Raw genomic sequence first — 144179 nt, 5'->3', positions numbered from 1 at the left:
ATCAAGTTCTTTAAAGAGGATTAGGGTGCCTGACAAATAAACAATGTCAATCAAATACCTTTTTTGCTAAATTGATAATCAAATACATTTTTACTAAATTGATTTTAGTTTATTATTGAAACTTTTTATTAATAATACTTTTATAATTTGAAAGAATGAATAAATTTTAATTGTTTAATTTATTTAAGCCTAGTAATTTAGTACTTGACTTCAAGCATAAAAGTTTTACTTACAGTTTTTAATTGATTATATGTATTGATCTATTTTAGCTTTAAATTCTTAATGAATTTATTAATTCTTATATAATTACATGTTATTAGAGGTTGCAATGTCAGATTCTATAATTGAAAATTAATGTTTTGATATTTGAATTGTCTGTTGTTTTCTACTATTTTTATAAAATCATTTTTGTTTATAATACATATATATCGGGATAAAATTCTTTGTTATCTCCCCTTATTTTACTTCTTTCTACTCATAAATTTTTATATTCACTTCAAATTATAAATTTTAAAGTTTAGCCCGGACTAATATTAAGTCTTGAGTTTGGCCCTGGCATTTTGTGAGGGTCATCAGCATTGAACTTCGAAGTGTGTGAAAATTGTAGTTGACTTTAGATTAATCTGCTTCTTCTGCTGCTCTTTAAGAATAGTAAATAAATTGAATGAAAGGGACAATTATTATTGTTAAAGCAACCTTTGCTCAATAAAGAGCAACTTATTTGTGTATCAGACTTTCTTTTAAATCAAGTTTTTGAGTCTATTCTCTTCTTGAGACAAGTATCTCAAATCATTTAATTCGTGTTGACGTATAATTTTTATTTATTTTATCAACTCACGCAGTCCTTGAAACTCGAACCTAACACCTAAGTTTTAACCACTGGAGCAAGATCTCGGCTACACGTCGGTGGATAATTGGGTACGCGATTTGATTGGTTTATGAAAATAATTCTGTTAAGTCTTTTTCGACCAAACAATTTGGCGAAATAAAATTTGATAATTGATGCCACGAAAAGCTCAAATTTTGACAATGCAACTATTCTTTACCATAACAATAGCATCAATACCATAACAATAGCATCAAATAGGCATCAAAGACGAACCCACAAATTATCACATAAAAACCAATAACATTTTATATACCAACAATATCCATTGCAACGGTTCCTCAACTGGTTACACTTTATAAGAAAATCATCATAGATCATGTCGTCTATTCAATAATATGGTGTAAAGAGTATAAATAATTACATGTCATGACGAAGCTGAAAGGGTCAAGTGATTTTCCTCTGCATGCTGCTGTACAAGAGCATCTAGTGGTAACTTCCTCCGTATAAATTTGGCGTTTGGCTTATATCAATCAAACAAACAGCCCTATTAAGATCAAACCCTTTCGACCATACCATACCATGCAATTTTTCTCTCCCTCATACCAATATTATTTTCTTTTTTTCCCTCAAAACAATAGAAAACTTCAAGCAGGTAATCGGGGTTATCCTTTTCTTTCTCAGCTCCGGATGTGCTACCCATATTGGCACAAAACCCATAGTCACTGTCTGAGAATATAACTTATTCCCACCAAAGCAATCATCTCTATGGATTATGGAGATGATCAAACTGACTTCAAAACTTGCAAAACCTCCATTTTAAGGCAGTTATATTGGGCACACATGACAGCACATACCAAGTTGCCGAATGCAAAGACTATAACCCATCACTTCCAGAAACAACACCTCTGGCCTCTCAACCATTGTAGTGGTTTTTCTGGTTTTGGGAGCCCTGCCCCGGTTGAGGCTGCTGCTGCGGAGACTGCAAATTTAGTGGTTGAGAGTTATAGTGTGCAAAAGGCTGGGAGTAGAGAGAATTCATCATGCCCTGCAAAAAAAAAAAAGGGGGCAACATATATAACTGCTTATTAAAGAGGACAGCGAGTCACAGAGACAAATTAAAATTGGCCAAACTAACAGGCAGAATGCTGTAACCATTTGACCACAATCAGAGCCTATATGAAACTCCATGCTATATAGGGTTGCATGTTCCAATGGATGATTTTTTTGGTGGCCAAGTGTTACTCATATTTGCACTTTGATGAGTCTACCATGTGACAAATCTTTTATCAACCAGTAATGCTAAGGAAAAACCTGAGTCTGAAGTGCATTGGGATTGACCACACCAAAGTGGCTCTGAGATGCATCATCTTGTGTGGGCTCATTATAGCCAGCCTGAGTAAACAGACCTTGTGATCCATGAGCCATGTAGTCCTGTGAGATAAGAAAAATTAGGTAGAGAAACAAACCACAATGATTATACTTATCAAATGATGGGAATTTGAATCAAACCTGAGACATGAAATCATTCCCACTACCAAAACGAGAATATCCTGCTTGAGAATTCTGGTTTAAGAAGTTCCCAGGAAAGCCACCTTGAGCTCCTTGTGTAACATAATCGACAGCATATCCACTTTGAGAAGCCTGTATGCAGGTCAATGAGTCAAGATAAAGAGCAAGTACATATTGGTTACAGGGGTGGGCACTTACAGTCTATTGAGAGAAAACTATATATACTTGACAGGATCTCATTTGCTTACAAAACCCATTTTGACTTGAGTTCTGACCATTTCTAGATATCCTATACATATTTGCTTAAATAAGTAAACTTCCTAAAATCAACTTAATTGGTGTACGATTGAAAATCAGATGCAACAGCCAGTAACCAAGTAAATTCCTAAGTGTAACCAACCACAATGACAAAAACAGCTCCATCCACCCATACAACCCCTTTGCTAACAATTACCACATGGTGTAGAATAAACAAGAAATACCTGTGTAGAGAATTCAGCAACATTATAAGGAACATGCGATCCCTGACTTTTGAAGTCATCTCCCAAGAAGTCCTGCAAATGATAGGTATAAGACATCTATGACACGAACATCAACAACAAAATTCAGGAAACAAGCTAATTGTGCACGATATCAATACCTGAGATAAGCTTCCCACAGAAAATCCATCACGAAATGTTTGACTGGGACCTTGAACTGGCATCTGCCACATAGAACATGCATACTCAGGACATCATGATATCTTGACAGGATTATATTTCTTTAGAAGAGTGAAAAATATTAAAATAAAGAGTCAGTTATATAATTGATGATCAACAGTTTATGAGAAAGGTACAAACATTGTTAACGAATCCAGGCTGAGTTAGTGGGCCACCGACAGATGGTTGGCTATTTGAATTTTCGAGTGAAGGGAAGTTAAAAGTAGACCCGATAGTTCCAATAGGTTGCTGAGTATTTTGTTGGTGCTGAAGATGACTGCCAATCGGAGCACCAGCACTGCCACGCCCAGCTCCAAAACCCCTACTTCCTGGCGGAGGGACATGGTGAACAGCTCCAACCGGTCCATGAACAGCTCCACGACTCGGAATGGCATATGGCTGAGAAGGAGGACCACCCTGGAATGGTGGAAGGGGCACACGAGGCATAGGGAATCCTGCAGGATGCAGGCCTGGTTTATGGGTACCATTAGGCGGACCAGGTGGCATATAACCTGCAATTGGAAATAAATAACAGTTCACCACTGCACTAGTGAAACTCAAAACAAAAAATAAAAAAATAGATAAAAAATCAACAGCCAAAATAAGCAGGTAAGAAACCACATCAACAATTTATCATCAAGCATGTAATAAGACCATATTCTACAGCCAAAGTAAGCAGGTAAAAATCATATCAACATTTTATCATCAGTCTGATAAGACCACAATCTACCCTGATTTGAAGATTGAAGCAAATATGAATTCACAAACATAAAAAAACATGAGAATCATTCAGTTGATGATATACATAAAATTCAAGATTCAAAAGACAAGCAATTGCATACCCCGAGCACGACTGCCTCTTCTATCAGCATTAGGGTTAGAAGTAGAGATATCATTAGGCACAATTCCTGGCCCAGCGCCAAAGAAGAGTCTTCGGTCATTGTAAATCTATGTCAACATACAAAGTTTCACATCAGTTCATGTTCACTCAAAAAAAGGAAAAACATACACAAAAAAGGGGCCCATTCACTAAAATTACGGGCAGATAAACCACTTGGATCCATTCATTTAATCATACCTTTTTTACTTTGAAAAAAAAAATACCTTTTTGGGCTTCTGAAATTGAACCATACTCTGCTTCAAGTTATTCAGAGGTCCCTCAACCAAGCACTCGTGTTCCTGTGGACCATATATATGCAGACAATGGTTTAAAATAAATAAAAAAAAGATAGTAATCATCTGTTAAACTATGACAAACAAATTTAAAACAACACTTAACAATCTTTATATGCTTCTCAAGGAGGAAGTTGAACAGTAGAATAATGATGTTGGCATGATACACATAATTCAAACTAGATACAAACATACTCAAAACATTGCACCAGCTGTTTCAGTAACAGTTGGATCCCATGTGATAGGATGTAAAATACGGAGCCTAGTTAAACCCTTTCAACCAGGAGGATAACTACAGAAAACAAAGACAATATATACCTTATAGTGCGTCAATAAACCATTCCAAAGGGGTTGTTTGCTCAGAACTTTGGGGTTTCCCAGGATGACAATACCATATCGGGCACGTGTTAAAGCAACATTAAGCCTCCGAGGATCATTAAGGAATCCAATGCCCTGAAATGAAGAATCAACCAGTCACATATCCATGCACAACATGATTAATACACATTGTAACAAAATAAAGACCAATGTGCTAGTCAATATCTTGAATCTCATAAAAGCAAGCAATCCAGAGACAAGTTCTGACCAATAACTTGGTAAACAAATAAAAAAATAAAAATTACAAAGGGGAAAGGCAGATAGAAAAGGTATGGCAATTAAAGAATAAGCATTAAACTCAAACTCAAGGAGCATCTCCGACATGATATCGTTCTAACAAAATACATTCCCTCTCTCCCCCCCCCCCCCACTGGTCCTTATGAATCAGTACCCTTATCTTCTACTTTCTTTCTTTCACTTAGCTAATATGCAGGCTTACTTCTTCGGGAAACATACTTCTTTTTTGTAGCAATATAGCAAGTGATCCCTCTGGATTTTTTTTTTCTTTTCAGGGCTCAGAAACAAGTATATTAGATGCAGGAAATGTACATAGAGGAAGTCCATACAGACAAAAGTCAAAAAATCCCTGAGCCCAAGAACTGTAAATCCTCTAACATCGAAAATTATAACTAAATGAAGTTACACCATAGCTGCTTCCCAACTAATCAAAATAAAGAAGAAAGACAAATCTTTATACTCCGGAGGGATAGAAACCCATAGAGAAGGCCAGAATTGAACTCTGTCCCGAACAAACATGTATCCTCCATCACTTTGTTCTAAAAAATTCTTAAGTTTCTTTCAATCCATAGGACCCAAAATATAGCCATAACTGCGCAATCCCATAAAACAGAAGCCTTAACCCTGCCTTTAAGTCTCAAATTTTTTTTTCCCAAGAGAACAGAAAAGCTTATTGCAGGTGCTGCCCAACTCAATTTAAAAGTCCTAACCAACTTGGACCATAAGAAGAAAGTAGCTGGGCAGTGAAGAAACAAGTGGTCAATACTTTCCAAAGCATTTTTACACAAGATACATCAAGCCGGAGGTAAAGCAATACTTGGTCTTCTCTACTGAATTACATCATTGGTATTAATCTTTCGTTGAGCAACAGCCCACACCATCATCTTCACCTCCTTTGAGGAACTTCAGCTTTCCAGATCAGATGAGGGGGGCAAAAATTGAGGTATAGTCATCTATAAGGATGAGAAATTACAATTTGGTAGAAAAGATCCCTGATTTTTCTGGAGTCCAAGCTCTCTTATATTCTTTTATGCTATCAATATGAACTCTCTGGCAAAATCCCAAGCAAGCCAGAACAGTGTCGAAGCTCTCCGTCATTCAAATTTCTAAAGAATCTAAAGTCCCAACTCCACTGCATTGAAGAAAACCTCACCATATTAGCTATAGAACAACTATGACCAAAAGAAAGACTATACAATCGAGGCCTCTCACCCACCCAAACATCCTCCCAGAATCTAATCTAATATGACAAAAAACCAGCTCTACCCTTCAATATATGCACCCAAGGAAATCTGTGGGATCCTCTATTAACATCAGCAGTATCCCACCCATTTTCACGAGTGCCATACTTATTTTAATGACCAGATGCCAAAAAGTGTTAACTTCCAAAGGTACCAAGCAAGGCTCTATTTCTTTTAACCAAATTACCCCACCCTAAACCACCCCTACAGATGTTGAGACACCATACTCCACTTCATCAAATGATTCCTTTTTCCCTCCCCAACTCCTTCCCACAACAAATCCCTCACAGCCTTCTCTATTCTTTTAGCAATTGAAATAGGAATGTTAAAAAGAGACATAAAGTAAGTTGGCAGGCTACAGAGAACTAATTGAATCAATGTTAACCTCCCACCCCTAGAAAGACGAGATTTTTTCCACCCATCCAATCATTTCTAACTTTTTCTAACACAGGAACCCAAAACTCCACAGCCTTGGGATTCTCTTCTAGAGGTAATCCTAAGAATTTCAAAGGCCAACCTCCACTCTCACACCCCACTGAGGAAACTAAGTCAAGCAGCTTGTTCTCAGAGACATTAACACCAGAAAAAGATCTCTTTGTTAAGTACTCTCAACCTAGAAACAGCACAAAAAAGGTCAACCACTTTAAGAAGGATGGTAAACTTTTCCTCATCACCAAAGTGAAAAAATATTGTATCATCAGTAAATTGAAGGTGAGAAACCAGTACTCCGTCCTTCCCAATCACAAATCCTTCAATAATCTAACATCCCAAGTCCTCTCCATCAATCTGCTTAGCACCTCTACCACCAAAGAGAAGAAATAGGGTCCCCTTGACAAAGGCCTCTACAAGCTTGAATTTTGCCCCGTTGTCTTCCATTGAGAAAAATTGAAAAGCTAACCGATTGAGGACAACCCATCATCCAGTGTCTCCACCTTTGTCCAAATCCTTTGGCTTCCATCATAAAGTCTAAAAAATACCAATCTAAGTGGTCATAAGCTTTCTCAAAAAATTTAAAAACAAAACCAGATTTTCTATACTCAACAGTTTCGTTGGCAACTAAGATAGCATCCAGAATCTGTCTCTCTTACAAAAGCACCAAGCAGTAGAAACAGTTTGCCCTAACACCTCCCTGAGCCTAGCAATGATCTTATAAAGACTAGTCACCAAACTAACAGGTTTGAAATCACTCAACCTCACAGGCTCATTCTTTTCCAGAATAAGACATATGAATGTAGAATTAGTAACTGAGTTCACAACACCAGAATTGTAAAAATATTCAAAAAATCCAACAAATATTGCTTCAAAATATCCCAACAATCCTGTTACACAGCCAAAGAGTATCCATCACGACCAGGAGATTTATCTCTGCAACAATCTTGGATACCCTTCTTTATTTACTCCTCTTCAAAAGGTCTCTCCAGCCGCGAAGCCTTTAACTCAGAAATAGTTGAAACCCATGCTCTTGACCTCATCTTTAGAATAAAGATTCCTGAAAAACTTTAGAATCTCTTTTTCAATACCATTCTCATCTTCCACAGAACAACCTCCATCTATCTCCAATCCGTTGATGAAACTTCTTCCCATTCTTCCTTTCACTATCTGGTGAAAAAACCTTGAGTTGGTATCCCCCCTCCTTGACCCATTGAATTTTAGGTTTTTGTCTCCACATAACGATTCCTCTGGATAGAACCAAAGTAATCGTAAATCTGGAGGTTCCACAATATAGACTCTCAACAATAACTATCAAGAATGTTGAATAATTTGAAAGTGCAATTCAGACAGCCACGCCTACTGTCTATCATTAGATCTGAGCACTTCCATAGTATCCTCAACCATAGCTATTTTGTAAATAACTCCTTGATCCATATATGTATGATAATTTTGCAAATCTTGTTACAATTCTTTTTAACTCGTGACCAGTAACACAGGAAAATATTTGAGAAGATGTAACTTCTTTATAACTTTAAAGGGCCTGTAAAATATAAACTCAAGCACAACATAAAGATGCTGAATTTCCAATTCTCAGTACTCTCATTGGGTAAACTAAAAAATAATTTCCTTAGCCTAAGAAAAAGGAGATTGTAAGAAATCAATAATCAACATGATGAACCAAAGTGTACCAAGAACATCCTGCTGATCATCACAAAACAATAGAAAAGGGAGTGCTTCACCATAACCCTCTATACCAATAAATTATCCATTCAACAATCAAAAAAAAAAAAAACTAAGCGTAGTTGGGAGAAGAAAGATACAAAATAATAATAATAGTACGACTTCTTTGTGAATGGATGCAGGGAGAGAGAAGTGAATCATGAAAAATTTTACTTAGACCACATTGAACATTAACGCGTTGGGCTAAATAAATCAAATCCACCGAGTATTAACAAGTGCAATGACAAATATATCAGTGCGCCATTGACAGAATTTTATACTCATTACACTTGAAGTCACTTTATCTTTCAATTTTAATCAAAGTTATTATCATTTACCGCAGCAAAAATTCTATAGTGCCAATTCATTTTAAGATTAAAATAAATAAAATCCAATGAGTATGAAAAGTGCAATAAGAAACCTATCATGAAGTTTGGACACAGACATCTATAATCAGATAAATCAACCAACCTGATGTTCATTACTCCTCACACAAGACAGGATGATGTAGTCTTTCTCTCTTCCTTGAAATGAATCAACACTTGCAACCTGTAAAATTCATAAATTATGTTCCCATGGCAACAAAAGGTCAAATGTCATTAACTTGCTATTTTGACCTATTTAATACCTCAATTTCCTTGTACAATTGCTGTCTGAGAGCACCATTCCTTGACATATAGTTCACAATATATGCTCTTTGTCCCTCATATGGTGTAATCACCCCGATCTGTAGATGTTAAACTATATTTAGACCAACAAAACACATTGCAACACAATCTAATAAAATTTAAGAAGATTCATCGATATACCTGGCTAGGGACAACACCGCTCCTCAAGAAAGTAGTTACAATCTTTTCAACATTCGCAGCCTCTGTCCGATTTAAATATGATGTTCCGCTGGCACTAATTTCCTCTTGTCCCATCTAACAATATTTGGATTACAGAACATTACCTCAGAATAAAGCCAAGAGCCAAAAAAGTACAATAATGACAAATAAGAAAACAAAAAAAAACTTGTTCAATATGACAACAAAATCATTTTATAATGTTATTCGCAACCAACCAAAACCGTAAAGCCGTCACTTAAGTCAAAATTTTATATTTTGTAGAACATTGAGGGAATTAAGACACCAAAAGAAAAGTATGAAATATTCCACTTGATTTTTGTTAAAACATAATAACCCAGATTTGTATTACATCCAGGAGGATAATGTTGAACTTTGCGATGGAAAATAATAGCAAGCCCAATAGTATGAAATAATCAGATAAGGGTAAATCATGATTCTTCTTATCTAAATAGAGACGTAACCAAACACCATAATCTCATTTATTCCTTAGAATACTATAATACCTGGACATAAAAGAACATGGGTCGATTAGGCACAGGCCAAGGAAAATCAATCCCTGATGATTGCCTTTCGTTGATAGTTACACCATTCTGTAGTGTTCCTTCATAGAAGCTATTGGAAGGAAATTCTGACAAGGATGGGTGCATACGATATTGAACCTGAAGTTGAGGGGAACAGAAAATACTTCATTAGTCAGAACATGACATATCCTACAATCGTGACCTTAAAAGATTTCTGAGAGTTGAGAACACAACATTATTCTGGAATTAAATATTGGTCAAAACAATCCGCAATCAAAGATATACAAGAAGAAAAGAAAAAGGTCAGACCACTTTTTTGAATAATTCCTGAAGATGGATATAAGAGGGGGAAAATTTCAAGAAAATATATCAACAGGAGTTCAGGAAAAAGACAACAGAGAGAATTCATATATGAAACAGCCAAACAAATAGTATCAGCAACTAAAGGAATTGCCAAGCTCTTAAAAAAAGGTCATGCTATGGAAAAATAACTAAAACCAGTTTATAAAAATAAATCACTTAATCTGTACACCAGCTAATTGTTAAGCTTGAGCAATTAGATATAGAGATGCAGGACACTCATACCCCCCCCCCAACAAACACAAATATACGTCCATACAACAAAAGCCTAATCATCGCAGCAATCTTCCAACTTTATAAAGTTAAAAGTCAACAGGTACAAAGCAGAAAGCAAAAGGAAAATAGTACTCACCTGCAATCTAATCGGTTTCAAACCAAGTAAAACAAGGCGCTCAAAGAGAGATTGGGCAAGCCCAGCACGAGCAGCTTTCTTGCACATAATGACTGGACCAAGCTGGCAATGATCACCGACAAGAACCACCTAACATAAAAAATTGCTAGTTAGATGATAAACATGCAATAATGTCAAAAGCATAATAAAAAATTATAATCTTCAGTACCTGTTTTGCCCCAAGTACCAATGGAATAAGACACTCAGGTTCTGTTGCTTGAGTAGACTCATCAATAAGTACCTACAACAGGAAAATGAGAGTAAGTACGTCAAGTGTTTAATGCCAATAAGAAAAACAGTTAGAATATTATTCAACCTGGCGAAATCTAAAGTTTGCCAATCGAGGATCTCCAGCACCAACACATGTGCAACAAATTACGTCAGCGCTCTGTGAAATTTCCCTCTCTGTTGCCCTCTTAAGTGCTTTGTATTTTTTTTCATCACTGCTGGACAGTTCTCCTGTAAATATTTCGAATAAAAGACATTAAAAAAAAGAATTCACAATAGCTGAACAAGAAGCTGGTCCACTTCAGCTTGTAATGTGAATGCACACATGCTTTCCCACTAAAATAGAGCGATTGAAAAGTCAGTCAATGAAGTAGGGAAAGTAAAAACCCAAATAAAAAAAAATGCCAAAACCAAAAGTGAACTAAATCTGTCAAGGAATAAAGAACATGCAAATAAGAAACATAAAATATTTTCGATCCACGTTGAGAAACTTGCAAGTATTTTAGCAAAAATCTAAGGGTGTGTTTGGTATCGTTTTTGACTAGCCGTTTTTTGTTTTATGAAAACATAAAAGTGTAGAACTTGTTTGGTGGATGCGTTTTTGAACCATAAACAAAAAATACAAAAATCAAAAAGTTCTTGGTTTCCACTTTCTCTTCACAAATGTAGAGAATGCCAAATTGGTGTTCTCTACCTTTCTGTTTTTTATCATCATGGGTCCCACACTTCCAATACAATAATTACCACTAAAATCTGGTAGGTCCTACATGTTTGTTAGATAAATGGTTTATTTAATATAATAAATCTGTAATGAAAAAACTGTTATGCATACATTAATAAAAAAACTATATTATTAATAAAAAAATAAATTTAGCATAATTAAAATAAATAAATGTAACAATCAATAAATAAGTTTTAAAATTCTCATAAATCATTTAAATACAAAATTAATTTCTTTCAAAACTTAGGAAATTTACAAAATCATCAGATGATATTTTTCTTAAATGTTGACTAAATTTTTATTTTGAAAACATATTAAAATTAGATACATATATTATTATAGTGTAATTATTGAAATATAATTTTTTACCATATATACCAAATAAGTCTTCATTATTTTTATTTTTCCACACAATCTACCAAATGCATTTTTACCGTTTTCATTTTTAGACATTAGTTTAAAAATAAGCTACCAAACATGTTTTTATTTTTATCAAAAACTAATCATTCTTGTTCTATAAAACAAAATCAAAAACACTATATAAAAAACAATACCGAACGCACCCTAAAGCTTCAAATTTCATCTACACATAAAACATTAGTGATTATCAATGTTCATAACAATAAACATGTAATCTGCAACCAAAATTTGAGAATTGAAAAGACAGACAATTTATGAAGAAAATATCAGTAGCATCTGTGTTGCCAAGACTCTATATATTATCAGTGTACTCCTATTGGAGAATTAACAGCTTAATGAGGCAAGACATTACATGTGTTTAACATTTTGCTACTAAAGTTTAATCAAATACTGAAAAGCTAGAAATGCATTAACTAGTCCAAAAAAGGAAACTCAGACCAAACCTAACTTGAGTAAACATTCAAAAACTTAATGTCTAGCCAATTTACACTCTTAGCAGCATACGCTAAAAGAATCATATTTTTTATTCCAAACTTAATTTCCAGCCAGAGTAAACACATATCTAACTTTACCAATCATGTTGTGCAAGTGATACTGCAGAAAAATTATTGTTCGGCAATCTCTATGACAGCCTCAAAAAATGTTCAATAAAAGAAATTTGCAGTTCAAAAGCAGCAAGTAAAAAGCTGACCTTGTTCATCTTTCAATTGTTGCAACTTGTGCAACTCACTCTTCTCAGATGTGTCAAGATGTCGAACCTGCAATGAGCCATTGTAAATGAATAATGCTACAGGGGAAAGATGAAAATACAGAACATTTAAATATGCTAACAAGTTAACAAACCTGATAGTGAAGGGTTAAATGCTCAACTGGAGAGCTAACAGCTTCCCTTGATTTTGCACAAAGCCGAACAACCTTGAGTATGGAAGAAAAAAATTTAACAAATTGACTTCCATAAACACAATTCAACAAATGAAATGATGTACTATTTATATATACATGTATATTTATCCCATGAATTAAGCATAGAAAATTACGCTGGCAGGTTTAAGAAAGATACATAGTCCTACCTTCAAAGAAATACATTACACACATCTGCATATAATACAATTGCATGAAAAGCAAATGATGCAAGAAGGCAATTATATGATAATAACTAATGATAATAACCAATGACAATGACGATGACAATGATAACAATCATCATTATCATAATCATGACTAAATAAAAAATTGTTTGCAGTGAGCTAGGCCAAGTCTGCAACTAAAACGTAAGTTATATTGCTATCTAATTATCTGTTTAAAGGAAAAGGACTAGAAAGTTGACACTGGTTCCAAAGAATCCTCAGCAAACCATTTGCCAATAAGAACGGCAATTTGAAAATCTTAGAGTAATTATTTACACTAAGCTACAAGCATGTTTGCGTCATTTACCACCACTGGTTTTCCTCTTCTAGTCGAATCACAAATCTACCGCAATCTTCCTTTCTTAATAAAATTTACCATTTAATCTTCCTTAAAAATGTAAAGTCCACGAAAGGCAGAGAAAACAGCCAGGGAAAGAATTACCACGTCAATATAGACTATCATTCTAAGAATTTTGCTACAACTTAATGGAAATATTTTCCTTCTTTACCTTTAATCCAGTGGCACTTATCTTTTCAGCTAGTTGGTCAACAGCCACATTACTTGGTGCGCACACCAAAACCTGATAAAAGTACAAATAATCATATAATTGATGTATATGAAGACAAAAATGTAACATAAATAATTTAAGAGAGCTAACCTGGCCTTGGCCCTGTTTGGCCATGTGATATACAATCGCTGCAGAAGTAACAGTTTTTCCTGTGCCAGGAGGACCTTGAATTAAGCTTATGGGCCTTTGAAGGACACTCTTTACAGCAAAAACCTATCAATGGAGCAAGGTAAGGACCTCTGAAGACAAAAACAACTAAAACAAAATATCTAGAATAAAAACCATAGAAAACAGCACTAAGCGAAACCAAGGCACATTACATAAAACTCGTGTACAAATGGTTAAGAACGGCGCCCTGATACTCAACCTAGAAACAAAACTCATGTACGAGTGGATAAGAAGTCTTTATGATCATCGGGTAACATCCAATGTAGTTAAATGAAAAGAATAATGCATTAACGTATAGAAAAGACTTGCACCCATTGGCAAGGGTACAATTTTGTTTGTCTATTTGTGGCATACAAAATATGAACTTCCACATACTGCTATCTAGAAACTACTGATAATTTTAAAAGATTTTCTTTGGGTCTAGCCACACCATCTGTGTCTCCCTGCGAGATGCATACAAGTAACAAGGGAAAAAAATGTGGCTTAGAACTCTAAACAAACATGAGCAACTCTAAAAGAACAGAGAAAAAAAAGCATAATTCAAGTCTTTGTTGTTCAAGGAAAAAAATAATAATAATAATAATAACCAGGCATTCAATGAACGGGGGTTAAGGCGGTCAATTGACATACCTGAGATGCATTCAGTTCTGGAAGACCAGGTGCACCAAAACGACGAGGCAATGTATTACGAACCATCTGAACCTCAACTTCATGGCCCAACAAGTGGTGGTAAATATACCTGTGAAGAAGGAAGCAAATAAGATAGTTCAAAGGCATATAATGCAAATGTAGAATACATTTGACTTCAACTTCACTGGACAAACAAAGTGAGCTGGAGAGGCCTAAGATTACCACACTCAACCCAGAATATGGCCAGAGCATATAACATTGATCGTGACTAGATGATTCGACCCAGAATGACCAAAGTTGGGCTCATAAAAATATGCATCAAATAAATAGATACCCAGAATATGACATAAATCACTAGTCCACATGACCATCCCAAAATTTAAAGCTCTTAGATAATTTGAAAAAATAGAAAAGAATTCGTGCACGACTATTGATGTTCATATTCTTTACAGTTATTCATTTGAAAGTGTTTAAATGGAAAAACAAATACAAAAAAACCACAAAAGAATCTCTTCCAGGAATAAATCAATAACAAAGAGTATGCAAATGAAACTGAAGAAGCAGTGAGCAGACCTACCCACTAACACTTGTTTCATCAACTGCAAAAGTTTTCATCGCTCCCTGCATCCTATCAAAGCTTGTACTCTTCCACACAAAATCAACACTGAACCCATGATTTATATCAACAGGAACTCCCTGAATCCAATGAAGCAATTAGCACAATTATCTACTAAACTCACCAAAGAGCAGAAGATATAAGCATAGCACACTGCCAAAACTACCTGACTAGCACGAAGCTCAAGTGCAACTTCCTCTTGTGCAGTTAGCTTGATCTGAAACATCGTTAATACAATGTATTATTACATAAGTTAATTCAGAAAATTAAACAAAAAAAATTCCTGAAGGGAAACAACTAACGAATATTGTACACAGAACCTTCAACAAACAACACATAAAAATCACTGAAAAAGACATCAGTAATTACATCTAAAAAGTTTAGAAAGAACATACCACATGCCCAACTGACTGCCATGCTGGATGAGCTGCATCCCCTGAATAACGTAACCGCAGCTCATCTCCAGGTACTAGACGCAACTCATTGTCTTCCTATGGAACAGAAGCAGCAGTTCAACTTCCACCAAAAGAAGAGTTAAAAAAAGGTAAAGCATTACAATAAAACATGAGAAGTTCACAAGAAAAGAAATAGATAATGACAGTAAATTTTAAAAAGACTGAAATAAACTGACTAAGTGAAAAGGACCTTCGGAAAGACAAAATATGCAACACGCTTCTTGTTAAGACCGATATCCCATCGAATCGTGACATTGTCCTTGCTTTGAGATTCTTTCATCATCTATAAGAAAATTAAGACAGTAAGATGCTGCACGATATTCAATATAGTAAAAAGCATTTGAAGAATATCCTGTAGAGCATTTTAATGAGCAAACAATCCAAAGGTTCAAGAGGCATACTTTATCATAGTCAGCTTCAAGCTTGATAAGTGGTGCAAAAACATTTTGATACTGCATGAAATAAGAGAGAAAACAACAACTACAGTTAGCAGCCATAAGACAGACTGTAACTTTCCGCAAAATTCTCATGTCAAAATACCGAATCTAATTTTTGCATCAAACACAGAACCTGATATGCATCTTCATACTTCAAAGCTACAGGCTGAGGCTCATCATCAACACCAGGCTTCTCAAGATCCTCAAGTGTTGCATCAGGATTTGTCTTCCATAGTTCTTCTACCTTGTTTATTTGTTGAGCACTGATCTGGCGTGCTCTCAACTGCTCCTGTTCAGATGGGATCTGTGAAGTGCAATACATCATTAGCAGGTTGAAAAAAAAAGCATCACATCCTAACAAATCAATAATACAACATTTACATACTACATTTATAAAATGAAATTACATATATGTTCCCAAAGACAAAATAAAAAATTATACAATTTGTAAGTAATCCCGTTCAAATGGGATCTGTTAAGCGCAACATGTTGTTAGCAGGTTGAAAAAACAATGAATCACATCATAACAAAAACATCTACATACTGTACACACAGATCGGACACATAAGTTCTTAGAAAATGAAAATATTAAGCAAATTATAAGTGATGATGCAGTAGCGAATCAACAGTACCATGTCATGTTATATGCAAAAGTTTGTATAGATTGCTCATAAGCTGAGTCTTCTCGTAACAAAAAGAAGAAATACCAACCTTAACAAGCCATTGCAAGAAACATCTATCATCAATCAGAGGACACCACTGACTTAAATCCCAATTCATGTCCTTCAATGCATTAACATTCAAGCAAGGTTCCCTACACAGAAGAACAACTACACTTTCTGTCTTGGCTGATATAAAGCCAAGAAGGAACACATTTCGGCATCCGCAGTTGTAGCACTCAAGGATCGTCTCCCCCAGAGGACTGTCTTTATGAAGACAGACTTCCTTGTGTTTTGCTCGCACCTACAAGAAAACCCAATTCAGAGAAATGAGGTGTCCTCCAATAAATGGACCATTAATACACTAGTTTCATTCCACTTGAATTTAGTCAACAGCCTACCATAACCAATCAGTGCCAAATGACTTTGAACAATTACTAACACCATAAAAATGAGAAGAAAAAAAAAAGCACAGAAAGTTATTCAAATTTAAAAGCGGAAGACAAACTGCATAAAAAGTAAAGAAGCAAACTGAGCTACATCAGCCACATGACAAAACAAAATACATGAATAAATAAAAATATTATAACAATAGTAGGACCTTTCTCCTGAGGAACAGAAGCGTTTACATTAAAATTGGAAAACTAAACCCTTAAGATCCTAAGAAATAAGTGTTTATAGCATAAGGGCTTCCACATTTCCACGTCCAAAATTATAAACTTTTACCCTCATACATTGGACCAGATCCTAATAAACAAGTAATTAAAAATACTGGGAACCACCTTGGAACTAAAAATTAGCATTCTTGCTAAGAGAGTAAAAGATAACCTAGATTTATAAAAGTCAGTACCCAGTACCATTACTGAGGCAGGGTCCCCAGTGTGGCGTTCAGGCCATTGTCCTCCAATAAAAGTCAGTGTCCAGTACCATTGAGGAATGTTTTTAATTTTCAAATGTTTTGTTTCTCAGATCATGCGGTGTCCCTTTTGACTCTCTAGTGGTCTAAGTAGACAATCCGTTCTCTTAGATTGAGCACAACTTACCATTGACCGTTACAAGTAAAACATCATTAATAATAAGATGCCTTGTGTGTATTATTGGAAGCTACAAACTACTTCAAAGCCATAATATTATTATTATTATTATTTTCAAGAAAGTAAAAAGAAGCTAAACCGCAACCAGTGAAAAAAAAAAAACTTTGAATTAATTATCTTTCCATCACAATCCCAGGCAACAGCGACAAAAGGGAAATATAAAAGGAACAGTAATCTCTATGTAAATCCTCCAAATCATGAAGAAAATTTCATAGACAAATTTGATTCTCCAACACACACGGAATTTGACGTATTAAGTTACCAGATACATGATTACAGACCTCAGCTCCCAGATGAAATGATCTATCAACAAGGTATGGAACTCTGACTGACATCTGATACATCAATCAAGCAATTATTTTCATGGGCAATCTTTTCACTGAAATGCAAAACACAATCAGAAAGCTACTCATTTTGTCTCATCAGACACTGAATTCTTCGGAACCCCTCTAAATTTTTCAAAAGTCTACGATTGTTCACCAAATGAACCCATCTCAAATATGATGACCCACTAAATGAACCCATCTCAGATATGATGATTTAAATGGTTCTTAATTTCAAAATAAAATTTGGTTCGGTTTAAACCTCTTTCCCGCATAAAGTCAAAACCCACTTACTCTTTAGCCATCCCCAATGCGTAGCCAAATAACTATTTTCAGTATTCAAGATTACAAAACATTTATTTCAGAATAACCATAAGTATAACACTAAAAACAATTTACCTATTACGGTGTGATAATAAGCATCAAAATCGAGAAGCTAGAACCTCAAGCACTCTTCAAACTGAGTTTCTTCCAAATAGTCACTTACAGTCGGCAATATAGTATCTCAATCCTTTTGACTCCAATGCCACAATTAAAAGAGGAAATGGAAAATGTTTGAGACTTGAACTGTCAACTTCATCTCTGTGGTCCTCTTCATGTTTCTTTAATACGGTTTCTCACCAAATATCAAACTCCAAAGTACCATCAATTTTTAAAAACCATGCCTTCAACTCTTTTTTTTTTATTAAATTAAGAAACTGAAACTTGTACTAAAAATAAAAAATCAATACAGCAAAATGGAGCAGCTATCCACTATGTAAGCAAAATACTGCCTTCTTCTAATCAATGTACATTATCCACCAGTAACATGAGATGCCTGAATTTCAATGCACCCATTACATTAAATCCCAGTAACCTGACCAAAATGTAATAGAGCCCACAAGGTAAAAATCCTTGCCCCTAAACTCATTCTGCACTTTTTCTAAGGTTTCCACTCATGCCACCCACCCCCTTCTTTAAAGAAGACCACAAACAATTTTAACAAATCTCCTACCAAGATTGATGTAAGGGGAGTTGACTCCTGGACCCCTTGTTTCCACCACAAGAGGCCTAACAAACAAAATCCTTACCCCTAAATCCTTTCTGTGTTGCTAAACATTTTTTTTTAAATAGGAAAGAGAGAAACTTTTATAGAATATAAGAGGAAAAGGAGGATTACGAACATGAACCAGAGGTCCACAAACTAAAATTTCCCTACAGTGTAAAACTCTGAAAACTATTCAAAACTCCCAGGGAAAACCTTGATACGCCAAGACAGATTCTATGTTCTTAAGCATGTGCTTACCAATAATCCTGAAATACATTAAATTATCCACTCCAACTTACATCAAACTCAAGAACCCTTGATGACCAGAAAATATTATAATACAACAGTTAAACTATGTATCACACAATATCACTCCAACCAGAATACAATTTTAAAACCAAACCATTAGTACAAGGGGACAAAAATGAAATTTTAATGCTCAATCAAGAATTAATCACTCCACATTCTATCACAAATCATAAAGTTAACACTTCCTCACTCTCAGTTCTCATCAACAGCGGAGAATCAGACAAATTAAAAAACAACCATTGAAAAATTAACGGCAAAATACAAAGTAATCCCTTAGTGGTCCATTTTGAGCACAAAACCCACCATAATTTAACACCGGCACTCTCATCCGCTCACAAACAACTACCGAAACAAAAAACTTACCAGATGATTGACTATGTGTGAGCCCGAGGTGTTGCCTCTAGAATTGCAGAACCATTTACGGCAAGATGGCACATTGCAACGAACGACACACGCCGGGTTCGAAACCCCACAGTACCGACACGCGTGCTCGGTAAAATCCGCCTTCCCGTACTCAAATCCCTCCACATCATCGCCCGTCTCCTCAAAACTCAACCCCGCCATCCCCTCCACAATCTGACTAGTACTAGTATTACTACTGTTGTTCGCTCCTCTTTTGGACGGAGATGACGTGGCCGCAAGAGAATCCGAGTGGCGGTGGTGATTGTGATGGTGATGGTGATCAGCGGCAGGAGGTGCGGACCGAGAATCTGAGGGAGTGGCCGGAGTCGCCGGCGTCGTAGGGTCCACCGAAAGAGAATCGGACGGCGTAGGCCAAGATACCGGGGAGCGAAATTCGGGATAGGCGTCGAAATCGGACTCGCCTTGGGTGTTGAATTCGAGGAAAGTGTAGGCGTCGGTCCCGGTGTCCGGCTGCGACGCCGTTTCAAATAGGTTTGTTTGCTGAGAATCCATAGAATGAAAAAACCGAAAACCGTGTAGCTTTATTTGTGGTTTTCTGATTCAAAATTAGGGTTAGGGTTTTTGTTTAAGAGAGTCAGGTAGAAAGAGTAAAATTTGGGGCGAATTGTGTGAGAGTGTATGTTGTTGTGTTTATGAGTTGACGTTACGGTGCGGAAAGAAGAGAGAGAGAGAGAGCGCGCGTGAGAGGAATACCGAAAGATTGCTAGCGTCAAATAAAACTTGCATCACGCGCCGACGTGATTGGTTTAATAGTTGTGGGTTCCGATTCGATGGACCCTTTCAACGTGGCAACGGATTTTCTTTTAATCACAAAAAAGGCACGTGTGACGTGCATGATATTTTGTTACCATTGTTGCCTACGTAAGTTGAATTTTTTTTATTTACTGTTAACTTTATTTTATTTTTTTGTATTAATGCAAATACATGTTCGTTGGTTTTTTAGCACCATCAGTGTTAAAAAGCTGCCATTCAAATGAAGCAGAGATTTCAACTCGTAACTTGGATAGACGTATGCCCGATTTATAATTATTTTTCTGTTGTGATCCACTAAATATTTTCTCCAATGTGCTTTAGAAAATTTAAATTAATTTAAGGAAAAAGTTATTTGGCCCGACTTACGCCCCTAATGAAATGCGCCATTTTGAAATTAAAAGGAAATGCACCGTTTCGACGCTTTTTTTTTTCTTTTGGACTCGTTTTGACGAACTACAACAGAAACGCTTTTTCCTTTCGTTTTACTTTTTGTTCTGCAATCATTTTTTGTTCTGCAAACAGCAGCAATAGTTCTTGCGCCTGCAAACAGAAACGCGTTTCAAACAAGTGATTACGTTGAGGAACCGTTGTTGGCTGCCTTATGCCAAAGCCCATGTACAAGTTGGCGTTTAAATTCAACACTCAACTTTCACGAATCATTAAGTTTTGATATGTTAAAATTTTGTGATTTATGAAAAAACAGGCACTTACAAGTGATCCATGGGCATTCCCTAAATCAGCTCTGTGTTGGCAAAAGCACCTTCAGACTATGCCCAGAGACAAATATGCAGACAAAGCATGTGGCATCTAGTGCATTTAAAATTGATTAAATTATAGGGAAGATGAAAAAAGAAAAAGAAATAGACATGCAAGAAGTACTACAGCTCTGTTGAAAAAATAGCATGTCTTTAATCTTTATGCTATTTTGAGGGCATATTTTGAGTGGGTCCCACTTAACGAAAGTGAGAAATATTATGAGGTTCGGATTCTATTCCGTTAATACTTCAAAAATATAAATTTATTTTCTCAAAATAGTGTTTGGGTGAATGAGAAATTGTCTTTTAAAGTTCACCCTTGAAGTTGGAAATTTGAAAGGAAATGAGGCTTATCCCATGTGGAAAAAAGAAGCCTAGGGATTAGTGTTTATATATAAACATTTAACCATGCATAAGTAAGAATTATAAGGATAGAGGCTCTCTCTACAAGCTCGTGCACAAGGGGGGTGCAAATCCAAGACTGATTTGATTGAACTCGTGTGCGCTCGCACGTCCTGCTTACGCGAATGTCAGGCCAAAATCATCCAAGCTTGCATGGCACATTTTTTATTTCCTTTTAAATTTTTTGTTGTAACAGTTTCACGTTTTTAATCCAAAGATATAAAAAGGCACCTCCTCTTTTATTTTTCAGACACACATTAAACCAGCACACAGAGTACTTGCAATTTTGTCTTTCCTCCTTTCGTCTGTTTTTCTTTTATCGAGTTTGCCACTGTTGTAGTTCGCCGGAATTACCTGTCTGTGCTTGACCGAAAATTTGTGTCCATTATATCCTGGGAAACAGCTACCAGCAGACCTAAAGCACTTCAGTTGGGGTAAATTAATTTAAAGGAAACTGTTCAGTGCAGGCCTCGGATTTCATTTTTCTATTTTGATTTTTCTTTTCCCTGTTGTTTTCAGTTGTAATTTCCAGTGTTGCTTCAGTTAATTTACCTACTGGTAGGGGTGGGCAATAGTCGGTTCGGTTCGGTTTGGGACCCGAACCGAACCGAACCAAAATCAATCGGTTCTTTAGAAGATGAACCGAATTCGAACCGAATTTAGGAACCGAACCAAAATATTTCGGTTCCTAAATTCGGTTCGGTTCGGTTCCTAAATTCGGTTCGGTTTGGTTCGGTAACAACATTTCTATTTAATCACAATATTTAGCTTAGCAAATATTCAACATTTCTGTTTAATTATAAGTTTATTTTAACTTGTATAACTACAGTAACAACATTTCCGTTTTGATGATTTTAAAATAACAAGAAACTAAAATTAGTTAAGAGCATGCATATAATATTAACTTGCAGGATGTTGCTATGTTACACCATCTGTAACATACACACCCAAAGCAAATAGCACACGTGTCCTGACTTACAGAGAAAAAGTAATGCAAATGCAAGGTTGGGGGTTAGCTGAAGCAGCATATGTACCTTACAGATGCTTTAACTTAGATAGCTCCTAACTTGCTTGAAATTGATTGAGATTTGAGGCAGAATGAGATGTTGGGTATTGATCCAACACCATTACCATGGACCCAAAACCTCAAGTTATTAAGGAAAATTAAAAAAAAAAAAACGTGCCATGGCATAAATTTAAAAGAAAAAAAGACACCCACAAGCTGCAGCTGCAGCAACCAAGATGACCGTGTGCGAGGGTTAACGACGGCATCACTGTGCTTGAGGGCTGTGCTACTACTGAGGGGCTGTGCTAGGCGCTGACCCTGGTGTGAGGCGAGGGAGAGACGCGAGGAAGAGACCGAGAGGGGCTGAGCCGAACCGCCCCATGCACGCGCAGAGGGGGAAGATACTGCCGAGGGGTGGTGCCGCCACTGAGGAGCTGCACCGTGAGGAGAGAGAGAAACGCGAGGGAGAGGCACGAGGGAGAGAGGCGAGGGCAACAATATAGATGCAATCGTGAATTTGTGATTTCCAATTTAGGGTTTTGATTTTTTGTGATTGAAATTTGATTTTAAATTTATATATTTCACTTTAAATATTTTGTAATTAAATTGAACCGAACCGATCGGTTTTTTGGTTCAGTTCAGTTTTAAACCGAACCGAACAAAAACCAATCGGTTCAGTATTTTTTAAACCATTCAGTTTTTGCTCATAGAACCAAACCGAACCGAATCAAAATTTTTCGGTTCGGTTCGATTCGGTTCGGCAAAAACCGAACCGTTTGCCCACCCCTACTAGTTTTATTTGTTTAACTCATTGTGTTTGTGTTTTTTCCTACAAGCTCTAATAGTGAACAAAATTAAAACCAACAGCCTTCCCAAATCAGTGTCAAAGACTTCAACATAATCATTTGGAACAGCAAATCACATGAATCCGCAAGCAATATTTGAGAATACAATCATTCAGGTGATTGGAGAAATCCATATAAGTTTCCATCCTATATACACAAGCAGACAGACACATGAAAGTTGTGTTCGGTCACATGCATAAAGAGCTAGCATATGGAAATGGTCTGCGAAAAATGATTGTGGTTGGAGCTAGCATATGGAAATGTTTTGCAGTTTGCAGTTTGTGGAAGTTCTGGGTGCCGAGTGTTGTGGTTGGAAAGGAAAGCAAAAAGAAGGATAAAGCAAGAACTGGCAACATCGTTTTGGTTCCAAATTAATTGAAGCATATGCTCACCCACGTGCTGCCCACCTTTTTTGGCTTAAATTAAAAAGCAGAAGGAAACGACGTCGTTTTGTCTTTCGGGGCGCAAATCGGGGTTAGCATTCAGGGTAAATAGCAGCACTCTTAATTTAATTATACAAAGTATTAGAGGTTAATTTCGGTCCAATAGAACAAAGACACTTGTCATTTTACGAGAATGACAAGGCGGCTTACATGAAGACAAGGAAGAGGAATTTAGATCGGTTCAAGAGTTCTTCGAAGGATAATTGCCAAAAGGATGATCACCATAAGTATGAAGATCGAGTTACACTGATCCAGTGGCCATGCCTGCAACACTTTTACAGTGGGATTTTTTTTTCTTTTTTAAGGATGAGGTTAAAAATTATTCTAAACACTCTACTTATTTTATAAATGAGTTTTATTTTGTATACTCTTTAAAAAACTTAAAAAATCTTTACCTAAATCAATTAAATTAATTATATTTTTTTTACTCAAAACACCAATAATATTACTCAGCACACCTAAAGAAAATTTTTTAAAAAATTAGCATATATTTATAACACTGAAATCAATTTAAGTCTTAAAAAATTCTTTAACACAATTTTAGTAATTAATTATTGTTTATTAAAGAATGTGTTCAATGTTGTTTTTGCTCCTAAGAAACAACTTTGTGAAATCGAGAAAGAATAAGAAAATGTTTAATAAGGTTTGTTGTACAATGGAAAAAGAAGAAAGAAGAAGTTTGGGGTTTAATTTTTAATTTCTTTTGAATTCGAAAGCCAAAAATGTTAGGAATAAAAGATTTAGGGTTTATGAAAATAAATTATATATTGAATAATAGACTTGTTTTATAAATGCTTAAAGTAATGATGTTATACTTAGCACGCAATATCTTATAGTAATTTATGCAAGGAGTATTTGTAATAAATTATATTAAAATTAGAGTTTTCAGAGTATTTTTTTAAAATTCAATAGGTCCACATTTTTTTTAAGAATAGTGATATTTCACCATATTTTACCCTTTCATTTTATTTGGCTAACTCCCACTTTTAAAATTAATATAGCATATTTCTAAAAATACCCTTACTTCAATGAAAACTTTTTTTCTTTTGGAAGTAATTTCACTATCTTTCTCTCAATTAAGTTCAAAACCCATAAAGCAAGATTATAAAATTGAATTAACAATAACAAACCATCCTAGCAAATTTCAAAGTACCAGGACTAAACCTTTTTTTAAGAAGGAACCAAATCAAAGCTTCTAGCTTCATTTCAAAGTTTCAGCCATGCAAAATTCTTTAAAGAAATATTAAAATCCTTATTAAGTATCAAAAGAGATCAATAATTCTTTTACAATATTTTATACAAATTAAAATATATTAATTATTAAAAAAAGATTATATTTTTACAAAGAAAACATGAAATGAAATTTGCCAGAAATTCAAAAATGGGTTTGCTTTGTGGTATGCAAGCGATGTGTCACAGGATGAGTATGCGCAGCAAATCCGTGCGGCACTTAGGCAACTTTTAGCACATAAATCGCAAAGTAAGCCTAGAACACTTCTCAAACTAGTAAAGAAAGAATGCTTGCGAAAATGCTAAAGAGAATAGAGCAATATGGCCAAAATATATTTTATTACACACTAAAGAATAAATTACAAGAGAGCTAGAGAGCTTGTGTATGTGTTGGAGTGTTTGTGTGTGTGGTGTGGTTGTTGGGTAAATGAGGGGGCTCAACCCTATTTATAGGTGTTAGGGTGCTAGGTTTAGAGAGTTCCAACTTGCATAAATATCCTAGGGGTCTAAGTGAAGAAATCTATAAACTTCTAGTTAATTTACAATTGTAGAGAATTCTAAATCTTGGGCTGGACTTGGGTGATTTGCTAAGCGCACCATGGTTTGTTGTGTTGGCGGTCCATTTCTGAGCGCATCCCACTTCTAAGTGTATCTTCCCTTTGTTGCTAAGCGCGCTCCACGTCTAGGCGGACTTTTGCTAAACGAACCCGTGTGTGTTGAATTATCCTCCAATTGTAGGAGATTTGAGCGGTTCGTGATAGGTGGCTTCCTTGATGACATGGCATGATGCAGACACGTGGTGTGGCATGGTGGCTTTGCTCTGCATCATTTGTCATGAGGCGCAACAATTCTTTGCTCTAGTGTGAAGCAGGGTGGCTAGTGTTGCAATGGGATGTATATCATTTTCTTTAAAATCACTCGTATATGGTTGTTGGGGATGGCAAAATTACCCACTGACAAGGGAATCTTTGGGGTTTTCCCTATTTAAGGAGGGTATGGGTATGATTTTATACCTAATTTCTTACTCAGAAAAAGAATGGAGACGATTTTTTATCCAATTTCTTATTCGAGAAAAAAACGAAGATTAGGTGGAATCTCTATCTCCTTCCAATTTCCCCATTCCTTGTTTTAATTTTTAATTTTATTTTTATTTTTTAATTATGAGTGAATAACTAATAAAATTAAAATTGTAAAATATTAAATATTAGTGTAAATAACAAATATCAAAATATTTATACAAATAATATAAATATTAGTTAATATAAAAAGTTTAATGTAATTTTATACTTAACTACAACCCAAAGCCTACAATCCTATAAGCCCACAATTTATAAATCAAATGCCAGTCACTCTCTCACAATCTTACTCATCATTTCTAAATTATTCGCGTCATAACCAGCACCTAACTCGTCCTCATCTCATTATAGTAGGGATGGCAAAATTTGGGTCCAGGTCCGGGTTTGGCCTTTCCAGTTTTGGATCCGAATTTAAACTTGGATTTATTGCCTCCGGAAATAAAAAGATCCGCATACAAATCAAGATTCTAATTTAAAAGATCAAACGCAAATACATATTCTAATTTCAATGATTCAAAGCAATAAAACATTCACAAATACAAATCCATAACATAGATCTATAATTCAAACTGACGATTCACGATTTAATTTTTACGAACTTTAAGGATATGCCTTCGGTGAAGCAACGAATGGAGGCCAATGATGATGATGATGATGAACACAGCGCCACAGCCGCGATTACAATCGCAAAGGCAGACAAACATCAACCAAAACCCATGAAATAGATAGACAAGCGACGACCAGTGATGATGATGAACGTGAAACACAGTGAAGGTGGCAAAATAATAAAAAGTGACGACAATGATTCGATGAAAAGAAGAGTTGAAGAGAGAGGAAAATAATACTTTGCTTTGGCTAGGGCAACTGTGAAAGTGTGAAGATGATGAAGATTAGATGAAAGAGAAGGAGTTGAAGAGGAAGGAAAAGAATGGCTTTGGTTTGGTGGCTGGGGCTGTAGAAGTGTGACTCAAGGCTGATTTTTCTTTCCTATTTATATTATAAAAATAATTAAAAATAATATTAAGATAAATATATCTGGGCCCGGGTTTCGGATTTCCGAGTTTACCCAAACCCAAACCCATAACCAGACCCGTATATATGCGGGTTGATAAAATTAATTTCGGATTAATTTTATTTCGGTGTGGGTTGAACCCGGTTCGAATTATCCGGGTTTGTCCGAGTTCGGGTTAAATTATCATCCCTACATTATAGTCCAGTAGCATGTCACGTTATCGATGGCTGAGTAGCCTAGCTCGTCGCGACGTCAACTAGCAACCTCACACGTGGCTTCATTGCGCCATAGTTGGTGGCCAAAAGGTATCATTGCTTATGGACAACACCCGTGCTAATATTGTATAAAAATCACATTATTTGAATATTATATTTACCAAAAGTTTGACTAAGTAGAATGAAATCAGACCCATTCATGATTATTATCACTTTATTTCATATAATTTTGGGTTAATACGATTAAATTGAGTTCAAAAACGAAAAGCATATAAGTTATTTTGGGGTCATATAATTCTAATGGGGATGGAGAGGAGATAGGGGCATATGCAAAACATTGAGAATGGGTAGGGGATGTCAGTCCCCTCCTCATTGCCATCCCTAATGGTAGTGATAATATTAATTGTGGCTGAATGAAGAGTGAGTGCAAAGGAGATAAGAGTGAAAAGAAGAAAAAAAAATATTTATTTCTTAATAAGGGTAATTTTCAAAATAAGTGGTATTAAGTATTAATTGAATAACGAGGGCTAATGAGAAGAGTTAAGGGGGTTAAATATCGTTACTCTTTTATTAATTAAATGCTTTTCTATCATATGAGAGAATTTATTAATAAGAATTTAAGATGCACCTAATATAAGTCTTACTCTTCGAAACGGTTGTCCTATAAACAAAATTATTGAAATACAATACATAAGCAAAGAACTAATAATAAAAGTACAACATGAATTAAAAAAATCAAAGTTTTATCCTACAATTCTTCAAAAAAGAAAACTCACCTATTATCATATCTGAATCGATATTATCAGCATTTTCTCTTTTAATATGGACAACCGTGCAATCTCAAAGAAACTCATTTCCAACTTATTTGATGTGTTGTCTAAATAAGTTTCATAAGATGTATTTTATTTTTGCGATTTGGAGAAATTGGATCAACATATTAGGTTGCTAGTTGAGAATTTTTTATTTTTTAATATAGGTTTTAATTAGGATAATTTGTAATTGATTATTATTATTATTATTATTATTATCATCATCATCATCATCATCATCATCATCATCATCATCATCATCATCATCATTATTATTATTGTTATTATTATGGTTATTGTTATTGTTATTGTTAGTCCATTGTGGGCTTCACCTCTGGGATGATCCGAAGGCCCCTTAAGGGATCAACAAGAGGATGAAGGAAAGTGTCATAGATTTCACAAGGTCAACTAAACAAAAGACGTCCATAAGACTTGCTAAAGAGGCCCAACAGATGCACTAGGGACACCCATCGGATGGACGAAGTATACTAATGTAGGATGCTCCTAATAAGGATGATCGCCATAAGGATCATTAGCATACCTCTGAAGCAAATAGAATGTAGTCGATTAAAAAATAATAATAATAATTTGGGTTGCCCTGCCTTCACCATTGAGAGTCATGCACGCCCATCAACCTAGTCAACAATGGTGGTGGTTTATCTTGAAATCCCGGCCGTTGTACAGTGGTAGAGATGTTAATGTGTACCGTCCGCTGTAGGTTTATTATTACTAAACTTACACCTGTAAAAAATTTAAATTACTAAATCTGCCCACAACCTGCAGTGAGTTTTTATTTTTTTCAGAAAAACCTGACCTCTACAGGGTTTTAATAATTACCAAACTCACACGCAACTCACAATAGATTTTTTGCGGGTTTTCTCATTTATAATCAATTAATAATACATAAAAACTTAAATTATATAATTCAAACTATAAATATATAATAATAGCCTAAAAATCCGCAAACAATACTCAATTCTAAATTTTATCAATGTAAATAAGAAATTAAAATTTCAACATATAAAAAATACACAAAATATATTAGTCTAACACAAAATATTTCTATTATAGGCAAATCATCATCACTAATATCAATGCCTTACTTCATCTTTTAATCAATATACAAGTATTATCAATAATATCAACATGTAAATTTTATATAATTATCGTTAAGGCAAAACAAACAAAATCAATTAAAGTAAAATAAAATATTAGTAATAAAAATTGTAAAATTTCTACTTATATGTTGCAGTGAGATAAGTTAGGATTAGGAATTAGAAACTTTAACTTAGATATATGTATGATTAATTTTTAAGTAATTTTTATGATTAAAATAAAAAATATAAATAATTAAAATAAAGAATGCATGTTGGTGGATTCCCGCGCTAGTACCTAGCAGATTTTTTTCTTAATACCAAACCTACTTGCAACCTGTAGTAGATTTAAGTTTGAAATATCAAACCCACTCGCAGCTTGCAAAATTATCCACAGCGGGTGGGATTTTGCAGGTGTGTTTAGATAGGTTTGCGGGTTGGTGGGTAATTTTGCCATCTCTATATAGTGGTTTATTGGAGTCTAATAGATTATTCCACACATGGGCCTCCTTGGAAACAATTGTTGAAAACTGTAAATAATTCTTTAGTTCCTATATTTTCGTATGTCAAATTTATTTAAATTATATTATGTCAATTAATGGATCAAGGATATTGATATAAGACATGTTTGAAGCGTAGCTACTGTTTAAAAGATATAGTACTAAAATATTTAGTAAATACTAACCGCTGGAGGTTGGAAGATAATTTGATTTGATTTTATATTTGTATAATGAATTTTTTTTTTACATTTGCTAATTTTATCAAAATTATTATAAAAATTATATTTACTATATACTATTAACTTTTTTATATTTATATTTTTTTTCTCCTTAGAAGCTATAGAGACTAACTAGGTTATTGGCTTTGAAAAATATTTAAAATAGAGGGACTAACTAAGTTATTGACTTAAACTGTTGGGACAAAGAAAGCATTTACCCTTGCTAAAAATTATAGTAGAACTTCAATAAATTAATAGTCTTGAGACTATGAAAAATCTATTAATTTAGATAATATTAATATATCAATGAAACAATAATTATTGATTTATCGATAAATTAATAACTTATTCATTGATAAAGATAATATGATGCTCATAATAGATTTTTTCAAAGGAAATATAGAGGTAGTATAATTCAAAAATTTAGTGAATTTGTCAAGTTGTATAGTAAGATTATGATTTGATCTTAATTTAGTGAATCAGATACTTGATAATTATTTGACTAGACTGCATGACTGGATCACAATTATATGGTAACCCATTAAAAGAGACTTTTAGGAGGCAACATATTAAGCCGATCTCTCCCTTATTTCTCTTAAAATAGCATATAAAATATAATAATGACTTTTCATTTAAAAGGTTTAAAGAAAGCAACAATAACCAATGAAATGCTTAATGTATTGAGTTAATACAATAAAGAAAATCACATACATATATTATGTATGTAGTTTTAAATAGTTAATTATTAATTTATGCAAAATAGATCCTATAGAATAAATAAGATTTTTTTAAATATTGTTATCTAACAAATTTAATGAATTATTAATTTAGAGTAATAATACAGTCACAAACTCTCGTACAAACTTATTTTGTACAAACTAATGTGGCATCAATTTATTGGTTGAATGAAAATACAAAATAATGAAAATAAATCATGTGGACTAAGAGATATTTAATTTAACCAATAAATTAATGCCACATAAGTTTGTACAAAATAAGTTTGTACAAGAGTTTATGGCTGTATTATTACTCTAAATTTAACATGTGGCTCTCGATTCGGGACTGGCAAAAATTATTATTTTATTTAATTGAAATTATCAGTTTATCAAATTTTAGTTTAAAGAGATTATATTGTGTATATATGATAAAGATTTTATATTGATCAAAGCTATTACGATGGGGTGAGATAATAATAAGCACAGTCAATGCCCATAAATTTCACTCACTAGTTTCAGAATTTTAAAAATTTAAATCTTTAAAATATTAAATTAACTAATCAATTTTCCTGTAAGGATATTTTCGAAAATAAATTATGATAGTCATTTTGGGAATTGTGACATTGCAACTCGTCTCAGCGTCTTTTTTTGGAGTTCATTAATTAAGAAGGTGTCTAAATAATATATCAAACACATTTTGGATACCAAATCTAATTACATTTCCAAACATCCATGCACTAAGGGTGCGTTTGGTACATGTATTGTATTATGTTGTACTGCATTATTTTAATACTGGTGTATTATATTATGCTGTATTACATTAACACTGTATTATAATAATATTGTACAATGTTTGGTATTACATTGTACTGTATTAATTTTTTGTGATTAATTTAAATTAAAAGATTATATTAATATATTTAAATTATATTAATATTTATACTATTATTAATTTTAAATATTATTTATTGAAATTGATTTATATTTAAATATTTATTATTAGCTATAATAAAATTATAAATTTATTAATAATTATAATGTAAAAAATAAAAAAAATAAAAAATATTTTATTAAATTAAAAAATTATATTTATTTATTTATTATTATTTTATTAATAAGCAAAAGCAAAAGTTAAAGCAAAGGAAACGAAAGTCAAAGCAAAAGCACGTGAAAAGTGAAAACGTTAAAGGACAAAAAAAAAAAAAAACGTAAGCGGAGTTGCCGCATTAGCTTAAACCCGACTCACAGTCGGGTTTAGCTAATGCGGCAGTTTGCTGCATTAGCTTGGCTCAATAATGTAGTGTTGCTGTAGTATTTTATCTACCAAACATGGGCCTGTATAAATTTAAAACAATGAGGAATTTTAATACATCAACCAAACACACCCTAACAACATGACATTGAAAAAGTAATAGGAAGAGTGGACCTAATTCATTCACCACTTCTACAAGATTCAAAATAGAGCCAGCAGCCTTGCATGGGATTGCACATGTAGTATACTCCTATAAATCTCAAGTTGCATGGAAGCTTATGTATATTTGGCTATCTAACCTCAATAACTTTTCTTGATTGATCTCTTTCCCTAACCAAATTTGTAAACAGAGGAACTGTTTTACTATAAGTTTTGGTTCCACCATATCCATATACATTTCATTTCTAACACACAAGAACAATTGAAGGCACATGTACTTATTTGCGTGACTCGAAGCAAGTTGATTTAGGCCTTCATGGGTTTTGAATATCAGGCGCAATTATTAATATTTTTTTTCAAGAAAAATTGTGAGAAAATTGTAATATTACTTTTCTTGTATCATAATAACAAATGGAATTATAATGTTTGCATGTTCATGCATCAAATTTTCTATAACAAGAGCTTGTCAATCTTTTCATTCACACTAGTGAGTTACTTTTTAAATCTCAAGGATATTGAAAATGCACAAGTGCAGATTTTTACATAAAATTTCATGCAAAAACGCATTCTTTTACAAACGCTGTAAATAATTTTTTCTGGATTTGCAAATGTCATCACAACTGCCAATGCCTTCAAGTTGCATACTTTTTGAAAGTGCTTTCTTGATAAGTGACGTTTAGTCATGACAAAGTTGCCAGAGATTGATGTATCCATACAACCAAAAATCAAGATCAAAACAGAATGCCAAAAAAAGAATATGTTTCGGTTTACTACATATGTTATATACGTTCACATTCTTTATTATAAATATAAACTTCTCTATAAATAAATCAGCATTATTCTACAACTCTATATCATCCCAATCAACAAAATTATGATGTATTTCTCAACCTTGATCACCTTTCTAATTACGTTCTTTCTTCTGTTTCTTGTTTCTCTAAGCTCTAATCTCATCCAAGATTCTTGCGAAAACGCAGCAAAAAATGATCCAAATTTAAGCTATGAATTTTGTGTTGCAAGCCTTGAAGCCAATCCTAGAAGCCAAAATGCAACCCTTCAGGAATTGGTGATCATCTCACTAGGGCTAACCATATCCAATGCAAAAAATATTAGCTCCCACATTGAACAACTTTTGTCACTGAAGAGCTTTGACAAGCATACTAAAATTGGCTTGCAAGATTGCCTTGAACTTTACTCAGATGCACACTCAACATTATTAGAAGCTATGGAAAATGTCAAGTTAAAAGATTATGAGGGGGCTAATGTAGAAATAAGCTCTGCGATGGATGCATCAACTACTTGTGAAGATGGTCTTAAGGAGAAGAAAGGTGGGGTTTCTCCTTTGACTAAGGAGAATAGTATTTTCTTCCAATTTACTGTCATCTCCCTTGCCTTTATCAATATGTTTCATTGATTATTAATTTGGTTGGACAATCTTATGCATTTATTTTATTTATTAATTTTGAATCTAGTTTGTTATTTGTATGAAGTATATGTATTTTTAATAAAATTCTATTCACTATATAAGTGTAAAAAGTGTATCAAAAAAATATTCTCGACCAATTAAGAGCCACGCATCGAAATTGAGATGAGTTTAATTTGAGTGAGATGAGATAAATTGCACGGTCATTGAAAAGGAAAAAAGTACATAATATCATTTTGAGATCTTCAACTTATAGTAATTAAAAGAATATAAAAAAAAATTTATAATTTTTTCGCATACGTACAATATATCTATCTATATATTTCATAATACGATTACTAAATCTATTATTAGACTTCGTGCTGTGTGATTCTCATTATCCTCTTATATTTTTATTTATTAACTATCAATCAACACCTAAACTTCACATCTTGCTAAATATAACCATCCAAGCAAAAAAACCTAATTCTTATCTCAAATAACTAGTGCTCATAAATAGTAAATATAGGAAGCTTCCTTGAGACAAAACCATCAATCACATGAGCTACACATTTGGGTCACGTTTCTCTTTTTATATGCGGTAACACTTTGCCACATTTCTATCTGTCTATGTCTATATATGCAAATGCTGTATGCTCACTTTCACTGTCTACTTTTTGTTATGGGTACATAAAAGAAACAAATATAGCCCAGTAGATAGGAAGCTTCCCTCAAATTACCATTAAAGTTCGTACAATCATACGACATGATATACTACATAAGATTTCAGAATATCAAGAAGGCCAAGAAACCAAAGCTAACAAGCAACACAAATCAAAATGCGGCAATTTTCTTTCTCCTTCTCCTCTTTTTACATCTTCTTCTTCTTCTTTATCATAACTCCTCAAGAAACATCCTCTGCGGTAAAAAGTGTTTTCTCCATTGACATAATCAAGCAAACCTGCAGAACTTGTGCTGACAAATCCACCATCTTTAGCCATGATTTATGCTTAACTTCTCTCCAATCTATTCCAGTCAGTCATGCAACTAACATTCAAGGATTGGCATTAATTGCCATGGAATTGGCTCTAGAAAATGCAACCAACACAATTTCAAGCATAGAAAAGCTGTTGACAAGTAGAACTTTCGACCCGTTTGCTAGGGCTTGCTTGGAGGATTGCTTCAAACTATACTCCCATGGGGTAGTGACATTGATAGATGCTACAGGAGCTTTTTTAACAGGGCAGTATAGCACTGCTAATGTGTGGTTAAGTGCGGTTATGGAAGGGGCAACCACGTGCGAGGAAGGTTTTCCGGAGAAGGAAGGAGAATTGTCTCCATTGACAAAAGAGAATTATTATCTCTTTCAGTTATGTGACATTGCATTATGTATCATTCACTTGCTTTCTCTGCCTTTACATTCTTAATAACTCTTCGCATTTTAACTATTGTCAGAATGTATATACTATTTAAAAAATCGTTTATTTAAGAATAAAATTAATTGAAGGATTTAGATTTTGATACTCTGATATAATTTAACAACCAAAAAAAAATTTAAAAAATTGTTTCTGGGGAGGGATTATAATTACTATAAACCCATGATCCACCCTAACAAACTCTAGTGACAAAAGCCTATAGTTAGCTAGATTTCTAAAGCATTCATCAGAATAACATAAACATCAAAGAAATATGACAAAATGAAACTAAGATTATGCATCGACTTGGATCCTCTAACAAATTAAGAATTAAGATTTTTATTCAAGTTGCAGCATTTCATTCATGATAAGGCACCATTGTTAAAGAATACAGAAGATGCCCTATTGCATTATTCAACTTGTGAATACAATGGCTAACGCTAAGAAGACTAACTATCGAGCTTTTGGAAGTTCAAGGCCCAAACTGAAAGAAGGCTCAGTGGGCTGCCTGATCCTCCAACTCCACAGCCATTAGCACAGCTCTGGTTCAATAAGTTTTGGTATTTTGCATCCTCTTTTCCTCCATCTAACAGCTAGATGAACAATAGAAGTCAGCTCAATTATACTTTTCCACCAACAGTTGAATAGATTCTTGCAGCTCATCATGTCGGAATAAGTGCATTAATAACCATAGATTCTTGCAGCTCATCATGTCGGAATAAGTGCATTAATAACCATGAAATGCTTTTGAAAGAAGCAAGACCACCAAACACTTTTGAATGAAGTATCCTCACAAAGAAGCAAGAATTTAGTAGTTTTATCATAAAAGATGAATACTGTCACCTCATTACAATGCCAGAACAACTATATTATACTACAATTGTTAAAAAGATGTGGCAATGTGCATTTGGATTATAAATGTCAGTAATTAACAAAAAAAATCAGCTATCGTACTATTCTATATTCCAAAAAAGTCAAGATATTTGTTAGTCTTCTTTCAATATTCTTTCTTTCATTTCGCATATGCCTTTTTGCAGTAGTTATTCAAAGTTCAAACTGTAATTTAACATTATATGTTAAAACTGAAACTAGAATCACCATGACTTAAATCTCTGTACAAATTTATGTATAATTTATATGATGGAGTTACAAACTATACTTAAAACAAAAATAGAGCACTGAAGCATCCCATATTAAGGATTTCAACACCAACCATTATCAACTCAATTTACCAGAGTAATCACCACTTTGCATCATTTGCCTCATTGCTCGGCATCGAGATTCCATCACTCACTTCACCTGGAAAACAAAGTTCTCTGCACTATTAGTTTGATCATTCACCACGTTCATATTTGCTGCTCCAAACTTGCATTTTATCCTACATTTTAACCTCAAGAAATTCCATGTTAACACAGTTTTTGTTCCAAGAAAAGCTCTTCAAATCTTCAATAACTAAATGTTCTGGAAATCAATATTTAGGAATAAGAAAATCTAGTATCATATGAAAAATCAATAATAAAAGCAAAAAAGACAATTTCCAAAATTTGTCAATATACATATATATACACGTATATGTGTGTGTGTGTGTATATATATATATATATTGATAAAAAACTACAACAAGGAGTGGACCAACTGTCAGATATAACAACAATAATGAATTGAATGAAGAAAATAGATCAGCTCATGTATTTTTTTTCCAAAAATCAAACCCAACTCCAAATTGATATAAATTTGCAAAATTAAACAGTATTTCACAACTCAGTTAAGACAAGAAAATGGTTTAAGAGAGGGTGAACCAAACCTGGTCTGGTGATGTCTCAAGTGACCATATAGCAAGGGTCATGAAGTCAGTGGCTTCACATGTTACTATCTTCGAATTTCGTCCAATCACTTAGCTGGTGTGAAGAGGAAAGTATAGTCAAATTATTTTCAGTTTTCAATAAACCCAGAGTACGTTTTTTATTTTTTATTTTGTAGTGACATTTTACAAACAATCAATGAGCCACTACAGATGCAATTGAGTTTCAGTTTCCAATGCATGCGCATTGGATACCACTTTCATAGATAAACTGTAATAGAGATGCTAGAATTGCAATGAAGATTTTCAGGATACCCATAAGTTGTTTGACAGAACAACTGTAATGTTTTGAACAATCGGCAGAGGTACTCATGGCAATAAAATTTATAAAACTTGCAAATATAATTTCATTTCTCGTAGATATTTTACAAGAAAATCTGTAGTGCCTTCATCTATAATGTTCATCAACTTGTTGAAGCAACAATTTGGTGTTGTATTGCTTTCTCTAACAAGTACAAAACCCCCGAAAAGAATCTCACTCTTCAAGCAGAGTAACAAACTCAACCTTATATCCTTGCAACATGTAGCCCTTCACTTTCTTCCTCTTCTTTTGTCTTGTCCTCATAGTTCTCATGATTTGAGCTTGATAATAATTGCTGATCATTTTGTATGTTGGTACCACCACTCTTTACCAAGGATAGCTGATCCATGGCAATAGCATTCCTTTTATAGTTCCAAACAAGCATTGAAACATAGTCCTGAGGAGAAACAAGACCCTGTTCTCTAATGCAACTTCGCTGCTCTTCCAGAGTTTTGGGATCATCAAGCCTTATATATTCAATCAATGCCTTCTCATGATCAGGTCTCCAGTTCCCTGGGAAGGGTGTATAATCAGCTTCAGGAACAAGAGACATTCTAGTGAACAGAAGCCCATCAATTGATTCAACAAGGCCCATCCTAAGCAAATTTTGGTAATCAGGTGACTGCCCTTTCTTCTCTTTCAGAGGACGACCCAAATTCCTAGCACCAATTTTATACACCTTTGCCCGTGAACGAAGCTTGTATTTTGCAGCATAGAGCTTCGCAAGTGAACCCCTAATGATGTAAGAACAAAAATTAACAATTTTCTTCCGGTTGTCAGCATATCGATACCATTCAACCATGGCTAACAAGAACTTGTTCATTTGCGCATTCGTGTGAGCTTGAGTGGCATGGAACATTCTGAAACAAGGCTGAGGATCAGGATCCCTATCCCCCTTGAGAAAGTTCAATTTCCTAAATTGCTTGATGCATTGTTTCAAGCTAGCAGTGACTGATAAGAGGGTGCCCACACCTTTTTCACTAATAATCTTCCCTCCAGTGGCCGTATAACGAAGAGTAGGATAAACAACTCTCCTACACAACACATGGTCAAGAAACATTATACCCTTAGTTATATGTTCAATAGGGAGGCTTTCGTTGTCAAGCTTGAGCATATATCTTTGATCAACAAACTCTATTAGTTGCTTCCTCAGAGTTGCTGCATCTGCCCTAGGTCCTCGAATGCCAATCAAAATATGGCCACCATAACGTACATAATCCATTTTTCTGGTCTTATCTGGCCCACTAGTTGGCACAAACTCTGGCCAAGATGTATTTCCCTGTTCTGCTTCTCCTTCTGGGCTATTCCATATGACATCACTCTTCGAAGGTCGATAAAACTCCTTAATCTTCCTCTCCATCCAACGGTCCAATTCATCAAGACAAATATTAGCCAAAAGAGGACTAAGAATTCCACAGTGACCCCATTTAGGAAGCTTCTCTGCCTCCTCTGGAGCAAACCCAAAAAAAGACTCTAACCAATAAGGGTCTGGCTTTGGCTCATCCTCTGCCAACACTCTCTTCTTCTGATACTTTCTCTTTGTCTTTTTCTTCTTCTCTCCCTCATCAACTCGACTCGTGATTACTGGTGTAACCAAAGCCAATTTCACCAAATCAATCACCTTCTTATCCCTCACATCCCTCATCAAAGCATTAATCACCAAACCCACCTTCATTCCATCCAAAACTGTACTCAAATCCCCTTTTATATACCACAAATACCCTGCAAAATTCCTCCTAATCACCCTCAATACCGTGTGTGCATTCCTCCCCGGCCTAAACGCATACGACTTTTGTGAAAACCTTGACTCATATATTGGCTCCAAAATCATAAACAACACCTCCTGAACTATCTTGTCCTGAAATGGGGCTGGTTGTGTTGTAGTCAATATGGCCTTAATCTTCCTCTTAGATAAAGATTCATAATCAGTCTTATCTCTAGGCGATTTTATAAAGAACTGTAACCTAGCACCCCATTTAAACCTATCATCAAGAACAGCATTTCTTAAAGCTAACAAATCCTCTAATGCTGATTTCTGAATAGCACTACGAGGAATATACGTGCCCGTTTCATCAGCATACACTTTTTGATAAGCTAATACCCACAACTCAAACCTACGAATATAAGACGTTAAATTGGTAACAATCCTATCGGGTTCGCGAAAATTTTCAATCCACATCTGTGAACAAACTGAGACACCATCTTCTTTCATCAGGTTTGTTGGGTCATCAGGATCCGGTGCACGCCGCTGCATCGGATAGAACGAAAGACAGCGAAAAAATGAGAACCCATTTGACTTAGGGTTTAGTGGGTTTACTTGGTGATGGAAGATAGTGGCAGAGACAAGATTGTGATTTGTGAGAATACGATGGCTGAAAATGGTGAGGTGACGATACATCAGGAGAAAGATAGTGAAATAATCAATCACAACCTTTTAGCTACTATGTCATTTGTGGGTTTTGCAAACAAGATAATTTACAAAATTAAGAGTACTTACTTGATAATTGAAATGGTTTCTGGCTGCACTTCAGCTCGAATTTTGGATTTTGAAAATACAAAACAAAACCCTCCCCTCGCAACGTTAAAACCCTGTTCTTTCTTCTTTGGTTCTTTGGAAAATTTCAATTATACCCTTAATTTTTTGAATATTTATGAATTTGTCCCAAAATTTGCCCTTTCCAGTTCTTTAATCTACCAGCCCAGCCAAGCCCAAGATCAAACCAACACTGAACAGAGTCTTGGCTTTACTAAAATTGCTTCAGCTTATTAAACAAATCAACTCACCGTCTCTTACTGATCTTTCCCAGTTTGTTGACTCTGAAAATGGCGCCGGTGTCGGCTCTCGCAAAGTACAAGCTGGTGTTTTTAGGAGATCAATCTGTGGGCAAAACAAGTATCATCACTCGCTTCATGTATGATAAATTCGATAACACCTATCAGGTAATAAATTTCAGATCTACTTGTTTGAAATGTTTTGATTTCTTGTTTGGGTTTTCTATGTGAAATGGGAAAATGGATAATTGAATAGATCAAATTAACTTGGGAACTACTGTTTCAAGTTCACTGGGTTAGTGATCAGTAGCCTGTGATCAGTTCTGATGTAATCTCCATTTGAATGCACTTGTTTGTACTTGTTTGGGAATTTAGTGGCTTAATTGCATTATCCGGACCCATGTGCATGTATCATGCATCACATAACGGATGCTGAGACATTGGTTTAATCAGCAGTGCTGTAAAATGTGAAATTATTTGAAGATAGATTAAGTCATGGGAAGTCTCTTACTTCAGACTAAAGTGAAGATGATAGATATTTGAGATGGAATAATCGTGACATGATGATTTATGGCTTCAACGGTAAAGTTTTTGGCATGTTTACCCTAGATGGAGAAACAAGTACAAGGCAAACATCAACAAGAATGTGGTTTGGCTTGTGAAGAGCAACATCAATATGTCTTTATTTTACCTTTGACTAGTATTTGTATGTCCTACTTGGTTCATAATAAAATTATGATCACCCTTCCCAAAAGAGACATTCTGAATTAATGGTGTGCTGGTGATGACTAATGGATAATGCCAAATTCTGTGGTCCAGTGCCTGCAGATTGGAGAGGTAGGCTATGAGAGAACAGTAATGGAAGTATGTGGAGAGTAGTTCTATTGTGTCTGATATGAAGCTGTTTCTGTGAGGAATAATTCTATTTGGTTGTAGAACTTGTATAATGCACACCTGATGGCTTATAATTTTGAGACCACTGGTCCAGTAGATGGTTTCCTCAGCAGTCTTATGACTTCTTAGCTTTGGTTGAATTCTTGGAGTCTCTTTTTCTCCTGGGATTTCTCTTCTATACTCTCTTTTCTTAGCAGCACATTTTATCCAGTTTCTTCTTTTGATTAATAACTTATTTATAGAAAAATAGATGTGCGTGCCAGTTACTGAGTTGCCATATATTTCAATGGACACTCTGTTCATTTGAAGCTTGTTTTTGCTCTAATTTTGTAGTGTTGACTGTGAGAGGTTCTTGCATATGAGCTTTTATTTTCACCACACTTGCTGTCATCATAATAACCATTATCTTTTTCAATTATGGGGGGCACTTTTTGAGGTTACGTGTTATTGGCTTGCTGAACTGTTTGTTTGTTCTTTAATGACTTATGATATATGGATTTGATGATCAGGCTACAATTGGTATTGATTTCCTTTCAAAAACTATGTACCTTGAAGATCGAACTGTTCGTCTGCAGCTGTGGTAAGATTGGCGGATCATAAAGATATAATTAACTCATATTTTTCGATGGTGCAGCTTTATGATGTTTCTTGTTTTATCTCTTAAATTGTCAAAGCAGGAACGTTTCTCTAAATTTCTGAAGATTCAATTTTAAGTCTGCATAAATATCTCCGGCAATCTATTCCCTTTGAGTTTTAAAGCACCTCTAGTATTCAAAGCATTAAATTTGTCCTTGCTTTATGATATTTCTTCAAATGTGGATAAAAAGTTGGGCCAATCTTGTACTGCTTGGACAATTATCATTTGTATGCTTTGAGTTTTCGGAGGAAAGAAAATAGCAGAACCTTTTGTGGGGTGGATTGCTCAATCATCTTGCTAAAAGCTGCAGTCTGTTGAGTTTAGTTTCTAAAGTCTTCTGTTCCTCTGAAATTGAATTTTCTGGTTCTCTTTTTGCAAAAAAAATTTGCTAGATTCTAGTTATCAAGTTCATACTTCCTGTTATGTTTTCTTTCCATAGCTTTCCATTTGCATGATTCTGTCACTGTATTTTCTGGAATTCTAGTTTCCTGTCACCGATAACCATGATTCTTATGGTTGCATGCATGATCTGTTTATCATATTGTTGCGCTGATCATGATCATTCAAATGATTGACTTATCTTTCAGACTTGCTTTCTTTTTGGATGGTTAATTTTATCACTTGTTGCTGCAGGGATACAGCTGGACAGGAAAGATTTAGAAGTCTCATTCCAAGCTACATCAGGGATTCTTCTGTTGCTGTTGTTGTATATGATGTTGCAAGTATGTACTTTCAGGTTTATTTTCACCTTAACATTTACTCGTCCACTATCTTTTAATACAGGTTAATTGTTTTGAGAAAGATTACTGAAATGGTGTAACAATCTTTAGAAGGTCATCTGCTCTAGTTTTCATTATCTGAGAACGCCTGATTTGTGTTCCCTAACAATTTGCCTTAATGGTTTAGGCCGGCAATCTTTCTTGAACACTTCAAAATGGATTGATGAGGTTCGAACCGAGAGGGGTAGTGATGTCATCATTGTCCTTGTTGGGAACAAAACTGACCTTGTGGAAAAAAGGTATACATTGTTCAGCTGATTATGGTTAATATTGGAATTTAACTGGATTTCTTTGCTGTTGTATTATTTTGTTCCGCTGCTATTTGAAGGCTTATTTTTCTCAGTAAATGAGTTACTGAACTTAGTACACTGTGCATTGGTATACATTTGGATTTTGTGCACAATTTAGAAAAAGATTTCTACTGCCTTAAATGACTATAGATAGGGAGATGGATTTAAATACAGTTGGCAGGATGTAAGATTGTGGTAATTAACGTTTTTGAAGAAAATATTAGAATCTGGATTACCATATTTCTTAATATTTATCAAAATTAGTGATTAACTTTTTTCAATTCTCCATCTAGTATGGCACTGACTTCAAAATCCCTCCTCTTGAACCCACAAAGAATTTTCCTTTTTTTCTTTTTTTCTCCTCTTCGAGACATAAAACCATGTTTCTTCATTTCATTTTCTATGTGTTGGTTGTTGGCATTTGGCTATTTAGCTCCCTGAGTTAATGAAAAAAAAGGTTGCTTAGGGTTTGTTTTGATATTTGTTGCTATTGCCCTCTTTCTACATCTTTTTGTCACATTTTTTATTTCGTGTAACCAACTTCGACAGCCCTCTTGAATAGTAGCTTTATTTTTCATCCAAATTTCTTGTCATTCATCGCCAAGTTAAATTTTAATCTTGTGAATTCATGCCTATTGTCACTAGTTATTTTGAAATAGCAGTTATATGCATGACCCTCTCAAAACACCTTCAGTCACTATGTTATTTTGAAATAGCAGATAAAAGAGTGATCTGCAGGGACGGGTCCCATCCTCTATGATAGGACCATTGAGAATTGGCCTGGGCCTTTTATATGGCTTTGGACAATAGAGCTTCACTATCCCATTTCACAAGTCACGCGCTTAATATCGAATGAAATTTGATGCTTACCTTTTTTCTATTTTTCGTATGAACTTTGGACCCTTTGATTGGCTTTTCTCTTTCTGTATATTAGTTTGAGCATGGAATTTAGTTTGTTTTTGCCTTGTTATGTATTTTCATGTGGATGATTGCACAGGCAAGTCTCCATAGAGGAAGGAGAAGCCAAATCTCGGGAACTCAACGTCATGTTCATTGAAACGAGTGCTAAAGCTGGTTTTAATATAAAGGTAAATCTTCAGCTGTTGTTCTCTCTCTTTGTTTCCTTCGGGTGTTTTTGTATCATAAGGTTTAGGATGCTAAGGGAGCCAACAAGTATTGTATGCTCGCCATAGGGAAATCTGCACGGTCTTGAAATTGTAGGAATTTCAACAAAAATAATAGATAAAGTATTTTGATTTTTATTCGAAATATTGCTATTCAACACATTTACAGTTGTTCTCCACAAGACCTAAATTTTTTCAAAAAGCCAATGTCTTTGGAGGAAATTTATTTAGAAAAAATATGAACACATATGGTCACAGGGGATTTTGTCCTAAAACTCTAATCAAGAAAAAGAAATTACACGATTGAATCGTAAGGTGGCAGAATAACTATGCTGAGATGAGCCTACTATATGATTGGTTTGCCAATAATTAGAATCAGAATTCAAATGATTGAATCAATGGCACAAAATTTGAATGTAATGGCTGTACAAATGGAGCCAATTCCCATCTTTAGGGCTGTTTTCTTATCCTTTAGGAAATATCTGGGAAGGTACCTCATCGCTATAAATAGAGGACCTTGTATTCATTTAAAATCATCTATTCCAACAACGAAAAGAGCGGAGATGCTGTGTTGTGTTTAGCTTCTGTTTGGAAATTTAAAATTCTTACTTGGTATCAGAGCTAGAAAGCCCTGGCTAACAGCAGTAGTAGTCCAGCTCAAATGAATGAAAATGTTTGAAGCCACAAATCAAATGGTAATGTTGAACAAACACCAAAGAACAACACTGTTTTACCAAACAATCTGAGGCATAATCTAGCTCCTTCAAACTCTCGTCTTCTCAGCCCCTACCAAACTATCACAGAACAATTTCATGCTATGGAGAACTCAAGTCTTAGCTAGTATCCTTGTTAATCGACAGGGTTTTATTGATGGCTCTTTTAGTCATCCAAGGCACATGAACGTTAGCTTTGATGCACAAAACAATGTTATCACCCTCCAGATCCTAAGCAACAAATCTGGAAGACCAAGATAGCATCCTTAGCGGTCATGGTGGTAATAATAATTGGAATGATAATATTCTATATAGAAGCTCTGAGCAGCACAACATCTCAGCTCTTGATTTTACATGAATTGAAGGTCCTCTATTTTTCCGCAATGAGGTACCTTCCTAGAAAGTTCCCAAAGGTTAAGAAAAAAGGGGTAAAGATAAGAATTGCCGATGACAGTTTTTCCTTTTGTGCGGCTATTACATTCAAGATTCAAATCTGTGCCATTGATTCAAAAATTTGAATTCTGATTTTAATCATCGGCATTCCAATCATATGGTTGTCTCATCTTAGTGTAGTTATGCTGTCACACTCTCAACTCCTTGATCACTGTTTGCATCACATGAAGAATCTGTACTTGTGTCCAAATGTGTGATCAGGTGTGCTTGATGTTGCACCCCAATACGGTTTGATTGCACCTCTGCTGATCTTGCTTCAGTCTGATCATATTCAACAGAGGTAAGTGAATGATTTCCTTAGAAGGATTGTACTAAAATCCCAAGCAAGAAGATATGCAAGTTTTTAAAGAGGAGATAGAAAGAAGTAATAAAACTAGGAAATGGGAATGAAATGATGAGTTTTGACTTGACTATTTTGTAAATTTGAAAAATTAGGAATTGCATTCATATTAACTGTAGGAAAATATTGGGGCTTTTAAATAGCTCCCACCCTTGACCATTACTACAGAGCCCATGATCTTAAGCTTTATTTTCTGCATCTTTTTCTCTCTTATAGGTGTGATGATTCTACTTTGGTTTTGCTTATTATTGATTTTTCTCATTATGTTAGGGATGCAGTCCAACCATAAGAAGGTTGATCTAAAAACAAGTGTCTTGAGCTTTAAATTCTATGTCTCTCTCTCTATCTCTCTCGCAATTTGTAGTTAACTGGTTTGTTGGCACAGCCTTTGTTTCGGAAAATTGCTGCAGCATTGCCAGGGATGGAAACACTTTCTTCAACAAAGCAAGAAGAAATGGTTGACGTGAATCTGAGGTCTACAACTGGCAATGCATCACAGTCCCAGTCTCAGTCAAGTGGATGCTCTTGTTGATGCAATCCTGGACGTCTTGGTGCCTATTGTCTCTCTCATGCTATTAGGTTCTTTCGACCTTTTTAAACTCCAGATCTGTAAAGGTTACCACAGCCTCTGAGTATTTTTCTTCTTTTATATTTTTCCCCATTGCTGTTTGGAAGTATTTTACTGCTGTTGTCTAGTTAGTCCTAAGGCATTATATGTGTGGTAATATTTACTGAGTTTTCCCGGTACAATTCATAGTCCTCAGGGTTGCAAACAAAGAAATGATACATTTATAAGATTCGGATTCTTGGAAATGATTTTGTAAAATTGAAAATCTGGATTCTTCGAAATGATTTTGTAACATTGAAATGCTGTAGAACTACTTCTCTACACTTCTGCAGTCTACAAGTATTCAATCTGTCTCTGGACTCAATTAAGTAAACAAAGATAGATTATATATCCAGTTTTATGAATTATTATGCAAATGGTTGATATCATTTTTTGGAGGCTGCAATTTGGATGCCCAATCTGCTCGCTCTCTTAACGTGATATTAGATGGACTATAATGCATAGGGGCATTGATGTATACTGTCTATAAGCAGAGAAGATAAGCGTGAAGGCGTGAGTTGGCTCAACTTTTAGGCAGGAGCAAGTGTTTCTGCTCTTTAGTTGTTGTTTGGGGGAGTACTAGGTTCTTGTGGATGGTATCTATTATGGAACAGGCAGCTGATGACAGCTTTGATTTGATGTTGCTACAAGAGTCTTTCTATTGACATTGTCTCACATGATATTTTACTTTTAATTGAATTGTGTGTTCTCTAGCTAACCTGTCACTTTGAACTACACTATTTATTTATTTTCATGAAGACTAAAAAACTCTGAAGTCTTGAATTAGTAAAATTTACCTTCCTTTTCAATGGATTTTGTCAAAAATATCGGTGACCCATGATTTCAGCTTTACTTTCAAAACTAGTTTAAGAAAATAAGCACTTAACCAGATAGGGTATAACAATCACATTTTTTGACTTCAATAATGGACTTTAGGGTGTGTGTGGTACTAATTCACTCTATTATTTTTCATTTTGTGGAAAGGAAAATGTAGAAAAGTTTTTAGGTGGGCTCGTTTTGGTGGAAAATCCTACAGTAATCGGAAGCGAAAAATTTTCATTTTCTAATGCTTACTAATAAAACAAAGGAAACGCAGTATTAGCGTCTCCATTTTGTTTCGTTTCATGTTTTCTCCTAGGACTTATAAGATAGTGTAATGAAGGATAAATGTTTGTTTAATTCTTATATTTTGATTTAAGCGTTTGTTTGGTTTTTTATATTTTGAAAATTAGTTGCAAATCACTCCTGCTCTTAAATACTCTTGTTTTTTTTTTTAACTTTTACAATTATACACTTATTACAAAATTCTTGACATTAATTTATTTGTTTATTTAAAAAGTTAATTAGCAAATTAACCATTAATTATTTATTAAAAATTAATCAATAAATATCATTCTAAAAGAATTGGTATTTTTTTATTCCCTTGCAACAAGCTTACTAATTATTATTTTATAAATTAATTAATACTAGCCAACTTTAAACAATGTTTAATTCCCTTACAACAATCTTAGCAATAATTATTTATAAACATATTAATTTACAAAATTAACCCTGAAAGTAAAATAATTACAAAAATAATTTTACACTAATTTTTATTTTACTTTTAAGGCTTATCTGATATATTAATATTTTTTATTTTCATTAATATCCACAATAATATTGTTGTAAAGTGTTATTGTAAAAATAAAGAAAAAGTAAAGGTAGTAGTGTAACAAATTCAACAATAAGGATATATTGTGGCATTTTTTAAAATATAAAGATTAAATGGGTACTTAAGATAAAATATAAGGAGTAGATGAGTATTTATCCGTCTAATAAATTACATAGGCTCCATGAATAAAGAAATAATTTAATAAATAAACTATTATAACAAATATTTAACAATAGTAGCAAAAATTTATTCTATACATTGCAGCCTAATCACTTAGTATACTATATAAATTGTTTTAAATAAAAAGTAATATCACATAATTATCATAGTAAATTATTACATCGTTCGAACAATACACAATTATTTGAAAATGATTATAGATTTTTATAAGTTGGTGAAAATATATCAATAAGAAAGTTACATCTTCGCAACAAATATATGATAATTATAAAGTAATCTAATATTTTCTCAAGTAATATTTATCTTATAACTGCAATTTATTTACAAAGCTAAAAGTTTTTAAGAAACTATTAAAATACTATATGCTCGTATGCATTTATAATGAGACAGTGGCTATGGTGGAGCTGTCCCACCATAAAGCATTGATGATGATCGTCAAATCATAATAGTAAGTGCATATTTAATATTTATCTCTATAATCATACGGTTATCATCAGTGCTCGACCATGGAGCAATTCCAACATAGTCGAACCCTTATAATAAATGGCTAACTAAATAAACTATTTAATGATATAAAATATATATTTATGTTCATTATATTATATTATTCTCTCATATAGGTTTCATTAGATAATGTAACTATTAAGAAAAGTTTTCATTAAATAATTCACTACTCTTTTTTCCTATCTTCATTTTTCCAAACAAACAACCAAACACTTTTTTACTTTTTTTATTTTATTTTTAAGTAATGTTCTTAACACAAGCTACCAAAAACAATTTATTTTCAATAAAAACTGATCATTCTTATTCCATAAAACAAATTCAAAAACACAATTAAAAACCAATACCAAACGCACCCTTAACCCTCATCATTGTTGAAGGCATTAGTTTCGGTTCTAGCTGCCATGGGGCTCTTTTCCTTTTCTATAAAATGAGGGATATGATTATAGAGCATATTTTTCCTCACTTACAGTAAGTAGAGTAAGTTTTGGAGTTATGCTTAATAGGTCTCTGGATTTTACTACAAAAATACATGTATTTACTATTTAGGGCGTACTAGGCGTGTGTTATGGCATAACATTAGTGTGTGGGCTCAGCATTACTTGTACAAATCCCCTGTTTGGCAATTGATTGGAAAGCAGTGAGCAGCATTAATCTTTGCTCTTGGGAAGTGTGCTAATGCAGGAACTACAACATTATTTTTTTAAAAATAATAATAATAAAAAATAAGTATAATTTTTTAATTTAATATAGTATTATATAATATAAATTTTTATTTTATTTTATTTTTATATTATAATTATTAATACAAATTAATAAATTTATTATTTATTATTAAATATATTATATTATGTTTTAATTTTTATTATATTAAAATACAACTAAATAAAGTACTATTTAATTATATTATAATAATTAATATATACAATTGATTAATATTTAATAAGTTAATATAACTAATAATAAATACTTATTAACATATAAAATAAATAAATAACAAAATATTATATTATTTAATTATATTATTGTAATTAGCTTATAAAAATTTATTATTATTTAACAATTTAATATAACTAATAATAAATGTTTAAGCATGAATAGATTTGAATAATATTAATTTGAAATTAATAATATAAATAATAATATAAAATATTATTACATATACTATAGAATTCTTACTTGGATTATTTTCTAAATATATAATTTAAATTGACTACAAAAAATTAATATAGTGTAGTGCAACACCAAATATAGTATAATTAAAAATTAATATAGTATATTGTAGCATCAAATATTTTAATAATATAGTATTAATAAAATACATTATAAGATAATATACTTATATTAAAATAATAAAATATAATATAATACAATATAGAATACTAAAGACATCCTTATAGTACTAGTAGACTATAGTAATAGTAATAGTAATAATAGGACAACAATTGATCTGTCAAAAACTACAATGATATTATCCCCTTCTTAAATCTTGATAAATAATAGATGATAAGCTGTCAAGTTGAAAAAAACAAAACAAACAAAATTGAGGTCCCGGTCCCCACTCCCCAGTGAGCCAGTTAAAAGTTAGTTGAACTAGTAAAGTCAAAATTTGCTTATAGACCAAAAAATCATCAAAAAAAGCTTTAATGAGTTTCAACATTGACTTAGCTGCAGAATCTTTTAATTTAAACCATTTGAGTAAAAAGACAAAGTTGCCATTTAAGAGGCCAATGCCATCTTATCAATTGTTGAATTTTCTCTAACATAAAGGATTTTGAGCACCGAGAGATATAAAGATAAAGCGGCAAGCATACTTTGTTCCTTTGCTAAATCTTCAGTCATGGAGGCTTCTCCAGAGCTGCAACTACAAACCAGAGGTTAGCAATTTTTCACATGCGTAGCTTCAATTTGCCCATTTCCTGATATCTGTAGATTATCTGTAAGCAGTTATCAAAATTTTAGAGTATGTCGAAATTTCAAATGTTGATTATGTTCTGTTTTCTTGCATGATTATAAAGTATTACGTGTTTTTGCCAGTTAATGATAGGGAACTAGACTCGCATATAGACACATCTGTGAACCAACAATGGCGATTTTTGAAGCTAAAACATTACAAATGGTGGCTTCGAGTGATTCTATACGTAGTATGTCTTCTTGTTGGGCAGTCAGCAGCTACTCTTCTAGGCAGATTATACTATGACAAAGGTGGCAATAGCAAATGGATGGCAACATTTGTTCAATCAGCCGGCTTCCCAATTCTGCTTCCAGTTCTATGCTGCTTCTCCAACGGCTCACGTTCCACTAACAAAACCGATCCAAAAATCTCCACGCTTGTCTGCCTCTACGTCGCGTTTGGCCTGCTCTTGACTGGCGACAACATGATGTACTCGTATGGACTATTGTATCTACCTTTGTCTACTTATTCTCTGCTATGTGCAACCCAATTGGCCTTTAACGCATTCTTCTCATTCTTTCTTAACTCGCAAAAGTTCACACCTTTCATATTCAACTCTTTAGTCCTTCTAACCATTTCAGCAACCCTTCTCGCTGTCAATGCGGACTCCGAAAACACTTCAGGTGTAAGCAAAGGAAACTATGTGATCGGATTCTTATGCACGCTGGGTGCATCCGCAACATACTCCTTGTACCTCTCCCTACTGCAGCTCTCTTTTGAGAAGGTTATAAAGAAAGAGACATTCTCTGTTGTGATGGACATGCAAATATATTCATCATTTGTGGCAACATGTGGATGTGTGGTGGGACTATTTGCTAGCGGAGAATGGAAGGGTTTGTCAAAAGAGATGAATGAATACAAAGAGGGAAGGGTGTCCTATCTGATGACTCTGATTTGGACAGCCGTGACATGGCAGATTTCATCGGTTGGTTTGTTGGGGTTGGTTTTTGAGGTATCGTCTCTGTTTTCCAATGTGATTAGTACCTTGTCTTTGCCTGTTATTCCTATTCTCGCAGTGATATTTTTCCATGACAAGATGAATGGATTAAAGGCAATTGCCATGTTATTGGCAATCTGGGGGTTTCTTTCCTATATATACCAGCATTATCTAGATGACTATAAATCCAAGACCATGGCAAACAAAAGCAAGGCCAATGAGGTTTCGGGTTCTGGGTCTGTCATAGAGATGTGTTGACGGTTTGGTGTGGAAAATGGTCAATTTAGGATGTGCAGATAAGAACTTGTTGCACAAAATTTTGAGCACTGAGGTTTGAAGTTTGCATTCCTATGTTATTAACTGCTTACTTGTCTAGTTAGAAGACAATGAGAAGACTCCAGCCTATAGCCATCCAGGGAACCCAGAGCAAGTTTCTTTTCTTCTATTTACTATTTGAGTAACCAATAACTTTACTATTATTTGAGATCATACTATTTCTTTGTAACTCAACTTCTGAAAGTCATGTCGTGAATAAAAGGAAACATCAATATACGGCAGAAATAGATTAGTTAGAAGGAATTTTTAGACTTTCAAATGATATTGTTGGTGCTACATAAGTAGTCATAACGCCCTTGTACGTCCCTTTAATAATATGATTGCTTTGTTGTCATCCTCCATATTCACATCAATACCCTCGAGATCTCAAGATCTATAATCACCTTATTAAAGTTATGAATATACTCCATCGTAAAAAAAGAAAAAAAAAGGAAAAAGAAAAATTTTCTTCAATTAAAAGAATATAAAACTTTCTTCCATTAAAATAAGATTCATATTCTTCAATATTTTCACTTCAATTTGAGAAGTAAACATTATCTCAAAGTTATAAAGTAAATATATCACGAATCTATAGAATTTTCCATATCTCGAACAAACATTTATAAAAATAATTATTTCTCTCAAAATCAAAATTTACCTTTGTATTATTGGCCCAAAAATGACATTATTAATACGTGACTCTCTTAATAATAAAAAAGTTGGAGTGCGTAGTATCCGAAAGGAATCGTGCGTGGGCGAAACAGGGAGTCAGGGACTAATGAAATGCAGTTATGCTAATGGGATTCATGACCAATGATGGATCAAAAATGCAGGCTGGCACAATTTTCTTACCAAAACAACTCACAATTTATCCTATTCTTCAATTATCATTGGTCTCTCGTATGTTTTCTTTATTGAATTTATTCTCAATTTTATTAGTTCGGTGAGTGAGTTGACATTTATATCCATTGTCAAAACTAGTCTATCATGATAATTGATAGCAAGAGATTGAACCTAAAAGACATGAAATTCAAAACTAGATGATAGTTACACTCTTTACCGAAGTTCGATCGGATTGATCCAAAGCCGAATCCACCCACCTCTAATTATCGTGCATACAGTACTAATTGTTGAAATGGCCAACCTTAACGTGGCTTGTAAAGTTTGAAAACTTGGGCTCCTCCAAGAGTTTTTCGAATATACTATCTTAACTTATAAGCCACGTGCGTGGGCCGCCCTAGCCCATAATGAAAGTCCCACGTAATTTTCTTTTGTAATAACCATGGTCTTTATTGCCCGCAAGCGCAGGAAGAGAATCATCAATAGTAAGATTGTTCAGTGGCGCACCTGGCACTAGAGGAGGAAGTTCCTGATCGGGTTAACTGAACCGAACTAAACTCAATTTATTTCGGGTTCCATTCGGTTCATGTTAACCTATGTAATCCGAATGGGTTGAAAATAGGTTTAATTTCAACCTGAACCGAAATTTTGGCTTAAAAAACAAAAAAACAAATCGCTCACTAGTCATCTCGTAGCTGTCACGCCCAACTCTCCTCTCCACTCAGAGCACCCATAAATCCCTAACCGCAAGACATCAACACCCACGGTGACGGCAGACGCAGCCCACAACCGTCTGCCCGTCCCCTCCAGACTCTAGCTGACACCTGACGCCCGACGCCCGCACCCACTTCATAGTTCACCCACGCCCGTAAAGTATAACACTCGCACGGCACACTGCACCGACGCTGACACTGTTAGTTTCTTCCCGCTGACGGGTTGAGCTTTAAAAAAAAAATCTCTCTCTCACGCTCACATCTCAGCGCTCAACAAATCGCAGTTCACAAAACCAATTTCCAAATCCCTAATCACAGCAGCACGACGACATATGGCAGCCCAACTCTAGCCGACGCCCAACGCCGCCATTCACCTCAGCACCACGCTCGCCCTCAGCACGCCCTCTACACGCTCGCAGCCCAAAGCCGTTCACCTCGTGCTCGCGGCTGACTCACTCCCACACGGCCACACTGCTGACGCTCACAGCCCGCAGCCATTCACCTGTGCCGTTCGCTTCCAAACTAGTTGTCGTCTCTTGACTCACTTCCATCTCTGCCTAGCTTCCAATCCATTCGATCCATCAACTCATCAACATCAAGGTCAGTAATTATTTGATCTTAAGCTCTCTTCCATGCTCTATAATTCTGCCAATTTCCAAATCTTTACGCTCTCAATCAACTATCAAAGCAATCAGTCAATCACCATTGAGTTGTAAATAATGCCATATTGTAAGTAGTTGTTAATAAATGCGAGTAACCCCAGGCGTGCCAATACAGTTCAATTGAAACCATTTTTTTACATTATTATTATTATTATTATTAGTAGTAGCAAATGAGTCAAAATTATGAATCAGCAAACCATTTTTTTTTACATTATTATTACTTCTAACCCAAATTAACCCAAATTTTTTGAATTGGACTGTTCCAACTCGAATTAACCCTAACCGAAATTTGAACTGAAATTACCAACCCAAACCAATCTAAAGTATGAATCCAAACCGAACTGAAGCGAATTAATTTGCGTTTTCAACATGATTGGGTTGTAACACAAATAGAAACCCAAACAACCTGAACCAAAATCCGATTTAGTCACCCCTACCTGGCACCGGCAGCAATCTCTTGTGATTTGTTGCCATTGTACTCAAATAAGTGATTCTAGGGATTGCAATTTTGTTGCTGTTATATTTCAATAAATATTTCTAAGGATTGAAAGTCTTCTTCCTAGAGACAAACAGAGAGTTAAATTTATTACACCAAAAAGGTTTAGGTTAAGCTATTTTTATAGTTGGTGGTGTCATTTTCTTTTTCCAGTTTTAGTTGATTCGAGTTTGAAGAACAAACTAATTATGGCAAAAAGGAAGCAGAGGAGCAAACCGAAGCGTGGACCGAGCTCATGCAGGTGAATAACATGTTATTTTTTTATAACAGAAGCTGCTAGTGTAAGTTTTAGCTTTGATAATATTGGCACACAAGTTAAATTTTAATCTTTTTCTTTTCCTTTTAATTTTTTGGGCTATCTTTAATAATGATCACATGTGGCATGTTACCTTTACAGGCTAATGAAATTAATTATTTATGTAAATAGATTCATGAGCAAGTAATGGATTAAATCATTTATATTTCTTCCGGTTGTGAAATTCATTGTATTGGCCTATTGGGTGGTTTGTGTTGACTGTTGAGATGATATATCTATTGTTTTTTTAGCTATTTAAATTTGGAAAATGAGATTCGGCCACCCTCGTTACAGAGGGAAGCCTAAAACGACATGCTTATGTGCCGTTTTGAAGTTTTAGATTTGAGAATTAAAAACAAATTTTACCATTCAAAAATAATGAAAGCTAATCAAAACAAATTAAAAAATCTAAATTCTTATCCCTCCCCTCACTCATCCCCTCTCTCTCTCACCCGCTCTGTCCCGCTCGGCTCTCACTCTCACCCACGAAGCTCGTTCCCCTCTCACTCACCCACAAGCTCACTGTTAATATTTTGCTCAGATCTCAGCTAACTCATCATCGAAACCCCAACCATTGACGCTAGGCTTAGGAGGATCCTGTGTCGTGGGTCTGTTTCTTCTCTGATCTTGCCCCTTTTTGTTCAATCTATTTATGCCCTTGATTGATTTAGTCTCTTTGTTTTGTTGTGTTTCTTGTTCTGGCAAAATCTATCGTAGCTGTTGCTTTTATTATTTTATAATTTTTTTTGGGTGGTTTTGTGTAGTCTTATGAACATTCTTTTTGGCATAAATGCATCTGGGTTACTAAGTTTGATTTTTAATTAGACTTGATCCGTAATTCTATGCGTTTTTTGAATTTTTTTTCGTGAAATTAAGTTAATTTAGTTTAGTATTATTAGATTATTGTCACCTAAAATTAGTATATTTAATCAGTTAAAGAAATTCTTTTGACACGGCCTTACGAAACCTTGTATGTGATATTTGGTTTTTTTTTTGTATTTATATTTTAAAATTACTAGAAATAAGTTATTTGAAGAGTGATACGTTGTGAAATGTTAAAGCTTATGGTTTCGTTGTAATTATCTTTTTGCTTATATATGTTTACGTCTGTTGGCACTCATTTTTTTCTTTTTGTGTATTTGAAGTTTGCATATATGGTGTGTATTAAGATTTTCAAGTTGTTCTTCAAACATATTCTGGGTAGTTTGATATATCACACGTTTCTGTGAATTCTTTAGTTGAGGCAATTGTTTTTGGTCTTAGCTGCATTGTTAAGTTCTTTACCATATAGAATTCCCTAATTTTCTTCTGCTAATCCAGTAATTGCAGCTTCATTCTAAGGTTCTTTATTTTCTATAAAGCATATATTGCTTCATTAACCCTCCTCTAAAATTAAACCAAACGTGACTTGTATTTGATTTTTATCCTTGAAAAATAGAATCCATCCTTTTCTAATATGTATTTGATTCATTTCAATCTTACAGATCATTTTAAATTGTTGTTGTTGTATGAATCCAACTCGAATTAACCCTAACCCAAATTACCAACCCAAACCAATCCGAAGTATGAATCCAAACCGAACTGAAGCGAATTAATTTGCGTTTTCAACACAATTGGGTTGTAACGCAATCGAAACCCGAACAACCTGAACTGAAATCCGATTTAGTCACCCCTATCTGGCACTGGCAACAATCTCTTGTGATTTGCTGCCATTGTTGTTGTTGTTGTTGTTGTTGTATGAATCCAACTCGAATTAACCCTAACCGAAATTACTAACCCAAACCAATCCGAAGTATGAATCCAAACCGAACTGAAGCGAATTAATTTGCGTTTTCAACACAATTGGGTTGTAACGCAAACCGAAACCCGAACAACCTGAGCCGAAATCCGATTTAGTCACCCCTATCTGGCACCGGCAACAATCTCTTGTGATATGTTGCCATTGTACTCAAATAAGTAATTCTAGGGATTGCAATTTTGTTGCTGTTATATTGAAATAAATATTTTTAGGGATTGAAAGTCTTCTTCCTAGAGACAAACAGAGAGTTAAATTTATTACACCAAAAAGGTTTAAGTTAAGCTATTTTTATAGTTGGTGGTGTCATTTTCTTTTTCCAGTTTTAGTTGATTCGAGTTTGAAGAACAAACTAATTATGGCAAAAAGGAAGCAAAGGAGCAAACCGAAGTGTGGACCGAGCTCATGCAGGTGAATAACATGTTATTTTTTTGTAACAAAAGCTGCTAGTGTAAGTTTTAGCTTTGATAATATTGGCACACAAGTTAAATTTTAATCTTTTTCTTTTCCTTTTAATTTTTTGGGCTATCTTTAATAATGATCACATGTGGCATGTTACCTTTACAGGCTAATAAAATTAACTATTTATGTAAATAGATTCATGAGCAAGTAATGGATAAAATCATCTATATTTCTTTCAGTTGTGAAATTTATTGTATTGACCTATTGGGTGGTTTGTGTCGACTGTTGAGCTGATATATCTTTTTTTTTTAGCTATTTAAATTTGGAAACTAATATTCGGCCACCCTCGTTACAGAGGGAAGCCAAAAACGACATGCTTATGTGCCGTTTTGAAGTTTTAGATTTGAGAATTAAAAACAAATTTTACCATTCAAAAATAATGAAAGCTAATCAAAACAAATTAAAAAATCTAAATTCTTATCCCTCCCCTCACTCATCCCCTCTCTCTCTCACCCGCTCTGTCCCTCTCGTGCTCTTTTTATAGAGCCTGATTTGTTGCTGCTTGATGAACCTACGGTGTGTTATTTTTGTGCTCTCTATGGAATGAATTGTTGCAGTTGAATTTGCTTTATATATAAAGTATTTTTGTGGCAGAATCACCTTGATCTTCATGCTGTCCTATGGCTGGAATCTTATCTAGTGAAATGGCCAAAAACATTCATAGTTGTTTCTCATGCTAGAGAGTTTTTAAACACGGTAACTCTTTTGAGCTATTTTTCTTCTCTGTTAGGGATAAAATATACTCGAGTAATATATTTATTCTGATAGTTCTTGTCAATTCATTATTATTTTCAGGTGGTCACAGATATTCTTCATCTACATGGTCAAAAACTGACTGCATACAAAGGGAATTATGATACATTTGAGAGGACCCGGGAGGAACAGATTAAAAACCAAGTGAAAGCATTTGAGTCTAATGAACGATCAAGAGCACATATGCAGGTCTTCTTAGCTGCACTTCATCCAAAAAGCATTGAAAGCAATTTACTTTTTATTTCTATTGTCCACCTTGTTTCACAGATTATATTGACTTGTATCTAACATGCAAATGCTTTTCCTTGATTATGCAGTCCTTTATTGATAAGTTCCGATATAATGCAAAGAGGGCATCCCTTGTTCAGTCAAGAATCAAGGTTTTCTCTTTAACTTATATGTCTTTGACTTCAATGTTGATCTCAACTTGATTCCTAGTCCAGCTATGTTGCTGAATAATTTGCCTTTTGGTTCCCTTGGACTTTGTCAGGCATTAGAGCAGATGGGTCATGTAGATGAAGTTGTAAATGATCCTGAGTAAGTACTGCTCTCCTGTTGACAATAACGTTTTCCAGAATTTCTAAAGTTTAGACTTTGCATATTTTTGCTTCAAATTTCCTCTTTTAGATTTACTCTTATACCAATGATTTTTTGTTTTTACAATGCAGCTAAAAATTTGAGTTCCCAACTCCGGACGATAGACCTGGGCCCCCTATAATAAGTTTCAGGTTATATTTTGCAGCTAATCTGGGGGAATGTTGAACAAATGTTTTTAAGCTGTGCTTTTGTGTTTTTTGAGTATCAAAGGCATTATTGGTTTGCAATTAATTTTTCCACTTCTGCTAGTAGTACAAGTTCCTTGCTGTGTGGCTGTAATTATTTTCAACTAGCAGTATATGTCTATGCATTACCAAATTTTCTTTAAATTCAGAATGCTAATTTATCCCCTGTTAAAATTACATTTGGATCTTGAATTTTATCCCAAGCTTGTTGGAATCTAATAATCTTCTTGAATGTGATTGCAGCGATGCATCATTTGGTTACCCTGGTGGGCCTATATTATTTAAGAATTTGAATTTTGGGATTGATTTGGACAGCCGGATAGCAAGTAGGCATGCCTGTCCCTCTTTTTGCTTTTGATTATACATTAGTTAATTACATCATGTATCTTTCATGCTTTACATTAATGAATTTGTATACACAAGGTCATTATTCTATAAATGGAATACATGGTGCTATCTTTGTGTATTACTTGTATGCTGATGGCAGTTTTTATCTGGGTGTTTGTATTGTTTTGCAGTGGTTGGGCCAAATGGGATCGGCAAATCAACTATACTCAAACTTATTGCTGGTGAGCTACAACCAAGCTCTGGAACAGTTTTCCGTTCAGCTAAGGTATCTTATTCTTGTTTTCTAGAAGTTTCATATAGTAATTGCAATTTTAACTCAGATTCTTGTCTATCATGCATCTAAAATAAGTTTCACTGGCCAATTGTATTTCTGTCATGACCTTCATTCCCTGTGCAGTAGGATTTATCAGATTCTCTTTTATACATTACTTATTGTTCCACTTAATATCTTTGTAAAAGTTTTATTTTATTCTTGGAATAATTGGTCTGGGTCTTGTATACTTTGATATAATGGATTGTCATTTCTGTCTCAACAGGTTCGCATAGCTGTGTTCAGTCAGCACCATGTTGATGGGCTAGACCTATCTTCAAATCCCCTCTTGTACATGATGCGCTGCTTCCCTGTAAGCTATTGTACTCTCCTCTTCCTTTTCGCATTACATTTATGCATCTATGGATACATGCGTGCACCTTGTGGAAAACAATCTGTAGTGTCAAGTTCATATGGCAGTCATAATTTGTTGTTATCCTGGATCTCAGAATACCATTGTTCAAAGAATATCATGTAATCAAATCCCTTATTTGAAGTTTTCTTCCTGCAGGGGGTGCCTGAGCAGAAGCTTCGAGCTCACTTGGGTTCTTTTGGTGTAACTGGAAATCTTGCTCTTCAACCGATGTACACTTTGTCTGGTATGCTTCCTTTTTTATCTTCTTATGTCATTGATACATTACATTGGTTATTTAATGATCTTGTAGAACTGCAGTTTGACTTTTGTCTGAATTGACTTTTTGCATTGTTTATTGGATTGAAGGCTTGCCACAAGTAGCATGCAAGCCATGTTATAGTCATGACTAAAATGCAAGCTATATGTTATTGTCATGACTAACACACAAGCCATATGTTGTGTGTGGTGTCACCTGCGCACCACCAGTCTTCACAATGATAAGGTTTTAGTTTTTTATGTACAGGTTCTCATGTGTCTTTGTATTTACGATTTCTATATTAGGTGGCCAGAAAAGCAGAGTTGCTTTTGCAAAGATTACATTCAAAAAGCCACACATAATATTGCTTGATGAGCCATCTAATCACCTTGCAAGTTGCAATCTTCTCTTTGCATCTCTTTTGTCTTTTAGTAATGTCCAACATGCTCTAGAAAGTCGGGATGCTAAGATATGATTTGAGATTTTGCTGGGGTAAGGAGGTGGAATTTATGTTGGAAATAGAGTTTGGATATATGTATATATTTTGAAACAGAGTTTTGATGCTATTTTAACTCTATTATCCACTATTGCAATGGTGAAAATTTTCAGCTATTTTGATTGACATACTGATGTTTCAAAATGTAGGATTTGGATGCAGTGGAGGCACTAATTCAAGGCCTTGTTTTGTTCCAAGGAGGGATTCTCATGGTATTTTGCTTGTTCTCTTCATGATTATAGTTCACGAAACTTAATCAATGATATAAATATAATTCATTAAGCTTATTGAACTATATCATGTTTTATCAAACATTTTGTTGTAAAATGCGCCTGTTTCTACCGCGCAGGTTAGTCACGACGAACATCTGATATCTGGAAGTGTAGAGGAGCTATGGGTTGTATCAGAAGGCAAGGCGACACCATTCCATGGGACGTTCCACGATTACAAGAAGATGCTTCAGTCTCGTTAAATACTATAGAGGTTTATTGCGGGAAATCAGAGGGATTTTGACACTTACAATTACAGAACAGTTGAGTTTTTCTCAGTTATACTGAATGGGATATACAAGTCTATTTATGCTATTAAAAAAAAAATGTTTTTTCGAGAATGAGGCTTGCGGGGGAGCTTTTCTGCTCACTCTTGCCACTGTACTTTTTATTTATTTATTTATTTATTAATATCAAATAGAAACTATTATTATACAATTAATTAAAACATAATTCAGTCTAATATATTTGTTGGAGCTTAGAGATATGCTCTCACAAGGGAAGTCTCGAACAGGAGGTGTTTCTTTTATTTTATTTTATTTGAAAGTTGAAACAGAGGTGTTTATTAATTCAGCTAAAAAGTAATTTTCTTTTGCAAGTATATCTAATTTTCTCTTTTTTATGAATTTAACAATAAATATTAAATTGAATGAAAAGGAATCACTGTAGCATTAATGGTAAAACTTCTAAATAAATAAATAAAACAAATTTGAGTATGACTAGGGATGGTAATTGTACCCGCAAACCCGCCCAAATGCCCCCGTCAAAACCCGTCCGTTGCGGGTAATTTTACCCGTTGCGGGCGGGTTTAGTATTATAAATTAAAACCCGCACATGGATGCGGGTGGGTTTGGTATTAACTTTATATCCGGTGGATACCCGCATGGATATCCACCAAACCCATAATATTTTTTTTAAATATTTTTAATTTAATTTTAATCTAAAAATGTATAAAGAAAATAATGTCATTAATTAAATTACCAAATAGCCAAAGGCTCAAAGTTGTGTATGTGTGTATGTGGCCTATATCCTATTTTAAAGTCATAATTTAAAGAAAACTAAAGGCATTTTTCTTCAAATTAGTATTTGAAAATATTAATCTTAATTATTATTATAGGCATTGTGTTGGATGGGTGCTTATGGTGGTGAATGAAATGAATATCTTCTCTTGGATCTTGTTTTAAATGATAATATGAAATGTAATTATTATTTTTAGATACTAGTTTGTGTTTTTTAAATGGATTTGTGTAATTTATACTTAAATTTGAGAATTTGTGTTGAATTGATGTGGAAATTTTAATTTTTCATTTACATTATTTAAATATAAAATTGAGTATGTTATATGGAATTTGAGGTTATTATTATAAATTTATATATTAAACATTTGTGATTTTAAATACGAAAACCCGCAAAAAATCCGTCAGATACCATTGCGGGTTTGGTAATTGTTAAAATCCGCTGCGAGTTGCGGGTGGGTTTGGTAATTTAAATTTTGTGCGGGTTTGGGTGTGGTAATGGCAAACCCGCTGCGGGTGGTGCCCATTACCATCCCTAAGTATGACTGTGCTCTGTGCATCCGTGGAATCGGTCAGTGCCGTGGGAAGGAATCGAACCTGGTCATCGGTTACAATTAAAATATGCGACTCATCATAAGTAAATATCACATTAATTAAGATTATAATGAATTAAGATTGTAATGAGTGTGAGTCAGGCTTAAATTATACATAGAGTATTTATATGATTTATGATTGGACAATGGATGAGGGAGAGTTACCTAAAATCTATATATATATATATAAATAATGAAATCACAAATCTCAGGGTCTAATACTCTAATTCCAAGTCTCTGACAATTGGGTCCGTTCTTGTTTTATCCGCAATTCCAAACAATTCATCCAAACCCCAAATAAAAAAGCAAATACCCAATTTTCATTTTCATATCTCACAAAATTCTAAAATCTAATTCGTAATGGAAGATAACAAATTAACAACCCCAGTAACAGCATAATATCGCGAGACAGCTTGGGCAACGTGGCAAGCTGGGTGAGCGCCACTGTAGTCTCCGCCTTCTTCGCGTCCCTCGAACGATGCTCTTGCGTCAATCTCACTACAACCGATCCCGACGACGACGAGGAGGATGAGGCGAAGGATCGCCCTCTTACGCTCACCAGCAACTCCCACGCTCCCGACGACATCGTTTGATCCATCGCCTGCCCTTCCTTTGGTATCTGAATTGTTATATTAATCAATTCCTTTTACCTCTTTTCTTTTCTTACAACAACAAAAAAACGCTGCGTTTTATATGTCGTTTAGGGCTTTCATGTGGATAATCAAATCTCAGTTAATGTGTAATAACGGTGTTGAAATTGTTGGAGCTGGTTCGTTTGGCTGTGTTTCGTTTTCAATTCGATTTTGTGAATGCTGAACAAATATTTGCTGTATTTTGTGAGGATATTTTTGGGTTTTCTAATTTCCAGCACAATTTGAAGATATGCAAGTCCTTATCCTCTCTGAAGTTGTCTTGGTATGAACGAAACTAAGTTTTTTCTTATTTGATTATTGTTCTTGCTGCAAGATCCTTGGTCAATATTAATATTTTTGATTGTTTGTTTTTACAAGGATATCACTGGAATGTGTTTTTTTTTTGCGCCCCCCCACCACCCCCAACGTTTTTGCTATTGAATTCCATGATAAATCTTTATCTGGGGGAATTCAACTTTGCCATCTCTTATTGGCTGGCTCAATAACCAATTTGCTGCTGCAAATAACTTTATTGCTCTGGCTTATTAATAGAGTTTTCTGTAGATATATACTTGCAGTGCATAAGACTATGTATACCACCAGAAATTGGCATATTCATCTGCTTAATCTAATTGATCAAAATTGCTAGGAATGAATCTCCATAGTTTTGACGCTTGTTTTCAGAGTAGAGTTTTGCTAGACTGAAACTAGAAACAATGCTACTTTTTATGGAGATGTAGTTTCAGGGACATGGCAAAAAGTTTCTAGTTCATTTTCATGCCTGCAGCTAGAGGATCGCTCTGGCATCGCACACAGCTGACTGTTGGCTGGGCCTCTATGGATCATTATCACTGAGATTAGGGCTGATTTTAACCCACCTGGACATAGTAATGGTCAAGATGCTTTTTGAGTAGTGTATTTCATATCATTTTGAGTATTTGTTGCTTTTACTGGGCCTGGCGATGTTATCTTAACTCTATTTCTAATTTTCTATGCAAGTGATACCTCATCATTTGCTTAAGTGAAGAAGCCTTGCAATAATGCTAAAGCTGATTGTGCAGTAACCTCTTCTTTGGTGCTGTTTCCAATTTGTCCTAATGTCCATTCGGTATCATCTTTCTTTGAGTTGTTCTATTGCTTCCCCCCCCAAAACAAAAAAAAATAAAGAACTCTCAATTTAGCATTATCAGTATCTCCAACACAAGCTCTTTGGCATGAATAAACCTTTTGTGCAGCCGACAAGTGCATATCTTCTGTTAGTTTTATCACCATATGAGGTGTTTTTAAAATCTCTAGGTTATGAATATGGTTGGCAAGTAGGAACTACTCTATTTGTTTTATCACCATATGAAGTGTTGTAAAAATCTCTAGGTTATGACTATGCATAACAAGTAGGAACAACTGAATAAATTCTAAGCTTGTGACTCTTGGGCTAAGACAATGGATATCTCAACCTAGGCTGGCCCTTGAGAACTCTTGATTTATATAGGCGTGCTTGTCAGTTGTCTCACATTCTTTTTCCAGAATATTTATTGAGGAAACATAGATAATGAAGCACCACCTAGTAGAGTGATCCTGCTTTCTGTTTCCATCAAATATGAAGCTGGAAGCTTGCCCAAACAAAAAGTAAAAAGATTCAGGAGATAAAAAATTTTAGAACCAAAAAAAAAAAAAAAAAAAAGGAAGCCTGAATTTGCATTGCATTTTTAAAACTTATATGGAAGGAGGACTAGCTTAACCCCTCCCCCTTCCTAACACATGCACAACTCCCCATTCTCACATACTCTTACCTCTCTCGCTTTCTCCCCTTATAATACATACGTCACTATCCCTATGTTTTATGAGCGCAAGAGCTTCATGTTTTTTGAGTTAACTAAACTAATGCCCAAGTATAAGAGCAAAAGTAGCATAGATGATTAATCTCCATCCTTCCTCCAACAAAGTAACATGAACACACAACGACGGATTATGTAGAACCTCGCTTTCTTTTCCTTCAAAACTCTACTCTTGGGTGCTGAAACTTTGGCTTGCTTTGGCTGGGATTGGGAAGTAGACATTCTCGATGACCTTATGGCTCTCTGGTATGTTCCTTCTTCTGCTTCACAATCAGTAACTTCTCAGATTATGAGTGTCTTCCCCTTGTGGAATATTTTGTAGGGGGCTGGTAGAGTTTGTTTCAGCTTTCTTTGATGTCAGTAAATAGATGGTCAAATATACCAGTAGGGGCCTTGATGCTTGGCCACGCTTTCCTAAGGCAGTCAACCAGGAAGCTGGTTTTCTGCTCTCAAAAGGCTGTCTTTTGCAGTTTTCTACATTGATTCAATACCCGGACTTCCTGGTTAATTGTCTTCTGACCGACCATATTAGTGCTCTGCTCCCACGATTTATTGCCGAAAAGACAAATGGACCACCTAGCCCCATAGAGACATATCAACAAAAGGTCAGATGCGGGTATCACTTACCTATAAATTTCTGAAAAATAATAATAATGATAATAATGATAATGGTTACTGTCTTACTGAACCACACCCCCATCTACACACAATAGAACCTCAGCTGACCCTGAGATGTGAATGTGGCTGGTTTGGTCGTATATCAAGTCCCTTCATAATTTTTGGTATCTTTGCTTCTGATTTCGTATTTAACTCTCTTTTCAAATTTCAGCTGTTCAGATTATTTATTAGACATGTTTGAAAAGACCATAAGAAAGAAGCAACCAGTTTTGTTTTTTTTTTGGTGTTCTCTTCAATTTCTCAAGTAAGAGAGAGAGGAGATGTATCGAATGAGTAAGGAACTGCCCCCACCCAGCAACCCAAGTTTTGGGCTCCCGACTCAGGCTTTCCAATTGTTGGGTTGCGTGTTTCCATTGACCATCTGTATTCCTCATGTCCATAGATTGCATTTTGCCATGAATAAACTCAAGATTCCTCTAAACTCATGCCCCTGCGTATTGAATTCAGTCTACTAGGGTTCAGAACTCTCCTTTCCCATGATGAATTATATAGAACAACGGAAAGGACTAAAAGTATGTATGCCCTTCCTTTGGCCTTTATGGAAGTTTGTTAGTCCTAGCCCTGGCCAGCAGCCCTGAGAACCCCACGCTCGGTGTGTGTGTGTGTGTGTGTGTGTGTGTATGAGTTGGTTTTCTTTTTCTTTTCTTTTTTTTTTTTTAAATTTTATATTAGTTGCTTTTGCTCCGGTGATGACTTTGATCAGAAGCCCATATCGTTCCAATTTCCGAATCTTTTTATATATTTTATGTGTGGAAGTGGAACCGAAGAGATTCTGAGGAGCTTTCTTCACCTTATATTTCCCTCTTCGTTTTTTCTTTCTTTCGTTCTCCATTTCTCTTTTTTTTTTTCTTTTTTTTCTTTTTTTTCTTTTTGTGTTTTTTTTGGGGGGGGGGGGGTTGGGATTTTATGAGCTGTTTTCCTATTACTGCTGAATGCCCGTTCAATACTATGATGAATTGGTGATAATACATTTGTTACCTCCTTATATAATGATGTAAGGTATACAATTGTTCGATGAAAATTCAATGACTGTAAAAATATAAAATAACAGAATTTTTTTTTTACAACGGTTAGATTTTTATCGAATGGTTACAGGAGAATTATGTATCTTACATAATAATATAAGATAATAAGTTCATGATGATAGAGTCGCAGACAAACACGAAGAAATTGACAGAAAATGATAATAGTTAATTTTTTAATTTTTTAAATTTTATGGGTTGATAATAATTTTATACAATTAATTTCTTCATATTACATTAATTTTTATGGACAAATTTATACACACTAATTTATACAAGATAATTGTGACTTTATCAAAAATTCATTAATACAACCTTAATTTTTGGCAACATACAACAGGTAGGAGGTATTCTTCTTCTTGTTTGAACTCAGCCAAATATTAAAAGAATGCAATCCGCGATATTGGTATGTGCAGGAACTGGTTCTAGTTGGGCTTGGCCAGCCTATCTTACATTCGCAATACCACTTATGTGTTATTTTTCAGTCCTAAAATTTTTGCGCGATTGTTTTTTGAAATTAATGATTTAAAAGCAAAAAATCCCCTAGGAGGAATTCATGTTCATGGAAGAAAATTGGCTAACGCCTCGTGTGACTCATAAATTAACGGTTCAACTTTTATAATAAATGACGAATTAGAGTTTTTATAACTTTATATAAGTTTATTTAAAGTTAATTTTATAAAAAAAAATTTTTTTTAAGTAAATACACTAAATTTTAACATTATTTGTTAATAAGCATACATATTATTAAAATCTTACGGCTATTTTTATCATGTGATTTTCTGGTAGTGTATATTGGTATATGACTTATTTTTGTCATGTGATTTTCTGTTAACAAACATTAGTATATTTTAAGTCGAATTTTTACGATTGAAATAAGTTATTTCAACTTACTTCTAAATGTTCAAACTCACAAGAGTATGGTTGTAAAACTTTTTTTATTTTTATTTTTTTTAATAGTGAAAAAGTTAACTGATGAGTCGTTGACTTGGGCAATAGCATTTCTTAAATAATAAATAAACAAAATTAATAGCCAAAAGAAAGTTTCAGTTTAATATGTCAATGTCTGATCACGAATGCTAACAAACAAATGATAGAACAAAATTAGCCGTTTGGAATCAGAAATTAGAGTCAATTCAATTCTAGTGACTAATCTTTCCACAAAACGAACAAAACCCGTTTACTTCAGTTGACATTCCTTTTACGTAGAAACCCACCATGTCTCCTAAGCAACAATCCCTCTCTTCATTCATCTCCAATCATGTGCATGGCGTCTTTTCATTCTCGTAGCAGTAACAATAACGGTAACCACCCCGCGTCCTCTTTCTCTCTTTTGTTGTTGTTTTTGTTGCTTGCATCAGTATCAGCATCAGGGACTGTCGCAAAAGCTATCTCACAGCCAACCACAGGCAATTTTGACAGAGGCCCCGTCGTACCCACAACCCCGTTGGTCACTTTCTTGGAGCGTGTACAAGAAACTGCTCTCGCAACTTTCGAACAAAAAGACTTTGATCCAAAACTTTACGTTGATTTGTCGTTGAAGTCCAATCTTTCCACAACTGTTACCGCTTTTCACAAGCTACCGAGAAATGCAACTGGGTCAGTTTTGGTTCCTGATTTCAAGGAGTTCTTGCACGAATATTTTGATGGTGAAGGAGACGATCTTGTGTACGCTGAACCACCAGATTTTGTGCCCGAACCAGATGGGTTCTTGCCTAAGGTGAAGAACCCTCAAGTGAGAGCATGGGCTCTTGAGGTGCATGCTTTGTGGAAGAATTTGTCTCGGAGAGTTTCTGGTTCGATATTGAACCGGCCTGAGTTTCACACTTTGCTTCCCCTGCCTCGACCGTTTGTTATTCCAGGTTCCCGGTTTACAGAGGTCTACTATTGGGATTCATACTGGGTTATTAGGTTAGTTTTTGTATTTGTTCTATTTTTTTTTTTTCAATGCCAGTTCAGTGACGTTGAAGAAATTTTTTTTTTCTCTAATGTCAAGTGCTTTTGTGCTGCTAAATTTTTTTATGGGTGTGATTCAATGTGCGTATAGGGGCTTGCTAGCAAGTAAGATGTATATGACAGCGAAGGCAATTGTGGCCAATCTCATTTCTCTTATTGATACATATGGTTATGTTCTTAATTGTGCGAGAGCTTATTGCACCAATAGGAGGTAATGCTTCTTCTTGTGCTATCTTACTTATTTTGGCTCCAACATCTATTGTATTAGTTACAACTGTCAGATCATGCTTCTTCGTCATTTTGTTTCCCATCAGACCAAAGTTTTAGGCATAGCTTCTGCAGTATCTTCTGCATTGAATACATGTAAAATGTTCCCATCTTTCTGACCATGTATCGTATATGCTTTCTTTTGAATCTGTGCACCATGCTTGCTATTGACATGGCATGGGTTCATGTCTTGCAGCCAGCCTCCCCTTCTCAGTGCAATGGTTTACGATATTTACAATCGAACTGGTGACTTAGATTTGGTCAAAAAGGCTCTCTCTGCCCTGCTCAAAGAACATCAATTTTGGAATTCAGGTATACTGAATACATACTATTTACATAAATAGTATCCTCCCCTGCGCAAGATTCGTTTCTTTGTTTGCTTGAACGTAATTATATAGCTGATATACATGTTAATGTATTGTAGGAATACATAAGGTCAACATCCAAGAGGATCATGGTAGAAATCATACATTGAGTCGGTATTATGGAATGTGGAACAAACTGAGGCCTGAATCTTCAACCATTGTATATTCTTCTTTCCATCAGAATTACCTGAGCATGAGGTGCGAAAAGAAATTTTATTAGGATAAGTTTTAACTTCTTTCCTCTACCAGGATAAGGCGCATGCTTCTAAGCTCTTGAATGCTTATGAGAAAGAGCAATTTTATCGGGAATTGGCTTCCACTGCTGAATCGGGATGGGATTTTAGTACCAGATGGATGAGGTAATTAATTATCTTGCATCAAACCAGTATCCGTTAGGAAAAAAATGACATAATTAAGATCAGTTGGAGAAAAATTCATTTCCTCTACTGTGTGATTCAATTAATTAATTATCAGACAAAACTCAGTTGACAAATTTATGGAGTTTAATTGTCTTCTTGCAGGAATACTTCAGATTTCACCACATTGGCAATAACATCAATATTACCTGTTGATTTAAATATATTTATACTCAAGGTAAAAGTCTTTGCCTTCTTAGTAAGTCTAGAGACTTGGAAGTCCATCCATTTTTTCCCCCCATATTTAAGTGATGTTTGTATGTTGATCCAGATGGAACTTGACATTGCCTCGATGGCACAAATTGTTGGAGACAATAGAACTGCTGAGAGTTTCTTGAAAGCTGCTCAAGCAAGAAAACAGGCAATAAACTCTGTTTTCTGGAATGAAGAAAAGGGGCAATGGCTGGATTATTGGATAAGTAATGGAACTAGCAGCCAGGTGATTACCTGAATGTGACGCTTATTAGCTAAGACATAACTTCCTCAGCTGTTCTTCCTCCTCCTCCCCCCCCCCCCCCCCCCCCGGCCCGAATTTTATCACTCTAACACGTGTATTGTAGGAATGCAAAAATTGAAAGGTTCAAACCAAAGTAATAATGCATTTGCCTCAAACTTTGTACCCATATGGATTGATTTATTCAACTCTGGTTTGTAACCCTAACTGGCTATAGAAGTATGCCTTTTAATAAATAGGGATTCTTAAGTTGAATAATTGATGAATACTGAGAATGCTTTAATGAGAGTATTGTTTATTCTGAAGCCTTTTATGTTATCCAGATACTTGTATAGTGGAGAAAGTCAAAAAAAGCTTTCAAAGTTCAGGCTTACTCGGTGCTGCTGGAATTGCAACTTCTTGGACAAGATCAGGAGAACAATGGTAATAATTAATTAGTTACAAATTCAATGTTAACATTTGAATTGGATTTTTCTTTATATTTGTTGGCTATTACTTAATGTTACCAATATGAAACAGGGACTTTCCTAACGGCTGGGCGCCACTTCAACACATGATAGTAGAAGGTTTGGCTAAGTCAGGATCACAAGAAGCAAAGTCAATAGCTCAAGACATTACTATGAGGTGGATCAATAGCAATTATGTTGCATACAAAGAAACTGGTGCTATGCATGAAAAATATGATGTTGAAAAATGTGGAGATATTGGAGGTGGTGGTGAATACATACCCCACGTAGTATATAATTGTTTATTCTTTCAAGTTTATCTATTAAACTTAGGTGCCTAACAATGACCATCTATGTACCTCATTTGCTCTGATGAATTACAGACTGGTTTTGGTTGGTCAAATGGAGTCGTATTGGCGTTCTTGGAGGAGTTTGGATGGCCAGAAGATCTGAAGATAAGTTGCAATTGAGTTATGCACTGAAGAGATGAGCTTTGACTTAGTTTATAATTACCAAACTAATAATCCCGGATTCCCTCCCTTCTTTTTCCTGTCTTGTCAATTCTATTGAAAATAGGAACTGGATACAATATGTAGATTCATATTATGCATTTTCTAGCAAAAGAAAGCAAACTATTCTTACCTGATGGTTAATCGAGACGCTGAGCAAATTAATAAAATTTCAAATTGGTGTCCTTAATTTGTGCTGCTGGAATTGCAACTTGTTTAGCAGCCGAATCAGAATAACGGACCAACAGTGGTAATTAGTAACATCTTCAACATTCACGTTGAATTATATGTTTCTTGTGCATTTGCATCACTTTATATGGATCAGCAATACAAACACAAACATGGACTTTCTAAATGGTTAATCTTTTAGAGCTCACTAGTGCTTTCCTCCCACTAATAAATTTTAAGTAGTAAAGATTAGGTTTTTGATTATGACACTAATTTATGCTGGATTTGCTTTCTAGGACTAGTTTGATCATGGAGAGCCTTGAGTTGACAGCTAAATAATGTTCTATTCCAAAACAGGTGGGGTTAGTTGCCTAATTGTTAATAAGTTTCTGTCAACATCTTGATTAAGGAACTGACAAATTAAAGCTAAAAAAAAACATAATTTATTTAACATTGGATGACTCATATATGGCATCTTTATGTGTGACTCATTTCATCACAAAGAGATTTTGCCATTAAGGACCTACTTAGTGGGTGATGGTGGGTCAATGATAGATACCTATATCTTTTCTTTTTAATTTTTCCATTGATAGATCCTCTGTAATCATAGAGGATGACAACAATATTCTAATTTAAGTGTGTAGCTTAGTAAGATTAGCATTATGTATATCTTGTTTGTAATTTTCTTGAGAAAATAAGAACAGAAAGCCGAAACTTATTATGCATGATTAAAGAAATTCACTAAGGTATCAATTGGATTCCCGATTGTGATATCATTTGTTACACTATAACAAATCCTACTTTTTCTGGAAGCCATATACTATCAAATTCAATCATTTTGAGCATGCATAATGATAATTGATATGATAAATTCATTATATATATATCTCAAATTATTTGTACCATGCAAACATTATAACTTTTCTAAAGTGCTTTATTGATTATTAGTACCTTTTGTTTCACTAATTAATTTGGAATGTCGCCAATTTTTAGTTTCTTTTATTATTTCTTTGCCAACCTTAATTATTATTAAAGAAACCCATTATCAAGATATATATGCAATAACATTTAAAATTCAAGCTGCAATAATATTCGAATGAAGGAGGTGGAAGGATGATTATAGCATCAGCAAGCCAAAGATTAATTTAAACAAAGAGATTGGAAATCATAAACCCTAATTTTAAGGGATAGGGACCCTGCAAGATTCGGGGCCAACTAATTATTAAGATAAGTTCCAAGCAGAATCATAATTAAGATTTAATTGTTAGGAAATCCTTCAGCAGACACGATAATGATCACACAGGGACACCAAAATTTACGTAGTTCAACTTTTAACCTATGTTCACAGGTAAAAACAGAAAGAAATAGTTTACTAATGAAAATGAGTTACAAATATTGTACTATTTTGTCTCACAACTCAAAACCCCAATACACCCAAACTCTAAAAAATACTAAAGTTAGAGTTTAAAGCTCTCAACGCTCTCAACCTACATCTATTGATACTCTCACTTGAATTGAATAAAAAATGGGATGATTGAAGAGGAAATGAAGCCTCAATTTATAGGAAAGGTAATGCCCAAAAATCAATAATAGTGGGTATTAAAATAATATTTTTTTTTTTCAACTTTCTATTTTGGTGCCAAAGTCAAAAGTTACATGCCTTCCACTTACTCATGTCTCCCACTTAGTGCTTGTTTGGTATGGCTTATTTAAGAGCCATAAGTGCTTATTTAAGAGCCATAAGTGCTTATTTAATCGTATAAGCACTTTTTAAAAATTTTCATGGTGTTTGGTTATTTTTTTAGTAGAGTTTTTTTAGCTTAAATAAGCTAATTTACCTCTACTAGTAAAAGCCCAAAATTTGAGCTTTTGGGAGTAGAGGTTATAGAGCTTTCCTAAAAATATATAATATAAAAAAATATCATACAATTTAATGGTTCAAAAGTACTTTTTTTATTGACAACCAAACACCCAATGACTTTTTGTCCAAAAGCTCTATTGGTATAAGCTCTACTGCTATATGCTCTACTGTTATAAGCTCTATTTAATAAGCTGTACCAAACGGAGCCTTTCTGAACAACTTTACGTCAAGAGCCAAAAAGTACATGCTAAGTACATACAATGTTTGCCACGTAGAATTATTTGCCACATGCATGGACATGTTTAACATTAATTAAGACTGATTTATTGGAAAATTCAATCTATCTTTTAATTAATCCCTTGTTCATTAATTTGAGTAGATTTTCTGTAAACATAATAACATAAAAATAAAATAAACAGAGTTTTAAAACAATTAATAGTAATAATAATAATAAAAACAAAAGAGTCTGTGGGGGCTGCTGCTGATCGATGTACTGGAAATTGTAGGATTAGGATGTGGGCTCGATGTACTGCATCGAGTTTCTGCCCGGCGGAATCTATTGTTACGTCAATGTCTTTCCCATGTGCATGGTTTGAACAAGTTTTAGTTGGGACCTCAATTTGTTGTACTTTGGTCTCAGCACAGCAGCCATGCCCATGCATTTATCAATTTCTTTTATTTATTCGCTAATGATACGATTGATATTATTTTTATTTTATTTTATTGCAAAAAGTCTTCCTGCCTAGTAAGTTTTCTCATATTGTGCGAACTGTTATCCCTCAAATCAAACAATTGAAATTGAAATTAAAATTAAAATGGATTGTTTGATATGATCGGAGTTCGGAGACAATCATGGATAATAAACAGATGCCCGCCCGCCCGTACACCAAAACCATTGCAGATCGCAGGTCATTTTTATTACCAAACAAATACACAGCATTTGTGATAGGCAATTGGACCGTATATATAGGTCAGTAGCATTATTTAGCAAAATCTTTGTGTGAGAAGTATTATTTGTAAGTAGACCATTTAGATACTGTTCATGCATTGCTTTCAATTTTCCTTCGCTCCTCCATACCCAGCTGATAAGGAAGCCCTACAATTTGCTTTTGCCCATTTCATAAAAAAATCATTTTTTTTTTTTGATATGAAACTGTCTCTTTCATTTCTCAAACTCAGAAAACAAACACAAAAAGGTTTTTGGAATATTATCCAGCCATGAGACAAAACTATCTTGTTCTAGAGCTGCTTTAGCTAATGAATGAGCTACTCCATTACAATTCCTTGATTCATATTGAATTTTGGCCTGTTGCAGTCTCTTGATCCTTTCTTGGATTTCAGAAATGATCCAAAAGATTTCAGTCCTTGTGCTTTTTCTGTTAAGAACTAAATCAACCACCTCCTGCGAATCTGTCTCTATAATCAAAGGCATGCATCCTGCACTTTCTGCAATTTCCAATCCCAGCTTTGTAGCTTCAGCTTCAGCAAATGCCACACTACCACTGAAAGTCGATGGCTTCATGGCTGCTGCCACACACTTTCCTTCAAAGTTCCTTATGACCACTCATAAACCCTCTTTATCTTGCTCTTCTCGCACTGCAGCATCTACATTCACTTTAAAGTGCCCTGCTGGAGGTGGTTTCCACTGTTGACTGCTAATGGCTTTCTTTCCCAGATTTGATTGTAACTCAGGCTGCCTGATTTTTTTGTATGAATTCACCACAGCTTCAGCTCTTGCAACTGATAGATGGGGATCTTCCATGTTGTTCCTGAGAATATGAAGATTCCTTGAGTGCCAAACTACCCAGCATAAAGCAAATATCAGTTCCATATCAGTTTTGCATTTCTTTTTGGCCATTTCTATCAACATGCTGGCCATATCTTCGCATCTAGCCTCCCTGATTTCACTCCCATGGTCTGTAAGGCTCCATATCTTTTGAACAAATTTGCATTTAAAAATAGCATCAGCCATCATCTCCTCTGTTCTTTGACATCTCTGACACCAGGGGCTTTGTAACACATTTCTTCTCCACAAATTGGTTGCTGTTGGCAGAAGGTTTTTGACCATTCTCCACATAAAAATTTTTATTTTTTCTGGTAGCTCTGTATTCCATATTATGCTCCATGAAGTTTGGTTTCTCTTTGAACTGCTTGGCTGATCAGGAAACTTTTGATTTAGTGCCACTTGATATCCACTCTTAACTGTGTATTCCCCCCTTTTGTCAAAATGCCATTGTGGTTGATCCGGGCTGGGATTCCTGGGAAGAGGAATTCTAAGAATCTGTTGTACATCTTCCTCCACAAAGCTTTGTTGAACCAACAGCTCCTTCCATTGATTTTCCACATCTATAAGTTCAGATACTGTCGACTCCAGTGGTAGCTTTGGAAGAGAGAAAGGTTTGAAAGTCTTAGGTCTTGGGATCCAGCGGCTGTGATATATCTAAGCACTCCTCCCATCGCCAATTCTCCATCTCAGCCCCTCATTTATAATTTGCTTCCCCCACAGAATACTTCTCCATATGAACGATGGATTTGATCCCAAATTTGCCTTTAAGAAATCAGTACCTTTGAAGTACCTGGCCTTTAACACCTTTGCCACCATTGAGTTAGGGTTTTATATGATTCTCCACCCCTGTTTCGCCACCAGTGCTTGATTAAAACAAGTTAAATCCCTGAACCCCAGACCACCTATGCATTTTGCTTGACACAAACTTTCCCACTTGGCCCAATGAATAGACCTCTGGTTTTGTTTCGATCTCCACCAAAATCTTGCAATGGCCCTTTGAATATCCTCACATAGCCCCACTGGTAGCTTAAAAACGCTCATGGTATAAGCGGGAACTGCCTGCGCAACAGCTTTTATCAACACCTCTTTTCCTCCTCTGGAAAACATCCTTGATTGCCAATTAGATATTTTACTCAGCACTTTGAGTTTTATGCTGTTGAAAAAATTTAGCTTCTTTCTTCTCACTATAGAAGGCAACCCCAGATATTTTTCATGCTGTGACACTACTTGTAGCTAGAACAAGTTTTTTATTGCAGTTATTTGTGCCGGTTGAGTCCTTCCGCTGAAAAACATGGAGGATTTTTCATAATTGAAAATTTATCCTGATGCCTCAGCATAGCAATCAAAGATTTTCTTTAAGTTGGAGCAATCTTCGAAAGTGGCTCTTGTGAAGATTAAACTGTCATCTGCAAAGAGGGGGTAACTAATTGATAGCTCTTTACTGAAACTCAGCCCCTTGATCAGCTTATTTTCCTCAGCTTGAGTCATCATACTTGAAAAGACCTCTGCACACAATATAAATAAGTATGGGGATAGAGGGCAGCCTTGTCTAAGCCCTCGTTGAGGTTGAATTAGCCCTTTGGGTGCCCCATTTATCAAAACTGAAAATGAGGGAGTGGTGATACATCTCATGATTAGATCTACCCAATTTGATGAAAACCCAAGCACCTCCATTGCTTGCTTTAAAAACCTCCACTCTACCCGATCATAAGCCTTGCTAACATCTAATTTTAAAGCTACCCAACCCCTTTTTTTCTTTTACTAAGCCTAATTTTATGTAAACACTCATACCTAATGATTATATTATCTGTAATGAGTCTGCTTGGGATGAATGCACTTTGAGTATGTGATATTACAAGATGCAACATTTCTTTTAACCTATTAGCTATAGTCTTCGCTACTATCCTATAAATGACATTGCATAAGCTAATAGGTCTAAAGTGACCCACTCTCTTAGGCTTTTCACACTTGGGAATTAATGCAATATAAGTGTGATTTAAAGGGGCAATATTACCTCCTTCGTTGAGGATGTGCAGATATGTAGAAATGACTCATTCGCTGACTGTATTCCAGTGTTTCTGGAAAAAAAACAGCTGGTAAACCATCAGGGCCAGGAGCTTTTGTTGGGTGCATCTGTTTCAAGGCTGCCATAATCTCTTCCTCCGTGTACACTTGGTTCAGCTGCTCGTTCATATTCTCTATCACTCTCTGAGGCATGTTCTTGAAAGCTTTCTCCAGCTGGCTATCCGTGGGATGTGTTGAGGTGAAGAGGTCTGCAAAATACTCACAGAAAACCCCTTCAATCCCTTCAGTCTCTTCTGTCCATCTGCCATTTTCGTCAAGGATCCCTTCAATTGTATTCTTCCTCTTCTTAGCTGAAGCTTTGGAATGGAAGAATTTTGTGTTTTTATCGCCCTCTTTTAGCCACACTGTTCTGGATCTTTGTCTCCAATAAATTTATTCCTCTAACAGAATTCCATCAATCTGCTTTTCGATATTCTTGATTTCTTCCCCACTCTCATACAGTTCCCCACATTCTCTCTTGCTCTGCAGCTGCTGGAGCAGATTATCTAACTTCTTTTTCCTTCCTTCAAATTCAGCTTTGCTCCAAATCTTTAATTCTGCCATGGAACTTCTTGCTTTCTCCTTGAACTGCATTACAGGGTTTTCACCATCCCATCCACTCATTTTTCACAATCTCTTGACACCTCTCATATGGACTTCACATGTCTTCGTAATGGATGCGCGTAAAAAACCTTCTGCTATACTTACTTCCTTTGTTTTTTTCCACCACGTCCTTCATCACTGGGTTGTGATCTGATGTCCATGTTGTTAAGTGTATAGCCACATTTTCTTGAAACACCTTTCTCCAATTTTTACAGCTTAAGAATCTATCCAGTCTTTCCTCCACCATTTGAGACCCAAACCACCTATTTGACCATGTGTAAGGGTATCCTTTGTAGCCTAAGTCATTTAAGCCACAAAATTTAAGAGTTTCCCTGAATTCATTTACTGTTAAAACACTCCTATTGTTCCCTGTTTTCTCACTTAGATGCGGGATTTTATTAAAATCCCCGAAACAAAGCCAGGGCAATGAGGAGAGTCCTACTAATCTTTGCAACAGCATCCATGTATGGTGCTTTTGATCTGTTTCAGGGTGGCCATATATACCCGTACACCTCCAATAACAACCATTTTCAGTATGAACAACAGCATCAATGTGGTGCTTGCTACATGATTTAATATCCACAATAATTTCATCATTCCAAAGCAAAGCCAAACCACCTCCTAGGCCACTTCTATCGATAGTAAAACAATTGGAAAAATTAAGTTTCTTACCTTTATCCACCATTTGCTTAGACTTCAGCTTTGTCTCACAAAGAAACATCATCTGCGGTCTATACAAGCAGAGAATTCTTTGAGCTTCTTGGAACGTTCGATCATTCCCCAATCCCCGAACGTTCCAGCTGATTATCTTCATTATTGTCGGCGGGGCTGGTAGCCAGCCTTCGCCATTGATTCTCCTATGAACATTTCATCAGCTTCATTTCTTTCATTGCTCTACACCTCTAGCATCAATCTGCATTTAGCCTTTGGAGATGCTGATATTACTGCTTTCATTGGGCTTTCTATCTTTTTTCTTTTTGTTTCGGGACTGTCCCAAAGGATTTCCTCACTAGACCTTTTCAATGTTTTTGGTCCATTATTGTGGCTAGTGAATTTTTTTGCGTGTCTGGCTTGCAGCTTCCATTTGCATCTCTTTTGCTTTGCTCTACTTGCTCCTGGCCCATCTCCTTCTTTCGCATGTGCTTTTTGGTTATCTAATAATGGGCTTGTTTCTATTAGGGCACCTTTCTTTAGGCTAAAGATACTCAGCCTATTGTCCTCTTCCTGTTGGTGCCTTTTTGATTTTTCACCTTCCGCTTCCCTCTCAAATTGCTTTTCCTTTCCCACCTCAAGTTGACTTTCTCCCACTGCCTGATTTTCTCCTACTGTCTCTGATTGCATTCTGCTGTTACGATTTGACATTCTTGGGAAAGCCCCCCTTGTGATGGTTCTTGACCCATACCCGTTTGGCCTGACTTTTGGATTACTCCATCAATTGTCTCCGGGTTCCCTTGTTCACCTTGAACCCCCGTTGTTGTGTAATCTTTACTTGTCTGCCCTTGGTCTGTTCTACCATTTTCTTTTCTTCTGTTTTGCTTCATTTGTTCCGTTATTGTTGGGGCTTTCATCCATGGTCCATATGCCATTTCCTCACTCCACTGGTTTTTATAGTTGGTGCATTCTCTGTATTGATGCCCCACATGCCCGCAAACGTAACAAAAATATGGCAATCTTTCATACCTTACCGGCATTGTAATTTCCTTTTCTTCGCCCCCTTCCTTTGTTGTATCCTCCCATTCTTCTTCCTCTCCCCTATCCATTTTGTCTTCATCCTCTTCCTACTTCAGATATAGAGCTTTTATCAGTGGTTTGGTAATGTCCACCGAAATATGAAGCCTAATATATTTACCAAAACATGCTCCTGTAATATCTGTGGCAACCTCTTCCACCCTTCCAATGGCTTCACCCAGTTCCCGTATTGTCTCCTTGTTCATGCACATGATGGGTACATTGAGTATTTGAACCCAAAATGAAACATGAGTAAAAGCTTGTTTTGTTATCTCCCCTATACCTGCTGGCTCTGTTAATACAATTAAAGCTTTATCAAAATGCCACGGACCCCCTGCAAAAATTTTTCGCTTATCAGCTTCGCTTCCAAATTGAAAAATGAAAACATTTTCCCCTAGCTCTTTGATTTTAACATCCTTCATCGTTTTCCATACAGGGAGCAGAGCAGCTTTAAAACTTTCTTTTTTCACTTCTCTATTTAGCAACACTTTTCCAACCAAGCATCCCGCAAGGATCTTTTCCCCATTTTCCTTCATTTTACTTCTTAGAGTTACTTTCCCTCTTTTGTTTCCATCCAGTGATATTGCTTTACACTTCTTTATCAGTTCTACTGTGTCCATCTGCACCTTCAAACTATCTGACTGCTTATTCACTCCACCTCTCCAAACGAACTTAAGCTTTTTTCTTTTGACAAGTCACTAAGAATAAATAAACTGGAAGAAAGATCTAAAGCTAAGAAAGACTTAGCCTTAAGACCCCTTAAAAGCACCCAACACTTGGTGGGTCAGTTTGAAGAGTCATTGCGACCCACTCATAAGCTCCCATTCTGTTTTTCAAGGAAAAATGAGAAAGGAGACCCTCCTATTTTGCTTTACTTCGAATACACAGATTTTCTTCACTTTTCATCTCTATCCACTCCTCCTTGTACTCCTTATAAAAAAATCATTGAATTTGCTTAATCCATCCCACTGTTCAACTTTTTAAATTCCTATCCTTTTCGCTTTTAATTTATTGCTTCAATAATTAACTTCTTTTCTTGTTTCCCAATACGGCAATAATAGTCAATCATCTTGAAAGCAACGTCTACATAAACTCAAGATTCGTCCCTCTAAACTTATGCGGTTATGCCCCTGCCCTATTGAACTCAGTCTACTACTAGGGTCCATACTTGTCTTTTCCCATGATGAATTATATAGGACAATAAAAAGCCGTGTATGCCCTTCCTTTGGCCTTTAGGGATAAAATAATTATTTTATTTAAATTTTTAGTGTCGAAATGATTGATTGATATAAGTTTAGAATAAAAAATAATGTAAAAAATATATCGAAATTTTGTAGAGGTGTGTGTGTTTATATATATATATATATATATGACAAAATAAAGATGGTATAAAGATAATTTCTTTTTTTTTTAATAATTAGGTTGCTTGAGTAATTTTTCAATAATGGATAAAAAAATACATACTTACAGTATTGACATTTGTATTTTTCTTTTGGATAAACTTTGATTTACCCTCTACTTACTGTGACAATCTTTGCTTTACTCCTAAAAGTGTAAAAACATTAATTTTCTTCGATTTATTGTTAAGAAAATAAAAAAGTAATTTATCAACACCATCACCATTTACAACTATTTTTTAAATAAAAATGAGAATAAATTGAAGTTTCTAAGTTTTTGAAAAAAAAAATTAATTATCATTCTATCTTAAAGGATAATTTAAAATTTATCCTTTTCTTTTCAACTTAATCTATTCCGGGGAATTAAACCCACTGTGGGATTCTTAACCATAAACCCTTGACTAGCTCAACTATCAATATTTTTTTGCTCTCTCAATTATTTTTAACTTTTTGTTTGGGCACTTGTTCAAAACAAAAGAAAAAACTTTTTTTTGCACGTCAATGATCTTTGACCGTTGGTTTTTTTGTAATTTAAAATCCAAGGGTCCACCTTTCAATAAGAAACTGACAAGCTTCAACTCAAAATTCAAAATTCAAAACGAGCCTGCTGACGTGTCGCATTTATATGACATCCTACTGCCACTAACGCGACCAACATTTCATTCTGAGATATTTGAGGCCCACACACATCCACTTCTTTTCAAGTAAAAAATATTTTCAAAATAGCTTTTTTTATTCTCCTACTCGTCACTAGTTTCTTCGTCTTCTTCTATTCTCTAGCAGTAATCAGTTCAAATTCGAAAGAACAAACCGGTAGCCTTTTGGAAGAAAGAGAAATTGAAATAATGGCAACAATGGAGAGCTTGATAGGGTTAGTTAACAGGATACAGAGAGCGTGTACAGTACTCGGCGACTACGGCGGTGACTCTGCTTTGCCTACACTTTGGGAGGCTCTTCCCTCTGTTGCCGTTGTCGGTGGCCAGGTCCTTTTTTTTTTTAATTTTTGTCTTTTTGCTTTGCGGTTTATAGCTTCGAAGTGAATTTGGTTTGATTTTGTCAAGTGTTTGGAAACGAATGCAGAGTTCTGGAAAGTCGTCGGTGCTGGAGAGCATTGTCGGACGAGATTTTCTTCCTCGAGGATCAGGTTGTTATAAGCTTTGAATTTTGATTTCCTTTGTTTTTGTACTGTTGTATTCTGTTTGGTTGGTGAGAAAATTGAAGAGATGGAAAAGGGAAATGCTTTTTAGTTTTTAATTATTTAAATAATGATAACTTTTGGTCAATTTAAGTCAAACTCTTTTAAATAATGATAACTTTTGGTCAATTTCACTCAAACTCTTTTCAAACAAGCTTGTACTCAGTTTTGACTCTACTGTCGAAAAGGGAAAATTGAAATGTGAGATCAAACTCTTTAAGTCAATAGCTTCGGAGAATTGAACAAGTGAACTCAATTAAAAGATGTCTAAATCAAAAGTTACATTAGTTGAATTCCTGCTTCGTTTTAGGAAAACTGGAACTAAAGCATATCATAATCAAAAGATTTTAAGTGATCTTGGAAAATTTATGTGCATGCAAATGAAGAAAATAACTTATAATTTTTGGTTCTGAAGTATTTTGTGTAATTTTCAGGTATTGTGACAAGGAGGCCTTTGGTGCTGCAATTGCACAAGACAGAGCCTGGGCTACAGGAGTATGCAGAGTTCCTTCACTTGCCAAAGAAAAAGTTCACCGATTTCTGTAGGTTATTTGCATGCCAGTGTTATGATATGTTTGCATTTGATTAATCTTACTCTATGTTTTTTTCTTTTTCTTCTAAATGAGCTATTTGATGCATTTGGTTATAGTTGTGATGTAGTCTCTGGTGTTAATTTATGATTATGTTCATTTTTTTGAAATAAAGTGACCTTGATTTCACGTAATTGAGAATTTTATGTGAATCAGGAATTTACAGTTCAGGAGTTAATGGAGCAAGTTTCTAATTTACGCACATATTTCATGTATTGTAATTGGTATTGGCTTTCTTCTTTGCAAATTTGTGTACTAGTTGCATTTAATCCTTGTATCATCCATCTCCATTTGCTGAAAGTTTCTTTCTTTGAAATATGTTTCACGTGTTCTATTAGGTGCTTCTTGGTGATGGTTGCAAAGCAACTCTTAAGTGTGATTTTGGGTAATCAGATGTTTCATCATTGGCCTTTAGAAGTCTTGATGGCCTTAATATTTCAAATATTTTTAAGTTGTAAGGTTTTCTAAAGCTTTGTATATGTTTTCTGTGGATAAATATGAGAAGCCTACTCTGCTATTTGCGAGGTAAAACTGTAATTATCACTTCTCTGGTAATGCATAAGCCATTTGGTAGGAGGTCCAACTACAGTAGTGTTCATGCTAAATACTACACAGCCAATTTGAAATACAGGAGTGTACAAAACCAGTATCTTTTTGCTTATGATTATGACATATGAAATATTTTTTATATTGATGTCTTAACAATGTTATATTTGTATGTTTAATTGTTGTCAATTTATCAAGTTGTTGGTTAGATGCTCATAAATTCAAACAATGATTTCTAGTTAATATCTTTCTTTTTATGCAATTTTTATAGAATGTGTGAACCTGATATCATTTTAGGTTGCCTACTTAGTTCTGTACAAAGTATGCATTGCACTTGCAATTTGCATAAAACTGTATGCTTCCAAATTGATGCAGCAACAGCTATCTTTTGGTTCATTCATTACACATACACAAAAGTAACTGGTTGTATGCCATTTTATATTCTAATTCCAATTAGTATTGGTTGTTTAATTTTCAAATTCTTTTTGCAGCTATGGTTCGGAAAGAAATTCAAGAAGAAACTGATAGAGTAACTGGGAAATCAAAACAAATTTCTCCAGTTCCCATCCATCTTAGTATCTATTCCCCAAATGGTATGGAATTTCAAATATGAGATAGGTTGCGATCTTTATGTTGAGTGATCATGCACAAATATCACCGGTAGTATCAGTTTATTATAACTGATCAGTTTGCATATATTACTGTCCACAATTTGTATGGTTTAATTGGGCTTTGGATATTCATAACAGTTAATTGGTGCATGTTCACTTCTCTCTTTTGGTGATAGAAATATTTGTTTACTATTTCATGCAATCATCTCTCATATGATTGTGCTTCAATATCTACTTTCATTTTAGGTTCTTACACCACCCAATGTCTTTCAGTGTTCTCAAGTTTTTCTAAAGTTTAGCTATTTTTAGACTTTTACCTCTTCATAGGCATTTTGCAGTTTTATTGCCGATAATTAGTTATTTGATCCCTGATGATTGTGGCTTTATCTTTTTTCAGTGGTCAACTTAACACTCATAGATTTGCCGGGTATAACAAAGGTTGCTGTAGGTATGCCTTTTTCGTTATTCCTCTTGTTTTCTCCCTTTACAGCAACATACCATGGTAAAAGATGCTTGCAATGCATTTGTCAGTTTTGAAAATTATTAATGTTTTTAATTGACAGAGGGGCAGCCAGAGAGTGTCGTCCTGGAGATAGAGACAATGGTTCGTTCGTATATTGAGAAGGTAATGGGAAATTGTTTCCTTTTCTTCATAATTTGTCAACCATATTTACTACCTGAAGAGAAATTTTCCTGTAATAAATAGTTTAAATCGAGCATTTGCTTTATTAGTCATGCTATTACTGAGGTCAAATCTTCTTCATTCATTGAAGGTTTGACTCTGAGTGACTTGTTTCACCATTTGCGAGTTTTTTTTTTTTTTTTTGGCCTGCTTTTGTTGTCTAGAAAACTGATCTATTCTCCTCCTGGGGATTTCCTCAATGGTAAAGGATATTAGCTTAGGACTTACTTTTGAAATCCTAACCAAATAAATGGAAAATTTATATAATTGTCATTCTATGTTGGTGATGCCAAATCCATGTTAAAGTTTTGAAATTTCATCTTCAAGTTTTTGATAAGTTTTGTTTCTGTTCCTCTTTCAACGGATCAATATCTGGTTCTTTCTCTGTAGCCAAACTGCCTCATTTTGGCCATAACTCCAGCCAATCAAGATCTGGCAACATCAGATGCTGTCAAACTCTCTAGAGAAGTTGATCCAACTGGTATATGTTTCCCTCATTTTTTCTAGTAATAGCCAAATTCAACATTATAATAAAGTGTAAATTTATAATTACCAGCTTGCATTTTCTTTACATCAAAATGCATGTTTTTTGCAGGTGAGAGGACATTTGGTGTGTTGACAAAGCTTGATTTGATGGACAAAGGAACAAATGCTTTGGATGTAAGCTTTCTTATATGTGTTAAGACTACATTTTTGAGCTTCAGAATGGGTAACTTGGACTTTTGATTGTGCTTTTTCAATCATAAAAAAGGCATTCAACTGGTAAAATGGAAAAAGGGGCGTGATCTAAGATCCTAACCTTTCAATTCTAGTTGCGCTTGTTCTATGCCTAGTATTTGGTACCAAAAAGCCAACATGTTTCTTTCTTGTGGTTAATTATATTTCTGTTTCTCTGATGTATCTATAGTTGTTTGACAAGGTCTAGCATGTTTGCCTTGAATCTTTATGAACAACCAATAATGATGATATGGTGCTTTAATGCATTCTCTAAAAATACAAAAACAATATCAATTGAATTGCAAACTTTTGATGAATTTCTGCGTCCAAATCGACTAGTCTTGTCCTTGAATGTATCCTAAATATTTGTTTGATCTGTCAAGTTGATCATCTTTGATCAATGACACTGTGAATGTGATGCGCATTTTTTGATGGTACAGAAAACAAAAATAACCCTGGGAATATGAATTTGGAATTATTGATTTCTCTGTGGCACCAAATGTGCTATCAAACTATTCTCTTAAATCTTATTGCCTGGTGACTGTTGCTTTTATTTTGATAAGAAGCTAAAAAATGTATTAATAAAGATGTGAAAAACTGACAGTGGACCAGCTGTTCATTCAGGAATCAAAGGCACTATTTTTGTTACACCAAAGCATACTCAATCACCCCTATACAAGGTTAGAATCGGTTATAACTCTTGATCCCAAAACCCCATCCCAGATTAGATGTATGAAGAAAAAGGATGAATCTTGAAACTCCTTAGAAACTGAAGCCCAAATTGAAGAAAGAAAACAAACTCTATCAGACAGTTCTTTAGCATTATCTATACTTTCCCCCTCAAAAATACAAACATTTCTTTCCTCCTGCATTACCCAAAACAGTGCTGCTACTGCTCATTTCCAAAGAGTTTTAGCCTTTGTTCCCCTACCAAAAGCAAAGGAATTCTCCATTAGAAGAGAACAAGAACCCGGATTGACTCCAAAAAAATTAGCTCTTTGCACTGTTACTGAAATGCATAAAAAGACTATGAAGTTGTGAACTTGTGGTATCATTATCAATCTGCCTAGTGATTCCAAGACAATGAATTTTTGGGTATTCAAAAGGACAAATATTGCTATTGAAATATGTCCTTTACATACTCTGTTGCCCTGCGTAATCATTCCTTTTTGGTCAATGGATTAGAACTCTGTCGTATTAACTTTTTTATGGTGCATGAATATACTTGCTTAGAATCTGCTTAAGAATTCTTATCTGTCTACTTGATCCTTTTTTCCCTTCACACACGAGTGATGATTTGGTCACCTCTTTCAGAAGATCTTCATGCAGTACAATCAGAACAGATGTGATGAATATTGTTATTCATGAAAAAATATTTTTATTTGCATTGCTTGAAAAACTGTCTGTGCATTGTTTGGCGTTTTACTGATCTCACATTTATTGTATTTGTTTTCTACAGGTCATACCTTTATAGTATTTGTTTTACGAATGTGTTTATTCTTTTCCTCATTCATCTTACTCCAATTTGACCTCTCTCTCTCTCTGTGCCCCTTGTCTGTTGAAGATTCTTGAAGGGCGTTCTTATCCACTTCAACACCCTTGGGTTGGAATTGTGAACCGTTCACAAGCTGATATCAATAAAAATGTGGATATGATTGCTGCTCGACGAAGGGAGCATGAGTTTTTTGCCACCAGTCCTGATTATGGACATTTAGCCACCAAAATGGGTTCTGAATATCTTGCAAAGCTTCTCTCAAAGGTTTCTTTGCTTTTGTTTTTGCTCCCACTTTAATTTTTAGATGTGCAGTTCTTTCTGCTTTTGGTTTCTAATTGTTTCTGATTACTTGTTAAAATTGGTTTGTTGTCAGCATTTGGAGTCCATAATTAAAAGCCGCATTCCTGGCATCACATCTCTAATTAACAGAAGCATTGATGAACTTGAATCAGAGTTGGACCATCTTGGTAGACCTGTTGCTGTTGATGCTGGGGTGGGAGCTTTCCTATGCACCCATTATTAATGATGTTGGATAATCAGTGGGGCTCAGATATTAACTGTTATTGTTTTATGTTTTGTATCAGGCCCAGTTATATACGATCTTAGAGTTATGCCGTTCATTTGACCGGATATTCAAGGAGCATTTGGATGGAGGGTATTGCATATCTCATTTCTTCTCAATTTCCGTTTTATAAACGTAAAAACTGTCCCCATTTGGCACATGGAAGCACAATAGATATGTTTGTGTTTCATTTATAATTGCATCACCTAGCAATAATCATGTCCTTATAAGCATATTTTATCTTTGCCTATGAACTACTAAAGTAAATAATAATTTCTGACCTGCAGAGATCTTACAGTCGTACCTGGTCATTTTTTATGAATAGCTTGAATAACAGAAAATTCTCAACCACTGTTGGTTAGTTTTAACATGATTGTGTTTCTTCCTTTATACATTTGCTTTCGTTTTCTGATGATGCTTTGCGTTATTCTCTTTATATGTGATTATTGACTGTTTTGACCGGAGCATATGACACTGAGGCTCATAATGTTTTCTTTTTAGCTATCATTTGCAATAGAGAACTTTTTAAAGGAAATGAACTTTGTCGTCGTGAAATTTTTCAGGTATTTTGTATGTACAAGAATATTTATAGGCAAGAGGATGCCAACAATGATGCCAAAAATTAATAAATGACTAACTTTTGTGAAGATTGGGGGTAACTATTAGTGATTGACAATGAAAGGGATGAGGACAATTTAATAGCCAAATCTTATTCGGGGAGGGGACTGTCATGGCAGAAATCGCTACGGGGATGAAGACCTTGATGGACTTTCCTCATTTGGGGGGAGGGTACAGGGACAATATTATATCCAACTACTTATTCAAGAAAGGGATGGGGACAATTTAATACCCAAATTTTATTCGGGGAGGGGAAGGGGATTTGGTGAGATCCCCTCCTCGTTTCCCCATTTCTATTTTTAATTTTTATTTTTATTTTATTTCTTCTAAAATTTTTAGCGAATACATTTAAAATTTAAATTATAAGAGCATGGATGTAAATAACAAATATCATAATATTTATAAAAAATAATATATATATAATAGCTAATATAAAAACCTGAACATTGATGAAGATAATATTGTTGAAGATTTATTTATACCATGTAACCATTATGGATGTGTTCAACTTAACGCTCTAATTTTGCTTTATTTCATAGATTATCTTGTAATTTTGACGACATTGAATTAGTTTGATGGAAGTGATTTTAATTTAGTTTATTTTGATGTTTTTGTGTTGGTAAGATAGTACATTTTCTTACTTTAACATGATTAAATCAAATTCGGAAGATAAATTATCAATTACTTAGAGATCGGGTACCCTTGGGATACCCTTTATTATTCACGGATCCCCATACCCTCCGTTCAAGCAATTTCAAATGGGATGGGAAGGGTATGGGAATATAAACAGAGCATGGGGAATGGGTATGGTGACCTCCCCTTCCCTCCCTTCCCCTCCCATTGCCATTCCTAATGGTGGTCATTGTTAATCAACCAAAATAGGTTAATAGTGTCATTGGAGGTTGGTGATTGGGATGGTCATCAGAAAAGATCATTGTTGATTGACCATGGCCTTTTTGAAGTGATAATGGTAGGTAGTTATCTGATAACTATTAAAAGGACTAGGAAATTGAGATTTTCAAACGAATCCTGGAAAATTACTTGTGAAATTTAAAAATCTTAAGCCATTTTACTAAATTCAAGCTTGATTATTTATGGGCTTGAAAGATATTTTTAATTTGCATATTTTCCGACATCTTGACACTTGGCCATTTCTATTACCAAGAACCTAGTATTTACTAGTATATATTGTGATGGCCTGTGGAAGCTGCATTTAGAGTTTTTATTTGATCATCCTCTAATCCTTTTTTTTTTTTTTAATACCATTGCTATCTTTCAGACGACCTGGTGGTGATAGGATTTATGGAGTTTTTGACAATCAACTCCCTGCTGCTTTGAGAAAGCTTCCATTTGACCGCCATCTGTCACCGCAAAATGTAAGGAAAGTTGTTTCAGAAGCAGATGGGTACCAACCTCATTTAATTGCACCTGAGCAAGGCTATCGGCGGCTCATTGATAGTGCCCTTAACTATTTCAGAGGCCCAGCTGAAGCATCAGTAGATGCTGTAAGTGCCCTTGGTTTTATCTTATTATGTGATTTAACCCCATGAATGGGCATATACAAAAGAAAATTAGTAGATGCTGCCTTTATTTACGCATACATTTGGTGATTGGAATTGGAGACGGTAAGTTCTTTCTAATTTTTAAAATCAAGTGCTGAGTCTTGGATATGAAGTTATTTTATGTCGATAGTTAGGGTTATTTGATTTTAGAACATGATGCAATCAGTCCAATGGAAGTAGTCTTCAGAGTGATGGTCATAGTGGATCATTACATCCAAACTTGAAAATGACATCAATTTAAATTAATGTTTTGAAAAAAGTTTGCTTGCTAGCTACTGAGAGTATATAGAATTTTTTACCATTGTGGAACTTTTAGAAACTTTTTACGTTGCTATCTTAAAAATCTGGCTTGTCATAGAATCTCTCATTTGACTGCTCTGAATTGCAGGTTCACTTTGTTTTGAAGGAACTGGTAAGAAGATCAATTGGGGAAACTCAGGTCTGGAATCAGGAAACCTTAGTAAATTTGTAACACCTGTTTCTATTTGTAGACCATCAAAGTTGACACTCTGTAATTGGACAGGAGTTGAAACGCTTTCCAACTCTCCAATCTGAAATAGCTGCAGCTGCCAATAAAGCATTGGAGAGGTTCCGTGATGACAGTAAGAAGACAACTATGCGATTGGTGGAGATGGAATCCTCATACCTGACTGTGGACTTCTTCAGGAAACTTCCTCAGGACATTGAGAGGGGTGGAAATCCCACAGCCCCATCAGCAGCAGATCGATACACAGAGGGGCACTTCCGCCGCATTGGATCAAATGTTTCCTCTTATGTTGGTATGGTGTCTGAGACACTCAAGAATACCATTCCTAAAGCTGTGGTTCATTGTCAAGTGAAGGAGGCCAAGCGATCTTTACTGGATCACTTCTATGCACAACTGGGCAAAAAAGAGGTACTTAACAGTTGCTTCCTTCCCCATCACCGGCACTTTTTTCTTTCAATTGACTAACACAACTGGGGCATTGTTAAGTTCCGTCCATGCTATTGTAATATTTTCTATTCATCATTCTTGAAGTTTGATAATTTTTGTTTCTGTTTAGGGCAAGCAACTTGCTCAATTGCTGGATGAAGATCCTATGTTGATGGAAAGAAGGCAACAATGTGCCAAGCGGCTTGAGCTATACAAGTCGGCCAGGGATGAAATCGATTCCGTCTCGTGGACACGATGAGGTGTCAAGAAACATACAAAAAATTCCTTGTGATATAGCTAGAGGTTGAATCAAGCGACGTTGTTTCGATTGACAGATTCTAAGACTTGCTGGTGTTTTCAAATTAAAATTCTGATATATCGTTGACAAAGTTTCCTAGTTGGACTGAGTTTTATTTTTTGTATCCATATTCTTCTATTATATAAGAAGCTGCTGAAAATTCTATTCTAAATTGAAATTTCCACTGGAAGAAAAAAGGGGTAAATATTGTCTCATGTGGACTATTATTAATCAGAATTTGTACTTCAAATGAAACATTAAACTTACAAAATCAATTAGTGTGATATTATGCTGAGATGTTTAATACTTAAAACGTCAAGCATCCTTATTCTTATCAAGCTCTTCCAAAGCCGCCCACAATTTTGGATCGTCATAATCCTTTATTAGAAAGGTAGGATTTGCTTCCAACAGAACGTGTTCAGGATTTCTTGTGGTTAGACCGACAACGGGCAGACCAGCTGCTACTCCTGCTTTGATTCCTGAAACAGAGTCCTGGCCAAACAAAGACACATTGAATATACAGAATTCAGATAGAATCCATGACAAATAATTTTAGAAACCGACTCGAGAAGAAGGCAGACCTCAAATACAAATGTGTGATCCTTTGAGACCTTGAGCATTTCAAGAGCCTTCAAGTAGGGGTCTGGGAATGGTTTGGCGTGCTCACATTCATCCCCAAGAATAACAACCTGAAAGAAATCTGATAGGCCAAGTTTTGAGATCATGAGTTCAGCATTTTCTCTCGGAGCATTTGTAACAGCAGCTCGTTTCAACCCACGGTCTTCAATCCACTTCTTCACTTTATCCAGGCCGCTTATAGGCTTCAATTGTTCTGATGCCAATCTGTTTCCGCAATAGAATATGTTAGAGGCTGAAGCTTGAAAAAATTCACAGAAGTTGTAGAGGAATGTTCTTTTTCTTACTTTCGGAACATGGCTTCCTTGTCCTCACAGAACTTCAAGCCCCTTGGCAGATCATCAGGAAAAAGAATCTTGGCAATATCAATATTATGCTTGCCGGCAATATTTTCAACAAAAAAGTCCTCCGTTATTGGGACTCCATCATTAAACCCAATCTATTAAACACTTCAGTTTTAGTAAATCCCTCAAAATAATTCAAGAGTTATAAGACAGTCTGCTCATAACACATACAATAAACAAGAAGTTTTGGACAAAAATAATTATGCTGTATTTCAATTTTCTGTACAAGCAACGCAAATGTGATTCAAGGAAATAGTAAGAACATGAATTAAAAAAGATTGAAACAAAAATTTCTAAAATTACCTCTTGAAGCATTTCACGGAAGGCATAATGGTGAAGAGGATCCGAATCACAGAGAGTTCCATCCACGTCGAACAACACTGCTTCCAGAGGAGCAAGTTTAGCTAGAGCATCTTTGCTGCAGCACAAAATAAAGGCAAAAACAAGGTCAAAGCAAGGTATATATTCTCACAATCAGAAGGGCATAAGCTCAAACATCGAGTGATAAAGTTTGCAAAAGATTCTAAACCCTCAACCACCATGGCATGAGCAAAACAAGAAGGTAACAACTTTTGCAGTACAATTATAAAAGAAAATCAAACGATTGTTATCCTTTTCATAATAATTAAAAAAAAGGGGTGGACAATCTTAAATCAAATATTTAGTCTCTTGCCTCCTCAAATTCCAACTCGAGTGACCAATGGCTCACCCAGAAAAGCTACTTAAGAACCATTAGCAAAGGCAAATCAAATGAATAGTTTTGGGTTTAGAGATGGCATCAAAGGAAATCCATCCAAACATAATTCAAACAAAAGACTGATTGGAAAGGCAAGTCAGTGAGGGACTAATTACATTAACGACAAAACTAACACAAACACAAGATCTTCCTCAACACCAATAAGAACAAGCAATCCACATTTAACATTGAAGCACATATAAATTTACCCAGTTGATGCGTATAAATAAAACCATAAAAAAAGACGTACAAATAATTCACAGAAGCTCCTATATTGTTCATACATGAAAATAATGATCAAATCAGGGCAGAAAAAAGAAAAATGGCAACAATTAAAATAAATAAACAAATACCTCTCCACAGAATTTTCGCCAGTTGAACATGTCATTGTAGAATATCTCTGTAGAAACTATGAATTTTTTAATCAAATGGGTTATTGGTTGCAAATTAAAGAGAAGATGGTGGCTTATTATTTATATATAGACATAAAGAGAGAATCTACCGCAGCATCAAAAATAGAACCTGATGCAATGCAACAGACGCTAGCGAGGTTGTGGTGTCAGGAGGACAAAACAAAGAAGTGATTGTCCTTCTTTGTTTAATTATATTTAATTCCCACTTTTGCTCGTGGCCAAATTATTAAGAAATGACCAAAATTTCTCATTATTATACTTTTCTCCCTGAAGTATTTTAATTTTGACAATGCAAGGTTTAATATGGTCCTACAAATTAATATTATAATGAGAACAAATAATGGGTATCGTCACAATCATACAACAATGGTACATTCGATTTGTACTCTATTATAAATTGAATGTTAATATAATATCTAGTAAAGTGCTTCAAGTGAGTTTGCATTAAAACATAAATTATTACTCATAAATTCATAAATTCATTGAACGACAACTACGATGTTTTGTTTTTTGTTTTTTGTTTTTGTTAAAAGAATAAACTTTTAACTTGAATTGGCATAAATCGTTGCATGCCATTACATATTAATTTTGATAAGTCTGTATGATGGCTAAGAATGGTAGCAGCAGCATGTTCTGGAATTTTAGTTTCTACTTTAGAGGGTGTAGTCCTCCAGAATTAGAAAGAGTGAAAGATAGAGACTAGAGAAAACAAAGAAATTGTATTTTGAATTTAAGGGAGCTGTCATTCTCTTATTCATTTATTTCTTTAAATACTCCTTCAAGAGAGCTGCAAACAAATTCCGGAAATGACTAAGAATATCATTTCTAACAAACTTGACAGCACAACAAAACAGAATTGCAATAATAAGTAAAAAAAAATTTCAGCACAATATCTTTAGAATATCTAAGTATTGTAATCGGTTGCACCAGCATTCACACACAAAATCTTGAAGCTTGAAGGGGATTTTGGGCTGTCTCTTGGGCCTAGCTTGAGCAACCAACTGTGCAGTGGTTGTATCACTATACAATTTCTCATCACATTTATATTAAATATTTTCTGTATGATCAATAGATTATATTAATTGTAAGTTTATCTATGGCTTTAAATACACTTGATTGTAAGTCTCAATTAATTTTTCTAAGAATTTTTATTGTTCGCAATAAGTATAGTTAACAAATAAGAATTTTTGTATTATTTTATAAAATTTAACATCCCAAGTTGAAAACAAAAGGATTGGGAACCGAATTAGCTCACTCATGAGGAAATTAAATTACAATTAGAATAAATTAAAGAAAAAAAAGGTTTCGAAGTGATATGATAAAATAATTTAAATTTTAGACAATGTTATATCCATCGTACGACAAAACTTTTGTTGAATATTGGATATTTTCCAATATTTTAAGAACATTTTACAAAATAAATAGAGTTGAAGGGGTCTGTCTTGAGAATCGTTTTAGCTTATTTTATTAGTCTTTTAAAAGACCTTTTTAAGTTTGCTTTAGCTATTCCAAGGGAGGACTTTTTGAAAAGTTGGAAAATTTCTAAGAAAGTGGCTGCACTTTTATAAACTTGTCCTGTGAAATAGCTTTACAATTTCACATGTTTTCGCTACCCGGAAAATAAACGAGAAGAAGTTTAGTTCAACTTTGCAACTTAATTTTGTGTTAATTTATTTGATGACAAATAATAGTGACATTTGGAATTTGGAATGCGTCTTGCATATAATTGATTAACATTTTTTTTAAGAAGATACAATTGTTGTAAATGTCGTAGATTTTCCATTTGTCCCACATTGTCACATTGAAAAATTGACAGCTCCTCACCTCTTTTTGTACCTTAGAGATATAGGTGTTTACGTCCTAGTAAAATCAATTAAGAAAAGGCTTACCAATAATAAACTATTAACAAGGTATACAATAGCTGATTTGACATTTTGACATGGATACTAATTATGTTAATATGGTTGGTTTAATTTATCTGCTTGTATGGCTGGTTTAATCACCTATCAAGTTATTTTAATTTCAATAACTAAGATTTGTGCTTTCATATATTTGTCTTTGAATATTATTTATTGTAACTTGAAGTTTACAATACAAATAAGCTGTTGAGAACCTAAAGTTTTAATTTATTAAAAATCAAAGCTTGATGTTTTATGTTATGATTTTAAAAGTTAGAATTCTAAATAAATGCGAGATATTTCTACATATTTTCATAATTTTTTTTTAAATTATAAAATATATTTTTATTGGGATACTTATTTTTTTTTATTATAATAACAAGGTTTTGAAAAATGGCAAATCTCACGAACTTGTTAATCACCAATCTTGAAGTTTCTGGAAGAAACTACATTTCTTAGAGGTTGGACACCAAAATGCAACTGCAAGCTATGAGCCTGACCAAAACTATAGTAAAAGGAAACGAAACGTCCTTACAAGAAAAATAAAAAAAATATAATTTTCCTTCGCCATCATTTACAGAAGAGCTTGAAATCTCAATATTTGACCGTGGAGAATCCATTAATTTTGTAGAAAAAACTACAAAGATTGATTTGACTACTAGATTGATATTTTGCTCCCAAAATCAAAATATGAACTAAACTCAAGGTTGTAAGATTATGCAAGAGTCTTTAACTATAACTTTGCTATGTTCTGCACACTTCAGAACTGATATTGTGTGGTGAAAAATTACTACAAAGATATGCTTAAAAAGAAATTCTCCAAATTTCATGCATCAAATGTAATCCTATAGCAACAATACCAAAAGCGTCGATACAGTAAATATTCTGAGTTGAAAACATCTTGTTTGATTGCTGAACAAAACAATGAGCCCCTGGTAAAAGTTCTTGAATTATGCCAAACTAGTTTTGAACCATTCTTAGAAGTGAATGCAAATATATATACCAATGATGAACATAATCGAGGAGGCAAAAGAAGGTGTGGCTATTACTCCCTGGTGGTCACAGGCACTTAGGACAATTGATACGAACCCCGTCAAGAACTGACGCGATCCTAAACAATTTAGTCTCCAAGATCGAATCTAAACCAGGAATTGAATGGAACCGCAGCCCAATGCTTAATGAAAGTACGAACCTTGGTATGTGAGGACGGCACAATCAGCCATGGATGGTCTGATTGATATGTCAAAAGTTTGAACACCACGGAAATCCGATAAGTTCAAAGAGTTTGTATAAGAGCTAAAGAGAATTAACTCTCTCACCAATTGCATAAAAAACCGACCTCTGTTTATTGGATACGAGTACATTATCTAGGGTTGGTTACAAGAATTTTTGTAAATAAATCCTAAACCAAAATCAAATCAGAAGCTGAATCTAAACAAATAGTAAAGAATCTAAATCAAATCAGGATCCTAATTAGCTTAAATGTCATACATCAATTAAAATAGAAACTAGGCAATTAAAATAGAAACAACTGATTTGTTTCTCTAATAGCCTCATCAAGAAACAGGAAAGTATCTGAAAAAAATAAGAAAATAATATATTTTCCCGTCATAATATGCAAGCCAACTTCCTATTTCATGGAAGTGATTCTTTTGAAACTTCAAGAACTTGAATCATGCATTTATTATTTGTGATTCCTTCAATGGGCCTCCACAAATTTGATTGAGTCCAAGTTGCTTGAATCAATCCATTAAGCACTCCTTTGAATTTCTTTGCTCGAGCTCTTGTAACGGGTCCGACGAGAACTTGAATAGGATCTGAATATGCCTTATCCCATATGCTTGTGATAATTTTATCCTCAATCTCATCAACAATGGAACAACAAAAATAGATGCCACCAGAAATGGAACATATGTAAGAGACATAATAAGGACAATGATACAAAATAATAAATATAATGATAATGAAGAAATTTGTTATCAGTGCGAAGGACAAGGACATTGGTCGCGTATCCTGCCATATAGACAAACGTTTGATAGACCTCTACCAAGTCTCCAAGAAAGGAAAAGGAAATACTGAGACTAATCTAGTCGATAACTCAAATCTTGATGATCTGACTCATCTCGATGTGATTTCTTCAATGACATAGAGGGAAAAATCGATCACTTAATTGGTGATAGAAATATCTATATTAATTAAGATCTTATTGTTGTGTTGTAATTATTAAGTTACTAATACATCAACTTTTGTAGTTCTTTTTAGTTTCATTAGATGTACTTGATGTTTAAATCTAATCTTGATGCCTTATTTGAACTTTTGTTTAATGTAAGGTTATGGATTTTAGAAATAAATTATCTACTTTGGAAACAAAAGTTGGAGATGTACACTTGGCTGACAGTGCAACCACATATACTATTCTTCATGATAAAAAATATTCATTGGAAGTAAAATTACTTAAAGGAAAAGTAAATGATGTATCATGTCCTGGAGACCTAATAGAAGGCTCCAAAAGAGATATAGGGCCAGTTTGGGATTGTGGTTGCTGATCAAATAAGCTACTTCTACTATACGAATGCAATAAGCAACTAATTAAAAAAGTAGCTTGGTGTTTGGTAAATTGTGTTATTGTGGTTACTATGAGTTTACAAAGCAATGTACATGTTTTGGGTAAATTTTATTACAACATGTTATTTTGTTATATAATGAACAAAATAAACAAAATTTAAATTACCTTTTTTTAAGTGTTTTTAATAATGTTTATACATGGCTTTTTCTTTTTAAAAATATATTATATGAAAAAAATCTCAATAATTTATTATATAAAATATGACAAAAATTCATACTAATACATAATCTAGATAAAATAAAAAAAGGAATATGCATTACTTTCACATTAAATTTGTTGCATAAACACCATGACTATAGGAAGAATATAAATAGATTGAATGTCAAAAGCCATGATTATGAAATTGATTCTAAAAGTCATGGTTAATTTTCATGTGAAATTGTTCATAATTAAAAAAAAAATTAAAATAATTATATGTAAGTCGTTTTTATCTTATAATAAAAAATACAAGTATAATATAAAAAAATATGAACTTACTAGATCAAAACTTTGATATTGGAGAGAATATACAATAGTTGTGGCGGTAATTGGATTGTGGTAGTAATCTAATATCTAATGACTTATCTATTAGAGTGTATGGAAAAATAAGATATAATTAACTTTAAAAAAATATTAATTAAGGTTATAATAGGAACTTTATAAAGGTTTGGTAACTTATTTAATAAGCTACTTATGAAAAACAATCCCCTACCTACTTTTAAAAGTTGCTGTCAAAATAGAAAAAATTATGAAATAAACAGTTTTTACAAAATTTATCAAACACTATTTTTGTCACAAATTATGAAATAAACAACTTCCATAATCCTGTTAGCAAGTGGACTAAACCTAATAATACAAAATACTTCATATTTAGCGATATCTAAAATAAATCTATTGAGCTTTAAAGATATTCACTGAAATGGATATTGTATTGAGACTTTAAGTGAAAATAATATAAAATATCTCTACATTACTAAAAATGTCACAGGGAGTAAATATATAATAGAAAACTTTCCAGTATTCTCATCAGAACTGTATTACACAATCATAAACGCGACTGAAAACTATCCAGTAATGAATTAGAAGTTCACAAATCTAATAATATTTATATTGTGGCATGATCGTCTTGGGAACCTAGGATTTGCAATGATGTGAGAATTATTGAAAATTCTAATAGACTTCCATTAAAGAACCAAAAGATTTTGTTATCTAATGAGTCTATTTTCACTACTTCCTCACAAGGAAAATTTGTGGTAAAACCATTCCTTTCTAAAGTTGGTCATGAATCTCTATCATTTTTTATAAAGAATTTAAAGAGATATATGTGGATCAATTCTTCCACCTAGTGGAACATTTTGTTGCTTTTTTAGTTTTGATTGATGCATCTATATGGTGGTCACATGTTTGTTTATTTTCCATATAATATGTTGCATTTGCAATATTGCTTGCCCAAATTATCAGATTAAAAGTACAATTTCTAGATTATTTAATCAAAACTATATGTTTAGATAATGTTGATGATTTTACATTTGAGACATTTGATGACTGCTGTACATACATAAAATGGATTGGTAGAATCATTGATTAAATGATTTCAATAATTGCAAGAAATTACTTTTGCATACAAAATTACCAATATCTGCATTGAGTCGTGCTATTTTACATGTTGTAGTATTAGTCTATCTTAGACCATTGCTTATCATCAATATTCTCCATTATAATTTGTACTTGGACATCAACTTGACATTCTCCATCTACGCACTTCTGGTTGTACTATTCATAGAATGGATTGGTAGAATAATTGATTAAATGATTGTTGATAATTGCAAGAACGTTATTTTTGCGTACAAATTCCCAATATCTGCATTAGGTTATGCTATTTTACATGCTATGGTACTAGTCCGTCTTCACCCATTGTTTATCATAAATATTTCCATTAGAACTTGTACTTGGAAATCAACCTGACATTTTCCATTTACGTACTTTTGGTTGTACTGTGCATGTTCCAACATCATAAAGATGAGAACTCAACACTGTTTGTGGCTTTATGTTTGTTTTAAACCACCCTCAATTATTAGATAACTGGAACCTTTAACAGGTGATCTTTTCATCATACATTTTGTGGATTGTCACTTTAATGAGACAATTTTTTTTTACCATTAGGGGATGAAAAACCTCTTCAAGTAAGTCATGAATTTTCTTGAAAAATTTTCACTTTGTCTCATTTAGATCTTTGTACCAGTCAATGTGAAAAATGAAGTACAAAGGATAGTATATTTTCAATAAATTATAAATCAATTATTAAATGCATTTATAGATACAAGAAAAATAACTAAGTCACATATTTCAGCTGCTGATACACAAGTTCAAGTAATTTTTCCTGCAAAACAATCAATTATAAAAGCAGATAATGAATTATTCGTTACACGTCAAAAACATGATAGAACACTTGATTCCAAATATAATTTCCTCAAAAGTAGAGAATAAAAGATTAGGATCCTATTGAAAATAATGCTCAGTTTATAAATTTACACAACTTATCTAAATCACCAGTCTCAGATGAATTGATAATACCTGAAAAGGTACCAAAACAAAAAAATGAGGAAAAATCTACAAATTATACTTATACAAGTGAGGTATGAGATTGTTGTGAAATAGACATCAATAATATATTTTCATTCACAATAGCTATTGAAATTACAAATGATTTTGGGCTTCAAACTATCAATGAATGTAAACAAAGATATGATTGGCCTCAATAAAAAGGAGCAATTTAAGCGGAAATGACTTCTCTAGCTAAATGTAAAGCTTTTGGACCTATAGTGCAAACACCTAAGATGTCAAATTTGTTCTATATAAATGTGTACTTTGAGAGAGAACATAATAAACATAATGAAATCACTAGATACAAAACACGACTAGTTGCTTAAGGTTTCTCTTCGAGCCTTGATTTTGATGATGAGGATATGTATTCTCCAATGCTAGATACTGTTGCGTTTTGATTTTTAAATAGTTTAGCGGTCTTAGAAAAAGTTGATATGCCTATCGTGGACATAGTGAGTGTATATTGTGTGGGTCACTTCACATTAATATTTACATGAAAATCCTTAAAGGATTCAAAATTCCTAAAGCATAAAAATCAAAAGATTATATTCTATGTTAGTCAAGCTATAACGGGCCTTATTTGGATTGAAACAATTTGGACACATGTGGTACAATCGTTTGAATCAATATTTAATTAAAGAAAGATATAAAAATAATCTTATTTGCCCATGCATATTCATTAGAAAATTCAAATATAGATTTGGAATTGTAGTAGTTATGTCGGTGACATGAACTTAATTGGAACTTCCAAAGAGCTTCTAAAAACTACTGAATATCTAAAGAGAGAATTTGAAGTGAAAGATTTAGAAAAACAAAATATTGGCTCATACTGCAGATCAAGCATAAAAGTAGCATAAAAGTAATAAGATTTGGAAAAACAAAATATTGGCTCATACTGCAGATCAAGCATAAAAGTAATGGACTGCCTATTCATCAGTTTGCCTAATGTTGATAAAATCTTAAAGCGTCTCAATATGGATAATGCTCATCCATTAAACACTCCTATGATTTTTCAGTCTTTTTATCCTAAAAAAGTTGCATTTCACCACAAAGAGGATTATCAAAGAGATAATTGGCCCAAAAGCACCATATCTAAATGCAATAATGCTTTTCATATCTAGCTCAATGCACCAGAATAGACATTACATTCTCTGTGTACTCGTTGGTAAGATTTAGCATTGTGCTAACACGATGACATTGGAATAGTATTAAAATATCTTCCAAGTAGAACGAAAGATTTGGGGTTATTTTATTCAAGTGAGCCATTGGACAAATTCTGGTCTTATTGGTTATGTGTGCATGCTACCTCTCTGATCCCTACAATGCCCCTTCACAAATAAGATATATTTTCACTTATGATGACACGACAACTTCATGGCAGTGTATTGTTGTGCAAATTTTATTGAACTCGCAAGTGCACGAATCTATTGTAGAATAGATAAATGATGACGAGTGTCGATCCCACGAGGAGGTGGATTTTAATTGTGTGTAGAATTAATTTTCTAAATGGGGGTAGTTAGATTTGTGGTGAAAATGACTTAGATTATCCTAAAATTGGAATTGAAATGGCGAGAATAAATTGAAGAGAAATATATTGAAATGATGTACTTGGGTATCTGGATCCGTATCAACATGCACCATGGGCTAAATATTCCTTATTAATGCCAATTAAATCATGAGGGGGGAATCCACACCTCATGAACCACACTCTAATCAATATGGTGCTAAGGGCTTATCGTGCCAAATAATAATAACCTTGTACTAGGGAGCCGGTGAAACCAAGACGGTATCTAGACAAGCTTATTATTATTTGTCGATGAGAAGTCAAAACATCCACAAAAACTAGAGGGGAAGAGAAAATAAATTTATCAAATAAAGCCTATGACACATGTTGAGACTTCACCTTCAACTCAAACTTGAAAGAAAATTAGCTACTCATAATTGAACTAGGGGCAAAATGGGAATTTATTAAAATACATAGAAAATACAAGATGGAGAAGGAATTACAGAAAATGGAGTCCAAAAATAGATTCAGAGATATCCAATTAGGGGGGGGAGGCCCCCTTTTTATAGATACATTGAGTAAATCATGGCCATCGGATTAAAAACGGTTTGGACGCTTAGGATTGAGCCACGTCATCAGTCAACAGTACGCGATTTGACCACGCGGTTTGAACAGTAACACGGTTTGACCCGGCTTGAACAGTGATGCGGTTTGGCTGAAAATAATCCTGTGTAATGCATGTACCGTACGCGAGATTTTTGGTCCACTGATATGCTGCCACGTCACCATCAATAGTACATAAGAATTTTAATCCAACAGGATCGTGACACCTCATCAGTCAATGCCACATCATCGGTCAATTCCACGTCATCAGTCAATGCCACGTCATCGATCCGTCAATGTGAACAGTAACGCAGACAGTACCGTACATGTGAATACATGTGAACAGTGCCATTTTTCCTTTTATGTTCCTCCTGAGGTTTTCGACCGTCCTGAGTTCAAAAGTTGATGTCCGTTTTGCCGTCTGATCTCTCGTTCATTGTGAAATGACTATGATGTCCTTAAAATACATAAAATACTTAATTATAATACAACACACATAATTAAATGACAAGAAATTTAAATACATAAAAGTAGGAATGTTAGTGGAACTTGAAGTGTAAAATGATAATTTTCTCCTTTATAAATATATATTTTCTAACACTCAACATGTATATGCAGGCTTTCATTGCCATTTCTTCTTATCATTCAGAGATCCTTGGATAATATGAAGCACACAGAGAGTGGCGATCTATTACCCATTATATTCAAAGCATTCCGCAACGATGTTCCAACAATTAGATATAAAGGTAGTGCTGCTTGTACGACTTAAATTAGAGGAGGACACATTAAAGGAGGTAGAACTAAGCATATTTCACCAAAGGTTTCCTATACTTATGAGCTTTAGTAGGATAAGAAAATTAATTTCAAGCAGATATATTCCAATGGTACTTGTGCCGATCTTTTTACTAAAGCTTTGCCCACACTAACATTTGAGAAGCTAGCCAAAATATTATCATGCATAAACTCAACAAATTATCAAATTAATACCTAACCTTTGAGAAGATATTTTACCAAGGAGAGCGTATTTCAAAGATAAGAATTTTTGCAGCTATATTGGACAAATGTGCATTGTACTCGTTTTTTCTTCAACAAGATTTTGTACCATTGGGCGTTTTATTGGCAAGATTGTAACGAGGTAGTATTAAAGATATATAATAATATCTTTATATTATAAAATTATATGTAAATAAACGGTGAACCTAAGGGAGAGTGTTGTAAATGTAGTGGACTCACCATTTGTCTCACATTGAGAAATTGACAACCCCTCGCACCATTTTGCACTTTATAAATATGGGTGCTCAGGTTGTGGTAAAATTCAATTAACAAAAAGCTTATCAATAATAAACTACTAATAAGGTATTTGAAAGTATTTTATTTTAGTCTAAATTTTTTGGTTAATTTAATTATTTATAACAACACTGTCATTATTGACCAATAACCATTATTTTCTAGTGCTTTTTTACTTTCCAATTTTGAGTTAATCATTTCCGCCTTTCGATCATAATAATGTAAAACAAAGTCAATTTAGTTACTTATAGCTTCAATGGATGACTGAAAAATTTAACAAACGTTGATAGAAAGATTGTCCAATAAGATGGTGCAAATGAATGTTAGTAAATTACACATAATTAAATGATAAGAAATTTAAATACATAAAAGTAGGAATGTTAATGGAACTTGAAGTGTAAAATGACAATTTTCTCCTTTATAAATATACATTTTCTAACACTTAACACACCCCCCAACCAGCTTATTGCTAGTCCCTAGCAAATAAAGCGAAAACAAAATTCAAAATCCAAAATGATTTTTTTTTAACAATCATGTTTATTCAATCAGACTAATGATAGTAATCAAATAAAAGTATAAGTATTATCTCCAGTCTAAAGAAACATCACACCCACATTAACCATCCACATGAATCAGACCAGTAGACTTTGTCACAGATACTTTCAAGAATGACATGTTAAACCTCAAAATCTCACTGGATATAGTGACACTCTCACAAAGAAATTATACCCAATAAAAATAGTCACTGCAATGAATGGTAATTGAGAGAAAATAATAAAGAAATGATATCACATGCTCTCACCAAGATGAAAGAAATATGCCATCAGCTTAGAAATAATACGATCTCAAGTCAAACAAAAATGCTAGTCAACCCACTTTATTTATCTTTTTTTTTCTCTTTTTTTTATTATGCATCACTACATCTTTTTAGCCCATATAATTAGCTTCTACTTCAGACTATAGTTTCCTAAAATCAAGAAGGACTTTTATTAGGACGTAACGTAGGTTAGGGACATGGCTAACAAAGAAGGGAAATAAGGAAAACAAAGTGTACGTTTGAGAAAAATGCAGAGGAATTTTTTTTTGAAAGTTGCAAGGTGGATTTCACCTATTATTGTTATTATTTTCTTCTTTTTTTTTGAAACAATATTTTTTTTTGTTGGGCATAACTTCACTATACAAAATATTTATTTACATTTTTCTCAAATATAAAATATTTATTTTATATTTTTGCCTATTTACTATTCTCAATTGATGTGTGATATTTTTCCTATCAATCCTGACATGTGTAGATCGTTCTCCCAATCGTGCATAAAAACCGTAACTCATACTCAAAAGTTAACTCATAAAAATTGAATTGAGAATTGCTTTAAGTTTATATTCTTACTTTATAAATATTCTTAATTATCATATATGGATCTTCTTAACACCAACTACCACCCACATAAATCTAGAAAAGTCAATTATAAATACTTGTCACCAAACTCTATATAAATATGATGACTTGGACTATTGGCACCCCTCCAAAATTCTTCTAAAACCCTTTTAATTTTCTATTATTTTCTCACTCCTCACAAACAAACTTTTATAGGTGATAAACTTCTTGATGAAAATCAATGAATTAAATAAAATATCTTTAAGATTATGATATAAAATGTTTTATTATGAGTCTTAAAAAAAGGCAGATAATTTTGTCAGAATGTGTTTTGTTTATTATCAATAGATTGTCTTAGTAATTGAAGAAAATTTAATAGAGAATTTGAGAAAAAAAAATTATATGTGTGAGTTTGATAGCAAAGAAAATACAAGAGTTTTTTTTTTTAAGAAAGAAAATACAAAAATTTGAAGTGAGATAAAATAGATGTGAGATATATTAGAGTGTTTGTCCTTAAATGTAATTGTAACAGAAGAGGGGTTTTAAAAGGATTTTGGAGGGGTGCCAATAGTCCAACTCAAATAAGATATGTCAACTTACCGACAAAGGTGGATCCACCTAATGACTAATGGGGGCTCAAGCCCACACTAGAGAAAATAATTTCAAAAAATTTAAAGAGAGGATTATTTAAACTACTAATTAGCCATTGTTAAATCTATTAAAGTAGCCCTCATTTAAACTCATGAACCCATAAAATTTAAATTTTAACTTTATAATTATAAAAGCCCTCACTTTTATAAAAGTCTATAGTAATCCATATGAGTGGTTTTACTTTATTTAATTTAAACCCGTAAAATCTATTAAAATAACTTCTAAGAACTCATTAACCCATAAAATTTTAATTTCTTATCGTTATATAATTCAACCTCTAACAAATTATTTTTGTAAATTCATCACTACCAATATAACAAAGACTAGCTAATGAACTATCAACTTCAATATAATATCTAAATGCTCATAAGTCATAAGCATGTTGTTGTGAAAATTTTAATGTACTCGCAAGCGCACGAATCTAGAGATAGAATAGTGGTAACGAGGCCGATCCCATAGGGATTGTTATAAATTGAAAAGTCTAATTTAAATCTAAAATTAATATTAATTCTAACCTAGTTGAGCAAGTTGAGTTTTAAGAGAAATTAAACTAATTAAACTAAGAAAACAATTAAAGCAAATGAGAATTCAGTAGGATAGAAATTACCAAGGTTTCAGAATTCACCACTATTCAACTAGTAATTATCTAAATATTCATTAATCCCCAATTTTAGAGTGACAACTCGAAATCAATCTATGTCATCTCATGGATATAACAATTAAGCCTAAATAATTAAATCTAATGTAGGTTATTTTTCTGCTTAATAGTATGACATCTAAGCATCCCATGTAAACATATTGAATAACAAAGAGTCAAAGTTTCCTAAACACTCTATGTAAATAATTTAATGAAAGACATAGAATCAAAGATAATCATGTATAAACTTTATAAATCTAAGCATAGATTTAATCGAATATTAATCCTAACAATCAATAATGCATGACATAATTGATGAAAAGATTTTAATAACATCCAATTAATCATGTGAAATAAAAATCATAATATTAAGGAACATATAAAGAGAATTAAATAAATAAAAAGATAATTATTTCATTGAATATGGTTTCATCTTTAACCTCAATATACAAAAATTAGATAAACATACTTGAATTGTGAGCAATAAAAAAATAAATGCAGCCATAAAAGTCGAACTACTGCAGATTTTCTTCTCTCTCTCGCGTTTTCCTCCCCTGGCGGCTGCTCTCTCCAAAAGCCAAAAGCTTACTTTTATATTACTCTTTAAAATGGGCCCCACCGACCTTGTTATTTCCTTAAGCCAAAAGGCTTGGCCTTTTAATTTTCTTTGCTCTCACTCACGTGCTCACCAATTAAGCTTGCACTAGGATTCCTTTTTCCAATTGTAAAAGCCAAGTGTGGGCCGCTTTAAGTTGCTTTCCATGCATTACAATGCCATGCACGTCCAGGTCACTTGAATAATTGAAATTCTTTTTGAGTGCAAATTACTCTTGACTTCATATGCTATAAACTCTTAATTGTGTCACGGCTTTGATTGATGCTTTCCCAAACTCGTTATTCTTTATGCACTTTTTGTTTCCCAATCTTCAATTAATTCTCTATGCAATAAAATAATTCAATTAATTAAAAATAACTAATAAAAATAATTAATAATTATATAATTAAAGGTAAAATATGTATATAAATTATGCTCATCACATGTCGTCAAACACCAGCTTGCATCCCTCAAAATAATCAAGTATCTAGCTAATGAACTATCAGCCATATGAAGGTTTATTTGATAGATAAAAGAAATATGACATTTTTAATTAGGGGTGTGTATTTGATTCAGTTCAGTTCGAACTGAACTGTATTATAGTAATTTGGTTTGTTTGGATAACAAAAACTAAATGATTTAGAAATTGGGTAATTTTCGGATACCTCCCCTGAGGTTTGCCCTTGTTACACTTAGAGAGAATGTATGCGTATATTGACATATAGCACCCCTGACCGTGAATTAGCGTTAGACTGCCGTTTGCTCTGTTTATGCAATTACAATAATGGCCTTCACTGCACAATACCTTAACAGACGATATTTGTTTGCCTTGTCAACTGCTGAAGAGAGTATTTATTTGTGGTTGTTGTGCTTCCTTCTAAAGTGCTTTTTGATGCCAACAAAATCTCCCAAAGCATGACAAGAGTCATGGTGCAAGCAGCCTGCCTCTGGACAAACAAATACTCTCTTCTTCACTACTTTTGTTTCTCTCTTCAGCAACTTCCGTGGCACCTTGTGCCTTCTTCTATGCATTTGCAGGTTCTGGTCTCTTTGAAACCCATGGTTGCAGATCTCACATACATATCTGTCTGATACTAACAAGGTCTTGGGTGATAAAGATACCACCTCTGCATCCGGATCTATACGCGTGCGCTTGTATTTGTGTGTATCAAACAAAAAACAGAAAAACATAAGTTAAAACTTGCAATTCGCCTTAAAATAAATGAACCCATATACAAAAGAAAACTGAATGGGGTGCCTGCTGGTTTTCTATTTCTTTTTTTCGTGAATAACTAGAGCACCATTTTCTGAAGAGGTGAAAGGATGAGAAGAAGAAGGAGCATTAATATTGGTGTTATTTTCTAACATGGGGTTAAAATTTTGTTTGACTAGCAAAGCAATACGACAAAGTGGTGGTGATGCAGGAATAGTGACCTTTGTTTTTCAGCTTTGTTGATAAAAGAACAAAATGGGTGGAGAGGAAGCGGGGAAGAGACAAAGAAAAGAAGAAAGTGTTTTTTTTTTTCACTTTAAATTCTTTTGAGAGAGAGAGGGAAAGGAAGCAAAAGCTCCTGCTTTCTGGCTTCTGTTTCTGCAATTCTTATTCGTGCAATTACGTTTTTGCCCTTAACAACCAAACGTTGCTGTAACGCTGATACACGGTCAGGGGTGCTATATGTCAATATATGCATACATTCTCTCTAAGTGTAGCAAGGGCAAACCTCAGGGGAGGTATCCGAAAATTACCCTTTAGAAATTTATGAATCAATTGGTTTTTGTTTGGCTCGGTTCAAAACTGAACCAAACTGCCGAACCAAATAGTGTACAAAAATGAAAAAAAATCACATAATGTAGGCATTGTGAATGTAGAAGTTGGAGGACCGTGAGTGATGATTGGGAAAGTGCTCAATGGACCTTTGACTTTTTTTTTTATAATTTGTAGTGGTCTTTAGATTGTTATTGGATTTTATTATATTTATTTATTATTGTTGGACTTTATTATATTTTTTATTGTTTGTAGATTTATGGACTCAAAATTATTATTGTAGTAATAATATAATACTATTATGTTATTTTTTTTTATTGAAGTAAAATTATTCGAACCAAATAAAACAAAACCAAACCATAGAACTGAGCTAAACCGAATTGAATTAATTTGGTTCCATTTGGTTTGGCTTGGTCTAGCATTTGGTTCGAATTTGGTTTAAAAAATCATGAGCTAGTTGGTTTAGACTTTAGATTTGGTTCGGTTTTGGAACTGAAGCGAACAAAACCAAATAGTCTAACTTTGACTTTTAAGTAGGTCCTCTGCTAGCCCCAGCTATAATGGCTTCCATATCATGGCTGATGTGGCTAAATCGGACCCTTCATGGCAGTCAAAGTCGGCATAATGTACGCGCCTCTTTTTTAGATATCAGAATCAATTGTCAACAAAATTTCTAGTCAGCTTAGCTGAAGAACGATTAATAAATAATATTATGTGTATTTGAATTGAGCTGCTCTGACTTTAACAACTGTTTTTGCGCAGAGTTAAATTACTGGTTGTCAAGTAAAGGCGGATTTTTTTTTGGTAAAAATTATCTTGAAAAATTAATTGTTGAGAGTAATATAATTCATGTTGATAGTGCTGAAGTAAAACTAGATTAACTTGTTTGGGAACTCTATCCATCTCATGTTTAATAACTTTTGATTAGTGATAGAATTCAATTGTTGATTTCTAGAGATGTGGAACTGAAAGTAGTGAGCATATAAACAATTTAATCAAATTTTTATGCATTTTTCTAATTAATTTATTTAGTAAAATGAAAAATTAGTTTTAGTAAGGATATGTTTGACATTTAGGTAAGTGTGTAAAGTAAATTTTCTTTTTAAAACTTTGATAATGGATGTATGAGTCAATAATTGAAAAAAAAAATAGCCCTACCTTTTGATCTAAAGTTTTGTTTATAATTGAGGTTGAAATATAATAAGCTGTTTTTTTTTCATAATTTTTAATAAAAATAGCTTTTGATAAATTTTGTAGAAACTGTTTATTTTATAATTTTCTCCAAGCAGTAGCTTTTAAAAAAGGTTAGAGGTTTCTTTTTATAAGTACCTTATTAAATAATCCACCATATCTTTTTAAAGTTTCTATTATAACCTTAATATTTTAACAGAAAGACAATTATATCTTATTATTTTTCCATAAATTTTGATACATAAACTATTAGTACCATATTACAGCCACAATTAAATTAACATTACAACTACTGTATGTTCTATCCAGTATCGAAGTTTTGATATAATAAGTTTATATTCTATTATAAGAATTAATAAGACTTATATATGATTATATAAATTTCTTTGAACTATGAATAATTTCATATGAAAGTCAAAATGACTTTTAAATTATAATTTCATAACCATGACTTATAACATTCAATTTATTTATGTTTATTTCCTATATTAATGGTGTTTGATTAAATAGAAAACACTGCAGGGCTTATAATATTTTAAATATATTTTCTTGATTATTTCATTTATGTTATTAAATGAGAAATTTTTTTCTCGATCTGGATTGTTTGATTATGTAAATGTAATGCATATAACATTTTGTTTTATTTGGATTATATTTATCATATTTTATGGAATAGATTATGAAGTTTATTAGATTTTATTTAATTAAGTTTTTTTACTTTATATAATTTTACGTGTTCTGAAAAGAAAAAAAGCATGTCTAAACAATTTATTAAACATACTCTAAAAAATAAAAGACAATTTAAACTTATATATATATTTTGGTCATTATATTATAAAACAACACTTTCTTAGTAAAATATGTCAAATGCATGTACTTTTCTTTTCAAACTCACAGTAACTATAACAAAATAGTTTACCAAACCTCAAATTATTTTTTTGATCAGTAGTTTATTTCATTTACACAATAAAAATAAGTTATTTAATCAGCCACCACAATCCCAAACTGGCCCTAAATTGAATAAATTAAACAAGCGGGATTAATGAGTCAAAATTTAGAAATATCTAAATTTTTTTATTTTACAATAAAATGGGGATTGTAATGTAATTAACGTAGAAAAAGAGCAAAGATGGGTTTACTGTTGTGGCATCATTTTTTGCCCTTAGATTTTAATAGTAACAAAACAAATTAAAAAAATTGAAGAGTATATTAAAGAAAAATGGACAATATTGAAATTAAAATAAGAATAGCTGAAAAAAGGTTTTATGAGGAGATTAAAGAGGTGCTTACTGTCAAACTCTTTTTAGTGAATTTTTAATGAATTCACTTGGACATTTGGCCTTAATTTAATTTTTGCAAGTAATTTAATAAATGGATGAGTTTTGTGTATTTTTAAAATAATTTTTAAACTTGAATGTTTTAAATAGACTTTAAACTTGATTTAAATGTATTTAATTAGTGCAACAATGCAATGAAGAGTTTAGATGAGATTGAAGACTGTAAGTTTATCAGTGTTGTGGACTTTGATGTAACAAAGAAGTTAAACAGTTGCTACAGTAAGGAGGAAATCAATGCTGTAACATTTGAAGAATTTGAAGATGAAGCTCCTGAAGCAGTTAACATAGCATGGTTAGAAGAGAAGTAACCCTTGAGACATGACAAGCATTTTGAATCTTTAAATCTCTAAAATAAGGAAGTGAAATAGTCTATTCCTTCTATTGAGTAACCTCATACTTTAGAATTAAAATTCTTACCTTCACATTTAAAATATGTTTATCTTGGTGACAATAACACCTTTCCGGTAATCATTTCATCTTCTTTGAATGCAGATCAATAAAAGAGTTTGGTGGATATATTGGGGAGATACAAGAAGACTATTGGATGGACCATGGTAGATATCAGAGGAATAAACTCATCTATATGCATGCACAAGATTCTGCTGGAAGACTGTTCCAGCAACTCTGTAGAGCAGCAAAGACGATTGAATCACATCATAAAGGAAGTTGTGAAAAAAGAGATCATTAAGTGGCTTAATGCCATAATTATTTACTTATATCAGACAACTCATAAGTAAGTCCAGTGCAATGTATTCCAAAGAAAGGTGGAGTGACTGTTGTAGCAAATGAGAACAATGAGCTTATTCCCACAAGAATAGTGACCGGATGGAGAGTTTGCATAGATTATAGGAAGCTAAACAAAGCCACGAGAAAAGACCATTTTCCATTGCCTTTCATAGACCAGATGCTAGACTGACTTGCTGGAAAAGAATACTATTGTTTTTTGGATGGATACTCAGGCTACAACCAGATTGCTATAGCAACAGAGGATCAGGAAAAGACAACATTCACTTGTCCTTATGGCACCTTTGCCTTCAGAAAAATGCCTTTTGGGCTATGCAATGCTCTAGTAACTTTTCCAGAGGTGCATGATGTCCATTTTTTTAGATATGGTTAAGTAAACATTTGCCGTATTCATAAATAACTTAGAAAATGTGCTTAAGAGATATGAGGAGACTAATTTAGTGCTAAATTAGGGAAAGTGCCATTTTATGGTACAAGAAGGGATAGTCTTAGGCCATAGAGTCTCTAAAAAGGGAATAGACGTGGATAAGAAAAAAATAGAGGTGATTGATAAACTTGCACCATCTACTTCAATAAAAGGCATTAGGAATTCTCTAGCATATGCTGGGTTCTGTAAAAGGTTCATTAAAGACTTTTCCAAAATAGCCAAACTCTTATGAATGTTGCTGGAATATGATGGACCTTTAAAATTTGATGAGGATTGTTTAAGGCTTTTTTTGCATTGAAGAAAGCTCTTGTTACAGAACCAATTGTTATTGCACCAGATTGAAGTATTGATAACTCTATGAAATGAGAGTTATCATATCACTTTTAGACTTAAATCAAAATACTTAGAGAGTAAATGATGTGTTTTCATTGCATTTTTATTATATTTTGCATAAACATTCATCTTAGTTTATTCTTAATAAATTTTGTTTGATTTAGATTAAATTATGTACTTAAATCATATGCATAATTGTAGATGACCAGAAGCTCAAACTTCAAGAAAGGAATGCTAATGCAATAGGCTTGCAAAAGATGGAAAAGAACTTGGCTCCAGAAGAATTGCAGTTGTTGTAGTCATTCTGTAGCAACAATTGCCATTGCTGTAGCAATCTTGGAATAACGACAGAGAAAATTTTACAGAATTTTACGATATGCAGTTTCCTAATCTGGAAGACACGCGACCTGGGCTTCTGTTTACCTTAATTTTCAACTATAAAAAAGAGCACACATCATAAGGAAAAGGGGGAGCCGTCACCCAAAGAGAAAAACAACAAAGAAACAAAAGAAAAACATGATTCAAGAGAGAGATTGAGGGCTGCACAAGAGGAAAATTTGCAGAAATCAATTGGAAACTCAGTCCTTCTTATTTTTCTCTTGTTTTCTTGTTTACTTTTTAGTCTTGAGGATGTGTTTAATGGCTGAAACTTTGTTCTTTATTTTTTTTTGCAAACCATGAACTAAATTTATTTGTAGTTGAGTGATAAACAACCTTCATAGTTTATTGATTGAATTTATACATTGCTGCATGTTTGCTGTAGCATTTTATTTTGATAGCATTTATTTTTATTCATTATTTCGGATGATCACCCATTTAATGATACTAGCTAAGAAATAGCCACAAAATGACCTATCTTAGTGGAACATATCAGAGCAATACTTGGTCTTAGATTGGATTTCCTAAATTGAGTTTTACTTGAGTCCAAAAGGGCCATGCTTGATCTAAGATTAGTGATGAACTAGATATAGAGATTCACATTGTAGGGTAATTAAAACCTAAGTGTGTAATGTTATATCTTATGTTGGCATAATAACTGATCACTGTTAGGTTGTATATAGATATAAAATATCCAACAAGCGACAACTGAGGATACATAAGGATTCTGCCCAATGCTATGGCAGATGTTGTAGCAACCAAGCCAAATATTAGAAAAATAGTTAAAACCATTAAAAGAGTTTAATCACTCAACTACTCTATATTCCCATTAGTTTTATCCTTGAGTTTGACGTGATAATTTACTTTGTTGCATTTTATTTATTGCGTTTTTATTTTAATTAGTATTTTAATTTCAAACAAAATCTGCACTATTAAGATTGCTGTAGCAAGTCTGATAACATCAATTCCTGTGGAGACGATCTTGAATACTAATTATTTTATTACTTGTTGTGTACACTTGCACATTGACACCTATAGCATTAGAATTATCGCAACAAGTATGCCATTTGAGTTGATGTGTGATGTCAACGACTATTCTGTTAAAGCAGTGCTAGGACAAAGGAAAGACAAGATGTTTCACTCCATTTATTATGCCAGCAAGACCTCAGCTAATACACAACTTAATTATACTACCACCGAAAAAGAGTTGCTAGCACTGAGAATTAAGTAACAGATCATCTTTCAAGGCTGGAAGTAGATCAAAGTGCTCTGACAAAACAATATATCACATAAATATTTCGTGATGAACAATTGTTGATGTTACAACATTCTCAGATGTTGATGCAATCGGGATTTCCATGGTATGTAGACTTTGTTAACTATTTGGTGAGTGGATTATTACTATTAAATTTGAGTTACTAGCAAAAAAAGAGGTTTTTTCATAATGTAAAGATCTACCAATGGGATAAGCCTTACTTGTACAAGATGTGTTCAGACATGTGATCAGACCATGTGTACCAGATGAAGAAATTTAAGATATTCTGCAATCCTGTCATGCCTCAGCATATGGAGGACACTTTTAAGGGTACAAGGCAGCAGTAAAAGTCCTACAATAAGGTTATTACTGGCCCTCTATTTTTAAAGATACTTACGAGTTTACTAAATATTTTGACAGGTGTTAAAGGGTAGGATATATCTCTCAAAAGCATGAGATGCCACTTATTAACATCTTGGAAGTGGAACTTTTTTATGTGTTGAGGATAGACTTTATGGAGCCATTCCCACCCTCTTTTGGCAATCTATACATCTTAGTGGCTGTGGATTATATTTCCAAATGGGTGGAAGCTGTAGCATTACGAACTAATGATGCCAAGGCAATAGTGAAGTTTCTTCAAAAGAATATATTCTCAAGATTTGGCACTCCAAGAGCTATTATTAGTGATGAAGGGACACATTTTTACAACTGAACATTTACTGCAGCATTGGCTAAGTATGAAATCAAGCATAAGGTTGCTACAACATATCATCTGCAAACGAGTGGACATGTAGACGTATCCAACAGAGAGATAAAAAAGATTTTGAAAAAAGTTGTGAGTCCCAACGAAAGGATTGGTCACTTCGATTAAATGACTCATTATGGGCTTATAGAACAGCCTATAAAAATCCACTTGGCATGTCACCGTACATAATTATTTATAGAAAATCGTGTCACTTGCCATTAGAGTTAGAGCACAAAACATGTTGGACAGTTAAGCAATTGAACATGGACATGACTGTTGCAGCAAAGCAAAGAAAATCACAACTTTTTGAGTTAGAGGAGTTTAGGTTATTCTCTTATGAAAATGCAAGAATTTATAAGGAGAAGACCAAACAATGGCATAACCAAAGAATCCAGTAGAGGGAACTCATTCCAGGTACTCAAGTCTTACTTTATAATTCAAGATTAAGGTTCTTTTCCTGGAAAATTGAAATCTAGATGGTCAAGACCTTTTAAGCTTATCAAAGTATATCCTCATGAGGTCATTGAACTCTTAAATGAAAGAATGGGTCAAGAATTTAAGGTTAATGGGCGTAGAGTAAAGCATTGCATGGGAGCTGCTGTGACTCACCCAAAGGAGGACCTGTTCCTAAGGGATCCAACATGAGCAATCAAGGATGGTCATGCTGAAGTACCTAAAATCAAGCGTTAATTGGGAGGCAACCCAATGATTAGGGGCGTTGAAGCACACTAAAAAAAAAGGCTAAGAAACTGACATGAGTTATTACAACATTACATACAACATGACAGTTGGAAAAAGGTTTTCATCCACTAGGGACTTTATCGTAGTTACTGCAGCACCAAATTAATTGCTACAGTAGTGATTTTTACCGTTGCATTGACAAAACTGTGGAAATATTTATCGTCGGGAGTAATTATGCCAGTAATGTCAGCAAATAAGAGTTATAGATAATGAATGATTGTAAAATTCCTAAATTCCCGAAACCAATATCTTTCCTTTTTAAATTTGGATTTTTTTAAAAATTTTAAATATTCTTTCCAAACTTATCCTATTAATAGATACTGTAGCGTCTTTTATTCTCTTTCCGTCAACAATTATCATTATTATTTGCAATCCCTTTCACGATTTACTTCTTTGGTAGGTACCCAACAAGTCAGTTCAGTCTACTCTAGCAATGACAAGATATAAGAAGACAACTGCTCGATTAAAGAATACTTAACGCTTCCATAGCTACAAGGCTGAGGATAAATTTGAAGAATTTATAGAGCTAAGGAAGATTTTGGAGGAAAAGGGTTTCATATTCCCCACGCAACCCATGGGTGTAATAAGCAGCATCTATTCTGTTGTAGTAAGGCGATGGTGGCTAAAATTTTGTTCTCACTCTCAAGACCCAATTGTCTCAGTTGTAAATGAGTTTTATGCCAACATGTTGCAACAAGATCAACACATAATTTTTGTGAGGCAAGTACAAGTCCCTTTAAATCCTAGAGTGATTAATGCTTTCTATGTTTTGCCTCCCATGATTGAATATGAGTACTCAAAATTTGCTGAGAATATGATTGAGAAAAAATGGAGGGAGATTTTTAAGACATTGACTATTCCGGGAAGTAATTGGATGAATGAGGAGGGAAGAGTGGTGAATATAATTGATTTGAAACCAAATGCCAAGGTTTGGGTTAAGTTTTCGAAATCTTGATTAATGCCAACTACACACATCACCACTGTTTCCCACGATCGACCTATATTACTCTATACCATAGTTAGAGGCCTAACCATAGATGTTGCTGAGGTTATTGAGAAAGAAATTAGAGAATGTGCATTGAAGAAACAAAAGACTGCTACTTTGCTTTTTCTTTCCCTCATCATTGGTATTTGTGAGCCCTCTAGGGTGAAATTTAAGGCAAAAGATGAAAGAGTGAAGAATGATGAGCCATCACAACAAGAACGATTGAAAAGATTGTTTTAGAATTAGCTGTTGCAGCAACTTCAGAGCATCCAACTGCAACAATTCTAGAACGCCCTTCTCCAGTAAGAGTAGAACAGGCTCTTGGACTCTAGGAGATGGTTCAAGCACTTAGTGAGGCAGTGTAAGTATGTGTCCAAGCCCAAATGGAAGAAAATCAAAAGTTTTGGACCTATTTACAACATTTAAAGGCCCAAAAGCACCAATTTGCTCTGTACATGAAAAGTAAAGTTGCAAACTTTCCATATTCATTATTGCAGTAGTTCAATTTTGGAGAGACCAAAGAAGCTGAGGAAGAAGCTCCACCAGACAAGGGTAAAGATGATACAACAGGAAAAGAGAGGGAATGAGAGTCTGAGGAAGATTACCAAATAAAGCACAAAGAAACAAATGATACTGAAGCAGAAACCGAAAACTTAGAAGGGGAAGAGGAAGATGAAGGAGATACAGACGAGGAAAAAAGAGAGGAAGAACTCCCTAAGGTGACTTCTTCAAGCAAATACAAAGAGAAAATGTTGGAAGAATATGAGTCAGAATCAGATTGGGAGGAGGATGTGGATGTAACCATTGAGTAAGCAATTAACAGAGTTACTCGAGCAGAGGAAGCATAAAGCAGCTTAAGGGACCTCATTGCCAATATCACTGCTAAGGAATCTGTTGCGACAAAACCTACTCCAACTACAACACAACAAACTCCAACCAAATCTCCTGCCACAGCTCACAAGGTATCCAGCAAGCGTAAAGGGGCACAAACCTCTAGAGGTGCTACAATACCAGAAGAGCCAGAGCATAAGCGGACCAGACCAATTCAGCCCAAAGCTATTGAACCTGCTGGAACGCCACTAATCTGTCCAACTTCGAGCCAGAAAAAGAAGCAGCTAGCTATCATACCACAAGGTTCACCTAAGGAACACCTGATGAGTGCAATTAAAAAGAAGTAAACCTTTTCCAGCAGCAACTGCAGCAAAACATACAACAACAAGGGCGTATCTCCTACCAGCCCAATTTAATTTTTCAATTTCTGAAAATTTTCCTTTATTTTAAATTGTTTATTTTGTATTTCTTTTTTGTTAGTGTATGCATGTTTGTTTTGTGTGCTTGTGAGGACACAATACCTCTCCAGTTTATGGGGGTTGTGTTATGGTGTAATGTGTTGTGTGTTGTGTGAAGCTCTGTTATCTAATATTTTTGTATGGATTAGAAAACCTAATGAAGATAAATTGAGTGCTATTTAGTATTTGTGATTGCCAAGTAGGGATAATTTATATATGAAGGTTGAAATTTTGTCTCAACACTTAGACTTTGGTTAAGTTTTATGAGTATGTTGTAGCAAAGCCAGAAAGACCAAAAAAAGGTAGAAAATATCTCAAGTTTGGGGGGATAATTTTTGTTCAATTGTGTTTTTTATTAAATAAATTCTGCTCTAATGGCTTAAGTTGCTGAGTAACTAGAGCTGAGTATGCACCCATATGCATACTTGAGACAAAAGGCAACAAGAGCTATGAGCATTGTTGTAGCAACATTAAAAAAAAGAGAAGAGAAGTCTCTGTCTGGGATATTAAGTAGCCAATTCTGTTCATGAGCCTCATATTCAGCATTGAGTTAAGGGTGTCCATATATAAGATTATGTTATAAGCATTGCTATAACAACTCTGATTTGTGCATTGGTTGAGTATTTGAGTGTCATCATTACAAATGATAGAAAAATCAATGATACATTGAAGAGAATTTGTTTGACTAAAAAAAAAAAAAAAGATATTTAGCTATAGCATAATTTTGAACTTGTTTGTGACTTCTGCTCCCCTATATGTGAATGTACTTATGTTTTACCTCTAAGTTATACATAATGTCTTTGCAATGTTGCATTACCTCTAGACTTGATTAAAGTGACACACACACACCCTTTGGACAAAATGAGGGCTAAGTCAAGAACTGAACTGCTATGGCAATTTTGCATGGTTATGAGTGTGATATGAGGGTTGAAGAATCCTTGCAAATTTGATGACAAAGCCAAGTTATTTGTTGCATGATTTTGTGATTGAAATGTTAGTGTTGTTATCATTACTTGAGGACAAGTAATGGTTTAAGTTTGGGGGTGTGATAACTCTATGAAATATGAGTTATTATGACACTTTTAGACTTAAATCTAGATTACTTAGAGAGTAAATGACGTGTTTTTATTGCATTTTAATTATATTTTGCATGAACATCTATTTTAGTTTATTTTTAATAAATTTTGTTTGATTTAGAATAATTTGTGTGCTTGGATCATATACATAATGGTAGGTGACCAGAAACTCAAATTTCAAGGAAAGAATGCTGCTGCAACAGGCTTGCAAAAATAAGGAAATAACTTGGCTACAAAAGAATTGAAATAAGTCTTGAACAGTACAGATGCTGAAGCCATTGTTGTAGCAATTCTGGAGCATTGACAGAGAAAATTTCGCGCGAGATACTTAGAAGATTGCGATCTAGAGTTTCCAAAAATGAAAGCTTTGAGCCCTAGACTTCTGATTGCCCTAATTCTAGGCTATAAAAGGAGCACACGCACAAAGGAAAAGAGAAAGCCGTCAACCAAGGAGAAAAACCATAAAGAAACAACAAGAAAATAGAATTCAAGAGAGAGCGATCAAAGGATGACAGAGGAGAAATTGCAGAAATCCATTGGAAATTAGTTCTTCTTATTCTTTTCTTGTTTTCTATTTATTCATGAGGATGCATTTGATGACTAAAACTCTTTTGTTTATTTGTCTTTCGTAAATATGAATTGAATTTGATTGTAGTTGAGCAATAAACGAACTTAATAGATGTTTGACTAATATACGCGTGTTGCTCTATGTTTGGTATAACATTTTGTCTAAATTGATTTATTTTTATTATTTATTTCGACTGACCACCCATTTAGGATACTAACTAAGAAAAAACTTAAAAAATGTCTGACTTAGTGGATCTCATTAAGACAATACTTAGTTTTAGATTGTTTCCAAGTTGAGTTAATTTTGATTTGAATAAAGTTATGCTTGATCTAAATTTAGTGATGAACTAGACATAGGGATTCACCTTGTATGGTAAATAGAACCTAGATAATTTAATACTATATTTAATGTTGGCGTAACAATTGGTCACTGTTAGGTTGCATTAGATATAAAATATCCACCATATGACATCTCAGGATAAGGGATTATGCCCAATGTTGTACCAACGATACTGTAATTGAAATAATTGTCAATACCATTATGTGAGTTTATTCACTCAACTACTCTATTCCCATTGGTTTTATCCTTGTGTTAGACGTGAGAATTTTCTTTACTGCATTTTTGTTTATTGCATTTTTATTTTAATTAGTTTATTAGTTTTATTAATTGTTTTACTTTTAATTAAAACAAAACTGCACCGTTAAGATTATTGTAGCAAATATGATAACATCAATCCCTATGGAAATGATCTGGATACTTATTAGTATATTACTTGTTGTGTACATTTACACATTGGCACTCATAGCATTAGAGATTGCACACATGATAACTCTAGGAAATGAGAGTTATTACATCAATTCTAGAGTTAAATCAAGATCATTTAGAGAGCAAATAATGTGTTTTTATTACATTTTAGTTACCTTTTGCATAAACATTCATTTTAGTTGGGTTTTAATAAGTTTTGTTTAAATCAAGTAATTTGTACGAAAAACAGGTGCATAATTGTAGGTTTTAAATTCATAAGGGGATGCTGAGACATTAGATGAGCAAGAGGAGGAAAAAAGATGGCCACAAAAGAAGACAAGCACAATCGGGAATAATGCAGTGCTGTTGTGGATGCTAGAGCAACCAGTGCTGCAGCAATTAGAGAGTAATGTGGGAGAAAGCTTAAAGCGTGAGTCAGCCATAAAATCGCGATCTACATGTTTCCTAATTTAAACACATGCACGCGCATGGACTTTGGGTATTTTACCCTAATTTGCAATATAAAAGGAGGCGTGCACCACATAGAAAGACGGCAAGGAATTATCATAAAAAATAATTACAAAGGCAAGAAGAAGGAGATCAAGATTTAGGAGTGCTATTCGAAAACAAAGAAAAGAACCGTGTAGAATTATTTATCTTTCATCGTGCTCAACTTATATTTTCTCTTCTTCCTTGAATTGTTTGGATGTATTCCGAGATCAATATATTTGTGTTTATTTTTCTCATCCAGATTATGAACTAAATTTACTTGTGGTTGAGTGATAAATAATCTAATGGGTTCTTGACTGTTCTTTTATATTGTTATGGTAATGCTGTAGCATTATACTCTAGTAGTTTTTATGAATACAACTGTTATTTCGGTTGACCACCCATTTAATAGTTTCAGTTAAGATAGAGCAGCAAAATGACATGTTTTAGCGGACATTATTAGAGTATTGCTTGTTCTTAAGTCGAGTTTCCTGGATTAAGTTACCTTGAATCCCATAAGGGCAATACTTGAAGTTAAGATTTGTGACACTCTAGACATATGTGTTCACCTTATAGGGTGGAGAGATTAAAGGTTATAATGTTGTACCATAAATATATGAGCAATTGGTCATTGTTAGTAGATTTAAAGGTATGAGATTTCCAACATGCGATAGCTGCAGATGCAGATTTATTCTACCAATTGCTGCAACATTTATTGTAACAACTAGTGCTAATTTGGTAAACAATAGTCACCCCATTAGGAGAGTTTGATCATTCAACTACTATATTCTCAATTGAATCTTAGACACATTTAATGTAGTTTATTTCATTACAGTATTGTTTTATTTCCATCTCTCACAATTATTAGTTATGATAGAATTATTTGACAATTGTTTGTTTCGGTCTTTAGTTGATTTGCACTATTGTGATTGCTTTAGCATTTTAAGTAACATCAATCCCTGTGGAGACGATCTTGAAATACTCATCACTTTATTACTTGTTGTGTATACTTTCACATTGGCATTGATAATAATTGATTATAGAAATCAATCAACAAGTTTTTGGCGCCGTTGCCGGGGATTGATTGTTTATTTTTGAAGTGTGAAGTAAATCTTGATAGCACCAAATTTGATTTGATTTATTCTATTTATTGGCAGATCGGTACATGCATGCGCAAAGACAGATCTGTGGCATTCCAATTCGATCCTGAGATTGAAAGGACTGTCAGGAGACTACGGAGAGAACAAAGGAATTCAGAAAGTGCTTCAAGCATGAATAATTTACAAGATACAAAACATTTAAATCCTCATGGGCCCCTACAACCAGTCAACATTCAAGAAGAGCAGAATGAACATGCCAATGAGAGACAACTAGGCAACAACAATATTATTTACATGGCTGATGACAGAGACAGAGCTATAAGAGATTACGCTGTACTAACCCCGCAAGTTGTACACCCTAGGACCATCAGACCTGAGGTAGAAGCAGCAAATTTTAAGTTGAAACCAGTGATGTTTCAAATGTTACAAACAGTGAGACAATTCAATGGATTGCCTAATGAAGATCCTTATCTCCATCTTAAATTGTTCTTGAAAGTAAGTGATGCTTTCAAGATTGCTGGAGCAACACAAGATGCCTTAAGGCTGAGGCTCTTCCCTTATTCCTTAAGAGATCGAGCAAGAGCATGGTTAAATTCGTTACCCTCTGATTCCATCACTACATGGAATGAATTGGCTGATGAGTTCCTAATGAAATATTTCCCACCAATAAAAAATGCAAAACTGCGGAATGAGATTACTTCCTTCCATTAACTTGAAAATGAAAGTTTGTACGAGGCGTGGGAAAGATTCAAAGAATTGCTCAGAAGTTGTCCTCATCATGGTATCCCTTGTTGCATTCAATTGGAAACTTTCTACAATGGGTTGAATCCGAGTACAAGGTTAATGGTGGATGCTTCAGCAAATGGAGATCTGTTATCCAAATCTTACACTGAAGGTTATGAAATTCTGGAAAGAATTGCCAATAATAAGTACCGGTGGCCTTCAGCCAGGCAACCAGCAGTAAGAGGATCAGCAGGGGTACATAACATTGATGTAATTACAGCCTTATCAGCACATGTAACCTCATTGACTAACATGGTAAAAGCCATGACAGCTGCTCCAGCAACAGTAAAGCAAGTTACTGAACTTTCTTGTGTCTATTGTGGTGAGGAACGTGATTTTGATAATTGTCCTGGAATCCAGCTTCAGTAAACTATGTGGGTAACTTCAATCGACAACCTTAGAATAACCCATATTCAAATACTTACAACCATGGCTGGAAACAACACCCAAATTTCTCATGGAGCAGTCAGAATCGAAATGCTCCAATATTGAATGGACTGAGTAGAAACACACAACCACCTGGTTTTCATCAACAAATCAAGGGCAAAAACATATTAGTCAGGATCCAATCACTTCACTGGAAGCACTGATCAAGGAGTATATTGCAAAGAATGAAGCAATTGTGTAGAGTCAAGCTGTGTCCTTGAGAAACCTTGAGAACCAAATGGGACAACTAGCTACAGCACTGAGCAGCAGAACTCAAGTAAGCCTATCTAGCAACACAGAAGACCCTAGGAGAGAGAGTAAAGAACATTGCAAAGTAATTAGTTTGAGATCTGAAAAGAATGTTGATATCCCAGTTGAGGTGACCAAAAATGGGATGGAATACAATTCAGCATAAGAACCAACTCAAAAGGGAAGCCTGTTACAACAAACTCCTATTCAAGACACTGGTTATATGGGCCAAGCTACAGCAACTGCAGAGGAAATTCAACCAGAACATGTTGAAAAAGAAGTCACAACACCAGTAGTTACAACTTGCACCAAATCAAACAAACAAAGTTTGGTATCTCCTGAAGCTACCCAGTAGTTTAGACATCCACCACCTTTCCCACAAAGGTTCCAGAAGCAAAAACAAGACAAACAGTTCAGCAAATTCCTAGAAGTGTTGAAGCAACTGCACATAAATATACCCTTTGTGGAAGCTTTGGAGCAAATGCCAAATTATGTGAAATTTCTAAAAGATATCTTGGCACGAAAAAGAAGGCTGGGAGAGTTTGAAACTGTTGCTTTAACACATGAAAGCAGTCATATGCTCCAGAGTAAAATTCCCACAAAATTAAAAGATCCAGGGAGTTTTACAATACCCTGTTCTATAGGGACTAGGTATTCTGGCAGAGCACTTTGTGACTTAGGAGTTAGTATTAATTTGATGCCATTATCTGTATTTAAGTAGTTGGGAATAGGAGAATGCAGACCAACAACAGTCACTCTGCAATTAGCTGACAGATCTCATGTATACCCTGAAGGAAAGATAGAGGATATATTGGTGAAGGTTGAGAAATTCATCTTTCCAGTGGATTTCATTGTGCTGGACTTTAAAGCTAACAAAGAGGTACCCATTATACTTGGAAGACCCTTTCTAGCAACTGGAAAAACTTTGATAGATGTGCAAAAATGAGAGCTCACCATGAGAGTAAATGATTAGCAAGTCACATTTAATGTACTAGAGGCTATGAGGAACCCTGATGATGTAGAAGATTGCAATTTCCTAAGTGTAGTGGATCTTGTTGTAGCAGACAGAATAGACAGATGTTGTAGTAATGCACTTGACAAAGTCACCACCTTTGAGGATGTTGAAGAGGAAGATGTTACAGCAATCCAAACAGATTGGATGGACAAACATCAATTTGATAGGCACAACAGGTTTATTGAACACTTGAATCTTTCAGACAGGGAAGTAAAAACAATTTTACCATCTATTGAATCACCTCCTAGTTTTGAATTAAAACTGTTACCTTCACATTTAAAGTATGCTTATCTTGGTCAAAACAACACACTCTTTGTAATCATTTCTTCTACTTTGGATACAGGTCAAGAACAGAGCCTAGTAGATTTGCTGGGAAAATACAAAAGAGCAATTGGATGGACCATGGCAGATATAAAGGGGATAAGCCCATTCATATGTATACATAAAATCTTGTTAGAGAATTGTTCCAGCAAATCGGTGGAGCACCAGAGAAGGCTGAATTCTATTATGAAAGAAGTGGTAAAGAAGGAAATCATCAAATGGTTAGATGCTGGAGTCATATACCCAATATCAGACAGTTCATGGGTAAGCCCAGTTCAATGTGTTCTAAAGAAAAGAGGGATAACATTAATGGCTAATGAGAAGAATGAACTTATTCCTACAAGGATAGTGACTGGATGGAGAGTGTGTATGGATTACAGGAAGCTCAACAAAGCCACAAAGAAAGACCATTTCCCACTTCCATTCATAGATCAGATGTTGGACAGACTTGCTGGAAAACAGTACTACTAGAAAACAGTATGGATTACAGGAAGCTAAACACATGCACGCGCATGGACTTTGGGTCTTTTACCCTAATTTGCAATATAAAAGGAGGCGTGCACCACATAGAAAGGCGGCAATGAATTATCATCAAAAAATAATTACAAAGGCAAGAAGAAGGAGATCAAGATTTAAGAGTACCATTCGGAAACAAAGAAAAGAACCGTGCATAATTATTTATCTTTCATCGTGCTCAACTTATAGTTTCTCTTCTTCCTTAAATTGTTTGGATGCATTCCGAGATCAATATATTTGTGTTTATTTTTCTCATCCAGATTATGAACTAAATTTACTTGTGGTTGAGTGACAAATAATCCAATGGGTTATTGACTGTTCTTTTATGTTATATGGTAATGCTGTAGCATTCTACTCTAGTAGTTTTTATGGATACAACTGTTATTTTGGTTGACTACCCATTTAATAGTTTCAATTAAGATAGAGCAGCAAAAGGGCATGTTTTAGCGGACATTATTAGAGTATTACTTGTTCTTAAGTCGAGTTTCCTAGATTAGGTTACCTTGAATCCCATAAGGGCAATACTTGAAGTTAAGATTTATGACACTTTAGACATAGGTGTTCACCTTGTAGGGTGGAGAGATTAAAGGTTATAATGTCGTACCATAAATATATGAGCAACTGGTCATTGTTAGTAGATTTAAAGGTATGAGATTTCCAACATGCGATAGCTGCGGATGCATATTTATTCTACCCATTGCTGCAGCATTTATTGTAACAACTGGTGCTAATTTGGTAAACAATAGTCACCCCATTAGGAGAGTTTGATCATTCAACTACTATATTCTCAATTGAATCTTAGACACATTTAACTTAGTTTATTTCATTACAGTATTGTTTTATTTCCATCTCTCACAATTGTTAGTTACGATAGAATTATTTGACAATTGTTTGTTTCGGTCTTTAGTTGATTTGCACTATTGTGATTGCTTTAGCATTTTGAGTAACATCAATCCACGTGGAGATGATCTTGAAATACTCATCACTTTATTACTTGTTGTGTATACTTGCACATTGGCATTGATAATAATTGATTATAGAAATCAATCAACAACACACCATTAGGGAACTCTTCTTATCTCTTGCTTCTCTTTCTCACTTGTAGGACAATGCTTGGAAGTAAGCTTAAAATGGTCTACAAGTGAAGAACAAATAGATTTTTCCTTGCCCATGTTAAATATTTCAAGAACCCTTTCAATATGTGCTTCTTGAGGTAACTATAACTTCTCATATTCTCTATCACGTGGAATCTTCATGTCAAGAATATGTTTTACTGGTCCCTTGTCCCAAGTCCTTCATTGCAAAAGACTTGCTAAGCTCATTTTTCATATTATCAATCTTATTTGCATCTTGAACAAAATCAGCATGTCATCCACATAAAGCAAAAGAATAAATCATTATCACTAAATTTCTTCACAAAAAATTAAACTTCTTGTACCACTGTGTTAGTGCATGTTTCAGTCCACACAAAATTTTCTTCAACTTGCACACACGTTCTTTGTTTGCCTTTGTCGCCTTTGTCACTAAAACCTTCAAGTTGTTTCATGTATATTTAATCCTACAAGGCACCGTGCAAGAAAGTTGTCTTTACATCAAACTACGCAATTTCCAAATTCAAACTACCTGTTAATTCCAGAATAACTCGGATAGAAGACATCTTCACAACAGTAGAAAATATTTCTTCAAAATCAATACCTTTCTTATGACCGAAACCCATCACAACCAATCTAGCCTTGTGCCACTGTTGTGAGTTAGTTTTAGTCTTTAACCTATAAATCCACTTGTTTTTCAGTACCCTCTTTCCCTTATGAAGTTTTACTGAGTTACAAGTGTAGTTCTCATTCAGGGATTTTATCTCTTCTTGCTCGGCCTTAATCCATTCACTTTTATGCTGATGAAACATAGTTTATTCAAAACATTCTAGCTCTCATATATATGTAAGCATCACATGCTCATATGAAGGATATTTAGTAAAAGGTCACTATTATTTAATGGATCTCCTCAATTCTAACTCAACTGGCTGTACAAGTGGTTTTGGAGATGCTTGCTCAACTGGTTCCACTAGATCGTCATTATTATCTTCTCCAGCTCCTCTATGATCATCATGAACTATAGGTGGAGAAACTGAAGTTGGAATAATTAAAATCTTTGAAGATAATTGAGACCCATCATTCTTCTCTTCATCACTAACTATCTGATCTTAAAAAAACACAAAATCTTTATTTCTAATAAATTTTCTTCTCGTTAGATCCCATAATCTATACCCAAATTCTTATGTTCATATCCTAAGAAAATGCATTCTTTGGCTTTATCAGCAAGCTTCAATCTCTCATCTTTAAGGATGTGAGCATATGCTTTGTAACCAAATACTCTCAAGTTTTATAAGAAACATATTTCCTAGTACAAACTCTCATAAATATATCACCATCTAATAGAGCTAAGGAGAATAGTTAATTAGATCAATTGCAATACGCATACCCTCTACCTAAAAAGATTTAAGAAGCTTGGCATAAAAAAACATGTACCTGATCCTTTCTTCACTTGTTCTGTTCATCCTTTCTGCAACACCATTCTGTTGTGGGGTTTTTGGTATAGTGTTTTCAAGTATGATTTTATAGAATCTGTAATAATGCTCAAATGGCCTTCTATACTCATTACCATTGTCTGCCTTGACACATTTCAACTTCTTTCATTTCCATCTCTCAACATAAGCGTGGAAGAAATTAAACCATTAAGTATCTGATCTTTGGATTTGAAAGCAAAAGCCTACACTTTTCTAGAACAGGCATTAATAAAAGTTACAAAATAAAGTGCATCTTTTATTGATTTACTTTGTATTATGCTAAAATTAGTGTGAATCAAATCAAGGATATGCGACTTTCTAGATAGACATAAGCTTTTAAAAGTTACTCTATGTATCTTTCCAGCTAAGTAATAAACACAAGTCTTGAAGGACATACCTGTGAATCTGAGTAGAAATTCTTTTCTAGTAAGAGTTTCCAGCCCCTTTTTCACTGATGTAACTAAACCTTTTATGCCATGTCTCAATATCAAAATCTTTTACAGCCATATTCACATCTTCTTTCTTAATCTAGGCTTCGATCACATAAAGAATGTTCACTTTCTTTCCCTTAATTAACACTAAGGAGCCTTTGGAGAGCTTCCATTTTCCTTCACTAAATTAGTTAGTATAACTATCGTCATCAAGCTTACCTGTAGAGATCAAATTAAGGCGAATGTCTAGTACATGTTTGATATCTTTAAGCAACAATTTACAACCAACATTGGGTTCCAAGCAAATATTTCCAATGCCCACAATCTTTGATGTCCCCTCATTTCCAATCCAAACATCACCATAATCACTATTAACATAGGATGTGAAGTAATCATGATGTGCAGTAACATAAAATGATGCATTCGAATTAATCACCCAATCATTAGTATGGCAAGTGAGATTTATAAAGCTCTCATCACAAACAAAATTCATTCACCATCAACTATGGCTATAGTGTTCTTTTTGTCATTTTTTTGACCATCGACCTTTTCTTTCCCTTATTCTCTTTTCCACAGTCTACACTCTCTTTTTATTTTACCCATTTTCTGACAGTGAAAGCACTAAAGGTTTTTTCTCTAGGACTAATGTCTTCCTCTCGGGTTATCATTATTCTACTAATGAAAATTTCTACTTTGGCTTCTCTTTCACCTTTCTTGCTTTTTGGAAATAAGTGCATTTGACTTAGAGGAAACTATTTCAACACCATTTCTTCTAAATTCTTCATTGTGTAGCCCATCGGTTACCATATCCAAGGTTAATTTCTCATTTGGCACTGAATTATTCAATGACACCACTAATATCTCCCAACTGTCAAGCAAATAATTAAGCAGCAACAATGCTTGCAACTCATCACCTAGAATCATTTTCATAGTAGTCAGCTGATCAACGAGGACTTGGAACTCACTAGTGTGTTCAATTATACTGCGCTTTCTTGTATTTTAATTTAACAAGTGATCCTGATGATGATTTAAAAGAGCTCATTAAAGTGTATGTTCAATTTTTTTTATTACCATTGTCAATATAAAATTACTTTTACATAATTTACAGATACTTTGTTACAATTTTTTTTTTGTATACAGCTCTATGACAATGTTTATAGCACAAGAGGGAAGGAGAAATGGAATTATAATAAGATGGTCAGATCCGTAAAGGTTTGAACTATTACCTTAACTATAATTATATATTACCATGCTTAATTGTTATTAAAATGAACTGTACAATTGCTGATTGTGAACAGGTCCCACAGCAACCAGCAAGTTCAGTCGTGTGTGGATTTTACGTCATGAGATTCATGAAAGACTTAATTAATGACTTCTCTTTACTAATGAACAATGTGAGTTCCTTGATCATAATTTGCTTCATAAAAAAGAACATGTCCTGTTTCAAAGTTTCACTAAATATTTATTTTTCATAAATAGTTCAACGGAAAGACAACATATTCTGATGCTGAATTAGATGAAGTTCGTATTGAGTGGGCAAACCATTTTTCTGGAGTACTTGCTGTTATGTGAGGTAACCCTTACCTATTATGTTGTTATTGTGAGTTCATTGATGAAATATATTTTACTTGGGCAGTTATCTAGCTTATTATACTTCTATGTTGGATTATGATGAAGATGGTGGGTACTGCTGGAGTTCGCTAGTTTTTTTCTTTGTTTGGAAAATAGCTCCTGGATATTGATGCAATTTTACACATTTCAGTTGTTCTTAGGTTGGATTTTCACGTTTGGGAACTGCTGGCCTTGTCTGATCAGTATTTTTGGCTCCTTTTATGTTGCTGGAAGTGTTGCTGGAAATGTTGCTGGAAATGAACTATGTTGTTGCCTTTGTTCATGTTGGTAGAAATGACTCTGTTGTTTGGCTTCCTTATGCTACTGGAATTGAACTGATCATTGTTAATTTGTGTTGTACATGCTGCTGGAATTTAGTTCTTAGGTTGTTACAATACTCTTCTTCTATTTATGTTGGATTTGTCACTCTCAAATTTGATTAAATTATGTTTGCTCACAATTATGAAATCTTAGTCAATGTTATCCATTTCATTTTCTTTGTCAGTTAATTTTTAATTGCAATATTAATTTTAATAATCTAATTAATTAGCTAATTTATGAAATATTAATTTCTACTAAATCAATTGCAGGATTGTTATTAAAATGATAATAATTTCATGGTGCAAAAAAAATACCCCTTTTTTATTAATTATAATTTCAATTTTTGATTTAATTGAAAAAATTCATTTAATTATAATTTGCATTTCGCGCCAAATTTGATTTTCCGGCCAAAAATTCAAAATATGGCGCACAAATTTAAAAAAAAAGGGGCCAAATTCAAAGTTATTATATTCCTCTCTAAATAAAGTTATGACAGTTATGTGACTAAAAATATTTATCACAAATTATGACTGGTATTATTCTGTCATCAATTCTTGACGGTGGCTACAATGACGGTATGAACAACCGTCATCCACCCCCTACTATGACAGATTTTGCCTGTCATGGTAGGCACTTTTTCTTGTAGTGAGAGGATCCGAATCACATAGAGTTCCATCAACTTCGAACAACACTGCCTCCAGAGGAGCAAGTTTAGCGAGAGAGACCTTGCTGCTGCACAAATTAATTGACTCAAGATCGCAATTAAGATCAACTAAAAATATATAATATTGTGAAAATATGTGCAACATGAATGATACAAATTAATTGATTAATACACAACATTTGGATGATACAAATTCATTTTTCTTTAGATGCAAAATGAATGTGCAAATTGGTTTTTTTCAATAAAATATAATAAATAAACAACTACCTCTGGAAAGAATTTTCACCAGATTAATGAGCCATTGTGGGATTGTCTCTTTAGAAACTAATTAAGTAATTTTGTTTAAATGGTGTTTGAGGGAAAAAAAAAAAAGAATTGAGACGAAAGAATTAAAAAAAAAAACGCATGACACACGTAGAGGTTGTGATGGAAAAGTTTCTCACACAATACAGAGTTCTGAAAGAGTTTGGTTTACAACTATATAAAATTAAAATTTGAAACATTTTCATGAAATCTATCCCCCCTGATCATCCAAACGAAGTGACATGTTATGTGCATAAAAGCTACACTATGATTTCAATTTTTTTGCCCCCGAAAATTATGCATTCATGATCAATCATTAATGGAATTGTTTTTTTTTTCTGAAAATGTACAATTATACAATTGGTTTAAGAAAGAGAAACTGAAAAATAAATAATTATCTATAGAAAAAAAATTGATTCAAATCCTTAAATCTATCCTCCAACGATCACCCAAAGGAAGCGACATGTTACGTGCATAAAAGCTACTCTATGTACACAATTACTCACGTGCAAAAAGGCTAGGGTTTGGTCTAGTGCCAATTTAGAGTCCAGTGAGTATTGTACTGGAGGAGGGAAACTCTATGGGGCAAGCATCCAACCATGAATTACCATTTGGCAAGTTTGATGGGCGTTTTGTGGATCCATAATTTTTTAGAAAATTTTTATAAATCCTGATAATATTAAATTTATGGGTCCCCAATAGGCCCACCACACCTACCAAATGACAAGTCATTATTAAATGACGCACTACCCTCAAGCATATCGTACATAATTTTTTTCTTCTAGTAGAGAGATTATTTAGTTACAATTTGAATCATTGATATCTTCTTAGTAGTTATATTCAATCTGTTAAGTCTATTATTTATAAAGTTAGCATCTTATGGCAAATCTAGTTAAATTGGAAGTTATTTATTGCATATCTTGTAATAGGGATTAATTTATTAATTCCCTAATTTAGTGAGATTCTAATTTATTAGAAATATTTGTTTCTTAATTTAATTAGATGTCTAATTTAGCAAGTTAATTAATAGGGGATTCTATAATTGGCGCATGAGATCTATTTAGAGCAAAAAGTTGGCTCAAACAAGAAGTTCATTAAATGCTCTAGATATTTCTTGGGAGACAAGTAAAGCAAGACGATCATATTTATTCCTATTCAAATTCATGAGAATTATAAGAGAAAAGAAACTCTTATTTGGAAAGAATTCAAATCTTTTAAAACTTGCTATTTTGGTGAAATCTTAGTGTCTATAAAAGAGAGGTATTTCATAATTGAAGGCACGCACAACACAGAGCATAAAGTAGAGAAGCAAAATTCGGCCTCCTACCTAGAGATTCTGGATTTGGTGCATAATGCTGTGTTGATTTGTTTTCTTATCTTCTTTTCATCTCTATGGAGAGTCTATGTAGATCTTGGATCACTAGACGTTGAAGAATTAAAGAATTGTTATTGATTACTATGCAAAGTGCCTTGAGGATCGTGGATCAAGAGGGGTAGCAATTATTCAAGAGAAGCAGATTCAGTCTAAGGTTGAGTAAACTGTATGGTGATAAACTGTAAGTGAGAGTCTTAAGTTTGGTAAATCCATAGGTTGTAACATCTCAACTTAGTGAATTACTTTTCATCTGGGCGTGACCTCGTGGATGTAAGATTGATTAATCCGAATCACGTAAAAATCTTTGTGTCATTTATTTCCTGCATTTTATTGTGTTTTTGAAAAATTAATATTTTTTATGCGGATGAACAGAAATCGTGAACAGTAACTGTAAACAGTTGCGGTGAACAGTAACTGTGAACAGTAATGGTAAACAGTAACTGTAAACAGTATTTCTGGAAAATTAATTAAGTTGTTAATTTTTTGTTTTTAATTACCTACATCTATTTGTAATAGATCTAAATTCCTTTCAATTGGTACCAAAGCTTCGTGGAACCTAGATCTATTTTACAAGTATGAGTTTGCAAAGAGAGGGAGGCTCTATGGCTCGTCCACCGGTACTAGATGGGATGAATTATCCTTATTGGAAGCGGAGGATGGAAATTTATCTGACAGCTATTGATGAAAGAGTTTAGCAATGCGTACTCACTGGATATACTCCACCTATTAAAATTGATGAAGATGATGTAGAATCTCCCATGCCAGTCAAAGAATGGGCTAATGATGAACTTGAGGCGTTTGGATATAATGCAAAAGAACTTAGGTAGCGTTTACTTTTTGGATTGGATTGGGAATCTTGGGGAGTGGGAATCCTAGGATTGGGAGTGTGGAGTGGGAGTGGGAGTAGGTTGTTTACTTACACTGGAATGGAAGCATGGAATGGAGATCAGAATCCAATTTATGTGTTTACTTTGTCTTGGATTGGGAGTAAATAGTTTCAAATTACAATTTTATCCTTATTTAAAGAATTATAATTTTTAATTACAAAACTAATAAAAAATATATTTAATGAATAATATTTATTTTATTATATTTGTAAATTTATTATAATTATTAATATTCTTAATTATGAACAATAAATTATTAATTGTAATTTTAATATAAAATGAAATGTTATTTTATTTTATTTAATATAATTATATTAAATTTATTATTATATAAAATAAGAATATATTATTATTTAGTACAAAATTAATATTTTCTTAGAATAAAGTATTTATTATTATTATTAAATAAATATAGTACTATTATTTTTAAAATAAATATAATAATATTATATTTATCAATTCTCTATTAATATAATAATATTATTTTAAAATAATTTTAACTTAGAATCAATGTAAATTATTATTTAGTTAAATATAATATTATTATTTAAATAAATATAATATTATTTATTTTATTTTATTAATTATAAAACATAAAATAAAAAAAAGGGTAGAAATGGGAGAGGTGGGAGTGGATTCCAACTCTCACCTCCCCCAATGGGAGTCTCACTCCCACTCCCCACTCCAAAAATGGGTGGGGCCCACGGAGTGGGACTCTCAATCCCTCCCCATTTTAAGTAAGTAAACGCTGGAGTGAGAGGAATCCACACTCCTCACTCCCACTCTAGCAAGTAAACACAACATTAATGCCATTGTTAATGGAGTTGATGTGTTTCAACACCAATTAATTTCTACATGTAAGACATCCAAAGTTGTTTAGGATATACTCCAGAGTAGGGATGGCAATTTAACCCAGACCCGGATCGGACCCGGACGAACCCAGAAAATCCGGTCTGGGTTCAACCCGTACCAGAACAAATTAAATCCGGAATCCGAATTGAATTTTATCAACCGGATGTATCCGGGTCCGGTTTCGGGTTTGGGTGAACCCGTAAATCCGGAACCCGGACCCGGACATCTGTATTTAATATAAATTAAAAAATTAAAAAAAAATTTAGCCTTGCCCTAATTCACCGCCGCTGCCAAACATTTCCACTCTCTCCCTTCTCTTCATCAAATCATCATCAAGCCAAACCATTTTCTCTCCGTTCAGCCCTTCTCTTCATCAAATCATCGTCGCCACTCACCATTACTTCGCTACTTTGCTGTGTTCATGTTCATCATCATCAAAGGCGAAGAAGATCGATGAAGAAAGAATAAAAAATTAATTAAAGAATACAAAATAAAAAACCAAACAGCAAAGTGCAGCCGCAGCAAAGGAATAAGAAAAGGAGATTAGAAGTGCAGCCGCAGCAAAGGAAGAAGAAAGCAAGAGTGGAGATGAGAATAATGGCTTGAACATCATACGTGATTTTGAAGACCAAAACCCATTCCTCCCCTTTTCGGCTTTTCTTGGCTTAACCCACAAAGCCCAATTTGTCATCATCATCGCAAAATTTGTCATCATTATGTTTGAAAATTGAATTTTGTATGCTCTATTTCCTTTGAATTTATTTCTACTTATTTGATTTTGCATTATTTTCCATTTTTGTTAGTAATAGGTTAAAGTTGTAAGGAGGAATTCACAGTAGAGAGAGAGAGAGAGAGAATCGTATCTGTTTAGCAAGCATCCGGGTTCTAAACCCGGAATCCCGAAACTAGGATTTTTCCGGGTTGAACCCGGACCAGACCCAGAGTAAAAATATTCGGGTCCGGTATTTCAAATTACCATCTGGGTCTGGAACCGAAAAGGCTAAACCCTGACCCAGACCCGGATTTTGCCATCCCTACTCCAGAGTACTTTTGAAGGCGACAATACGGTAAAACGTTCTAAACTTCATAAACTTACATCTGATTTTTAAAACCTGAAAAATGCATGAACATGAAACCATATCTGAATTTAATTCTAGAATCCTTGTTATGGTTAATGATTTTTTTTGCTCTTGGAAAACCTATTTCTGAAGAAGAAATTTGCAGAAAAATCTTAAGATCTGCCCATCCTAGATATCATCCTAAAATTTTGGCCATTGAAGAATATGCTGATACGTCTGCTATGATTAGGGGTTCACTTATAGGAAAATTGATGGTCTATGAGACTAATTACTTGAATTTGAATCCCAAGAAAGGAAAAGGTATTGCCTTTCGGGTTGAAACGGAGGCTCCAGTCACCAAATCAAGTGAAGATGATGGTCTATTTTTGTACGTGGATAATTCACTTGCACTCATTGCAAAAAATTCAAAAAGATGTTAAGAAACAAGAACTTTAACAAACCAAAGAAGACTTTAACATCAATGGCTCCTATGGTTCAAAAAGGTTTTTCTAACTCTAATTCTAAATTGTTTGATTTTAACAAACTTAAGGGTATTCAATGCAGAGAATGTGGAGGCATAGGACACATACAAGCACAATGTGCTAACACTCTTATGAAAAATAAAGCAATCCAATCCACTTGGAGTGATGATGATTCTAATGATAGCATTGATTAAGAGGACCTTGTTAGAGGACTTGTTGTCCATAATGATGGCAGTAAATAGGAATCAAACATCATAGATGCATCCACATCTGAATCCTTACACTTAGCTCCTTGCAAGGAAGACACTGATTCCCGTCTTGACACAATTGGGCAACATGTTAACCAAAATAATGATTCAGATAGAGACGTCAGTGACATTGATATAAATGACAATAAAGCTTTTCATGAAAGCTAAAAGATGATGTTCACTAAATAGGAAGAAGTCTACAATGAGAATATGACTTTGATGACTCAAGTATCCAATCTTTTAGATGATAAAGCGAAACTTGAGAGCAATGTAATTCATTACAAGTCTTTACTTACTGACAAAGATAACCAATTGGTTGCAGTGATGAAAGAATTAGAGAATACCAAAAAGTCACTTAAGATGATGAATTTAGCAACTCAGAAGTTAGACCATATCTTCTCACTTGGTAAATCTAGCTCAGATCATCATGGTGTTGGATATCAACATGGTAAAGTCTCGAACTCTCAAGGTGTGTTTGTTAAAGCTTCTTAAAAAACAGCTTCGCCACCAAGAGTTAAACTTCCATATCTTCAAAAAGTTAAAGTTGTTGCACATTCTTCACCAGTTCATCAAGGTAAGAACAAGTTTATTCCCACTTGTCATTTTTGTCATGTGAAAGGACATATAAGACCTAATTATTTCAAGCTCAATAAATATATGAAAAAGGTTATGTTTTTTAATTATTCTCATGGAAAACCTAGGATGACACCTAGACCTAAAGTTGAGACAAGCGAAAATAAAACTAAAACTACTTGGATGAGGAAGACTGATTATAAAGCTTATGTTTCCTTTATTTCCTTGAGAACTTACAGTACTGATTTTTGGTACTTTGATAGTTGTTGTTCTAGACACATGACTGGTGATAGAAGTGCTTTGATCAATTATCAAAAACTTGATCGAGAAAATGTAACTTTTGCTGATGGTGTGAAAAGTCGAGTGCTCGAAAAAGGAACTTTGAATGTGGAAGGGTATCCAAAACTTGATAATATTCTGCATGTAGAGGATCTTAAAGCAAATTTACTTAGCATTAATCAAATTTGTGATCAAAACTTGTTTGTTAACTTTGACAAGAACAAATGTCGTGTTCTTGGTGTTGATGGAAATTGCATTTTGGAATGACAATGATCTTCTAATCATTGTTATAAATTTACTAGCTCAATTATTTGTCATAAAACCACTCTTGATGACACATAATTATGGCATCACTCTTGATGACACAGAATTATGACATTAAAAGTTGGGTTACTTAAACTACAGATTACTTACTAGAATTGTGAAACAAGTGCTGTAAAAGGAGTTCCAATGCTTAAAAAGAAACAACCTAGAATATGTGGTTCATGTCAATCTGGAAAACAACAAAGGGCGTCGCATAAAGTCATTCAAGATAAAGCAACATCAAAAGTTCTACAACTACTTCATATGGACCTTATGGGACCAATGCAAGTTGAAAGTTTGGCTGGAAAAAAGTACGCATTTGTGTGTGTAGATGATATCTTTAGGTATGCATGGGTTGACTTTATTAAAGAAAAATCAAATACATTTGATGTGTTCACAAAATTATGTGAAAAGGTTAAAAATGAACAAAATTGCAATATTGTCAGAATTTGAAGTGATCATGGAAGAGAATTTGAAAACTCCAGCTTTGAAGAATATTGTAATTTACATGGAATTTCACATGAGTTTTCCTCACATATTACTCAAGAACAAAATGGTGTTGTAGATAGGAAAAACAGGACCTTGCAGGAAATAGCACGAGTAATGTTAAACTCGAAGAAACTTTTAAAGAGATTATGGGCTGAAGCACTTAACACTGCTTGCTGCATCATTAATCGTGTTTATCTTCATCTAGGTACTAAGAAAACTCCTTAAGAGTTATGGAAAGGTAAAAATCCTAATCTAGGTTACTTTCATATTTTTGGGAGTATGTGCTTTATATTGAATGATCGCGAACATCTTGGTAAATTTAATTCAAAAAGTGATGAAGATGTTTTTCTTGGTTACTCCAATAATAGCAGAGCATTCCGTGTTTATAATATGAGAACTCAAAATATCATTGAATCTGCAAATGCGGTTATTGATAATTATTAAGATTTTACATATTACTCAATCAAGGAAGAGATAACCAATCTTTTAGAAACACCAAGTGTTGTTACAGTTGCTCCTGAAGTTCGATTTATTGAGTAAGGTCAATCTACTAAACCTCCCTTGAAAGAAAAAGAACCTGTTGAAGAAGACGCCTCTAAGAAAACACCAGAAAATGTGAAGGAGAAAGTTTCAAAACTCTAGGCAATCATGGACCTACAGGACCCAATCAGAAAGGAACAATCATCAAGAGTTAAGAAAAATCACCCATCTGATCTTATTCTAGGTAATCTTGATGAACAAATAGTCACAAGGAAAAGGTATGCAAATATGGTAAGATTTACTTACTTTGTATCTTTGACTGAACCTAAGAATGTTAAAGAAGTTTTAGTTGATGAATTTTGGGTCAAAACTATGCAAGAAGAATTAGAACAATTTGAGCGAAATGATGTATGGATGCTAGTACCTAGACCAAGTCACACTAAATGTTATAGAAACCAAATGGATTTTTAAGAACAAAACTAATGAATTTGGTAACATTGTGAGAAATAAAGATAGGTTGGTTGCACAAGGCTACACGCACATTGAAAGAGCTGACTTTGATGAAATTTTTGCACCTGTTGCTAGACTCGAATCCATTCGTTTTCTTTTTACAGTTGCTTGTTTAATAGGCTTTAAATTATTTCAAATTGATGTTAAGAGTGCTTTTTTTAATGGTATCTTAAATGAAAAAGCCTATGTTGAACAACCTAAAGGTTTTGAAGACCTTCATTTCCCTTTTTCAAATTGAAAAAAGCTTTATATGGTTTAAAGCAGGCTCCTCGAGCTTGGTATGAAAGGTTGACCAACTTTTTGCTTGAAAATAACTATAAGCGAAGGGGAGTAGATAAAACATTATTTATTAAGCAACTCAATCCAGAGATTTTAGTTGTTCAAATCTATGATGATGATATAGTGTTTGGCTCTACTTCTGATCATGTGCAAGAATTCATGAATCAAATGAAAAGGGTATTTGAAATGAGCATGGTGGGAGAATTGACTTACTTTTTGGGTTTGCAAGTGAAACAAATGGAGAATGAAATTTTTGTTAATCAAAGTAAGTATGCAAAGAGTTTAGTCAAGAGATTTGGTTTAGATTCTGCAAAACACGTAAGAACCCCTATGAATACTAATGCCAAGTTGACTATTGATGATAGTGGTTCTAGTGTTGATCTTAGTCTTTACAGAAGCATGATTAGTGGCTTACTTTATTTGACTGTAAGTAGACCTGATATATGTTTCAATATTGGCGTATGTGCTAAGTACCAAGCAAATCCAAATGAATCACACTTAGCTGCTGTCAAATGAATCATTTGTTTTGTCATTGGAACAATTAATGATGGTATTTAGTACACTAATGACACTAATTCAAGTTTTGGAGGATATAGTGATGCAGATTAGGCTGGCAATGCTGATGATAGAAAATGCACCACTAGAGGATGTTTTTATCTTGGAAATAACTTAGTATCGTGGCATAGTAAGAAACAGAATTCAATTTCTCTTTCCACGGCTGAAGCTGAATATATTGCAACTGGAAGTTGTTGCCCCAATTGCTCTAGATGAAACAAATGCTTGCAGATTATGGTATGGTTCAAGATACTTTGACTGTGTTTTGAGATAACACGAGTCCTATCAATATTTCTAAAAATCTAGTTCAACACTCTAGAACTAAGTATATTGATATTTGTCATCACTTCATTAGAGATTTAGTTGAGAGCAAGACTATGTCTTTAGAATAGATTGATATAGAAAAACAACTTGCAGATATTTTCATAAAAGCTTTAGACTCCAAACGATTTGAATCTCTAAGGAAAGCTTTAAGTGTGTGTTTCATGTAAGTCAAAATTTTCTTTTAGTTTTAAATCATGCATTTGTGCATTAGATATAGGATATGCATTTTATTTTTAAATCATTGTTTTTGTGTTCATCGTTTAGATGACAAGCAATTTTTCATGTTTTTAAAGATTTGAAAGCCTTGAATAAGTTTTGATTAGAGTTTTTTAACCTTTCTTCAAAAGCACATGAATGACAATTCAGTCTCTACTTTGACTCAAGGTTTTGACATGGTCTTTGTTGAGAATATTTAACTTGAGATATGATTGTTTACCTTGATTCTTATCTTGTCATAAGACCTCAAATATATGCAGACACTATGGTCATAAATAACTACCTATAACTCTTAAAAGTGAAGCTATCCTTGAGTAATATGAGTCTGCGTATTACAAATATGATAGAGGACAAACTACCATGAGAAGAAAGATACCTTAAGGGGTAGAGTGAAAGCTCCTTACCGTAATTTTTTTTTTTAAAAAAAAAGGGCTTTGCAATCACAAAAAAAAAGGTCTGTCAATTGAAATGGTAAAAAATTGGAGATCAAGATGATAAGGTTAGTTTGACCAACTCTATGTTTTATATTTAATACTTTGACTGTGAAAATTGATGATTTTTTAAGAAAAATGTTTAGATTGAGTTGTTTGCACGCACACACAAGCTTAAATTTCTCTAATCTTTACTTAATTGAGGAAATTAAAGTCTTCATTACATGAATTAGTGCTTGCTGTGAAAAATTCCTAGACATTTTTTGTTCAATTTCATTATTAATGCATTTTAAAAAAAAATTCAAATGAAAAATTCATGATGCATGTGCATTCTCATGTTCTTACATGATTATATGTTTTTAAATCTTAAGAGTCCCTTTTTTTTTTTAAGCAAAACTCAAATTTTTTTAAAGTGCATTGACAAGCTTTTCCCATCACCACTGAGCATGTTGTGTTCTTTTAGTCATAACATTGTCTACGGAACTCCAACTTCAGTTCTATAAAATCCTGTGACAAGCTGATTCAATAAGATTTCCAAGGTGTGTAGATCGTTTTTGGTATTTTTCTGTCTTATTCATTCTCAGTTTAATTTTGAAGTGCTCTGCTCTGCACTGTGTGTCTGTTTCAAAAAATGTCATGCATGAGATTTCGTTTTTGGTATTTTCCTTTTTGTTTCTGACTTGTTTGAGTTGGTTATGTTCTTTTGTTGCTCTTGAACGAAATTACATGGCAAACTTCTTTCCTTTTGCACTCTTTTGGCAAAAGAGGGGGAGTAATTTATTTCAAGTCTTCAATTGCTCAATGCAATGAGTTAGGGGGAGTAGTATTGTCAATTCTAGGGGGAGTTTTTATTTTTGTTCAAGAATTTTTGGATTTTTGGATTTTTGGATTTCTAGTTCCTAGGGGGAATTTATTTTTTTATTGCTCTTAATTTTCTGCTTAATGTTGTTTTTCCATTTATTGATCAATAAAATTAGCATTTTGTTTTAATTCTTACCTTGGTTTATTTTCATGAACTAACATGCTAATTGCCAATTATTTTGGCTAGTTCTTTTTGTTGTTTATACTTGTTTCATATTCATATCGTAGCGCCAAGTTTCTTGGAAGACTTGTGTTGGATTGCTTTTGCCCCAAGAATGCCAAAGGGAGAGATTGTTAAGTCCATTATTTATAGAGTTGGCATCTTGTGGCAAGTTTAGTTAAATTAGAAGTTTATTTATTGCATATCTTGTAATAGAGATTAATTTATTAATTCTCTAATTTAGTGAGATTCTAATTTATTAAAACTATTTGTTTACTAATTTAATTAGATGTCTAATTTAGCAAGTCAATTAATGGTGGGATTCTATAATTGGCGCATGAGATCTATTCAGAGTAAAAAGTTGGTTCAAACAAGAAGTTCATTAAATGCCCTAGATATTTCTTGGGAGACAAGTAAGGCAAGAAGATCATATTTATTCCTATTCAGATTCATGAGAATTATAAGAGGAAGTAACCTCTTATTTGGAAAGAATCCAAGTCTTTTAAAACTTGCTATTTTGGTGAAATTCTAGTGTCTATATAAAGAGAGATATTTCACAATTGAAGGCACGCACAACACAGAGCATAAAGAAGAGAAGCAAAATTCAGCTTCCTCCTTAGAGAATCCGGATTTGGCGCATAATATTGTGTTGATTTGTTTTCTTATCTTCTTTTCATCTCTATAGAGAGTCTATATAGATCTTAGATCACTAGACGTTGAAGAATTGAAGAATTATTATTGATTACTTTGCGAAGTGCTTTGAGTATTGTGGATCAAGAGGGGTAGTAATTATTCAAGAGAAGCAGATTCATATTATGGTTGAATAAACTATATGGTGATAAACTGTAAATGAGAGTCTTAAGTTTGGTGAATCTATATGTTGTAACATCTCAACTTAGTGAATTGTTTTTCATTTGGGCGTGGCCTCGTAGATGTAGGATTGATTAATCCGAACCACGTAAAAAACTTCGTGTTATTTATTTTCTACATTTTATTATGTTTTTGAAAATTTAATATTTTTTATGCGGATGAACAGTAATCGTGAACAGTATTGTAAACAGTTGCGGTGAACAGTAATGATAAACAGTAACTGTGAACAGTATTTCCGAAAAATTAATTAAGTTGTTAATTTTTGGTTTTTAATTACCTACATCTATTTGTAATAGATCTGAATTCCTTTCACAATCATTAGATTTAGATGTAGTTATTTTAAATTACATGTTGAGACTAATTCATGACTCAAATTAATAAGTAATCAAGATGTATTTGAGATGCAATATTAAATTTTCAAAATCACTTAGGGCTAATTGGGATTGTTTTTGGGAGGCACAAAAGTGATTTTCAAAAACTAAAAGTAAATTTTAGTATTTGGTAAATTTTGTTAGAAATCACTTTTGGAAAAATTATTTTATCTTACAATAGATTTTGAAAAGAGAAAATGAATAATTTTTTTAAATCTAATTTTGATAATTATTTTTATACTTAATACAATTCTATATTATCTTCATATACATATTATAAAAAACCGAAATTATCCTTATTAATTAAGAAATAAGATCATTAACTTCAAAGAGATTATTATTATTACCAATTATATTAAGATAGCAAAATAAAAATAAAATAAATAATATAAAACCTTTATTTTTATTTATCGATTATTATATATACACAAATAATTTATATGCATGATTATAAATATGTAAATAAATTTTATTCAACATTATGTGTAATTCAATCATTTATATTCTTACAACGGTTTAATAGTAAGATCTATCAAACACGTGCGACTATTTTTAAAATTTACAATACTTTTAAAATAAATTTTACCAAATATTTAATTGATTTTCTTCACAACTGATTATTTCTTTGCAATAGCTGACAACAATTATTTTAATTTAAAAATTATAGCATTACCAAATTAGCCCTTAGTATAATATTCTTAGGCTAAAATATTTATACTTAAACTTCAGGCATCCTTCTCATCAAGCCTTGTCAAGGCGGTCAAAATTTTGAATCATCATAGTCCTTTATTGGAAAGGTAGGCTTTGCTTCCAACAGCATTTTAACAACCGTTCAGGATTTCTACTGTTTAAAACCACAAAGGGCAAACCAACTCTCCCGCTTTTGCTTTGATTTCTATAATAGAATCCTGGCCAAACAGAAACAACTAGCAAATTATAAAGAATTGGGAGGGAGAATTAATCCATAAATGTAATGCATATATAGAGTAAATTTCTGTATAATCATAATGTTAGGACTAAATTAATTATATTACTATGAGGAGATTATAACTTAATAAAGGTAGAGTTATACAATTATTATTTTGATTTTTTTTTCAATTGTTTAGCTTAATGGCAACCTAGTCCCCTTCTCATTCATGTGAGTGAGGTTCAAATCACATACCTCTTGTTTCCAATGCGCTGCATAGATTATTAATTAATAGATCATGTTAAATCTAATGTATGGATATTGATAAAAGAGATAAACATAGTTTCAAAAAATAAGTACATATATCTATTTAGTGTTGGGAACAAACAAGGTCATCTTACATGTTTAAAGAATAAATCATTGTCCTAAACAACTCTAGAAAAATAGAAAAATATTTTATTCCATCTTAAGCCTTTAATGTAATTTATGCAATATACATAAAATTATCACTAAGTGGAGCCAAATTCCTTAAAATGGGATCTATAAGAGTTATAATTTATTAAAATGTTAAATTTATTTTTATTTATAACTAATACAAATTGAGACCATAATTTTTATTGGCAACATATAGAGGTTATTCTTGTATAAAGAATGGTTATAGGGAATGCAGCCTTTGAGTTGGATCCTAATGACTATCGGTTATTCCTATGTATTAAGGACGCAGCCTTTGAGCTGGATCCTGATAGTTCGCCTGGGCCAAATGAGTACACAAGTGCTTTCTTTAGTGCTTGTTCTGAATATTGTGGGATAAGACGTGATCGAAGGGGCAACACAATTTTTTCAAGATTCTTATTAATTGCCGAATTTAAATTCCAGCTTTATTGTCCTTTTACCTAAACCCATGGTGGCAGATAATATCACTCAATATGGGGGCAACTAAAGTACATGCATGTATCTCATACATGCATAAAAAATTACCGTTGGATTAAATGAAGTGGATCCAAAGATTCATCTTAGTGTTAAATAATAAAAAATTTTGCAAGAAATGAAAACTTGTAAAACTAGTAACTTGAAACTTTGGACCAATAAATATGAAACACATACCATTAATCATGATATTATGACCATCAAACTTGAAATCAAAGTAACTTGAAACTTTAGGCAACGAATATAAAACTTGGGATTATAAACTTACAATCCTAGGAATCATACAAATCATAGACCAATAAATATAAAACAACTACCATTAGTCTTGATATTTAGACCATTAAACTTGAAACCAAAATAACTTGAAACTCATGGTAATGAACATGAAACTTGAGATCATTAACTTGCAATCCTAAAAATCATACAAATCAAGGACCAATAAATATGAAACACCTACCATTATTCTTAACACATAGACCATTAAACTTGAATCCAAATTAACTTGAAATCTTAGGCAATGAACATGAAACTTCGGATCATTACTTTATAATCCTAAAAATCATGCAAATCATAGACCAATAAATATGAAACACCTACCATTAATTTTGACACATTGACCATTAAACTTAAAACCAAAGTAACTTAGAATCTTGGGCAACAAACATTAAATATGGGATCATTAGTTTGCAATCCTGAAAATCATGCAACTTATGGACTAATAAATATGAAACATCTACCATTAAATTGATATTGAGACCATTAAACTTGAAACTAAAGTAACTTGAAACTTATGGAAATGAACATAAAATTTGGGATCATTAACTTACAATTTCAAAATTATGGAATTTATGGACCAATAAACATGAAACAACTACCAGTAATTTGATGTTGGGACCATTAAACTTGAAAGCAAA

General features: G+C 33.9%; 10 protein-coding genes, 1 non-coding gene and 1 pseudogene across 15 annotated transcripts; 8 read left to right on the top strand and 4 right to left on the bottom strand.

Moving 5' to 3' along the window:
- Positions 1–1109: 1109 nt before the first annotated feature.
- LOC102615436 (regulator of nonsense transcripts 1 homolog) lies at positions 1110–20177 on the bottom strand. Its single transcript, XM_006485296.4, has 29 exons — positions 19483–20177; positions 16419–16670; positions 15841–16011; positions 15672–15722; positions 15461–15553; positions 15211–15306; positions 14982–15032; positions 14777–14895; positions 14200–14308; positions 13492–13614; positions 13342–13413; positions 12549–12620; positions 12397–12463; positions 10653–10795; positions 10506–10577; positions 10298–10426; positions 9568–9723; positions 9026–9139; positions 8845–8943; positions 8688–8765; positions 4528–4662; positions 4141–4215; positions 3879–3984; positions 3178–3548; positions 2979–3041; positions 2821–2892; positions 2339–2470; positions 2141–2260; positions 1110–1874 (listed from the first exon to the last, which is right to left on the bottom strand). The coding sequence occupies exons 1-29, from the start codon at positions 20032–20034 to the stop codon at positions 1743–1745; spliced, it is 3825 nt and encodes a 1274-aa protein (XP_006485359.2). The 5' UTR covers positions 20035–20177; the 3' UTR covers positions 1110–1742.
- A 12678-nt stretch (positions 20178–32855) lies between these two features.
- Positions 32856–33512, top strand: LOC102620006 (putative invertase inhibitor). The gene has a single exon (XM_006485384.4). The coding sequence runs from the start codon at positions 32902–32904 to the stop codon at positions 33439–33441; it is 540 nt and encodes a 179-aa protein (XP_006485447.2). The 5' UTR covers positions 32856–32901; the 3' UTR covers positions 33442–33512.
- A 555-nt stretch (positions 33513–34067) lies between these two features.
- Positions 34068–34946, top strand: LOC107177891 (putative invertase inhibitor). The gene has a single exon (XM_015532412.3). It carries the CDS (start codon positions 34269–34271, stop codon positions 34854–34856), a length of 588 nt encoding a protein of 195 aa, XP_015387898.1. The 5' UTR covers positions 34068–34268; the 3' UTR covers positions 34857–34946.
- Positions 34947–37014: 2068 nt separating this feature from the next.
- Positions 37015–39645, bottom strand: LOC102615743 (nuclear intron maturase 2, mitochondrial). Of its 3 annotated transcripts, none has more exons than XM_006485298.3 (2): positions 39504–39645; positions 37015–39254 (listed from the first exon to the last, which is right to left on the bottom strand). In XM_006485298.3, the coding sequence occupies exon 2, from the start codon at positions 39216–39218 to the stop codon at positions 37212–37214; it is 2007 nt and encodes a 668-aa protein (XP_006485361.1). In that variant the 5' UTR covers positions 39219–39254; positions 39504–39645; the 3' UTR covers positions 37015–37211. The 3 variants fall into 3 exon arrangements, with proteins under 3 accessions (XP_006485361.1, XP_024956465.1, XP_006485360.1); XM_025100697.2 differs by having other exon boundaries at positions 37015–39378; positions 39504–39633; XM_006485297.3 differs by having other exon boundaries at positions 37015–39573.
- A 63-nt stretch (positions 39646–39708) lies between these two features.
- LOC102616220 (ras-related protein RABH1b) lies at positions 39709–45925 on the top strand. Of its 3 annotated transcripts, none has more exons than XM_006485301.4 (6): positions 39709–39946; positions 41182–41252; positions 41943–42031; positions 42216–42327; positions 43376–43466; positions 45279–45326. In XM_006485301.4, the coding sequence occupies exons 1-6, from the start codon at positions 39830–39832 to the stop codon at positions 45309–45311; spliced, it is 513 nt and encodes a 170-aa protein (XP_006485364.1). In that variant the 5' UTR covers positions 39709–39829; the 3' UTR covers positions 45312–45326. The 3 variants fall into 3 exon arrangements, with proteins under 3 accessions (XP_006485364.1, XP_006485363.1, XP_006485362.1); XM_006485300.4 differs by lacking the exon at positions 45279–45326 and adding an exon at positions 44870–45252; XM_006485299.4 differs by lacking the exon at positions 45279–45326 and adding an exon at positions 45394–45925 and having other exon boundaries at positions 39714–39946.
- A 3753-nt stretch (positions 45926–49678) lies between these two features.
- Positions 49679–51508, top strand: LOC102616912 (probable purine permease 11). Its single transcript, XM_006485302.3, has 2 exons — positions 49679–49824; positions 49985–51508. Exons 1-2 carry the CDS (start codon positions 49788–49790, stop codon positions 51094–51096), a joined length of 1149 nt encoding a protein of 382 aa, XP_006485365.1. The 5' UTR covers positions 49679–49787; the 3' UTR covers positions 51097–51508.
- Positions 51509–56809: 5301 nt separating this feature from the next.
- Positions 56810–60326, top strand: LOC102620290 (ABC transporter F family member 3-like; annotated as a pseudogene).
- Positions 60327–61499: 1173 nt separating this feature from the next.
- LOC102620581 (uncharacterized) lies at positions 61500–62187 on the top strand. The gene is made up of 2 exons (XM_052439889.1): positions 61500–61601; positions 61966–62187. The coding sequence occupies exons 1-2, from the start codon at positions 61500–61502 to the stop codon at positions 62185–62187; spliced, it is 324 nt and encodes a 107-aa protein (XP_052295849.1).
- Positions 62188–66803: 4616 nt separating this feature from the next.
- On the top strand, positions 66804–70359 carry LOC102617704 (probable trehalase). Its single transcript, XM_052440108.1, has 11 exons — positions 66804–67672; positions 67809–67928; positions 68181–68296; positions 68409–68509; positions 68599–68708; positions 68871–68943; positions 69037–69215; positions 69339–69412; positions 69543–69642; positions 69739–69952; positions 70049–70359. The coding sequence occupies exons 1-11, from the start codon at positions 67023–67025 to the stop codon at positions 70133–70135; spliced, it is 1824 nt and encodes a 607-aa protein (XP_052296068.1). The 5' UTR covers positions 66804–67022; the 3' UTR covers positions 70136–70359.
- Positions 70360–80455: 10096 nt separating this feature from the next.
- Positions 80456–89742, top strand: LOC102617985 (phragmoplastin DRP1E-like). Its single transcript, XM_006485304.4, has 15 exons — positions 80456–80764; positions 80862–80925; positions 81411–81518; positions 82604–82705; positions 83121–83171; positions 83287–83348; positions 83796–83886; positions 84001–84065; positions 85687–85881; positions 85991–86110; positions 86202–86272; positions 88077–88302; positions 88748–88798; positions 88883–89254; positions 89403–89742. Exons 1-15 carry the CDS (start codon positions 80627–80629, stop codon positions 89529–89531), a joined length of 1845 nt encoding a protein of 614 aa, XP_006485367.1. The 5' UTR covers positions 80456–80626; the 3' UTR covers positions 89532–89742.
- Positions 89743–89766: 24 nt separating this feature from the next.
- On the bottom strand, positions 89767–91861 carry LOC102618265 (haloacid dehalogenase-like hydrolase domain-containing protein Sgpp). Its single transcript, XM_006485305.3, has 5 exons — positions 91640–91861; positions 90854–90968; positions 90494–90645; positions 90152–90413; positions 89767–90062 (listed from the first exon to the last, which is right to left on the bottom strand). The coding sequence occupies exons 1-5, from the start codon at positions 91672–91674 to the stop codon at positions 89886–89888; spliced, it is 741 nt and encodes a 246-aa protein (XP_006485368.1). The 5' UTR covers positions 91675–91861; the 3' UTR covers positions 89767–89885.
- Positions 91862–121303: 29442 nt separating this feature from the next.
- LOC112499142 (small nucleolar RNA R71) lies at positions 121304–121410 on the bottom strand. Its single transcript, XR_003066665.1, has one exon. It is a non-coding gene; the product is annotated as a small nucleolar RNA R71 (small nucleolar RNA).
- Positions 121411–144179: the final 22769 nt, after the last annotated feature.

This window comes from Citrus sinensis, chromosome 4 (assembly GCF_022201045.2).
Source record: "Citrus sinensis cultivar Valencia sweet orange chromosome 4, DVS_A1.0, whole genome shotgun sequence".
Taxonomy (NCBI): Eukaryota; Viridiplantae; Streptophyta; class Magnoliopsida; order Sapindales; family Rutaceae; genus Citrus; species Citrus sinensis.
The sequence above is the reverse complement of the archived record's forward strand: the minus strand, read 5'-3'. Positions and strand labels throughout refer to the sequence as shown.

Bases quoted from the DNA above. Each gene is read 5' to 3' on its own strand.
- LOC102617985 (XM_006485304.4), top strand. From the start codon at position 80,627: ATGGCAACAATGGAGAGCTTGATAGGGTTAGTTAACAGGATACAGAGA. The intron at 83,887-84,000 runs GTATATGTTTCC...TGTTTTTTGCAG, and splicing joins TAGAGAAGTTGATCCAACTG to GTGAGAGGACATTTGGTGTG. The intron at 85,882-85,990 runs GTTTCTTTGCTT...GTTTGTTGTCAG, and splicing joins TTGCAAAGCTTCTCTCAAAG to CATTTGGAGTCCATAATTAA.
- LOC102616912 (XM_006485302.3), top strand. From the start codon at position 49,788: ATGGAGGCTTCTCCAGAGCTGCAACTACAAACCAGAG. The intron at 49,825-49,984 runs GTTAGCAATTTT...TGTTTTTGCCAG, and splicing joins GCTGCAACTACAAACCAGAG to TTAATGATAGGGAACTAGAC.
- LOC102620006 (XM_006485384.4), top strand. From the start codon at position 32,902: ATGATGTATTTCTCAACCTTGATCACCTTTCTAATTACGTTCTTTCTT.
- LOC102620581 (XM_052439889.1), top strand. From the start codon at position 61,500: ATGGCAAACCCGCTGCGGGTGGTGCCCATTACCATCCCTAAGTATGAC. The intron at 61,602-61,965 runs GTCATCGGTTAC...AATGGAAGATAA, and splicing joins GTGGGAAGGAATCGAACCTG to CAAATTAACAACCCCAGTAA.
- LOC102615743 (XM_006485297.3), bottom strand. From the start codon at position 39,404: ATGTATCGTCACCTCACCATTTTCAGCCATCGTATTCTCACAAATCAC.
- LOC102616220 (XM_006485299.4), top strand. From the start codon at position 39,830: ATGGCGCCGGTGTCGGCTCTCGCAAAGTACAAGCTGGTGTTTTTAGGA. The intron at 41,253-41,942 runs GTAAGATTGGCG...TTGTTGCTGCAG, and splicing joins ACTGTTCGTCTGCAGCTGTG to GGATACAGCTGGACAGGAAA. The intron at 42,328-43,375 runs GTATACATTGTT...ATGATTGCACAG, and splicing joins ACTGACCTTGTGGAAAAAAG to GCAAGTCTCCATAGAGGAAG.
- LOC107177891 (XM_015532412.3), top strand. From the start codon at position 34,269: ATGCGGCAATTTTCTTTCTCCTTCTCCTCTTTTTACATCTTCTTCTTC.
- LOC102618265 (XM_006485305.3), bottom strand. From the start codon at position 91,674: ATGACATGTTCAACTGGCGAAAATTCTGTGGAGAG. The intron at 90,969-91,639 runs GTATTTGTTTAT...TTTGTGCTGCAG, and splicing joins GGCGAAAATTCTGTGGAGAG to CAAAGATGCTCTAGCTAAAC. The intron at 90,414-90,493 runs GTAAGAAAAAGA...TTGCGGAAACAG, and splicing joins AAGGAAGCCATGTTCCGAAA to ATTGGCATCAGAACAATTGA.
- LOC102617704 (XM_052440108.1), top strand. From the start codon at position 67,023: ATGTGCATGGCGTCTTTTCATTCTCGTAGCAGTAACAATAACGGTAAC. The intron at 68,510-68,598 runs GTATATTCTTCT...TTCCTCTACCAG, and splicing joins GGCCTGAATCTTCAACCATT to GATAAGGCGCATGCTTCTAA. The intron at 68,944-69,036 runs GTAAAAGTCTTT...ATGTTGATCCAG, and splicing joins TAAATATATTTATACTCAAG to ATGGAACTTGACATTGCCTC.
- LOC102615436 (XM_006485296.4), bottom strand. From the start codon at position 20,034: ATGGATTCTCAGCAAACAAACCTATTTGAAACGGCGTCGCAGCCGGAC. The intron at 15,307-15,460 runs GTCCTTTTCACT...TCTGTTCCATAG, and splicing joins CATATTTTGTCTTTCCGAAG to GAAGACAATGAGTTGCGTCT. The intron at 10,796-12,396 runs GTCAGCTTTTTA...AAATATTTACAG, and splicing joins ACAATTGAAAGATGAACAAG to GAGAACTGTCCAGCAGTGAT.